The sequence below is a fragment of the Homalodisca vitripennis genome, chromosome 3 (assembly GCF_021130785.1).
Source record: "Homalodisca vitripennis isolate AUS2020 chromosome 3, UT_GWSS_2.1, whole genome shotgun sequence".
NCBI classification, from domain to species: domain Eukaryota; kingdom Metazoa; phylum Arthropoda; class Insecta; order Hemiptera; family Cicadellidae; genus Homalodisca; species Homalodisca vitripennis.
In genome coordinates this window covers 133,243,829-133,373,746 of record NC_060209.1, presented here as the reverse complement: position 1 = coordinate 133,373,746, position 129,918 = coordinate 133,243,829, and the positions used below count along the sequence as shown (strand labels likewise).

At 32.5% G+C, this 129,918-nt stretch overlaps 4 protein-coding genes and 1 non-coding gene across 7 annotated transcripts; 1 reads left to right on the top strand and 4 right to left on the bottom strand.

Moving 5' to 3' along the window:
• Window positions 1-8,559: 8,559 nt before the first annotated feature.
• LOC124357537 (cilia- and flagella-associated protein 44-like) lies at window positions 8,560-57,549 on the bottom strand. The gene is made up of 23 exons (XM_046809429.1): window positions 57,344-57,549; window positions 56,570-56,754; window positions 55,182-55,424; window positions 52,846-52,944; window positions 42,799-42,984; window positions 42,177-42,300; window positions 41,259-41,415; window positions 37,061-37,316; window positions 34,787-34,956; window positions 32,256-32,474; window positions 29,281-29,406; window positions 28,098-28,269; window positions 23,137-23,325; window positions 18,293-18,490; window positions 17,306-17,532; window positions 16,210-16,453; window positions 15,035-15,221; window positions 14,333-14,489; window positions 14,086-14,224; window positions 13,335-13,498; window positions 12,058-12,289; window positions 11,327-11,455; window positions 8,560-9,458 (listed from the first exon to the last, which is right to left on the bottom strand). Exons 1-23 carry the CDS (start codon window positions 57,465-57,467, stop codon window positions 9,135-9,137), a joined length of 4,251 nt encoding a protein of 1,416 aa, XP_046665385.1. The 5' UTR covers window positions 57,468-57,549; the 3' UTR covers window positions 8,560-9,134.
• A 619-nt stretch (window positions 57,550-58,168) lies between these two features.
• Window positions 58,169-58,731, bottom strand: LOC124358733 (cilia- and flagella-associated protein 44-like). Its single transcript, XM_046811033.1, has 2 exons — window positions 58,563-58,731; window positions 58,169-58,416 (listed from the first exon to the last, which is right to left on the bottom strand). Exons 1-2 carry the CDS (start codon window positions 58,705-58,707, stop codon window positions 58,202-58,204), a joined length of 360 nt encoding a protein of 119 aa, XP_046666989.1. The 5' UTR covers window positions 58,708-58,731; the 3' UTR covers window positions 58,169-58,201.
• Window positions 58,732-65,351: 6,620 nt separating this feature from the next.
• LOC124357536 (malignant T-cell-amplified sequence 1 homolog) lies at window positions 65,352-83,369 on the bottom strand. Of its 2 annotated transcripts, none has more exons than XM_046809427.1 (6): window positions 83,230-83,369; window positions 74,269-74,421; window positions 73,570-73,670; window positions 68,328-68,461; window positions 66,804-66,871; window positions 65,352-65,509 (listed from the first exon to the last, which is right to left on the bottom strand). In XM_046809427.1, the coding sequence occupies exons 1-6, from the start codon at window positions 83,256-83,258 to the stop codon at window positions 65,428-65,430; spliced, it is 567 nt and encodes a 188-aa protein (XP_046665383.1). In that variant the 5' UTR covers window positions 83,259-83,369; the 3' UTR covers window positions 65,352-65,427. The 2 variants fall into 2 exon arrangements, with proteins under 2 accessions (XP_046665383.1, XP_046665384.1); XM_046809428.1 differs by lacking the exon at window positions 83,230-83,369 and adding an exon at window positions 80,785-80,943.
• On the top strand, window positions 79,314-79,384 carry Trnav-aac. Its single transcript has one exon. It is a non-coding gene; the product is annotated as a tRNA-Val (tRNA).
• A 4,750-nt stretch (window positions 83,370-88,119) lies between the features above and the next one.
• LOC124357535 (LARGE xylosyl- and glucuronyltransferase 2-like) lies at window positions 88,120-127,579 on the bottom strand. Of its 2 annotated transcripts, none has more exons than XM_046809425.1 (15): window positions 127,432-127,579; window positions 124,599-124,728; window positions 121,776-121,969; window positions 117,956-118,151; window positions 114,141-114,355; window positions 113,898-113,983; window positions 112,847-113,096; window positions 111,611-111,778; window positions 109,278-109,458; window positions 108,779-108,903; window positions 105,923-106,078; window positions 105,036-105,215; window positions 99,950-100,173; window positions 98,454-98,589; window positions 88,120-95,510 (listed from the first exon to the last, which is right to left on the bottom strand). In XM_046809425.1, the coding sequence occupies exons 2-14, from the start codon at window positions 124,639-124,641 to the stop codon at window positions 98,508-98,510; spliced, it is 2,100 nt and encodes a 699-aa protein (XP_046665381.1). In that variant the 5' UTR covers window positions 124,642-124,728; window positions 127,432-127,579; the 3' UTR covers window positions 88,120-95,510; window positions 98,454-98,507. The 2 variants fall into 2 exon arrangements, with proteins under 2 accessions (XP_046665381.1, XP_046665382.1); XM_046809426.1 differs by having other exon boundaries at window positions 121,776-121,966.
• Window positions 127,580-129,918: the final 2,339 nt, after the last annotated feature.

Below are 129,918 nucleotides of genomic sequence, written 5' to 3'. Positions count from 1 at the left end.
GATGGTTATAAATTCGCTCTTGACACTTTAATAGAGCAGAATGGATACTTATAAATCCAAATACTGAAGAGCATTTCTGAAGGATTATAACAAGTACCCTAGCCAAAGGGAGACTTGAACTAGCTATAGAGACTTATTAAAAATAGCAATGATGGTTGGAAGAATGACGAGAAGAGTTTTATTTATTAATCTTATGAGAGTACCATTGGCTCTGAGTGCCTTTTGTATAGCCTCATGATAGCTTTTAATATATTAGTCTCAGTCACCGTATCGAAAGAGAACTGAAAATCAGACTTATCTAGAGTAACAGCTTCAAGATCATTCAGGTTCGTAATCATCATCTCCAGATTGATCATCAGGAAGAAGTTATTCATTTTTATAGTATTTTGAGATCTAAAGACACGAGGGAAAATAATTATATTTGCCGACTTCATTTTATTTGTGTTGTAACCATATCATTCTGCTAGATTGTATTAAGGAAAGAGTCTATATATTAAAACATGACTATGCTATTTCGATTTTTTTGTTGCACTTTAGTCCCTAGTTTCTTAAGTGGCGTTGTGTAAATTGAAAAAAAAAAAATTAGAAAACCTATAGCACACATAATTAATTGAACATAAACACTGATTAATAAAATGACAACTAGTATTGACATGAACTGGAATAAAACATCTGATAATTTGTTTAAAAATAGACGGAGTTCCCACAGTCACCCCTCTATTAAAGAAAACACGATCAGTCATCAATAGCAAACATTGTCTTAAAATTGTTCAAATTGCGTTATTAGTACCTAGTTGATGCGTTCTTTTGCTGGAGTGTTCGTGGAACTTGGGGTCTGTTGAGAATCGGCGTTAATGGCAGGAGTAGTAGTGTGGTGATAAGATTTGGAGGCGCGTTTCGTGAAGATAGAAATTTCCGAACTATTGGAATGTTGAAAGGACTGAGTTGAGCCAAATGTGACACTCCAGTTTAGGCACTAAGGTTGGTTGTATTTGATTAATGTCTTCGCATTAGTCATCTTGATGCATCACATGATACTGTGTAGTGTCATTACTATGCTTCTTATTTACTTATTTGCCCGAACTGCCATACTTGCTTGTTGTTGACAGCAACAATAAAGTGTTACAGTTTTTTGTTAAATGTATCATTATATTTATTTATTTAATATTAATAGTGTATCATGTATGGACACAACAGACACCAACTGTGAAGCATACTTTCTCAAGATCGATACCGAACTTTGTAATGGCATATCTTTTGATCCCACATTTATTCACACAACAGAAGAATCACTTACTGGCTTAGCAGATATCCTCAGCCACTCAATCCAAGGAGCAGAAAGCTCCCACACACACATTACGCGTGCTGAGCGTAATTACAGTCAATTATACCGAGAAGACTGAGGATTATTTATATCTCTCGTTTGTACTATTGTCTATTTGGAAGTCAATTCCAACTTGTGACAGACAACAATCAATCTCTCAATTTCCGTTTAGTCACAATAATATTGAAAACGAGTATAGTCTACATAGATTACACTGGACAGTTTCGAGACTTAATTTCATCATGTACTTCGACGCCCGATCCAAATGGGCTACTTACAGAACATAAAATACGTTTAATCGAGCAACTTAAGCACTATAATTCTCCTCTAAATTATTTTTGCACATCATGGATATCCAAAAGTGGTTTTATCTGTCCATGTGACAATCTTTCTAGAGTGGCGTATCATGTGCTGTCTGAAGTTAAGAGTCAGAAGGGCCTATTCCCCTTACCAACCTCGACCTCGACATCCAATGCTTAACCAGCATACTCTCTTCAAGAGAAGTGGGTTCGAGTTCTTCTATTCCTGAACAACAAGCAAGTATGGCAGTTCGGCCAAATACGAGTAAATAAGGAGCATAGAAATGACACTATCCGGTATCACGTTGCGATAGCCGTGAGGAACTGGGTCAGGTAGACATTTATCTCCCTATGTTGTCTTTCCATCCATTCTCTCAGGTCTCTAATTAGCCTGGCCGTCCAACATCCTCTAATAGCATCAAATAGGCTACATCATAGTTGACTCCTACACACGTCGCACAGTGTGAAAAAATCAGTAAACCCTGGCAAAGTCAGAAGATAACAATTTATTCAGAAGCTACAACTTATGACTTTTCTTATTTTTAAACAATAATGTTTTCATTTTTATAACCAGTAGCAAATAGTAACCGTCATTTTCATTTCAACACTTTTAATACCTGATTACTTTGCACTGGCATTTTTCCTGTGGTTGCGACTCAGTAGAACTATTCTTCATCTCTGAATTACCTAGTGTTTGACGTGAATTATCCTCACAACAATAGATTCTGAGTCTCAAGTGACTTTTTAATACCATGCTGTAATGATTTTGTTAAAAATTAGTGGGGATAAATATTTAATATTCATTTTTCAAACCACTTACAATTAATACATTCAAAATTTTGTAAAGGTATGCATAGTTTTAATAGCTTTCCTAATTTACCTACCTAAGTTTTTTGATCACTTTGTAGCTTATGTTTAGTATATTAAATTAAAATAATTCTCATTCTTTGCACATACTTGTTTTAAAAATACAAGTTTTCAACAGTTTTACTAGTTTTTAAAACTATATACTAACAATATTTTTCACGTATTGCTACCCTCGCTTGAAGTTGGGGCTTGGAGAGAGGGTTGCGTGTCCTTAATAAATCCTGTCCTTAATAAGGACAGGATTTATACTACTGCAAATCCATATATAACGATAAAACTTAAATTCTGTATATTATATGACAACTCATAACTTGCGTATGATGTTAACCTTCCTGAAGTCCGTTTACTATGTAGATGCAGTGGATTGGTGATAACAGGTTGTCTATTACGATGAACAGTGTGTATAAAAATGAAGTAAGGATTAATAAATTTGAAAACTGAAAATGAACTTTTTGTTAAATTTTTACTATTCTGTTTGTAATAATATTCGTATAATTGTGATTTCAAAATTCTAACAACAATTTAGGTTCTATATGACTGGTTATTTTTTTATCTTGAGGCTTACTCAAGAAAGTCTTGGTAAAACACTGATGAAGATGTATTCAATATGATGTGGACTAAATCAGATTATGTTATTCATAGTTACAGAAACGCCCCAAAGAAAACATTTCAGTAATTTGGCATCCTAAGGAAAGTCTCGAGCTTTTAACATCACCAGAGTCAAGTGAACCTGAAGAACAAACCACTGATTTTTCTGACTCAGATTACGAGTAAAATAATTATCTTCTAAACACCATAAAGCATTACACTAAATACATAAATGATTTTTATTTTTCGTTTACAAGTTTAATGTTGGTATTGATCCTTTACGAGAACACATACAATAGCTTGTATCTGACTTTCCTTTACTTTATCTTTAAAAAAATCATATCAGAATTTTTTCCTGATTTTCCAGTTGCTGGACTCTCACTATTATAAAGTATTCTTGAGTAAGTAATATGTCAGTCCTTCTAACAGTCTCGTCATACACAGAGGCGAAACTGCCAGTCTGTGTTTGTCTCATGCATTTCTCTGTTTCTAAATACTAAATAATTTAAATGTAGTTAAAACAATTAGCCTTAGAAACAAACAACGATTCGTCTACATACGAAAAATATAAATTGATCCTGCATGAAATCATACAACTGCTTATTACTGATGTCAACAAGATCAAAGCTAGTTCTCTTAATGAACACCTTTTCCGTCAACTTTACCATGAAAATGATGAGGAATTCGATCCTTGCTTCTACATATGGCCACTTGCGTCTAAATCCAAATAAAACTGTTTGCGCCATTTCTTCATATTATTTTATAAAGTAACTGAGTTTCTCGAAGTTAGACCTTTAGTACCTTACAGATATTTTTGAAAAGGGTGAAAAAAGTCAATATAAGGAGACTTCAGGGCCAAAGGAATTATTTCATCATTTATCGCCAAGTTTGATATTCACAAGGTAAATTGGCAATAAAGAGCTGATTCAGTACATGAGCCTTAAAAAGTGTGATAACTGATAACCTTAATCAGTTAAAAATTGACATGGAATCAGGATTTGAGATTTGACTAAGTTACAAATTCTGGATTTGATTCTAGACCTATTCTCATTTAAAGCTGTAGATAAGCTTGGTAACTATTTACTGACATAGTTTTTAGAAGTTCTGAAGTATGACTATGAAGTGAAAATCATATTCAAGCAGAGGGGTTACATATTAGCTTGGGTGAAGGTTTTAAACTCTTATCCAATTGTGGGGAAAGATTGAATCACTCCTAATCTCGTTCCTGTCAATATATTCAGTTGAAAAAGAATTTAGTTATATTGTATTGCTCCTCACATAACTAAGAAATAAGTTGGACATTTTTCTTAAAGGAGACTTGTGCCTGAACTTAACGAATGTAAAGCCGGATATTCAAGCTTTAACTAAAATTCACAAAGCATAAGGCAGCCATTGAAAGGGTGAAATAAAACAATAAGATAGTTTTTAAAATATTGTTTATGTTGTTAAAATTTATCTGTACATTTTCTTCATTTTCAAGATTCCAATTAAACAACTAAAACATGTACTCCTGTTATTTAGTCTATGTCAATGATCGTGGTTATTGTCAAGTTAATTTTTACTTCACTTCTTTGTTTTGTAAAAAATCTACAAAAAAATTACATTTTAATTGCTTTTGTATTTTATGTAAGAGTGGCCTGATAAAACTATTTTGATTGTTTTCATATACGGTAATAATATTGTTTAAAATAATTAAACGGTAATAATATTGTTTAAAATAATAAAACTGCTTTATTCGTTACTTTCCTCTTTACTAAAATTAAAATTAGGCATACAATAGAAACAAAAAGGGGGTTTTAGGTGTTAGTCAAATTCTAGAAAGGGATTATGAGTAACAAAAGGTTGGGTAACACTGATCTAGAGTCACTTAGTGACTGGTAGAGGAATGTATGAGGAGTTGAAACCAATTCTGAAAAAGTGATTAGTGAGGATAAGAAAAGTTATAACTGGAAACCCACAAAAAGAGAATAGAAACAGAATACAATAAAACAGTATTAAAGAGGATGGAAATGGACCAAACTGAAACCATTTTGGACAAGACAAAAACGTGAAAATATCATGCAGAGCATGATGTGTATGCCTTGGTAGTTGCCTTCTTACTAGCAAATCACATAACTGCCAATTGATTTATTATTGACAAGTGTATTTAAAAAAATGTTCTAATAAAATATATTTAAAATTTTTTTTATTATCATAATTGCATTTTTGTAATTTTAAAATTTTTCAATATTTACACAGTTACAACAATTAAAATACAGGGTGTTCATTAAATTACCATTTAAAACTTCACCATTTAAATTGACAGTTCCAAATAAGTAAGAAGTGTTATGTAAAGTGTAATCCTATCTTGCATAGTTTACTCAATCAATCAACAATCAACATTTTTTATTGCCATAAAATAAAGATCATTGACAAAGTCTCATTACAGCTTTCATTATAAATATAGCCAAGTCAGTTATGAATCTTAGATTAATTATATCTTATGTTACGCAAACATAAACCACAATACTCAAATACAGCCAGTGGCATTGGGGAATTTAAAATAAAAATTTTTTTAATCGGAAGACTGTTCGTTTGTCTATGCTATTTTACAAAATATTATATCTTTCAATTGAACAAAGATACAAAATTTAAATTTTACAAAATGGTTAGTCTAATTAAAAACAGTTTTAAAAAGAGTTAGGAAAATATAATTTCAGCTTTAAAAATGGCATCCATTCAAAGTTTTCAAACTACAATAACTCAAAAACGGAATATTTTACAAAACATTTTTAACAAATATGGTGTACTTTTAGGTGAAAATTGTATGTAATACCAAGTTTATTTTGCTATGACAAATAATAATGGAATAGTAAAGGGTTTACTGAGTGCTATTCCTCACTTAAAATACACTGATCAAATTATTTGTATTCATGTTGTTTAATATCTTCATTCTGGCTCTATATTGAGTGATCTTGAGTACTATGATGCAAGGCATTTGTACCAGTTAATGTGTTAAAATACTGTAAAGTAACTGTCTAGCTATAATACATGTAGTTAATATCTTCAATACAGCTCAATACCAAGTGGTCTTGACTACTGCGCCGCAGGACTTCTGTCACAGTCAACGTATTAAACTACTGTATATTAACTGTCTACCTTTTTTCCCAAAGAGTGTTCACTTCTGGCTGGTTTATACCTTCAAGTTAAACCTACAATAGGTAGATCAAAAACCTATGTGTCACTTAAATCTGGGCAGCCTTGTGCATGTCCAGGAGTGGCATGTCACTAATCGCACATGTCGAGATATTGAGGTGCAAAGGTAGATAGATAAGTAAATGTACGGCAGGACTGTTGCTAGCCTGGACATTGTAATCAAATATCACTTATTTAAATTATAATTAGTTAGTTTACATAATTAAACTGCTAAAATGTTTTTGTGCATTCGCAGAATATCTCAGCATAGAATATAAGAATGTAAGAATATAGAATATAAGAATGTAAGAATATAGAATATAAGAATGTAAGAATATAGAATATAAGAATGTAAGAATGTAAGAATATAGAATATAAGAATGTAAGAATATAGAATATAAGAATGTAAGAATATAGAATATAAGAATAGCAACACATAAAATTGTAAAACGACTCTATAGAGTTATGGGTAGTAATTGAGTTGAACAAATTCACAAAGTTGATTACTGTACTTTGCTACTTATGTATTGGATTTCAGATAAATTTTTATTTGTACGGTTCTACTTAAAATGACTTTCATGTAAATAATTTTGTAGTAAACTTTCCGAACACTTAAGAGGTGTGTTCAAAAAGTATCGGGAATTTTGAAGTTCTGCAGGTTTGGAAAGTTTGATTGTCAAGGTTTTTATTATTGTGTTTGTACTCATGCTCCTAAAGTATAATACAATTTCCAACTGTATTCACTGTTTACTTTCTCAGCGGCATCTTCTAGGGTTAGACGTGTTTTATAACTCAGCGATTTTTGTTTGTTAAAAAAAATGGATGAAGGAATTTATATAAAATTTTGTGTGAAAAATTATATTAAGTATAAAAAAGTGTGGGGAATGTTAACAAAGGCCTATGGTGAATCTGCTAATAATAAAACAAGGGTTTACAAGTAGTATAAACACAAAGATCGGCCGTGAAGACATTGAAGACAAACACTTTGGATGCCACAGCACATCAACAACATATGAAAAAAGTGGAACAAATGGTTATAAACAATCACAATATTACAATCAGAGAAGTTGCTGATAATGTTGGCATATCAATTGGCTCATGCCATAAACATTTTTTGTAATGTTTTGGGTATTGAAGATTTGTTCGAAAATTGTTGAATTTTGTACACAAAGGAAGTTACTCAGAAGTCACTAAATGAAGTCAATGACGATGCATATTTACTGAAACATCTTATAGCAGATGAAGAAACAAGCCTTTATGGATATGATGTTGAAACTAAGGCTCAATCATCCCAGTAGAGGCATTCTAGATCATCAAGACCAAAAAAGGCTCGACAAGTGCAGTAAAATGTAAATGTACTTTGAGTTTTTCGATTTTAATGGCATAGTGCATCATGAATTCTTGCCATACAATCAATAATAGTTTTCGCTGCAAGTTCAATGCTGTTTGCGTGAAGCAGTCAGAAAAAATTCCCGAATTTGTGAAAAAACAAATCCATGGCTTTGTACCATGACAATGCACTTGCTCACACTTCATTGCCTGTTTGTGAATTTTTGGCCATTAACAGTACTGTAATAACGATGCCCCAGCATCCATATTTTTCACAAATTGCTCTGTGTGACTTTTTTATTTCCAAAAATAAAGAGAACATTAAAGGACCGCTATTTTACAACCATGATAGATGACATTAAAAATACATTGAAAGAGCTAAAGGCTATCCCAAATACCAAAGTTTGAGATGTGATTCAAGAATTGGAAGAAGCATTGGCACAAATGCATAATAATCTAATGGGGACTATATTAAATGCGAGAACATTAATGTAAAGGAATAAATAAATCTTTTTTCAAAAAAGAAAATCCCGTTACTTTTTGAACATACCTCGTATTTTTTTGTATCATTTTGCTCAACATTATTTTCCTTCAAGTTTTGTTAAAGTTTATTTGTGTACTGGATTTATAAAAACTATAAAAATGACATTTCTGTGATCTAGTTTCAATGTAGTATTATGTATATGTCAAGTATTAACCAATAACTACAAAAAATTTATACATTTTATTTTTGCTACCCTGTTTATTCTATTTAAATCCAAAAAGCTCATTCAAAGAAATTTGGATTTTAGACTGAATTAGTGTTTTCTAATCTTAACAACTGTATCATAAAAAATTAAAGCAATTTCAACTTCAAACTCCTGTAGAAATGGTTAAATTTAATATAATATTGGTGCTTTATACTTTGTTTCAGAGTATTTTGAGTAAAGCAATAGGAAAAAAGAAAACTCTAGAGTTACAACTGTGTTATTAAAACTATTTATAAAAATATATAAGTTTAATATATTGAAATTTAGAATAGAACTAAGGAACATAAATGACACTTCTATTTGATTTATGTCCATTTATAAAAAAATATCATCAATGGTTCTCAAAAAGGTAATATATGTAATGTTATCACAAATATTTTAATACCACTAACTTTGATTCACCAGCCCATAATTTTTATACCTAGAATTGTACGTAGCACTGTAGGAGCTAGGCAGAATTGTCTTGAGTAGTATTTCACTATTACAAATATCAGGCTGCTGTTGCTGTCCTGTAAACAACACCTGCAGTCCAAATTCATGCTGGGCACAATTTGTCGTTCTTGATATGTTAAAGCAATGTTATCTCAAAATTGTTTGTTTTTATTTTTTGTCTTATTAGTATTATATTTATTGAAGAATCTTGAGTTATAAGCACCTTTTAAGATTTTTTTTCTTAATAATTCTTATGTTAACAGCAACAATTCCTCCTTTAAAATACATTTGAGAAAACAACCGTTGTGTCTACCAATATTTATGTCTGGTACAAGTTGTTCTACTTGCTGGGTAATAAATGTCTGTACACAATTACTGCTCTGTTGCACCATTCTCCATATATTCAAACTCACTGTCCTCCTCCTTCTCCTCAAGATCCTGAGCCACCGCCATGTGCCCCTCCTCAGTCGTAGGCACGTCGTCTGAGTCTCTGCTCTCACATTTGGGTGCCATAATTGTGTCTGGCTCCTTAACCACTGTCTGTACTATCGGTGGCAGTGGCCGACCCTTCAAACTTAACACTTTGATCTCATGGATGATTGTCTCCTTCTGGAGTAGTAGACAATTCAAAATTTTTGTCAACTTATGCACATCCTGAGTGTATTCAGCCTCTCTGTCGTTTGGTTCAGCTGCAGCCTGAACAAGACATAAAACGTGTGAAAAACAGATGAGGATGTTACAAGAACAGGTTAGTTAATTAAGAAGTTTCAGATCTCATCCACAAAATCTCATCATTGGCAAAAACTGATATATATAAGCTGGCAAGAATTTTCTCACTGATATATAAAGGACCATATACCTCTGCAAATGTTGAGTGCAGAATCTGAAGCGGAAGTTGAAATGGAACTAAACTAAACATTCGCATTAAATTAACCCTTTTTTACATGACTTCATTACGTTTGCTTTACTGAATCCTACATCAGCTTTACTGAATCTAACTGATAACCTGTTAGATGCTCTTGTCTTTTCCCAGGCATTCGAATCCATCAATTTTGAAATGTTTCTGACAAAGATGCGTTTTTACGGGTTTGGTAATCTTGTATTGATGTGGTTTCACTCATACTTGTCTGGGAGAACTCAGGTCGATAAAGTAAAGAATCATTTTTCGGATGTAACCTATAGAGTCTCATGGGTGCCTCAGGGCAGCTGTCTGAGCCCCATATGTTTCTGCACCATACCATCCTTCCAATGTAGCCTTGGCTGTTCGACAAATGAATGCGGATTTGTTGGAAGTCAAGTTATGGGCAGATGATCATGGTCTGAAATTAAACCCTAATAAATGCTCAATTATTCATTTTCAACCTCATTCGGTAAAACACATAATGAATTGTGATTCCCTGTATGTATCTTTAGGTGGGGAACTTTTGATAGTATCTGAGACTGTTAAGATTCTTGGTGTAACGCTGGACACACAATTAACCTTTTCAAGTCATGTTCGAACTGTGACATGCAGCACAATGTGCAGACTGAGAGTTTTGTTTAGGTGTAGGGGGATGCTCCAAGAGCAACCCAAGTTATAAATTGTCAACAGTGTTATTTTCCCTACCATTTTGTATGCTCTTCCAGTATTTAGAGGTAGGAGATCACTTAACAACACTTCAGCCACTCTAGAAAAACAGCTAAAATACAAGCTTGCTTAGTCCACAAGATTTTGCTGTCTGGTACACTCCCTTACTTGAGGATTATGCTATAGGCTCGTTCAGAGCTAAGAGAATGTTGCACATGACAGGACAACATGATAGAGGTACCTGAGATTAGACTCAAAAAGGTGGGGAGAAATGCTTTTTCTTATTTTGCTCCCCAGATTTACAATTGAATCCTACATCATTTCAAAGTACTCGGCTATGACGCTTTTAAAAATAAACATTGGCTACATTTGGAACATGATTATTTTAAAGTGTAAATTGTGTAGAAGTATATTTTGTTTGGTATTAGCCTTAGTACTTGGAATATATATGTACATTTTGTATGACTTGAGTTAAAAAAAAACAACTGTATGTTGAAAAACGTTTCAAAATAAAGACATTATTTATTTATTTATATTTCTTTCCCTCCATTTAATTTTACTTAACTTTTAAACATACAAATAAAGAAATTTATTTCTGAAATTTGAAAAAAATATTCAATATCCTTTCATGGCTTTCCCGAAGAAATATTTACTTTCACATATTCAAAACTTAGGCAAAGTCTGGAACTTTTAAGAAATGTTGTATTTTAGAAAATTAACAAAAATTACACATACTAATAAAATAGCTAGAAACAAAATTACCTTAAATATTACTAAATGTTAATAAAAACACTACTTTTTTCCAAATTGTTTATTTTTTGGACGAGGCCTTTTGAAACCGAAGGTTTCATCTTCAGGCAACTCCACAAATAAATATTTACACATTGTTTGTTACAATTAATATTAAAATAACATAATGGTGTAAAAATGTAAATACAAAAATTTTGGAAATATTTCAGCCAGTATGAAAAATTAGATTTGACTAGAGTTTAATTACCTTATTTACTCTTATGGCTAGAGCTATAAGCTTCTGCTTTTCTTCTTCCAATGATGAAAGCATTTGAAGCTTATGTGTGTTCTCTCTCATTAAGTCTGCTAAGTCTTCTGTTTTTTCTAATAGCTCCTCCTAAAAATGTTGGAACCAAAATACATGAATAATCTACAATGTCATACAGTTAGTTTTCCCTTACAAAACTTATTCAAAATGTACGAAAATAAAATTTTAATTAGAGCTTTGCTTACTGAATCTTAAAATTTGCTTGTGTTAAAAAAATCAAAAGTTTTACTTACTTAAGAAATACCCCTAATATATTTTCTTAATATATTATGAAGTTTTAGATTTATATTTGTTTTATTCATCATATCAAATTTTTTTCTAAGTTTGAATTTTTAAAATGTTAAAGCAAACAAAAAGTCGGTTGCCACGGTCCAAAAATACAAATCCCACCAATAGTCTGTTGTTTGTATATAATATTGTTTTTCATGGATTCAATATTAAAATTATTCACTTTACAAAGGAAAATCTTGCAGTCTCATTTGTATAGATGAAAAGGTAGGAAGTACAGATATAAAACAATCCGTAATACAACAAAATCTAAAGAAATATAAACTTACTTTATAATATTAATTGTGTTGTAAAGGTTAAACCAAATAAGTCATTGGATTGCAATCCTTGTTTGCATTATTGCGTATGTAATCAAAACAATTCTTTAATATTCATATACTAACTTTTAAATCCTTTATCATCCTCTCATACTTTTTATGCAGTTCTTCTTCCTTGAGTGTTTTTCTTGTTCTCTGGATCATTTGCTCTAGGATCTTTTCTTCAAGAGTTTCTACATCTACATGCTGTCCAAATTTACAAATCATAGCTTTGTCTATATCCTTCTTCAACTGAGAAATCTGTAAGTCTATTTTTGAATAATCATCAGTTAAGCGTTGTTGATATCTTTGACTTTTCCTGTAAAACACCAAGCAATGATGTACACAATTAATACTGTTGTATTCATATCAGTTGTTGTACTCGTATTCATATCGGTTTTTTGCATGTATTAAAGTTACATGAACTCTAGATAAGCCATAATTAGTATGAATTATCCTGCATAACTGAATTAAAATGAAACAAACCATAACTAAACAACGAACCATACAAATAAAAAGAACAAGAATATCACAAAAGATGCAGGTACTGTCAAGCTCTTGTAAGGCATATTGAAACCTATAGGATCAGGGCTTTACAGTTTTAAACTTATGAGAAAACTAGAAATTTGTATAGTACTTATAGTAATAGTCACTTTTCTATATTTTACAAATTGTAAACATTTTAATATACTTGATTAGGTTTACATTTTAGCAGTCACATGTTCAGTGTACTATTTGAAGTAACTTAAATTACAATTAAAATCTTACATTTTTAACTGGCTTGAACTGACCGTACCATTTGAAGAGCAGATAATGAAATTTTTTACTAGCCGTTACTTCAAGCCACAAGATGATGACGGCATGTGAAAATTTCAGGTAATACACCTAAAGGCCACACTATTAAATTTTGAAGAACCAGTTGTAACTGATTCAATTCAGATGTCTCAGTAGTTGACTTTAATTAATTAATATATCAATCTGTCATAGTACTAAAACTAAATATTCTATTCACATAACATATTTTACTTGTGTTAAGAACAGGGATGGAAAAATTCATCCAAGATGAATTGTTTATTAATTATAAATTCCTTGGGTAATTACCACAGTTTTAATACTTTTTTCAAGATTATATAATATTCAATAAATATTAAACATTTCTTCTCCATTTGTATTTGTTTATTTTTTTATTTTATAAAATTGTAATCTGTGATAACTTGAGAATGTTTTCTTTCATTTTTAGCTAATACAGTTGCCCAATTCTGAAGAAACTGAGTTAATGTATTCATTTAATAAAAACAGCTTTTCAAATTGACATTAATTTGTTTACTTATTTTATGATATATCTCGTTGCATTGTTATAATACTTTAGTTTCTCCAACTGCACATCAGTTTGCCGTTGGAGCTCAGAAACTCGGGCTCGTAGTTTGTCCAGATCATCTCTTGACATGAGCAGGTTCTGGCCACAGACCTGACTACAGCTCAGGACTACCAACACTTCGGTCTCATTTAATTTAGTTTGTTTGTCTTTCTGGAAACAAAGTTCATTATTATAAATTTAATGCTGCTTTATAGAATCCAACTTGAATATGATTTTCTAGTTAAACATTACTTGATGATACAATCATTCTAATATTTCATCGTTGATTACAGAACAAAAAACCATATTGTTAACAAATAACAATGAATGAAATATTTTGTACTATAAAGGTGAAGCATGGGGCCAGATATAAATCACAACAAACTTGTATTGTAAACAAAATTTATATTATTTTTAAGCTTTATCTGTTTAAACCTTGATGCCAGATTACAGACACGCTTTATTAAATATGGAGTCATATGGCTGGAGGGAGCAATCCCAGTGCCGAACCAATGTTAATGTCACCAATTTTTCCTTTATTCTTCATTTTTTGGCAAGTGAACTTTGTCACAAGACATAATTTATTGAAAAGTGCTACAAACAATATATAAATTATGCTAGTATTATGTAAATGGTATTTGTATTTTAGCTTTTAATCACCAGTGTTTTATATTGTGTAAATGCTTTCCTGAAGCCTCCAAAGATGGTCTACATAGACATGCTGCATCTGACTGTTTACATCAGGTATGTTTACTAACCTGAATCTTTTCCAACTGATCTTGATTCATTCTTAAAACTGGCTCTATCAGTTTAAGAAATTTAAATGTACGTTCTTTCTCCTTCACCATCAAATCAATGGCTTGCTTTTCCGAAGTAATCTTTGCCTCTAACTGGTACCTGAAAAATGAAATAAACATTTTTCAAAAATACAAAATTAGACAGAAAAATAATTATATTCCAGTTTTGTTTCTGATGTAACTACATTTTAATAAATAATCTACTAACCGTTTAGATCTAAGCTCCAATGTTTCCTTGTGTATTTCCTTATCACAATCAGCAGGACACTTGTTGTCATCAATGCGAGGACTAGGCTTGCCGACATTGACAGCAGAATCAGAGTCATCCGAAGTGTCTTCCTCAGTTGAAGACTCTTCTTCACTCTCTATCAAAGTTTAATTTTAAATAATTATTTGATATTTCATAAAAATATCATATTGTATACCAAAATAATCCTAAGTTTGTCATGAAATTAAATATGAAAATAACTTTTTTATTTATGCTGCCATATTAAAATGAAAAAAGATGGTTAAGTTTCGTTTTCATAAATGTGTTTGGTTTACAGACATTCAAAATTATGTATAACAGTATATATGTATACGTTTAATACAGTGACTGCAATGGGCGCACTTTCTACTATCTCAGCTGTCCTAAAGCTGGTCCATTCATGTTGCAGTGAAGGTGTTAAAAACTCAGGAATTGAGCCCCAGATGTACTGATTTTGCCACACTCTTTACTTAAAAATTCATGAAAACATTTTAAACTGTTCTCATGGGTTAATTTTGTGGGAAACTATTTAACTCACTATTTTACTATAATCTGTTCTTACAACCAAATTTAGGTAGGCCTACCTTATATAAAACTACCTGTATATTTAAAATTATATCCACAATTTTTGGAAATGTTTTAAAATATACTTGAATAAAGTACCTTCCTCTTCATTTTCTCTTTTTAACAGCTGGGGTCTATACTTTTTCCTAAAGATTCTTGTCAAGTGCTTGGACACACGGTTGCCTGCTGTCAACTCTGTAAAGCTTTTCTCAACAGCAGCCAACTTCTCTTCTACCAGGGTTAGCTCGGCAGCTCGTGCATCTATCTTGTGTTGTAATATATTTACCTGCAACAGTCAAGTTAATTACACATAAGTTACAAACTATGTCTTCACATAACACAGCTGTTTAGAATATAACCATTTGCATCATCCTCACATGCAAGACCACATGTTTTGTCACTAAGATTTTGAATTTTACTCTGGAAATAATAGTGTTTCAGGGTGATATCTGTAGGAGAAAATTTGCCAGTAAAAACCCAAACTGATACATAAAAAAACCAATGTTTAACTTACATGTGGGCAACCCAACAATGGAGCACAAATGTTGAGATTTTTGTGTAAAGGGTTTGGTTTAGTTTACTGTGGGGGTTAATTGTTGGAGTGGGTAGGGGTGTTGACGGTTTTGATGAGTGCCATTTTCTGCCTGCTTTGACTGATAGAGGCTGAAACAGAGGCAGTCCCTTCTAAGGTGGCATGACAATGAGATCTCAGCAGGAGGAGGCCCTGTCCCCCACCCTTACTCATCCTGAGATGTATCCTCAGCGTTCTGCCCTAAGTGACCAAAAAAGTAAAATATTGATGAATTCTTTAGAAGAAGTTTGTGAGGCCAAAGAATAGCTGTAAGAAAAATTGAGAGGCAAACTCATGGCCTTTTAGCACTTTGACTACGGAGTGGCACAGTGTCTAATGTTGGTGTACACACCACTCAATGTTCCTGTAAAGCTTGGTAGTGAACGTGGTACATGTGGATTCTACTATAGCTATAGTATACAATGGTAATACTTTGACTACCAAGCAGCACAATGTCTTTTTCATATGTTAGCACACACACTGCACAGTGCTCCTGTAACTTTTGGTAGTGAAAATGTTATAAAGATACTTGTACTTGTTCAGGTATTAATCTGTTGACTATTGTCATTTTGTTGATTGACAGGGAATAATAAATTATTTAGTCCGGTTGAACCCATACATTGATGAAACATAAAATAGCATAAGGTACCTAAATTTGGTTGTAAGAACAGATTATAGTGAAATATAATAGCACATAAATCACCTTAAGATGTTTTGTATGTTTCTCTGCGAGACTGTTGTTGACCCTCTCCAAAATAGCTGCTTCCGTCTCATCGTAGCTGTGGATAATGTGAAGTTCCTGATGCAGTAAGTTCACGAAACACTCTAAGTACTTGATATCTATGGACAGCTGAAGTCGCTCATGACTCAGCTCCTCAAGGTGGGTGTCAAATTCTGTCATTAGTACTTCCATCTCCTCTAGTATGTCATTTTGTTTGAAAACTTGCCTACATACATAAAAGTGTTAAGTATTTGTAAGAACTTATTCGTAAGAATTTGGAAATGGACATTAAATTAATCTTATCTATGACTATGAATTATATCAATACAGATTTTAAGATTTTTAGGTTATATTAAATTGTTAAACTCCAGATTCTTGCTACACTGATCAATAATTATAACAAAATAATGTGTGAGTCAGTGGTTACATCATTTTAGCTTTATTATAGAACAGAATATTGATATTCAGTACAATTACAACAATGTCATGTTTTTTATAATATAAATTCAAATACTGTAGAAAACCATGCTAAGAGTTCTGTTATATATGTGGTAAAAAATACTATATATTCATTGGTCTTCCTCCATCTTTCAATGCACTGCAATGGAAAGACCACAGACTTCAGTAAAGCATGTTGCTTCTGTAACATACACTCTCCTTATTCAGCCTTGTTAAAAATATTACAATAATTTACAGAATTATAACACAGAATCCGTTTACAGAGTTGCTTGCAACTTTACTGCACTTTGTCCTTTTGACCCCAAAATGAATAGGGTTCTTCCTTGGTCCGAGATAAAACATTGCACCAAGTTACATGTCTCTAAAACATTTTAATGAAGACATTGCAGAGATGGACAGATAGACAATGACACTATTTTAAGAAGGACCTGTTGGGTTCTTAATAATAAATTGTTATTATTCAACAGCTATGTTTGTAACAAACAAAAACTGAATTAATCAAAAGTAAAGTGGCAAAACAACACACAATACACTACTATGTTTTAACCATTGTTGTGACAGTTCAATAATCTGGAAAAATTATAGAAAAATGCAATAAAATGATTACAATATAATTTACCTAGCAGTGCGAAGAATTCTTATCTCAGTTTCCCAGAGCGTGTCTTCATCCTGGTTAATGTTTTCTTCGTCACTTAAACTTTCGTTTTCTTTATCATACTCTTCAAGATCTTCATCAAAGGAATATAAAGAGGTTAATGATATCCGACTACCATAAAGGATAAAGAATTCTTCATCAAACTCCTGCAGTGGAGGTGACATGATTCCTGGTTCTCTGCCAGGACTGATCTAAAAAGTACTCAATTAATTTAGTACGTTCATGTTTTGTTTAAAAATTAATTCTAGGTGGCAAACCATATCATAGTTTACTATCATTCTGACCATCTTGTTTCATAGATTTTATTTTTTATTTAAAACCCATTAGAGAAAAAATTAAATTGGCACAACTATTTGTTCTTTCAGCCTCAAATTAACTAATACAAATTCCACATAACTAATAAAAATGTATACTGAATATAAATTATGTTTCAGCATGGTGGATGGTTGAAAGTTTAATAATGTAAAAACTAATAAGAACTTTTAAAAAAATAATAAAAGTTGCTGAATCTAATTACAAAAACGTTGTCAGCTACATCATAAAAATAGGTAAGTACAAGATGTAGCTGTAAGCTTAAACTGATGTAATGCATGGAATGATTTTTGTAGTTTTCAAACTAAACAATACCAATGTGAACGTTTTAGGTAGTTTATTTTATAACAACATTTTTTTTCTTTTTTTATTAAAAATAAACACAAATACAATACTCAATTTTAGTTGAATACAAATATGATTGATTACTTTGTAAAGACTGAGGAATACAAGCTTATCCAAAACTGGCTTCAAAATTTATATTAAATGTTCAAAATGAAGGTCTCCTCTCTGGACCCAAAGTCTGGAGCGATCTAGTACTGAATGCCTGTAACAAACTCAAGTACACTATAAAATATTACAAGCTTTTAAAAAATCCATTAGTTTTTAGAAGTAATCAAGCATGCAGATTGAAGTTACCTGGTATTGCCGTTCAGGATATTCTTTAGCCACATTCAGTTGAGGTAGAGGAGGAGAGTGGATCCTACTGTCCTTGGGCAGTTCCTTGTGTAAACATATCAATCTGGTCTCCAAGTGTTCCATCTTCCTCACCAGCTCCACCTTATGCTCCCTCAACATGTGCACTTTCCTGTTAAACTCTTCTTTCATATTGTAAATCTAAGGATAGAAATTTTTTTATTCTTTACAGCTGACTAAGCATATTTGTCTCTAAATAAATAAATAAATATATATATATATATATATATATATATATATATATATATACACACATCTAATAAATTAATTTTAGTGTAAATCTGTTAAAACAAAATTTAAGTTATGTTTAAAGTTATTTACAAATAACAAGATCATAATTTTTAATGACTTGAGACTTTATAAAAGTTTTAATTTTGTTTAAAGAAAGGATGTGAAAAAGATAACTTACATTAACAATCCTTGTTTTGAATTTTTCTGTTTTTATGCCTACAACCAATTTTGATGTCGAAACATGATCCATCATCAGTCAGATTTTAGAAAGATATAACCTATGAATTATTTATCTCCCCTACAAAATTGTAAATGATGAAAACCTCACTGATGATGATGTTTAATTGAATTCAAACCATCTTTATTCAATTAATGTTACAATATGATAACATGAATAGTGTTAAGGCTTGATACTAGAAAACTAAAATACAGTAATCATAGATTACTTTTATAAATGTATATAAATGCAAGTAGCTACTATTTATAAAGAGAAATGATATATTATACATTATAAATGTTTGTATAAATACATTATACATAAACAAGATATACATTGTGCCTGTAAATCTTGCTATTAGTTCTTATGTTCATAATTAAACTATTTTATCTGATAAATCCAAGAAATTAAAAAAGTTTTTAACTGATTGTGGGATAAACCTAACACCATTGTAAGATGCTTGTCATTTAAATCACTTTAATTTGTGATAAGTTAATACTAAAGTATTTCTTGTGTTATAATTTTGTGGATATCTTCATTTGTTATAAACTTGTTAATGGCTGTTTGGCATAAAAACAGGAAAAACAAAAAACAAGGCTACCTTTTTATTACATTATTTAAACAACCAGAGGGTAATAAAAATTAATAAAGAATTTATTTGGATATTGAAGGAAGTTATTTGTGGACAAATCCTTGCACAAAATGTCCACCACTTTTATGACTTCTGTTCTGTCTCCTTCTGCAAAAAGTTTGTTATATTATTTATTTATAGAATCAAATTTGCTTAAATATAGCCTACATCTGTTATAATTAAGAGCATCATAACAATTTTACTAAGTAATTGTACAAGTAGCTTATAAAGATCAACTATTAAAGTTATTACTTTATGCCTTTAACTTTTATCTGTTATTGATCTGTATTAGTAGAGAGAATATAAATACCGTCCACACCCGACGAGATGACCCCTGGGTTATGGCCTATTAAAGGGTTGCAGGCTCTACTTTGAGGTTAGATGGCACGGCAGAGCATTAGGTGCATATGGTAGATACACAACGTACTCAGTCTGCTACTTTCCCAAGTAGTCAGAGGTTGTGATGGTTGACCCATTAACTTTTTGTATCGGTTTTGAACAACATAATATTCATGTATATAATTAAATTTAGGAGATCCATAAACATTTAATAACAAAATGTTATACAATTAATGTTTTAAATGAGAAAAATAAACAGTAATTACTAGCCTTGATCATGTGAAAACACAATTTATATTTAGCAATATAACAATCTAAAAACTAAGATTAACAAATAAATATTGTTAGTTTAAATATTGTATTTAAACATTTACACATTTATTTCAATAAATAGTGTTTTGTATATGTACATATATTGATAATAACAAAATCTGAACATTTTTTTACAACTTAAAGGGTATTTTTCAAGAGCGGCGACTTGAACACCTTAAAAATAAAAGCATGCCGCTACGATACACGACTGTCTCACGCTCTGACCTAGGGCTCGTCTCATGGTGCGCGGACAATAGTTGACAGATTACCAATGTGAATATTGTGTTCAACTTCAGCTTACCTTCCTCTTAGTGCAGTGTCTGATACCTGACCATAGAATCTGACGCTGCCACAGCCTTGACTCCTGAATCCGGAGTTGTGTTTGTCTGAAGCGATCCAATAGAGTTGGCTACAAAGAAGTTGAAAATGAACTCATGTTTGATGAAGAGGTATTCTCATTGTCTCATCAGGTGCACAATCGTCACCAACTTTTTTGGTTCTCTTTAGACGAACATGACTACAGATTCCAGGAGTCAAGTCTGTGGCAGCGTCAGATTCTAGACGCTTGACTAAGAGGAAGGTGAATTGGAGCTAAACTCAACATTCACATTGAATCAACCCTTCTCTCCATTGCTACATATTTACCCGTTACTCTTTTAGGAAATTTAATTTGATATCTCAAACCATGTTGCTTAAATAACCTTTGAAGATCGATTTCTTCTGAAGGTAGACCATACTCTAAAATGGGCTGAATTAAAACCACTCTATAAAAAAGAGCAAAAACAAAATCCAGATAATTACCGTCCAATTTCAATACTACCATCATTTTATAAAGTATTTGAAAAATTAACACTAAACCAAATTACAAATTTTTTACAATCTAATTCAATTTTGACTTGCGATCAATTCGGATTTAGGAGGGGTCACAGTACATTAGGGGCCATTAATAAACTTGTAAATGAGGTGTCTTGGGCTTTGGATGGGTCACAGAGAACCATGGTTGTGTTCTGTGACTTGTCCACGGCTTTTAATTGTATGAACCATGATATCCTTTTAAAAAATATCTATTTCAAAGAACTGTAATTTTTAAAAATAGTGTAAAATCTAGATCTCATTGGGAAGAAATTAAAGTGGGCGTTTCTCAAGGGTCTATTTTGGGACCTCTACTTTTTCTTCTGTACGTTAATGATTTACTTAAAAATGTTTCATCAAAAATTATATTATATGCAGATGACACAACTGCAGTTGTTACTGCTGACTCATTTTCAAATGGAAAATAAATTAAATTAAGCTTCTTATGAATTCGCAAACTGGTTTGAGGTTAACGGATTGAAAAAACAAAAATTATATTATATGCAAATGACACAACTGCAGTTGTTACTGCTGACTCATTTTCAAATGGAAAATAAATTAAATTAAGCTTTTTATGAATTCGCAAACTGGTTTGAGGTTAACGGATTGAAATTAAATCAAAAGAAAACTCAACTACTAAATTTTCGAACAGCACAATTAAAGGAGGGCTATAATAAGGATGTGATTTTCCACGGCCAGCAAATAAAATTATGTGATAGCGTACAATTTTTAGGTATTGATCTGGACATAAACTTTTCTTGGAAAAAATGTATTGAAAATATTATTAGATTGAACTCTGCATGTTATCAAATGCTAATGTTGCGAAACTCAATTAATTTGGAAACTAGAATAATAATTTACTACTCTTTCTTTTTTTCAATAATTCAATATGGTATTGAATTTTGGGGATCATCTTCTGATTTCTATAAAGTTTTTAAGATCCAACAAAAATAATAAGATTAATGACCTTTTCATCATTTAGAACTTCTTGCAAACCTCTGTTTAAAGAATTAAAAATCTTACCACTTCCAAATTTATACATTCTGAAAACCCTACTAACAGTACAATCAAACTTTGAAAGCTTATCACATGATAACTTTGATAATAATTTATTACAATACAAGATTTAAAGCCAATTTTCAATATCCCATACATTGACTGCGCCTTGTAGAAAAAACTCCAATATACATGGCAAAAAATGTTTGACCTAGTTTTCACAACAGTTCTCCCAGTTCTGATAATTGTCCATATAATATGAATCAGGGTTTATTTATCTATTAAAGTTACTTAATGACAGTGTAAACATTTTGAGTGAAAGTAGATTGGTTTGTTTAGTTTGTGATAATAATTGTTTTATGTAAGTGTAAACTATTACTAGTTATGAGTCACATAGTTCATATTTAATAATTGTATTTAATAATACATAAAAGTTGCATACTAGTTACATTAGCAATAAAAAATCCAAGATAAGGGGTGTTATCTCTAATGCTTGAACCAGGGCAAAAATGGGTTTAATCCAGTCATGCACAAGTAATGTGAGCTTATAATATATATATATATATATATATATCTAATTTCAGGTTCCTTCCAACTTTACAAAACTGAAGCTTGATAAGATGACTCCCTTACAATCTGTGACTATCTCTGTCTGAAAACATATAACAAGATCTTGTGTCCAATCTTTTAGGCTGACTAATTGATGGGGTGAATGAATCATTACTGCTTATCTCTAGCTTGCAAGTTAGATTGTATTTGACCAAATACTACATAAAAATGGAACAACAAATTTTTCAGCAGAACATTTAGAGCAATACAATTGTACAATAATTGTTTTCTAGGAACCAGTTTAAACCACGGTTAGTTAGTGAGATCTGTAAAATAAATTTTAATGAAAGTTTTTATCCAATAAATTAATAATTTATAGACACTAGTGATTTATTAATTGTTTTATTCAGTTTCTAAAAATGAATTTGATTCTATTTTTTCTAACTTTAAAATTTTTATGATCCATGCTGAACAAGAGTACTCATGAGTAATGCAATCTTAATTATAATATTTGACTTAGACCAAAGTGGACTGAGATAGTGTATGACAATAGTTTATTAAATGAGATTAAACTTCAGAAATTAACAGAAAATAAATATTAAAGTATTATATAATAAATACATATATAATAAAGTAAATATATAAAATACAAATAATCACCTCTCGTTTTGCTTCAACTAACTGGTTCAGTTTATACAGAGTTGTATTCTTAGACTGGTCTAACAATTTATAGTCATCAGAACACTTGAGCTTGTAGTCTCCCATGGTACGCATTGCATGTTCAATAGCTGCAATATCTGAAGTCAAGTTTTTGTCTTGGTCTGGCTGCGTTGCTAAGAAAGCCTGCCACTAAAAAGTACATGGCAATTAAAAACAAAAAGTATAAAAATAAAAAAATTATTACTTAATTCCAGAAAAACTGCATGACACTTGCTGGAAGGTTGTGAATTATGATGTTTAGTTCTCTTGCTTATTTATAACGCTGGTTTAACATTTTTGTTATCAGTCATGTAAAAACATACTCAAATGCAGATAATACAAACCCAAGTCTGTATACTTGTATAATCTAGAACCAAACATCTCTAACAGTGTGGTGAAGGAAGTTAGCTTAATTTGAACAATTGCAAATAAAATTTTCCTACTTTGTATCCAAAATAACAAGTTTAAATGGCATTGATATGATAACTTATAATTCTTTTTTAGTTTCAAACCTTAATTGGCAAATTTATATTTCATATCTGCAAAACAAAAAAATAAACTGGTAATACTTTTTTAGAATATGAGTACTAACGACTATTTCCGCAAGAGAGAAGTTAGTGAAGGGCAGCTTGTTAGTGTAGAGCCGATGGTCGGGTCAGGAAGTGGGTTTAGTTGCAGACTCATTAACAGTTGGTGCTGCATTTCTCATTGCCAATTAAGGTGATCAACTTTAATCCTATAATCTTTCATTTTCTGTTTTGTATACTTGATGGAAGTCACCAGGTTTAATTGAATTGTGGAAGGAATAAAAATGTCTTTTGTACTAAAACTTGCCAACTTTACCAACTTTCAGCGGAAACCAACCTACTTTAATTGCCAAATCGTAAATCAGTCTCCAAGTTGCTGTGGTTTTGAAGCATTAAAAATAATTGCTGACAGAAGTCTGATATTAAGGTAAACAACTCTGGTGTAAATGCGCATTAAGAATGGATTGAAATAGGCTAAATATGGTGATTCTATTTAGATTTCTTCATTAGTGTTTGATTCCAATTTTACGCTTATTCAAACAAATAGACAATCATGATAAAAAAAATTGAAAGTAAAATTGATTTAAATATAATTAAATGACAATGTATTGACTCTATTGCAACAAACCCTTTTCAGAACATATAGACTACCTGATTGGAAACAAAAAAACAAAGTACTTGGTGTCTAACAGACAGATTATTATATCAAAACCTAAAGTTCACTTCAGGCAGTAGTAAAATTTATCAATTCTCATGTGTTGTTGGCTGACTATTTCAATCATAATGTTGGGACAAGTAACATCACTTGGTGTGAGGTCTGACCATCTCCTAGAATCCAGTTCTTTGTTATTTTGATCTAACTAAAATTGTTTGATTTAGTTAGACAGGGAATTATCAGTAGGGTTTTCTTAGGCAGTCATATGAGCTTCCATTGAAGATGATATGAGATGAGAAGAGCTGCAAAACAGACTTGCTATAAAAACAAACATTATTTATTTGTTCAGGTAATATATGTCCCACATTTGGAAATCTGGTTACATTAAACATGAGTCAGCACAGGCATTGCTGGTATTGCTGGCACCCAAAGTCAAACTATGGGGAGGGGCAAGCCATGGTTGATCAGGTTGTAACATTTTGGAATGAAAAAGGTGAATGAAGAAAAATTTTAAGAAATTTAAATATAATTATAGCAGTGATTATTATATTTAGAAGGGAACTTATCCCCCGACCCTTATAGGATCAGTAGTGTGTGTACCAGTGCCCATTCACCCTTTTCTCTTTCATATTTATATTCTTGTTAACCTTCATGTCCATGTTGCTGGTAATCTTCTAAATAAAAATAAACCACAAAATGTGTTGCTGAGCACTAATTTCAAGAACAGCTGGACCAGTTCGGCTAATTCTTTTTGTAAAATATTCATTGAAATCCAAGAAAGATTTTGGAATGTTTTGGAATTCAGAAAAAGGTAATTTTTTTGTTTCATAATCTAAACTTAACTGTAACTAACAGCTGTTAACACTCTCAACTGAATTTCGACAAATTGGCCGAAACATCTGTTTACGTTGAAATGTTATAAAATATTAAGTTTACAGTGATTGATCATTAGTGTAATGCAGATAGCAAAGACAAGGTTAATATATAATTTTTACTCCAGTCTGTGCTAGTGACAAATTAAAAACATTTAATAGAAACACGCCAACATCCAATAATTTTTGGAGAATTGTGTGTTCTTTAAAGAAAGTAATTTGTTTTCTAATAAGAAGAACTACTCCTTAAATTAAAATCTAATGCATTGTAAATACTATTTAAACACTGTTATAAAACAAATCTTAATAAACAAAGCTGTGAATGTTTTCACATAAGGTACTCCAAACTAATTCCAAATAAGGTGAGCTTCCTTGACATTGTGATATGGCATTTTAACAGTACCTTAAGCGAGCTTTTCCTTCGCCGCTTGGTGAAGTGAACAACAACATGCATCAACAATCCATTCCTCCCAGACTGAAGTCCAGAAAACAACAAGACTTCTATTAATGCAAAACCTTATAAACGATTATTTTGAAATGTTGCCTGAACTTAATAAGGATTTCCTCCTTATAACAGAAATAGATAGGGGTTAGCTAGGATTTTCCTCTAAACCATAATAGGCTTCGCAATTGTATGTATGTATGTATGTATATTTTCTTCATCAGTATAACAAAGCAAACTCAAATATGGCACTGGAAATATGAGCATCTTACACTGAAAGAAGATTACATGAGCAGGAAGTAGACACTTTATGACCGAAGTAGACGTTTGAGAGCTACATATTTATACAGTTTTTGATCTAGGCAATGAGGCAAACAACTGTGACACCGTAAGTGAATTTAAATGGCTGGAACTTTTAACTGAAGTAGGGTTTTTAGTTCTAAGTATGTATTTTTTTTCTTTTTCGAGACAATAAGGCAAACTCTACTATGGTACTGGAAATATCTTAGACTGGAAGTATATGATGAGGTTTAGAAATAAACGCTTCTTGACTAAATTAGGTTTCCGAGACCTACATATTTGTATTTTCTAGATCTGGGCAATAAGGCAGATTCAGCTATGGAGACAGAAATATAATTCATTCGAACCAGATATGCTTCTACACGTGCAAAACTTCATACAAACTTGATACTAGGTTAAACTTTGATCCTCATAACCATAAACACTTATATAATATCTACCTGACGTATGCCTTCTTAAGTTTGAAAAGACTACGTAGTATACGAACTTTGATTTTGAAAATTAGATGTGAAGCCACAGGTACCAGCTAGTGTACAATGAAAATATACAGGGCATTTCAAAAAGGACTTTACAACTTTGAAAATTCATATAAATTTTATTAAACAAGCTACAGAGCTGGTTTTGGTGTTATTTTAAAGGAAAAAACTTCAATTTTTTTACCTTAAACTAAAGATGTTCTATGTGGCTTCCATGGTTATTCTGCAGACATCCCATCGGTAGTCGATTTCTTCCCAGACTCGCACTAGCATTTCAGGTGTAACTTGCTCAGCAGCAGCGTAAATTCTTGCTCTAAGTTCAGGTAGAGTGGCCGGCAAAGGAAGTACGTACACCATATCTTTTATGAAACCCCAGAAGAAAAAAATCTAGCAGTGTCAGGTCTGGGATCGGGGGAGGGCCATGCAATTGGTGCATCACGGCCAATCCATTGACCTGGGAAGCGGTCATTTACAAAATCCCAGACGTCAGTCAGATAGTGTGGTGGTGCACCATCTTGCATAAAGAAAACATTTCGTTCTCGGTCATCCTCATCGATCTGTGGTATTAAAAATTGTTGCAACATATCAAGGTACACTATTCCATTGATGGTTCTCTCTTGGAAAAAAAAGGGGCCATACACTTTCCTCTTGCTCAACGCACAAAAAATGTTCACTTTAGGGCTATCACGAACATGATGTAATGTTTCATGTTGATTTTCGCTGCCCCAAATCCTACAGTTATGTGTGTTTACCTTGCCACTTAAGTGAAAAGTGTACTCGTCAGAAAAGATTATGATGTCCAAGAAATTTTCATCATCATCCACTCGATTTAACATATCCACACAGAAGTTCCTACGGGCAATCTTATCAGTGTCATTAATTAATTGCTTTTAAAAGCGAATATCGGTATGGATTTCAAGTGCAAACGTTTTCTTAACACACGCCAAACCGTCGTATGTGGTACTTGCAGCTCACAAGATGCACGCCGGGTTGATTTTGTAGGGCTATTTACAAAACATTGTCTCACTTGCTCAACGACTTCGTCAGATGTGCTTGGACGACCTGACAATTTTTTATGTTTCACTGAGCACCCTGTTTCTACAAAACAACTATGGCACTCATAAATTGTAGGCCTACTAGGAGGATCTTTAGCGCACTTGGTACGAAAATTACGCTGAACTGTTGTCGCAGACTTCGATTCTTCAAACCAAAACACACAACTAGCACGCTCCGGCCCAGTGAAGGCAGCCATCTTTAACGTAACTGTCACTAGCGCTTGTGCGGCGTGATTAGGCACTAGCGGACTACGCGAGTCAAAACTTGAACTGTTTTCCTTTAAAACAACACCAAAACCAGCTCTGTACCTTGTTTAATAAATTTTATATGAATTTTCAAAGTTGTAAAGTCCTTTTTGAAACGCCCTGTATATGTGATGTAGGTACAATTTACTTTTTTGTAATAAACTTCAAAGCTCTTTCCAGTTAGCTCACCTTTAAATATCAACTCTGATATTGATAGAAACAAAGTAGAAACTCAAGTATCCTTTTACTGTTATTTATTAACTAAGTTTAAAATAACTTTAATTCTTTGAAGGCACATAGCAGCTACTGATACTGGTACATTAAGCATATGTCAAATATACAGTTTTACTTGTTTTTTACGGTCCTCTTTTTTGTTTTTCATGAGTTTATACTTCTCCAAAGCTCGTTTAGTCTTAATATTCAACTTGCTGTAGATATCTTGTACAGAACGCAAGTAGGGCTCCTCTGTGTCCACTTCTATGGCACAGGCTGGTGCAGTATCTGGAGAAGGCTTGGCCAGTCTGGACACACCAAGTATAGGTTACCTTCATGTCAGAATATTCATTGAAAACTGTACTGTTTCAAACAGAAAATATATTTATAAAAGTTATATCCACTTTACAACTTCTTTGCACAAACACATAATAGTATACACTTTACAAGTTATTTAGTTTTAACTGCAGTAGTGTACTGTCATTTTTTAGTATCCAAACAGGTAACGTTATTACATTTATTTAAAAATGTAGTATAAACATGTTTCTTATCAAATTCACTACTTTGTACTTCTTATTAAGAAAAATAATGTGATTTATTTATATTTTGTATTTCCTTACTAATTTAAATGAGATTACTTTATTGTAATTGTTACATCTCACTGTTTGTATTTTAAATTGCAAACTTTTTCCATATGTGTATGCAGTAAACAGAAAATACAAAAATAATGGAAGTTAGCACATTTCTTTATCTTTGGTGTTGTTTTCAGAGCTGAGGTTTAATATGAGCACTTGATTAGCAAACAAACTACATATTATTTGACTATAATAGATTTGTGATGCAAAAATATGAAACTGATTTATAAAGTTTTGAGATTGCAATTTAAAAACACTTGTTCAGGGTTGACTCAGTGTGGTTCACATTACAAAATAGTTGACAGACTAAATATGTGCTGGAAGAATGCAGTACACTTGATACATGACTATCAATGGAATCCTGAACTGGTAGGTACGTGTCCTGAGGTTCAGATAGCTGGAAGGATCATCTAAACCATGACTTAACAAAGTATCATTGTGCTGACAATTAATAATAAACAATTATTGCTCTGTAGCAGGTGACAATATGTGGATTTTATAACACAAGCAGTAACATACCCATCTGACAAACCAAAAGCCTCTAACAATACCTAACAAAATATAATTATGTGAGGTTAATCACTTATAAGTGCATAATGACATCGTGAGGAGTTAGAGCTGTAATGTTATTAATGTTCATATGGATCAGGTGATAATAAGTAATTCATTTGTATACAAACTTACAAATCATAACTATTGCGATGAATCTTTTCACTTGCTCTCTTCATTAGATTTTTTATAAGCTGTTCTCCACTCTCAAACTCTTCCCCCATCTTTCTATGAACAAATGTAGCTACACTCTTTTTTCCCCTAGAAAGTTCCAACACATCATTACGTTTTAAACACAGATTTGTAAAATAGGAGGGTTGTCCAGAAAGTAGCAGACATAGTTTAGGACTAGTTTGGCAGTGGGAGGGGCTAGAGCTGCCATCTTGGGGTGAAAAGATTCCTACACCCAGTATGCATTGAGCGTTGGTAGCGGATGGTTTGTATCACTCCTACTTCTGTCACTGTGACAAGTTAAAATGTGCTCTGCAATTGAAAATCCAACCACTACACCACTAGAGAGATACGTTAATGATAGATTTTGTTGGTCAAAAATTACAAACGATTAAAATATCACCAACTTTATGACATTTATGAGAATGGAATAATAAGTGAAAGCAGAGTGTAGCAGTGGTGTGTTGATTTTTAATAAAGCCGCAACAATGGTTACAAGGATCACAGTGATCGCCCAGTTTGTTTACTGAAAATTTATAGATGAAAACCAACGAAAAAATGTGTGAACATTACTGTTTAGTGATAACTAAACTTTCAGAACATTTCCCCTAAATTTCACAAAGTTTAGTTCATGAAATTGTTGTGAAGAAACTATAGCTACTATAATGTTTTAAGCCAGGTAGGTTACAAAAAGCCTTACAGAGGATTACATAAATTCTTGCTGCATCACTGAATTCCCTTGAAGATAAACATGGTAATGAACTTCTCAATAAATGGTACATAAACTAAAAAATTTGAAACTAGTCCTCTTTATCTAGGTTTGAAATAATATTCCACAGTCACATAAAATTCCACTTAGTCATTTAAAAAAAATTAAAAGAAGCACTTTGTCAAAAAACATATTACAGTGTAAATGAATTCTTTGAAGACAGTTTATGTTGAAAACAAATAATAAAAATATATCTTTAAAAAAACTGTAAAATGGGTTTAAGCCTTGGATTTAATCAATGTATTTTTATGTTTTATCACATTTTTTATATCAATAAAATATGTATCAAAAGTTGTATTTTATAATAAGTTTAGTTATGTAGTTTTAATCATTGACTATGTACCAGTTTTGATTACATTGTGATAGTAGAAAACGTATTGTACAATAAATATTTGTCTATTGTCAATCATATCATAACTGATAATTAGAAATGAATAAAGCAAAGTTATTGTGAGATGAAAAGACAGTCTACAGAATGGGGACAGAGACACTCTTCCAAGAAAACCCAAGAAAATGTCTTACAGAAAGATCACAGCAACTGTGTTTCTGAGACAATAAAGATGTGATCCTGGTTAATTTCCTTTAACAAGGCTTGACAATCAATACAGAAAGGTACTGTGAAACACTGCATAAACTAAAGCGGTTGATATTGAACGAGCATTGAGAAAAACTGAGCTAAAAAATGTGCTTTCTTTACAACAATGCACATCCACATACAGCCAATTGTATCCAACAGCTTTTTGATGATTTTGGAGGGGAGATTTTCCATCATCTTCCATACAGCCCAAATTTAGCGCTAAGTGACTTTCACATCTTTCTAGTAAAAACACCTGGCTTGCAACGTTGTGATTCAACAGAGACACAGAGCTTCATGCCAGAATTAAACAGTGGTTAAGATCTCAAGCAGTGGATTTCTTCAAAGTTGGAATAAAAAGGACAAGTTTCTATTATAAGTACCTCAATTAGAATGGGGATTATATTGAAAATACAGCGTTCAAATATATAAAATAAAAGTTATTCCTTTACTTTGTTTGTTTTTTATTTTATAAAGTCTGTTACTTTCTGGACAGCCAATGTATTATATGAATTAAAATTATTGCAATAAATGTAAACATGATGTAGATGCACTACTTGAGGATTCATGCATATGTTATCTGATGACAAACTTTGGAGCTGCATTAAACAAATAAAGTTTGTAGCAAATAAAAATCTACTTCACTGGATTGACAGTTCAGTATATGCAGTGGATTTAGTAAAATTTAGTTACTTTTAAAAATAGTTATTTTTTTATTAAAAGTTATCTTTAAAGCTGTTGGTTGATATACTGTATAAAATTTTCAATAGACTCCATATGGAACTGTATACAATTAAACCTCAATAACTATTAATCTATGAGAAGTTGAATACTTTTTAATCCTCTTGAACTTCTCATAATCCTTTGTTTGAAGTTTGCTTTTGATGATGGAAGTATTGTGAAGGAAACAGGATTTGCCATCGTTTAGTGATACATAAAATCAGTAACAGTGTTTCGAGATCTGCTGGTTCTCATAACCGTCTAAAAGTTTAAAATAAGGCACCTTAATAAATCAAAGTTCAACAACTGCGGTGTATGCCTACATGAAAACTTTCACATTGTGTGAAGAATCATCCCCACCCTTCACTCAATTCACTTGTTTACTGCATTGTTCTGTACCATTCTTTGTGATTTGCTGTTGTACTTGTTTATTTGGTACATAACCAATTGTGTATTTTATTGTTTTGAACTTTATTTTCCTTTATTTTATTCTTAGTGTAATGTTATGACAGATGCCATAAATATGTTGTTCATTTAATACAGTAGTTAAGCAAGTTTACTACCTAGCAACACAATTTAGATCAGTTTATTAATCTTTTTCACCTACTATAACTCGAAATTGGGAGTTTCACTCTTGATAATTCTAATCTTTTTGATGATTCAAATTCTTTTCTGTCCCTCCAGGTTCACATTACCAAGGTTCAATAATTGTATAATTTAACAGTGAATAGATGGTGATTCTATAAAAGTAATTAGCAAAGATGAAATATTAGTATTACTTTTTTAACCTGCGTTCAACAATTATCCATATCAGATGGGTTATCAATAACTAACTAATAATCATTATTTTCATAACAACATGTTTATCTCCATTACCTGATTGCTGAAATTTCAATATAAAATGAAGCTAAACAATCAATGAAATAATTTTTTAGCTTGTTAAGGCGCAGTTGGCTTTTTTCAACATCAAAGCTAAGTTTTTGTTTTACCAGATTCATTTCTGTTGCAATCAGATTTTTTATATGGAACTGAAGACGTCTGTCCAATTGGAAATCAGTTACTGGTAGTCTCTGCGATTCTGGTAATTGACTGTTCCTGAAAACATTGTAAATTACAGATGAGTTTGAACATGCACAGAATGTAACCTATATGATACAATTTTGTTATAATAATAAAAGAAATATTCAGATTGTATTGGTGTATTAAACTGAAAACACAAATGTTTAGAATGGACCAATTCCCCTTTATCCAAACACTAAGGTATAACCCTATGTAGGTGAGCTTCCGCATCGAGTCATGCATGATAATATAAAGCATCAGGGTAATTGAAATTAAGATTTGTATATTTAATTATTCGATTCGAACCTTAATTTTTTTGTACATATATTCAAACTTCGCATTATTCACTGCCTGCTAGGTTAAGCTTAAAAGTAATTTGAATGTAATAAGCTTAGGAGTTTTATAATAATTTCCCAATGCCATATTGGATGCATCCAAATTCAAATTCAGTAAAAACATTTATAAAATAAACAAAATAAAAACTGTACATTGAGCTGAAGCAGGATGATTTCATACAGCTTCACTTTGATTTTCTTTTATTGATTGAATGGACTGTATTGGAAAGAGTTACTCAATTCCATGAAATGTTACCTGTCCCAAAAAATGGCTAAAATGAATCTATTGTAATTTACAAATTTAAGAATTTTTTTTATAAACAAAATATTTTATATTTAATTTGCTGCAATAAAAAATCTCACCAGTTATGAAGTGTGGTCTGTGAATAGTTTTTTGTTAGAAACAAACTTAAAACCAAACCGCATTCATCAGGAACTGTGTGAAGTGTATGGGAACAACGTAATGACTGAGAGTTCCATCACAAAGTGCCATTTGGTTTAAAAATGGCAGAACAAACGTTCATGATCAAGAGAAGAGTGGACGTCCGAGCATTGTGACTGACGATCTGGTTACCAAAGTTGACAAAAAATTCGTGAAAACTACTGTTTCACAATAAATGAGCTTTCTCTATATTTCCCACAAGTTTCACAGACTTTATTGTTTGAAATTGTTTCACAGAAGCAAGTCTACCACAAATTTTGTGCAAGTTGAGTCTCAAAAATGGTTACAGATCACCATAAAGAATAACGAATGGGGGATTTGGAGGCCTACCATAGTCATGGTGATGCACTATTAGATCAAATCGTAACAGGAGAAGAAACCTGGGTGCAACATGTGAATTGTGAGACAAAATTACAGTCCATGGAATGGGGGCACACAAGTTCTCCTAAAAACCAAGGAAATGTCTGTAAACTTTGTTGGCAAGGAAGATCATGGCAACAGTGTTCTAGAACAGACAAGGTGTTCTTCTTATTGATTTTCTCGAGCATGGTGTAACAATAAACTATGAGCGGTACTGCCAAACATTGTAAAACCTTAAGAAAGCTATCCAAAACAAGCACCAAGGAAAATTGTCATCCAAAACATCCAATGCCTGACCTCACAAGGCAAACAGTACACAAGAACTCTGGAACTCGTTCAATGGGGAAGTTTTTCTCATCCCCCCTACAGTCCTGATCTTACTCCAACTGATTTTCATTTGTTCTAAAAAATGGAGAGCTGGCTAGCAACACAGTATTTTGGCAACGATGGAGCTTCAGGTACGTGTCACTGAGTGGCTGAGATCACAGGCAGCAGATTTCTATGACAAAGGAATTTCAAAGCTTATCTACCACTATGATAAGTGCCTAAATTTGTATGTTGATTATGTAGAAAAGTAGTATTTTAGTCCCTCTTTCACATGTATATAATAAAATGTATTTATTTTGCTTGGTTTTTTTTAAATTCTATAATACTCCTTACTTTTTGAATAGCTCTTGTATATAAAGTGATAATATGGTGTAATTTTTTTATAGTACAATATAACCATAACTCAATAGGTATTATTATATTACAAAGTAAAATGATACAAATTATAAATAATTAGGAGTCACTGAAAATTATTATAATTAATACACTTTTAACAGTTTGTGTTAAAAGTATGGCTATACTGTGTATAGTTTTTGATGGATAAATATGGACGGATAGAACTCGGAACACCTTTCTAGGAAATAGAAGTAAACTTTTTAGTCACTGGGTGGGGGGACTCAACATTTTTTAATGTAAAGACCCATTAAGTGACACCTCATTTGAAAGGTCTTATTAAAAGAAGAGGAACAGTGGAAACTAGAGCTTTCATCTCAACCCAGTACCAAATGGCAGTCGCAATAGTAGTAATGTTTTTTTAATAAATACAATTATATGTACTTCTAACAATATACATACTATAAAAGTAAATATATTTTTCAATAAAAATTATTTTTTATCATTGGATTTGAACATTTTAGTCAGAATTGGATCTGCTAAACACCAACCTCCTTAGTATTTCTTTGAACCTCAAGCGCAGTGAAGCGAGTTGTTTCTGAACTCTTACTTTTTTCATCATCACAACAGCCAATTTCTCTCGGAGTACAGCATCTTTCTTCGCCTCTTCAAGACTGGCCCCTTGATTTTCCTGATCATCCTCCTCCTCTGCCGATATATCCTTCAACAATCGAAAAACTTCAAAGTTTACTTCTCCCATTGTTTTAATTGATGTTTAATGTTTTTGTATCTATTTACTTTAGTTTTAATATAGATAAAAACCTAATATATTACGTAACTTCAATTAAGCTTTTAATATTTTGAATAATTTAACTAACAGTATAGACATAACTTCAACAATCATTGAAAATAATTTATTTTCCAAGTATTAATGTTGTGATACTCAACAAAACTTTGAGACCAAGTCTTTATTAAAATATTGTCTATAAAAATTAAGACATCTATAGATTTCCAGCTTCTCTTAATTTGACATTCTGTACTGAGGTGATGGCAAAAACCAGACAACAAATACTGTAACATGTTTCAGTTTTATAAAAAAGTATGTTAAATTGTTTTATTTCCTCTGCTTTTTGAGATTTAAAAATATAAAATATTATCATTTCTTGATATCTATATGGTTACCTCTAACCAAATTCCACGAATAAGTTCAACGCTACTTAAATTTTTTGTTTACAACAAATTTCAATTAGAGGAATATTGTATTCTCTTCCAAAAAATGTACCAAGACTCATACATTTCTCAAACCAATTTTCCTATTATCCGGAATAAACAACATCTAAAATCACAATATGTAACACTAATATGTTACACACTTACTGTTCTTAATCATCCATCAGTTCAATCAATTTTAGCAATAATAAAGACAAGATGTATAGAGTTGTTCATGTCCTGCTGCTACACCCTCCAACAGGAGATCATCACTTTAAAACAGCACCCTTACAATGCAAATAATTAAAACTGGAGATTTGTAAGCTATCCAATTAATCACTTAATCTTAAGATCCCGCTGTATACATGGACCTCTCATTCTTTTACCGGATGAAATAATTTTTTTTATTTCAAAATTAATAAATAATCACAAACCCGGTCAGTTGCCATATCATATCCTGGCAAGGTAATATTTAATTAAAAATTATTTAATTAAAATTTTTTACATGAATACCATCATTCTTTTTAATTTTAAATTCAGTACGAATATAAAGTTCAATACGTATACAATATAATACAACACCGTTGCCTACCTTTTTTCTGGCAATAATACCTGGCAACTAGGTATAAACAGGTAAATGGGTGTGAAAATTTCCCATCATTTTTTTTCTCAAAAAATCAAATATGAAAATGTAGGTATTTTTATTGTGAATTCAATGGTATACAGTTGCCTTTTTTAATCGTGACAAGTCTTACAGTTGCCGCAATTTAAAATTTCAATAATTTTATTTGAAAAGAAATGCTGACAAAGAGCACTATATACGTTGATATGTGCGTTAAAGAGAGACCAGCTGCAGAGGAGAAGACGGCCCAATAAGAGAGGAGCAAGCGTTCAGTTTTCCATTAGAGAAAGATGCCTATACTCTCCCACCAAGATTCTGTTTGGTGAGATCAGGTGTTCAGTGTATGTTTATATTTTTCAATGACATGCTCCATTACGTGTAATATTTATCTGTGAATTTTGTTATTAATATTTGCAATTCAAAATGAAAAAGTGTTTTTTATGTGGTGAAAAATCTATAACTATTTATTTTAACGAGCAATCTTTTAAAAACTTATTTAAAAATACAATTTCGTCAAAAAAATGGCTTGATGTATGGTGATGTTCGCTTAACCAAACAATTTATGGACGATTTAGGTTACCATACACAATGTTATCAAAAATGACTGTGTTGAAAAATAAATTCAAAGAACAATATATGCAATTTGTTGAACATTTTGAAGTAAGTAAATTATTGTAGAAATAATCATTCCTTTCCTATTAAAGAAACTCAGAAGTAGTTCTACATGTCAATATTAGTGAGAATGAAGAAAGTAGTATTATTAAACTCCAATTTGTTAACAACTGTTACAGAATTAAGTTTATATGATACTGTGCAGGAAGTAAACAGTGAGAACAGCAAGGGCATACAATACATTCTCCATGTTGCAGTAAAAAGTTGTGGAAAAAGTTGAGTACAATTAAAAAAAAACTTAGTGATGAGGGAAACAGGAAAAATCTTAAAAAGGTTGTATATTTTACAATTTACAAATTAAAAACTTTTTTGTAGATCTTACTTGCAACTCTGCTACTATTAAAGAAGTAGTTCTGCCATTAATTAGTGACGGACTGATATTGAGAGAGTAGACAAAGAGATTGCCGTCCCTTCCACAGTCAGCCAGGTACTGAAGATCACATGAAAAGCAGATGTCAGACACAGATCCCTCGGTGGGGTTGTGTAGGGTTAGATCATTCCAGCCACTCTCACCCTTCTTCACCATGGTTCTCAGTGTCCCACTGTTCAGGCCCAAGAACCACACATTGCCATCGTCTCTGTCAATAAAGTGTACAGTGGAAGTAAAAATTTAACACTTTTAGACATAGACAATTCACTGAAATTGTGGAAGGTCAAATCATTCCAGACACCTTTACCTAATCTCAACATGGACCTTAGGGTTCCACTGGTTAGGCACTGAAATCACACAATGACATTCTGTAACCACTAGTCAGTTATCATAGCTACAAGAAGCTATATATGCTAATGTATCAATATAACTCTTAGTATAACAATAATGCTCCCACATTGAATAGTATATTCACAGTGCTCTCTTCCCGATGGATTTGTACCATAGCATTATGAATGCATGGTTTAAACATTTACATTCATTCATGAAAATAAGAAGAGAAGAATAAAAGAGCAATGTCACATACATTAAACTATTTACGTTAGGTTAGGAAAAATACATGTTTGAAAAATAAATGTCTGAATGATTACAAATTACTTTTTACAAATCTTTTGGACTGCAGAAAGTACTTGTCCAAAGATTTTCAGACTCCAGTGCCAAGATGTAAACACACAATTAATTACATCTCCTGTTCACTGCAGTTGATTGAACAAGTAGTGCAGTCATTGAAGCATTATTGCTCCGAATTCTTTTACTGTGAACCGAATTACATAAAATTTTGGAATTAGGTTCATCTTGCCCTTAAATTCAAAAGTGAAAATGATTTGAACTCCGCAACCACCCTGGGGGCGGTTGCCACCCCTTCTCGGGGGTGAATTTTATTTTTTCGAAATAACCTTGTATATCGATAGAAGGCCTAATTTTAAGCAAAAAATCATCTATAAAGTATTTCGAAAAATCCAATATATTTCAAGTTATTGGCAATTGAAAATTCGCAATTTTTCACGTTTTTCATCGTTTTTTGCAAATATCTCCAAAAATATACGTTTTATCGAAATATTCTTAAAGAACAAAATTGTAGCAGGTAAAAAAATTAACAATTTGGCTTTCTATAAAGTATTCTAAGTGCAATATTAAGCTAGATATTAAAGATCAAAGACGTTTTTTATTTTGTCTGAAATTTAATCTATGCGGTCAATGCCATCTAGCGGCGAGCAGATGCATTTTAGGCATTCTAATAAAAAAGGGTTTTGTAGTGGTTGAAATAAGCTTTAAAATGAGCACTATTAAAAGTCTTTTCCACGTAAAATAAGTGAGCTGTATTGCAAATAAGTGGAGCATCTAATGTTTTTTTCTTTTAAATCAATGGGTTTCTTAAGTGCCATTTCCAAAAAAATTAATCGTATTCCGCCTAGAATTAACTTTATTATGAAGCGTTTGATAGATTGTATCAGTTTGGCTGCTTCAGGACACATATTTTTCAAAAAAGTCACGATTAAAAAAAATTTCAAATTTTTTAAAAAACCACCTTTTTTCATAATATCTCAAAAATGACGACAGATACGTATAAAAGTGTAGGGATGAAAAGTTTATGTATTTTTCTGAAAAACAATTTGGTTTTTTTGTTTTTTCTGCCAAACAAAAATTGACGGAGATATGATTGTTTACAGAGCGCGTGGCAGCGCAATCACAGCCTCTCTTAAGCCCTTTAACCCTTCACCGTTTTAGAAAAAGGTTTTTTACTATACATTGCAATAAAGGATGTTGTAGCTCTCTTAATTACCTTTACAATGGTTTTTTTTATAAATTGTGATAGTATGAAAATTGAAGGAGTTATGGTCCAAAAACTTATCACATTTTTTTCTACTTAGTAACTGAACATTTTGGAGTGTGAATATTTGGAGCAATGTGAAAGTTGTATAAATATATACCGATGTTTTTTAGTTTTATTTATTGTGTTATAAATTTATGACATAATTTGCTAATTAAAAAAAGTCAGTGAAAACACATTGGTTAGTAGAGTGAAACGCTGCCTACCGCATCAGAATACGACGATCCAGTCAGAAATGGCAGCGCTTAATGTACTTCACAATGTGTACCTAAAACAACCCGCCATTTCTGATTGGATAAACCTTTTGAGATGCGGTTTGCGGAATTCAACTCTACTAAGTGAGCTCTTTCAAACGAGGTATCACTCGACCCATGCTTCAATTTAAGATTTCCATGTTTTCCTCTGTGGGCCGTCCCCCCATGGTTGGCATGTCATGGTAATAGCAAGGGAAAATAGTTTACATAGCCATACGACACTGTGCAAAGTTTATCGATGTTATCTCCTATGGTTTTTAAAATATTAAGCCGTACCCATACTTTTCAAACACCCTGTATGTATATATATATATATATATATATATATATATATATATATATATATATAATATTATATTTTAATAATAATAGTACAATTTTATACAATTTGTAAATATTTTATTCAATAAATGGCAATTTTTTACTCTAATTTAAATTACTTTTAAATAATATGTAATCATATATATTTACTGTTTTAATTTAGGGGTAGTATTAAGGGTAGAAAAGCTTAAGAATATGATAATCATTTTCGAGAGTGTGGAATAATATTTAAATCCTTTTCATTAAACAAAAAAAATTTAACAATTTTTTATCAAGGGGTAGTTTTCAAGGGTTGAAAGGGAGTTAAAAATTTGATAATTATTATAGAGAATATAAAATATTACTTACTGTATACTTACAACTTTTTATGTCATACCAAAGTATTTTTTTTTAATTTTTTTTCAATTTAGGGGTTGTTTGCAAGGGTTGTAAGATTTTCAAGGGGTTGAAAATGATTTTAATATGAGGTAATTGTGTTAGAAAATACTTTCACAATTTCACCACTTACTATTAGACATGTTTTCTAGCGATAAAATGGCTCAAATGTCAATTTTTCCATTAAGGGGTTGTTAAAAATAATAGGCGGAGTTCAGATCATTTTCACTTTTGAAGTTAGGGGTAAGAAGATCCTAATTCCAAAATTTCATGCAAATCGGTTCACAGTAAAAAAATTCTGAGGTAAGACCTTATTTTTCGCTTCAATGACTGCACTAAAGCTTTAAGAAGCATATTGTGTTTCTGTTGGATAATATAGCTAAAATATTATAATGCAACATAAAAATAGCTCAGATTTGACATTACATTTAAGTAAAGTACTGTAGATTTGTTCTATTATGTACAAGTCCTTACAAGTGTAAATTTGAATCCCAGCTATAAACACTCTACTGCATTTAATAGAATACCACTTATATGATTTAAACAATTTTAAGGTGGCAATTTTATTTGGCTTTTAAACTTTTTGTACCAACCAGTTTCTATTTAAAAATGGCTATTTTGTAATAAAATGTGTATTTTATAGACTAATACCTTCTAACTAAAATGACTAAGTTATGAAGATTATAATGGTAACAATTTTAAATGATAAATCAGTGGAAATTATGGATTTTAATCATTTGAAACATAGGAATTCACTGTAAACCCTATTTGCTGGAGGTTGGTGTACCCAAGTAAATGTTGCTAAATAAGTAATTTCTTCTATCTCATGCTGTCACAGATCAAATAATTACTCTATTTAAAGTCAATGTAAAAAATTATTAATTTGTTTGATGACCAACATTTTGAGGAATAAAAGTTAACAATAAACTTTTTAAAATGTAAAATACAAAATACTAATATATCACTAATTTATCCTAAAAGTTTGATCTACTACAACAGAACTGCTTCTGAGATTGAAGTTTTATAAATCAATCATCAGTAATAGAAAGGTGCCGTATAAAAGTACTGTAAATTAATTAATAGTATCACATACATTTTAGATTTCATAATTATCAATACTTGATTATTGCCTATTAATTAAATTTTTTACTGTACTACCAAATTAGCACATTTCTCTTAAAATGATAAGTAAAAGTAAACAGCAAATCAATGACATCTTTGTCTTTTACTCTAATAACAGTTTAAGAATAAAATAAACATATCTCTCAATAGCTTGATAAAATACATAATTTTGAAGAAATACACTTACTTCATACTAACTGCAGTGATTGGCTGGTCCAGAGTTACTTGATTTATTATGCTCTTTGTCTCCCAGCTATACTCATAAAGTGAACTGCTATCCACTAAATATATTGAATTGTGTTCAGAGTATACTGCATACAACAAGTTTTCCAGTATATTGTCTTCTGCAATAATAATCCATGTGATAAAGTAATTAAATAAATAATATCCATAATGAAAAAAATCTATTATAGTAATGTGTCTTCCATAAAACCTGAGAAAATAATCAACTTATTTTGTAATTGTGTATATAATTGGGTTGTGTATTGGAATTAATAACAAGTAGACAAGAGTATATTTCTTAAAATTAACATTTTGGCAATGAATTAATTAATTTTTAATAATAAATTTACTTCAAACATAAATGGTAGTCTTTTTAACATAATTGTTACATATGTCATCCCTTGATGTCCAAGATACTTTGTTCAACCCTCTCTCACTGGAATGACAAAGAGAGGTTAGCTTCACTTAACCGCCCCGAGCAGCTAATTTTGATCCATAAACACACTGGCTTTATGCTGCAATTAATTTTAAATAATTGTAACTATTTTGTAACCATTGTTTCAATGTGTAAATTATTACTTTTGTTTGTGTAAATATATAACATCTGTATATTAAATATTATTTAATGTTTATAATTAATGTTTTAAACCATGATCTTAACTGATTAATCACTTATAAATTGTATCATAAATAAAAATTGTATGTATAAAACCTAAAGAAAAATGTCTGATGACCATGTGTTAAAGTAAAGTTGCTTTTTAGAAACTTGACTACAAAAGCAACATACCAGTTCGATTTTCAGCCTGGTTTGAAAACAATATAATTTTAATCATTAGGGAATCTTTAAGTCTTATGATATTTGATAGTTTACACTTTTCCAAACCTGACTGTATGAGAGCAACTGTGGTCATTGATGACGAAATCTTGTACGAGATAATAGTGTTGACTTCTTCTGGGATTATTGCTTCACTCAGAGAATCTCCACAGCAAATCAAGAGAGTGTTTGCCTGTTATAAAAAAACACAGCATAGACAAGATATTCTACAGATGAATCACAGTATTTTACAATGTCCATATTTGTATATGTTGCTATTCAAAATAAATCATACAAAACATTAAATAATTACATACATAAACTTCAGAAAGTTTCATTAGCTCATAGTCCAGCCCTTACCAGTTAAACCATGTACACTTACCTTCATACTTTAATAAGAAAGCTAAAGTTAACATGAATCTAGGGACATAAATGTGTTGAATTACTAAAAATTCAAATAGCAAACTCCAACATACAGTATTATGTACAACATTTCTTTCAATAATTATACTTTCAACTTCTAATAAATTCGTAAGGTTGACATTACTTGTAAACAATTCATTGAGTTCATTGTAAAACCATCCAAAACATTGTGCTTTACCATTTGGGGAACTAAAATAAAATTTAATGATATGACTCTTTATTTTATTACTTCCTTCAGGATTGGTTCTGCAAAACTATTAGACTTTACCTCATCAGGTTTCCAGGAGAAGTATCGGATTTCACATGGAAGCTGCATGAAGCCAACAGGGACCAGCTGGCCTGAAGTCTGCAGCCTGTACACAAACACTGTCTTGTCCTCACTACCCGTCACCAGCAGCTTGTAAGACTTGTCTACACTGATCGCATTGACTGCTGCTCCATGAGGCTTGCTTTCCTAACACAAGAAAGTACAACACCTGTGTTACAGATTTCACATGGGAGCTGCATGAAGCCAACAGGGACCAGCTGGCCTGAAGTCTGCAGCCTGTACACAAACACTGTCTTGTCCTCACTACCCGTCACCAGCAGCTTGTAAGACTTGTCTACACTGATCGCACTGACTGCTGCTCCATGAGGCTTGCTTTCCTAACACAAGAAAGTACAACACCTGTGTTACAGATTTCACATGGGAGCTGCATGAAGCATACAGGGACCAGCTGGCCTGAAGTCTGCAGCCTGTACACAAACACTGTCTTGTCCTCACTACCCGTCACCAGCATTTTTGCCTGTTTCACATTAAAATCTATAACATTGTTATAAAACTTTTTGTAAATTAGTGTTCAAATATATAATATATTTGTGTTATCATTTATATATTTTATATATATATATATCAATATATATATTTGAACACTATATATATACACACATATATTTTACTGCACCATTTACCAAAGAGTATACTATTCTAAGATAGGAGTACGCTAAACTACATATCGAGTAACAAGCTTTTGTGAAGTTGCATACAATATTTCAAGTCTTCAGCTCCAAATTATTCTTGAGATAAGGAAATTTTTCAGCCCACTGGCAGACAGAAGAGAAATTTTGCCAGCCTAATGACTGATAGGCTTGAATACTATCATTGAACTTATTCTTACTGCGCTTGCTGACCTTGACAAATTTGATAAGTGAACTAACACTATTCCGGCATAAGGTACACTGATTAATGTATTTACTTACAGTTTATAGAATTAAGTCGATCAGAGAGGAATGTTTTGTTATATTTTAATTATTTATTTGGGTACAATAGTAACACTTATACTACTAACATAAAATACGTGTCCTGCATAATTTTAAGATATATTATTTTATCACATTCATCAAATAACATTCTTATATTACACTGTATTGTTCGCTTTGTATTTAGCAGCTTGTTATTTGAAATCCTTACTTTAATTTAACAAATTGTATTAATATCAATTTTAGTCAACCGTTTTTTAGTTTGTTAATTATATTTATTCATTATGGCACACAGGTAGGATATTATTTTAGTTTATTTTTATCGAGATCAGCAGAAGTCTGAATTGTTTTCCATTATTAACAGCTAATTTATATTTTAATAAAATTCTAAATGGTTATTTTTTATTTTTATGAAGTGTATTTGGACAGAAATACTGTACAGAATGCATGTCAACATAATATACACATTAATTAATTATTCTAACGATATATTCACATGTTCTTTTTTTTTTAAAAAAAAAGCTTGAATTATACAATTAATCATTTTATTTAATAAGTATTTCTTTTTCTTCCAATGTAAATTTGCGTTTATTATGGCTGAAGTAGTGAAGCAACTTCAGCTATGATCTATGTTTAGTTTATACTTAATTGTAAAATATGTGTTGTATCTGTATGTGTATGTAAGCGTATGTGTGTGCATGTGAATGTAGGTGTGCACGAGTGTATGCGCATATGGGTGTCAATTACATATATATGTAAAGGAAGGCTTCTTATTTTTTTAATTTTATCGAGATAAGTCTAATTTTTGTTTGGTTTTCTATGCATAGATAAAATATAGACATATAATACATACAAAATCATTACTATAATAATGTATGTTGTGTGTGTGTGTGGTATTGTATTTACATATTTCTCCTTTTTCAATAGGAAATTATAAAGTTTGCTCAGTTAATACGTGTTGTTTCCTTGAATGTATAAACATAGCTTTTTTCACAACAGTAGTAATCAAATCAGTTATATTATTTTAATTTAAGTACAAAATGTAATCATCTATCATGAAATACTTTTAAAATAATATTATAAACATTGTTTAAGAGTTCCTGTACTTTGTTCTAGCCTATTAAATATCTACACAGTTAAATAATCATTGTTATCTAGTTGTAGTAAAATTAATTTCTGTGCCTACCTGAATAGATTGTTAACAATTTAATATACAAGATGTTAATTATACTTCAATTATAGTCATACTCAATTTTAAGTTTAATTATACTTTTTAATTTAAGAATCTTGTGCGATTTGTAACCTCACAACTATTTTATTGATCGCACATTCATATCATAACTATCCATTACTGTTATAATATCTCTTTATTATTTTATGTATAATACTCTGTAAAGGTTGATGAGTCCTCAACTGGCGGGTGGTCTGTGCCGAGGGTCCTGCTCATGAATGGGGAAGATGACGACACTTTAAATTTAAACCATTGTTTAGAATTGTATAATATACAACAAATTAGTAATTTTTTTCTTAATCAGGAATGTTATGACAGCCTAAAAATATTTCATTGTAATATCCGGAGTTTATTGTAAAAATTTTAATGAACTTTTAGTATATCTGAATGATATTCCACACTTGGACATAGTTGTTCTGACTGAATGTTGGTTGAGAGAGGGTGAGGAGGGGAGGTTTTGGAGGGTTTGACATTGTACTGACGAACAAACAACGTAACAGAAATGACGGTGTTTATCATTTACTTCAACAAACGTTATCAGCTACTACTACCTCACAAGTAACACTTGGGGACGTTTACGGCATTAACTTAGAATTTAATTACTGCAACAAAACCTTTTACATACTTGCCCTATATCGTACCTTTGACAGTGACTTGGGAATTTTTTCTTATCTGAACTAGAAAATTATTGTAATCGCTTAGATAAGAGCAAGATGGAATAATTCTAGGTGACATTAACATCGATTTTACTTAAAAATACTCCAACATGTGACAGATACTTAAACTGCTTACTGGGATCGGGATTTGTCCAATGTATAGATAAACCAACTAGAGTTACTAATAACTGCTCGTCATGTCTGGATCACATATTTTTACGTTACTATGACATGAACAATGTACAATCAGCTGTGCTCCAGACTGGCGTGAGTGACCACTACAGTACTGGCCTGACTATCACTGCCACTGCCACATCGCCTCACAATGACAACCCCTACTGACGAATTCACTACACAATACTAACACTGATAAGCATCTGCTTCAGCCGTAATCTCGCTCACTTGAGCTGGGAACCTGTTTTGAGTTGCCAGGATATCACAACATGCGCTAAAAAATTTGAAAATAACAATATCTCATCTTATTAAAGCTTCGTCAAAACACCTGTAATTAACTATTCCACACGCTCAAAAAAATTAAAACCTTGGATTACATCCGATTTGGTCAAATTAATTCGCATTAGAGACAAAGTAAGTAAAAAAATTAAAAAAAACAACCTTTTAATCATGATCTCTATCAATCTTTCGTACATTAAGACACAATTTAAGCAAATCTCTTAAACAATCTAAAAAGCAATATTACAGAACTAAACTTGAACATTATCAAAACAATCCCAAAATGTTCTGGTCTATCGTAAATGAGCTCGCAGGTAAAATTAAGAAGAGAGATTCCTTTCCGATCCAAAAAATGTTACCAGATACTCCGTATATAGCTCACGGTTTGTGTAAAAAAGTAGCTAATGATTTTAATTCCTTTTTTCTCCGCGGTTTGGACACAGTCTGGCTAGTGCCATCGACTCGAGTGGGGACCCAGTTTTGAGTGATGCGGATTACAGACAGAACACCGTGTTCACATTGACCACTGTTACTGAACTTGATGTAATACGGCACGTGACTGGACTGCGTGGGGGATCCGCCCCCGGACGTGATGGTGTGGTCGTGCTGACGTGATAAAGGACAATGTTTATGTCTTCTCTAAGCCCCTTCAGCATTTTAATAAATCTAAGTATTTCTTCCGTATTTTCCCGGATATCTTTAAAATCGCTAAGGTCATTCCACTGCATAAAGGAGATAGCTTTCTTAGATAAAAATAATTTCCGCCCCATCACCTTTTGAGTGTATTCTCCAAGATCCTTGAGCGTATAATTAAAGAACAATTAGTTGCCTATCTTCTAACAACCCAAATCTTGTGTGAGTGTCAGTATGGGTTCAGAAAGGATAGGAACATTTCTGATGCTCTTTTTGATGTCAACAGACAAATCAATGATGCTATATCTAAGAACCTGCGCATTATTTTAATATTTCTTGATTTGAGGAAGGCCTTTGATAGCATTGATAGAAATAGGTTGCTCCTTAAATTGGAGGCCACTGGAAGTTTCGGGGTAATGCACTTTCATGGTTCTCGACCTACCTCACAAGTAGGCTGCAGACCGTGTCTGTCTGTGGGACCGAGAGTGACGCGCTTCCGGTGGACTACGGGGTGGTTCAGGGCAGTACGCTGGGCCCAATTCTGTTTTTGATTTATATTAACAATATCTCTAAATTGAACTTAAATGGCAATCCTGTTTTATTTGCAGATGATAGCTTAATTTTAATAAAAGGTAGCGACTGGGTTGATGCCCGTTCTAACGCTCTACATGACCTCATGGTCTTAAAAAAAATGGTTTGACCAAAATATCCTTTTCATTAAATACATCAAAGACTAAGTTTATGCCCATCTCTCTCCGGGAGGACCACAGACTATGCCCTCGGCGACCTCGTGGTCCATAATTGTGGCAGTTACAACAATGAACTTTGTTCTTGTGAAACTATTGAAAATGTATCGTCTTAATAAATATTTGGGTGTATTCTTTGATAAGCGCTTAAAAATGGTCTGTACATGTTGAATATGTAAAAAAGAGAGCAAGGAAATATATATTTGCGTTTAAAACAATTAAGTGAAATTTTAAATGAAAAAGAAATTAAACTTGCTTATTTCGCCTATGCCCAATCGTTGTTCTCGTTTGGAATAATAGCCTGGGTGGAGCGTATAAAACTCTTTTGCAACCTCTGCAAGTGGTTCAAAAGGCAATCTTAAAAGCCGGTATTCAAAAAATCTAGGAGATATCCTACTGACACTTTATATCAAGAAACTGCCATTCTATCAATTCGAAAAATATTCATTAAACACTCCTCGTTCATATTTATATAACATTTTTATACAATTTTTCTCTAACAACTTCGCATTCTCATAACACACGATACTCACGGAATATTGGTGTCTCATCAATGCAAATCAGTAAATCCTTCTCATCTACAAATTCTCTTTATATATCCCATATTCTGTATAGAAATATCTGTAAATACTTTCCTGACAACCAAATATTCAACTCACCGTCGATATATACATGCAAGAAACGCTCGAATGAATGGCTGTATGCTATCAGCGCAGAAGAGGCCGAGGCAATTATCACGGCTAACTACAGACGGACCTGACTTTTAACCCTGCCTCCCTCCTCTTAATGCCACTTCAACAGCACCGATGCCTCTATGGTTTTTTTCCTATTTTATACATTTATTTTTTATTTCATAACATTTCGGCAAGAAATCTGCTAGTAATAGGTTAGGTTGTTCTGCGTGTTGACCTTTTGATCTTGAAAATACACCATTCCTTAATTGTTTTTCATCTCAGTAAATCTTTCCTTTAAACTATTGGTAGTATGTACGCTGATAAATTTCAATACCGTAATATGTAAATACGGTTTTTTTGGCGCGCGCGTGCGTGCGTGCGTGTGCGTGCGTGTGTGTGTGTGTGTGTGTGTGTGTTGTGAGTGTGTGTGTTTTGTGTTGATGTTATATGATAATTAATCACCCGATTCAATTCGTCCACAATCTCCAGGGAAGCAACTCGAGCCTACGCACAGGCTTTCTGCCCATGTAGGCTCATTTCCTAGGCCACTTTAATTTGATGAGTGTAATATTTTCATGTTTAATGTTTTTTAAGTACACATTTAAATATTATAGTAACAAGATAATATAGATTTGATAGTAAATGTGCTAGCATGTAAATATTTTTGGGAAATAAATTATGATTTGATTTGATTTGATTTGATTTGATTTCTTTTCTTTGTAGAAACGAAGTTTCATGCAAAATCATAAAAAATCTTTCTCAAGATATCTTGAAGATAATTATGTAACATGTGTTACTACGCTACAATTTCATACAATTGTATCCCAGTTCTTTTTCATATTTATTTATTCTGCAATTTTCTTGTCACCATCATGGCTACCCATAAGACCAATTTATAAATGTTTGCTAACTTTAAGCAAAATCTCATGTAGTGATGTGCAGCATTATTGAAATCGATTTGGTCCATGTATAAGCTTTAAAATGAACCATGGAGCTAAAATGAATTATGTAAAATAACAATAAAAAATAATCTAAAATAAATCATTTCCTTAAAATCAATTATTATTTAAAGCAAAAATTGATTACCATATGAAATTCAAAATATTTTAGATGATTTTAGACATTTACTGATCATATTTTTTATATGATTTTAAGTAATAATGTGTCCAAAGCATCAAATTTTCAGCAAAAAAAAAATTATTTAAATGGAACTATCTCAGTTAACACAAATCCAACTTTGAACAATGGTGAAATGGATAATTATAAATTTTATAAATCAATTCAGTGATGTCTTAATCATTAACCTAGAGAAAATTAACTACTCCAGAAGGAAATGGAATTTTTAGAGAACACTCAAATCGCTTACTATCCATACACATATGCTCCTATGAAAATGGAAAAATGTTAAGACCAGATTAATAAACTCCTTGAAAAGGATATGACTTATTAGTCAACATATAATTAACTATTATACAACATTGATGTTTAGTCTCAAGAATCAAGAATCAATAATCAAGAAGCTTTATTGTCATTAAATACACAAGGGTACAATAGACATTGTCAGACAATATAAATATATATAATCTATTACAGTTCTATGGTGGTTGTAACACAGTAATAATTTTTTCTGTAGTAAGTTTATACATAAGTGGTTTACTTGCTCAAACTATAAAAAATTGCATAATAAATATTCACCAGTGCTAAAATTTAAATACTTACAAATAGGAAACACAAATGAATAATTTATCACAAAACTTACATTGACAAATGAATATAACAAATTAAAATAGTTTGACTAGAATGCTGAGCTTAAATTAAAAGATTTAAAACTGGTACAATTAAAACTAACATATAAACAGTACAAATTAAAACAACATTTATAGTTAAAAAGCTGTATCAGACCATTTAAAACAGACTATCAGAAAATATTGGTACTTGTATCACAGACTAAGAATTCATCCACAGAGTAAAAAGGTGCAACCTTAAACCAATTCTTAAGAACTGTTTTAAATTTATTTAGACTCGTTGTCCATGCACTATCAGGTAATTTATTAAACAACTGCACCTAAATAAAGCAGTGACTTTTTTTAAATTTTTCAAGTCTTACTGGTATTAAATTTAACATATATTTAGCTCTTGTATTATAGTTATGGATGTCTTGACGCACCTCATATTTGTCTAGATTTTCTTTAACTCTCATTAAGCAACAATATATATACATAGATGGTATTGTCATTATGGAGAACTCTTTGAAAATCGGGCGACAAGATTCCCTACCCTTCACATTCTTAATCAATCTTAGAGCTTGCTTTTGCCACAAAAAAACTCTTTAGGCTCCACTACTATTACCCCAAAGAAGTATTCCAAATAACAAGAGTGAGTGAAAAAAGGCAAAATATGATGTTATTAACATTTCTCTACTTACACATAAACTTAATTTACGTAATAAGTATGTTACCCTAGATAGCTTTGTACATAGACTACTTGTATGAGTATCCCAACTAAGCTTGTCATCCAAATGTACCCCTAACAGTTTAACTGATTTACTTCCACTTGTTACAGCAGTTCTTAAACTGAAATAAATATTCTCTGTTTTACTATTGTTTACATTTAAGAAATTTGCTCTAAACCAATCACAAGCTACCCTCATGGCATTACCTTGCACCAAGTCTAAGCTAATCAGATCTTTACCAGAATTGAGTAAAGTTGTATCATCCGCATATAAAACGGACATACAGGGTACACTAAAAGCAAAATCATTCATAGCTACAATAAACAAAAAAGGCCCCAGGACCGAGCCCTGAGGGACACCCATTTGAACTGATTTGAGCTTTGATACGTCAGAACCTTGAGCTACCATTTGCTTCCTATTACTTAGATAGGAGGTCATTCAATTCAATTCTTTACCCTGTATACCGTAACAATAAAGTTTTTTTTAAAAGCAGATCATGAGATATACTATCAAAAGCTTTCGACAAGTCGATTAAAGTGGCTGATAATATATCTTTACATTCAAAACTTCTTAAGATTTTTTCAACAACTGATTCAACTGCTTTGATAGTGTCTTTTTCAGGTAAAAAACCAAACTGCTCCTTACATAGTAGTTCTCCCTCAGCAAAGTAATTGTACAGTTGGTCTTTTATACAGCACTCAAAGACCTTACTAAATATAGGAACTAATGATATCGGGTGATAGTTAGAGGGGCACAATTTATCTCCTTTCTTAAAAATAGGTACAACTTTGACAACCTTAAGAATATCTGGAAAAACACTCTGCTCAAGCATCATGTTAAAAAGAAGTGTTAAGGGCTCTAGAATAATATCTACTATTTCCTTGACTACTTTGTTGGAGAAACCATAAACGTCTTCACTTTGTGATGAACTCAATTTAGAAACATACTTGAGCACATCTTTTGAAGGAATCTGCTTCCAGTGGAAAACGTTATTCTCAATATTCATGTTAGATATATACCTATTTAAAAACTGGGTGGCAGCTATATTACAGTTACTCACTACATTATTTACATTTGATATTGTTACAGAGTTAATAAAATAATCATTAAAAATTTCTGAATCAATTTTTGTTTCCTGATTTGCTGGTCTTAAATTAGCTTCTAATCTAATAACATTCCAAGCAGCTTTACACTTATTTTTAGAACTAAGAATATAATTTTCATGAGATTCTAACTTGGCTTGTTTTATTTTTACTTTATAACATCTTTTAGCATTTAAATATGCATCTTTATATAAATTTTCTTCAGCAAGACCTGTATTATTCTTATAGCAATCATACAAATACATAACATAATCTCTATATGACCTCAGCTCAGGTGTAAACCACTTATTCTTACATATATTTTTATTTAAATCTACTTTTATTTTCTTTATCATACAGCATTCTTCAAAAGAAGTTGTTAAAAAGTTAATAAAATCATTAAAAGCTAAATCAACTCTATAGTATGTTTTTAAGAAAGTCCAGTCAACCTCACTTAGCACCATTCTAAAGTTTCTTATTGCTTTGGGAGTTAAGTCCCTTATTCGCCTGAAATATGTTTGTTTGTTTGGATCATTACCCATAAAGTCGTGGAAGACTGCTAAAATACCAGAGTGATCAGAGATATGAGGCTCGATGACCTGACATTCTATATAATTTTTAAATATATTGTTAACAATGTTATCAAGACAAGCTACATTTCTTGTAGGTTCATGATTTAAACAGTATAAATTTAAAGAGCGTAATGTATTGAGAAAGTTTGTAGTATTTAAATCATCTTTTAAAATATCAATGTTAAAATCTCCTGAAATAATAATATGTCTGGAAGGGTACTTTTTGTACAGGAAACCAACACAACTATCTAAAGAGGACAGAAAGTAATCTAGGTCTCAAAAAAGGAAAGCTCTCTTTGTCCATTAATAGAAATCCATGCATGCACCACCTCAACAAACTCAAATTCCTGGTGACAACAATGCAGCCACTCCTCTGCATGTCACCACTAGTACCATTTCTCCAACTCTTCAGGGCTATTGGACCTTTTCATGACCTTAGACTGAAATGGATTTTGTTGCCTTTACAAAGCAAAGCAGGCAAAAAAAGGCAACTTTTTTACTATTATTCAAGCAGTGCAAAATATACCTAATAATACTAGCAAACTGTGAAAGTATGTTTTATATGAACAACTCTTACTTGTTTGATATCAATGCAACTTCCATCTGGAGACAAAGATAATAGTTTGAGAGTCCCATCTGCAAAACCTGCTGCTATCAGTTCATTTCCACATGCCATCTACAAAAATCAGTTTATTCAGCAATAAATCGGAGAACATGATTAAAGATCTACCCAGAGAATATTCACTTCTCATCTACTGTACTACAATTTTGTATCAGCAGCAAAAAGATGATTATACATACAAGGGTCATTCAATAAATAACAAGACAAATTACTAATGGTCAAAAACATCTGATTTGATCCATGAAACTTTCCAAGGATATAAGGTTGGCAACCTTGCAATAATATCTGATTAGCTGTTCAATCATATTTTGTAATCATAGACTTAAATTTACTCAGTTAAAAATGGCGAGTTCGCTCGAGAATTGCAACTTGGAAGAGCAATGTACTGTACCAGATTTTTAATCATGGTTGCTGACAAAGGTTGTAAAATCTATGAAAGAATGTTTAAAGTGTATGGAGACAGTTGTTTGAATCAATCAAATGTTTACAAATGGGTAGAACAGTTTCATAGTGTCTGTACAAAAGTTTGTGACGAGCAACACAGTGGACAAAGTAGAAGTTAGGACTTCCTCTCTTGAATATGGACTATAGGCATATCACTGTTAAGCTGATAAGTGTAAAAATAAGCATGAGTGTTGGAACTGTCCATAAAATTATTCACAACAAACTGCAGTACAAGAAAACCTGTGTGAGATGAGTGGCTAGACAACTCAGACGGACGCTCAAAGAAACCCAGTTTCAAATCAGTCCACTGTTGAAAAATCAATACTTAACTGACGGAGAAGTTTTTTGAATTGTAACGTGTGATGGAACATGGAGCCAACACTATAAGCTAGAGTCGAAAACCATAGAGCTTTGAATGGAAGCATACGACTTCTCCCATTCACAAAAAGTTCAGTACCCAGCCATCTTGCCGGTAAAGTCATGCTTACAGTATTCTGGGATTTTCAGGGGCTAATTATTTATTGTGATTTTCTTGAAGGCCAAAAAACAATCAACGATCAGTACTATAGTGAAATGCTGAAAAACAAGATAGGACCTGCAATTCAAACACAACGTGCGAGCTCTTGACTGAAGGCTTGATTTTGCTTCATAACAATGCCCATCCACATACAACACAGCTGACGAAAGAAATATTTCAGAAACTGAGGTGGGAGATCCTTCCACATCTCTCCAACAGCCCTGACCTTCCCCCATCAGACCTTTATCTGTTTGGACCCTTTAAGGTAGGTATACGAGGGAAACATTTTTAATCCAACGAAGAGATCAAAATTAGGTACAAAAGTGGCTTTTAGATCAACCAAGTTTTTTTACTGATTGAATAAAATGTTTTTGAGCAGTAGTAATATGTCTCGTTACTTATTGAATTATCCAAGTACTGTACTTGAAAACATTTCTCTGACTCATAGCTAAGTCTAGGAATAAAACCCCTTGCTTATAGGATATTTAGGTATTTTAAATTTAAGATGTTAACAGTGAGCTTAATTTATCAATCAGTGTACATTTACTCTCCCACCTCCTTCCAGACCTAGGTGATACTAAAAGAACAACTGCAATAGCTCATTTCCCTAATGGTATTGTTAATAAGGATTAAAATATAAAAATAATGTTCTGATGAATATTAAAACAAGCCTACTGCAATTTACATGAAAATGCATATTTCATCATGTAAGGTCTTGTCTTAAAATTTATTCAAACACTTTTTTACTTTCAAATTTTGTAGACTGTTCATAATAAAATTGTATGCATCTATAATAAGTTGTATATGTTTATGCCTCCTTCATTTATGAGTGTTTCAAAGGTTAAAAATATGTTTCTTTCATGCTTTATGTTGTAATGAAAAATTAAAGTTTTCACTTAAGAATACAAACATTCTGTTAGTTGATACAATAAAAATAAATCACATCATGATTAATGCGATTTTTTATTGTCTACAGAACAATTTAAGTTGAATTTAAAATGTTATATACTTTGATAATGGCCCACTTTGATGTCAGTGATGTTTAAAAAAATACAAGGCCTTAAATTCCGACATTTAAATTGTTTTTTGCACACTAAAATGATTTTTATTAAATACCATTTTAATGTATATCATATGTGGTCCTACAGTGCAACCTTCAGACTTTATCAATTTAATGTAGTAATAAATAGTTTCATATGGATAATCATTGACATACCTTCCAATTTGACATTATTCATTTATATTATGTGAACAAAATGAATAACATCTGAGAACAGCTTGTGTTGAGTATCAAAATCATACGGTTATGGTATAAATCAATAAAAATAACCTTGAATGCAAGCCAAAAAAGTTTAGTTCCTCCAACGGAGAATTCTTTGAAGGCAAGAAGGTTGCCAGTTTGGAAATCGTAGAAATGTATGACACCATTAGCTGCGAGAGAAGCGAAGTAGAGGGACTGAGGGCTGGCGGCAACAGCTGCGATGGGCCCAGCATGACAGGTATAGAGTCTGATAGAGGGACTTACAGTCGCAGACACTTGCATCTCTACCTCCCATAGTCCTCCGTTCTTGTCCTACAAAGTGTGACCATGTATTCTTCATTAGTTAAAAGAAAAAACTTCTATGTTTTAATTTTACTTTAGACAATAGAAGAACTGAGAATTTTAGAAGTAAACAGAATTTTTTGGAAATTTACCACTGTTCAGTGATGCAAAACATTAGTAACACTATGTTTCAAGATCTGAAATTTGATCTCTACCTCAGGTAGATGTCTCAATTAACACAAAATCTACGTCTACAATCTACGTCAAAATAAACAAACCATACCAAAGCATTGTGATATGCCTGTGACAACAAACATGTTATGTAACAACCCCATGTGTCTCTAAGACATGCACTTAATAAAACAAACTCTAATTATTATCAACCGAACAAAAGAATTCAGGTCATTATAGGTATGCATGATACAATAACCACCCATTGACCACTCAGCAGAAATAAGATGGCAAACAAAAAATCAGGGAACTGAGGGGATCTTTCTTTTATTGTCTCCTTCTAGATATAACTCTTAAATCGATTCTGTGACTCCATACTGACTTATTAGACATCTTTATACTGTTTAATTCCTTGGGTTTCTTCTTTAGATTAATTTTCAGTGTTGGCAACCAGAGTGTCTTTATTTAAACTGAAAGTTGACTAAGCTGTTGGTCTGCTAATTTAATGTTTGAAGCCTTGATTCATTTCCTTAAAAAATTAGGTTCCTAATGTAGGTATTAAATTAGCTTCATGGATAGAGTATTTTAATATGATAATAATGCTATTAATTTCATACCTCAAAAAATAACTAGCAAGTCACACTATCACATTTTGTATGCATTATTCTAACGATATTGTTGTATGATATAGTATGGAACTGTTATGTATTTTTTATTAACAGAGATTAAATTAATCCTTATAATTATTAATTTGATTAAAAAAATATTAAACAAACTTTAATGTAAAGCCCTGTTAACTCACATGAGGTTGTCATGCCAAAGTAGTTTCATTCTTCTTCAGCCATGAGTAGAATGTCTTCATATCAGAATCATACTGTTAATGTTTTTCTTTCATATAATAAATAAATTTCCTTAGATAGATTTCAGTTAAATAACATATAATTGTCCCATTAAGATTGACAACCTAATATATACACTTTCAGTGCTAAAACGTCTAAGCATACCTGAGCAAACCATGTGAAATCATTTGGGTCACTGTTTTTCTTGAGAATGTAGGACAGACTGGATGGGCCTCTAATGTCGCATACTTGAATCTCAAACACCGGTTTTATCACAACTGTCAAGTCATCTGAAAGAGGGTCTGGTGTGAACCTGCCATAGTGCCACATCTTGATCCAACCATCCAGGCCTTTAATAAATAATTATACATTGTTATAATTCCCTCCATAAAATAAATTATACAACATAACTGGTACAACCCTTTCACCAATCCTTATTCACAACTCCGTTCATTTTTATTACAATATATTGAATTTTAGCCATTTTAATCTCGTTCTCTGCCCTCTCTTTTCAGCCTCGAATTTTTATTGGGAATACACAACATTGGCAACAAATTCTTCCCTAGTGAAGTAATGGATTTTCACTAATCTTATCCAATCAGCTTCATCTATTATATTATATACCTATCATATGCATTAAGAATACTCCAACTTCATTAGCAACTCTATTTAACCAGTTTCATAGTGGCAATAGTAATGCACACTATTCAACTATTATCTACACATCATACATAATATTTACAATATCTTATACACTGTTTGAAGATGTTGTATGAAAAAAGAGCTCAGTACTCCTTTTTAAACTTTTCGATTGTTTAAGTCTCTAGTTACAAAAATTGGATTCTTTTAAGCTTTTTAATTTTTGATACCCTAACAGGTTAAAACTGCTGTCCTAAATTAATTACGTAATGAATCCCATACAAATTACAATGGACTTACCAACAGTATATAGTTCATCAATTGTTCGATTATAAGTAAAATTGATGATGGGACCATTGTGGCAAGCCTGACGCTCCCTCTGGCAGGCTTCTATCACTACCCTGCCCTCAGACCAAACCAGCATGTTACCCCAGGAACATCCACTCACCACCTGGGTGCCACCAGAACTATTTATGTATTGTGCATAAAACAAAAAAATATTCTTATTCTTTATTCTCCACCTATTAATACTTTAAATAAAGTTTTAAAAGTACATAAAAGATACTAAATCAATCTTGTCAGATATTTATGGTTCAAATACTATTGGTCATGTAAACACTAATTTAGGTTAAAACCTGTATCTATCTACATAACACATTTCAATAAAAAAAAACTTGTATGATACATACTTGTGTTTTAAGTATTATTCTTAGATTTAAATGTGGATAAAAATTCAACAGACATCTTGCTTTTGTATAATTTTTCTTATATACTTAAGAAATTTTCATTTACAACTAATATACCAATGTGTAACCTATATGGTTTCGTATTTGGAGGGTAAAAGTTAGATCAGTGAGGGGAATATTGTTTTCCATATTCATTAAATTTTGGGTTATAACAGTTTTGTCCTATTTAATAGTATTGCTGTAGAAAGGAAAATTAACTTAAGTTATTCACATTTCAGATTAAATTTCATCAATACAGATTTGGATATTTTAACATGTATAAAAAATTACACAGTTTCATTGAAAACCTTTTACTTGTTACAGTTATATAACATCTGAGTTTTTTTCTTGGGACTTGCATAAATGCAGTTTATAAAAAAAAAAAACTTAATATGTTGATCTACAAAGACTGATAAAAGATTTATGCATATTGTTAATTTATTGAACCATAATTTGACTTGTCCATTGCATATTTTGTATTTAAAGACAATAAAAATATCTTGATTGTTGTTGCTACCTTTCCGTCAGGCATGATGTAGGCTGCCAACACCTGACACTCATCCAAAATATTAAAGTGTCCTCTGTTCTGTAACAGCTTTGTTCCTGTATATGTTTTAGTCAACTGCCAGAACGACAGGCCGGCCTCACCTGTTACAAAATAACCCAATTTCATTTACAAAAGCTCTCCTGATGTTTTCACTGTTATAAATAGTTTTATACCAACATATTTGGTTTATCAATAGGAATATTTTAAAAAATTGAAACAAAATAGCTGTTTATTTTAAACTTCTCACCACAAGACACCATGTAGTTATCATTATAGTTTGAGAAGTGGATTCGATGGGTGAAAGGAGAAGATGTGCGAGCGATAATGGTGCCTTTACACCAATCCCATAAAGTCATGGAGTAGTCTGGACAGCCACCCTGGGCACACAGCATTCTGCCATCAGGGCTATAAACATTGTAATGTTGATCTTTGTAAAATAATGGTATTATTAACTAATTATATGTTTTTACTAATGTAGTTTTTTACTCTTCCCTGTATTTACTGTATATTATGGAAAAACTCACATTTGCGTAACGCAAAAACAAACTAGTTTATTTTAACCTCATATCAAATCTTATGTTCTTATAATTTTAAGATTTGGCTCAGAACAAAATTGTTGTTCATAACCAAATTTAAAAAAAAACCATATATTTTGTTAACAAAATTTTTGCACTTCTGTTCTTTTTGTACCTTAGACATCTTTAGGTATGCTACCAGAGTTTTCAGGGTTATTTGAGACATGTGAAGCTATAATCAGAATTACAATCGCTATTATACATTCAACACAAGTGACCTGAATGTGTGTTGTGGTTTCTGACATTCTCAATAATTTATAAATGTTTAAACAGCAAATAAAGATTATGTTTATTTGTTACTTTATCTTAAGATGCTGTGGATTTGGAAAGTCAAAGTACAAGAAAATAAAATTATTCTGCTTTAATTAAAGAAGTTATATTTTTTATAATTTTACAATTATTTGTATGGACATATTAAAAGCCTAATATAAACAAGTGAATATTTGAGGGTTTATTTTGTAATATTCAATGTATTTAAATATAGGCCTATAATGTAATGAAAACTTTACATGCCATTTAAATACTGAACTCGATGTAATTACCTGTAAGTAAGGAAGACATAATCGTTTGTTGTGCCATTTTCCAGTTTTTGTACCACTTCAAAAGAAGGCCAGTCATAAATTAAAATGGATGGCCTAAGTCCTTTTTCTCCAACAGCAATATGAGAAACAGATGGATTTTTCTGTAAATTATATATGTACGAACATTGCAATTTTTTAAATTAATTGGATATGAAAGCTCATGAAGACTTAATGAATTTGATTTGCATAGGTAATTAAACAATATACAATGCACTTGTTAATAAAATATTTCATATAGTTTATATTGCATAATATTTTTTACCAAAACAATATTTTTTAAATGTAATATTTTATTATGATCAGACTGAGTTGATACAATAACAGTGGAAAGTTTAAAGCATATTTTCTAAAAGAGAGGTTCAAAATAGACATATCATCGTGTTAACATAAACATTATTATTATCATATATGTATTAATTACCAACAGTTGTCACATACAGACATTATATTTGAAATTTTTGTATACTCACGGTTATAAAACCAAGACAGAGCCCACTGTCGCTCAGTCGTGTCCGAACATGTTTAGTCTCTGTGTCAAACATATGTAACAAGTTACCAGAACAGAACACGAGAGTGTGTTCATTCCCGCTACACAAAGATTGTAGTGTCGCTGACATTCATACCCAAGTGAATGGCTGTTAAGAGTCAAGAAAATAAACAAAATTTTATAGTACAACGTAATTTTATACTTAAATAAACATTTAAATAGTGCAATCTATATAATATACTAGTTTATTAAAACAAGGTAGGAGTACACCACAACATGTGTTAAGTAACAGGCTTCACTGAGGTTGCATGCAAAATTTAAAGTCTATAGCTCATTTCATTAGGCTACATGTGTTACTATATCATATATTAAAATTTCATACGATTAAACTCAGATTATTTACAAACTTAGTTGTTGTGCAGTTTTCTTGTTGTCATCAAGGTTACACCCATAAGATGAATATAAAAGCGTTCGCTAATGCTCAGCCTAATCCCATTGAGTAAAATACGCCATCATTGTACTCGATTGTGCTTATATATAAATAAGCTTCATGCGAAATTTCAAGTGTACTGGTTAGTTTGTTCCAAGATATTGTACAGATTGACAGAAAGACAAACAGAAATGAAATTTCTTCAGCCCCTAAAGTGATAGGCAACTACACCCAAATAAATAGTTCCAGAACAATACCAGTGCTAAAATTTTGAAGTGATCATCATTTAAAGATAAAAGATTACTGTCACAGTAAAAAAAACTTATATAACATCTTTTTACGTGGCCTGAAATAGTACTGATCAAAGATAAATTTTCAAGAGAGAAAAAAGGATACACCAATTTGAGAGTTATGCAAGTAGATTCTTGCATAGTGTCTGAGAGACAATCCATTTTTCTAGACAACTATCAGATGCATTAAACTATGAAATAAGCAATTCTAGACTGGCATACATTATTGATTAAACTTGTGTTGCTCAGGGTAACTATTCATCCACTCATTGGCCGGGTGTTGAGCATCCACCATTTCAACTTACACACAGATAAAAATCAATAAATCACACAATTGTCATACTCAAACTGTTGATACTTAATTTTTGTAACCAATCAACCATCTTCTCTAACTAGAAAACTATTCCAGTAATTGCACTATAGTTAAACAAATATATACCTATAACTCCCACATACAGACATATTAATAATAACTTAAATGAATTAGTTATTATCAACATATCAGTTTTCAGTAAAAAAAATCACTATTATTAAAATATTTTAATACTTAACTAAGCTCAATTGACACTTTCAAGTATTATGAATAAATTTTTCTATCCATATAATTTTTTAAACATTAAATTTTATGATAATAATATAATATTACGTCAAACATAATAGTCTATTAAAAGAAAATTTAATTTTATAAAAATATGAACTACTATATAAACATTGGCTGGAATGCATGTTACTATTGTTCCAAACGTCCTTAAGTCTGTACCTGTCTAGTTCTGCAGTTAAGGTGTTAAACTGGATATATTTAAGTTATACTTAACTCTAATAACATATGTCTAGAAAATGCCATCACTCAAAAACCAAATTTGTCTGTTAAAGAATTTTTAAATATATGTTTTGTACTTTATTAATTAAAATATCTTAGAAAAAATATTAAGCTGATACACTTCAGTAGATCTTATGTAGGGTTAGAATTTTATATAAATTTGTTTATCCAATAATATGAAGTTTTATATTTAACAAGTAGATCTTCTGGTTCATATTGTGTCAAAAAACGTTAAACAAAATTAAAACCAGGAAATATTTCAATCTCTATGTAGAGGGCCATCTTCAATTATTACTATACTTTGAATCCTCAGATGCTAAACAAAAATTTAAATTTAATTGTATAGGATGTATAATTTGTCCATGAAGCAACTCCTGGGAATGGTGTTCAACACTACTACTGCTGGTAATTGTCAATAATATCATAAGCCTATAATATTTGAAAATATTTACCAGGTAGGAGTACGCTACACCATGTTTTGTGTGACAGGCTTCACTGTGGTTGCATATAAAATTTCTCACCTATAGCTACGTGTGTTACTATTTCACACTTTAAAACATCATATGATTGTACAGTTTATTATAAATTTATTTATTCTATGATTTTGTCATTTCCATCATGGCTACCCATAAGAACAATGTAATGTTCATTAACACAAAGCCAAATTCTATTGAGTGATATGCACCTTCATAAAACTCGATGTTGCTTATAAAAATGAAGCTTCACACAAAATGTCACGTCTAGAGTCAGTTCGTTCTCAAGGTATTTTGAGAAGACAAACAGACAAATGATATTTTTCATCGCTTTCAGTGATAGGCTTCACTAACGCTCAGCCAATTAAGAATCTCTTCTCAGTCCTACTAAGGTGGCTTCTCATTGCTACAATTTGATATTACTACAATGTAGCGTGTTGAGCAAGAAAGCACTGGCACGGATCATCATAGAGAAGAAGATGGAATTCTTTGATAAAAAATAGTCCCTCAAAAAAGGAGATCCTCCATCATCAGTTCCAACTGCCAGCCCATTAGCAACTGTGATGTAGGCCCCACCAACAGGACCAGTTCAGTAGAAAGTCTACACAGATGTCCCCGTCAACCATGCAACTCCAGAGCTACGCCGAGGCCGTCTGTAACCATATTGCAGCTCATTTCATCACTAGCCAACCTGCGTCCTCCAGTAACCTCGCTTATAACTCAACAGTTTTTTTTTTAGGGAACTCTCTTTAGATAACCGGGTGACCCCCAGAATTTCCAAATTGCAAAATTCTCTCCTCCGTTTGCTTCATCAACATGCACAGATAGCAACAAAAAAGGCAAGAAACTTGCCATAGTCTGCAAGGAGCTTTCCCCTAACGTTTTTGTCGTAATAAAAATGGTCACCACAAAAAATGTCAAATTCTTCAAAATTCCAAATTATAATTTAGCAAATATGTTTTTTTTGCAACTCTTTTAAAGGCGGTAGAATTGTTTTTTTTTTTTTTTTTTTTTTTTTGCAAAACGTCACGTCTCATTCAACTCATTTGAAATTATTAACGTCAGGCAAAAATTTCGAAGCTGCAGGTATCAAATTGAAAACAAATTGTTCCAACTGTTTGTCATGGGAGTTTACTGGTCTTCCAGTGGAAGAGAAGACATTTTTTTTCTCTAGCTTTGAAATCCTCCTGAGAGACCTAACTAGGAACCATGGCGATTTTATTATTATGGGCGATTTCAATATAGATGTTCTTGGTCTTTAGGACCAAAAAACAAAACAAATTTGTCGACATTCTCCATTCTTTTAATTTACCTGGTCCATCAACACTCCAACAAGAGTAACAGCAACTTCCAAAATGGCGATCAACATCATTATAACGAACATTCCGAGCGTGGAAGCATCTGTGGTCATAACAGCAGTCTCAGATCACTGGAGCCAAGAGGATCTTTTCAGTGGTCGTAAACTAGGTAAAGAGTCTCAGACTCTATGAAAGAAAAGACACACAATCTACAAATGTTGCCATTTTGAGTTTCTTCTTGAGAAAGAGGACTGAACCTTTATAAAAATTCCTGCATCAGTTGAGGAAAAATTCACACTTTTTAAAAATCATTTTGTAAATAATTGCTGCCACGTCAAGGAAATAAAAATTAAACAAATGAAAGAATCTTGTGATTGGATCACAAGAGGAATTCTTGTTTCTAGAGAAAAACTAAAATTTTTCTCAGAGGTATACAAAAATCCTCAAATGCACTTAAATTTTTTTTAAGAACTACAAAAGAATCTAGAGAAACGTGATAAAGGCCGCAAAGGCTTATGACATTGCAAAGTCTATTATGACTTCAAAAATTATTTCAAATAAATCATGGGCCATCATCAACCATGAAAAAATTAAGTGAGTAAAGACAATTAAAAATCAAAATTAAGGATCGTCTCATCAGCGAACCTACATACGTGGCTGAAGAGTTTAATGATTTTTTTTCACTCATATAGTAGACTGAAAACTGGTAAACCCTGGGCCCCAAATAGTTACCCTCCAGCTGAGGCAAGGGCCAGCAGTCTCAATGGCTCTGGTACCTGTTACTGAGGTACCATTTGAGTATTTGTTCGTGTATTTGAGTTTTGAGTATTTGTGTTTGAGTATTAAGGTTGTTCGTGTCATTCAAAAATCTCCAGCCAAGAAATCAAATGACATAAATGTTGTATCAATGTGGCTCATAAAGTAGTATCCAAGGAATATAGTGGGTCCAATTACAAAATTAATAAATAGTTCCTTCGTAAAAGGCTGCTTTTTTTCATCACCTATGAAAATTGCTAAGATGACCTCAATCTTCAAAAAAGGTGATAGGCTACCAGTTGATAACTATTGACCAATCTCAATTTTTCCTGATCTCAAAAAATCTTTTATAAACTGATTTTTTATAAAAATAATGAATTATTTGGATAGACACAACCTGCTCCCTGTTTGGTTTTAGGAAAGGAAAATCAACTACAGATGAGTTAGTGAATCTGGTCGATATGATTATTACAGGTTTGGAGGCTAGGAGGCTGACCTTAGGTTTGCTTCTTGACCTCTCTAAAGGCTTTGATTGCGTAGACCACAGCTTACTTCTTCAAAAATTGGAATCGTACGGTTTGCCACATATGTGGCTCAACTCTTTCCTGCGTGGTCGAACTCAGGTCGTCATTGTTTCTGGTTATGCCTCCGGATCCAAAAATATGAGTTATGGTAACCCTCAGAGATCAATACTCAGTCCTCTTCTCGCTATAATATTCGTGAACGATAATGGCTAATCGCTACAACACGGGCAACTCGTGAAGTATGCCGATGACACAACTCTGCATCAGTGAAAATTCAAAATTTGAGCTTGAAATAAATGTTTTGAAATTTGTTTACAAAAAAAACAACTTTAGATTATGTTATCAGCTTCAATAAACAAAGCCATCTAGAAACCCATTGCAATTATATATGATAAGCTATGTGCATCTGATTCAAAATTATGTTATTTGAATATTGCAGTGATATTAATTTTTTGTTTTTTATAAACTGAGTATCCTACTTCATTCAACTTTAAATGTCATAAATTTTATTGACTATAAATTTCAAATTCTCTTGTAATTTATGAACTGTTGTTTCTAAAATTATATAAAGGAGGCATGGTTGTAAGTCACTGACCACATATCTAAGGCATAACATTTTAGGCCTGCATGGCACATAACAGTGATTTAAATTCTGTCTGTGAGCAATTCACTTTTTTTGTCTGAACAGTAACGACTCTTCCCTTTATTCTATTTAATAACGTTTCTGCACAGGCCTGTGCCCTATCAGAATAAGATTAAGAAGGAGAAGAAAAAGAAGAAACAAGGTAAATAAATCAACTCATAGTTGTAAACAAATTTATTACTTGTATTAACAACTAATTTGGCCAGTTTTCAGTTGTTTGGTAGAAATGAGAGGATTACTTGATGGGCTTCATCTGCCACAGTCCATCGTTGAGGTAGTGACAGTTCTCGATGCCGATGCCTTTGTTTACTTTTGCTCTACAAAACAAATCTTACATAAACATCATACACCAACAGAATAGTTTATTTTTTCCTACTAATATGTTACTAAATATGTTTTTTTTTTATTCTACTAAATGATTACCTCTATGTACTACTAATAAACAATTTTCAAACAAACAAAAAATATAATCATCCTGTTGATTAACCCTCTCCCGCTCGTATTGTTTCCAGGCGCTCACGGTGCTTCTAACCTCAATTAAATAGCTCTACTGTCGCGCTCGGTCAAAATACGCTGCGCCTCAACTTGCACACGTTCTGTCATTGTAATTAAATATAATTATATATATTAATTATTTTACAATACATATATGTATATTGGTTCGATGAAGTTGATTGTACGGGACCAGGGAGGGGGCACATGGACAGCTGGGCGCCGGTGGCGCAGGTTTGTTTGCTGCTTACTTGGTGAAGGTCATTGTCTGGCTCGCCGTCACTGCCACCGTGATCACTCCGAACTACATCCTCAATGCCACCAACCACTTCACAAAGCTCTGGTACATCATTACACTCACTTGAATCGTCGCAATCACTACTAATAACGAGATAGATTTCACTGTCACGAAGTGTACGAATACAACCCGCCATTGTTTCCGCATAACTAATATAAATAGCAAAATAATGGAATAAATCTACTGTAAATATAAAGTAAATGGTCTCCCGATAGCAAACAACCCGTAGTAGTACAAAATATTGCTACTTGAGAGCAGCACTTATCGGCTCTAGTGGGTAAAGCAGTGCGTGCCGATCTGTGCCGTTTAAGCTGCAGTGGCTATGTGGTGGCCGTGCCGATTCATGCCTTGCGAGCGGGAGGGGGTTAAGAACTCAAAATGTTTTAGTCTTATGTACACCTGAGGTACCTGTTCGATGATAATAAATTGTAAGTAGGAGGTAATGTTATAGACACACACATTTAAAAAACACAAAAACACCACACTACATACACACACACTTTAAAACATTTTCAAATACTTTTTTTCACTAAAAACACATTTTCTTAGAAACTTCTCTTGAAAAACAAACAACAGCTCAGAGTGACAACTGAGGAATTTCTTTTCTATAATCACGTGGTATAAAAGTAATTTTGCATTTAGTTGTAAACCTGATACTTTTAATAATTTGTACAGAACTATATAACAAATAAAGACTTATTATTATTCGTTTAAGCCTTCTCTAAAGATAGCTGTGTTTGTTTTTTACTTTGGTGGACAACATAAAATTTACTCTTCTGAAACCTTTTTCTTTAGGTAAAAATGTGTACGGAAATACTTACATATCTTCTGTAGAAAGTGCAGTTGTTCCGACTGCCAGAGCATGTTGTTTACCTTCAGCCATCACTGCCTGTGCATGTTAAGAAAGAAATACACAAAAAGCAATGAAAGAAAGTCATATAAAATGCTAGATAATTAATACTGAAAAGTAGCCTGCAGGAGTATTTTGAATATCTTGGGAGTAATCCTGCCTCTAATAGACTTTTAATGTAAAAATTAGTTTCAAATAACTTAATATGTAAACATATATTATTGCTTTTATTCTTGATTTTTTATTTTTAACTAAAAGATTAACTCAATTTTACAATCTTTACTGAATGAATGCATTCACTTACTAGTGTTTAAAAATGGTATGACATTAGACATTCTTTATTGGCATATTACATCCGAGGACAATGTGAACACATTTTGGTCAGGTGATTTGTTATAAGCATAAAGCTAATAATATAACTATCCTAAAATACATAAACTTAACAATACAGATCACTAGCTTATAGTTATTTTTAACCAATTTGTTTTTAGTAAATTACTATACTGGTATTTTTTTATCAGTCAACATTAAAATTAACAAATCTTTCAAAGAATAAAAAGGATTATAAATCAATAACGTTTTAAACTCTCCCTTGAATTGATTTTCATTTATACTTTTATAATAATTTAGTGTAACATTGCATAACTTCAACCCAAAGTACTGAATCATTGGCAGTAAACCAAGCCTCCATTTCATTCATAACAACTGAAAGTGTTTCTAACAAATCTTATTATATGTATAAGACTCAACAAAGGAAAATACACGAGACCATGTTACCCGATGGTTTTACCAAGTGTTGTCTATGCTGGTGATTGCTTTCATAGAACTGGTATAAAGAATTTTAAGCCAAAAATTTAAGAATTTTTGTGTTATAAGATTAAATATGGAATACATGAGGCACTCATGAAACAAAGTTGGAGATTATTAAAATACTTATAAAACTTATTTTAATGGTGCATACCATTTGGTTCTTTGTAACCTTAATGTATTCTAATCTAACTATGCAATTATTACAGTTTTATTTCTTTCATTAAATGTATTTTTAAATTAATATTTTAACGTTATATTAATTCAATCAAATTTGAATCAAACAACTTTCAATTCTTGTTGTTTAGCCACAAATCTAGACACAGAATGAATAGTTTCAACTTTAATCTTCTTGCCTCAAAAGCTTGTTTTTTATTCACAAATCTAGAAAGAAAATTATAGTTTAAACTTTAAGCATCTTGTCTCAGATGTTTTTGAGTCGCAAAAACTAACTTTGCAATATTGAAAGAAGGAAAATGGATGATCATAGTAAACTAGTGTTGGCCTGCAGCAGGGGTATTAACTAGTGGAGCACTAAAAGTCAAATGTTATTAATTTGAATTGTCTTGGTGTTCAATCTTACATGAATAAAAAGGTAAAATAAAAGTCTATTGGAGACTTTTAAAAAACAATATCATACTTAACAGACACTGATACAGAATAAGACAGATTATATAGCAAAGGATACAACAACTGTTCCTTTCGGAGCTTGAGTCATGATGGCGCCTGGAGATGTGAGTCCTGGACACATAATGTTGGCACCACTGAGTACGAACCGAATGGCACCCTTGTCCACTTGCTGCCATGGTAGGAAAAATGGGTCTGAGTAAGGAAAACACAATGATTAACGTTTTTGTTGATATCCACATTTTTCTTTACTAATTAGTAGAATACTAACAGATGTTGATAATATTTTAATATTATTAAACTGAAGAGGGAAATCCTAACTTGTGCATCAATGGCTATGGCAACTGCATTACTGTAAATGAAATAAACAATTGGAATGTATTTTTTGATATATGAATAAAATAAAATAGAATACTGCACACATAGGAAATGTTGCTAGATGTTTTAAAAACCCTTATCTACTTGGAACATTATTTGAGATAGTTGAATACTTTAATCGTTAGTCAGTAACTGCTTATCACTTGAATGAGTCACAATACATTTCTCTAAAAAATATTATATGGTGGTTATAATTAGTTCTGTTCACCCTGAAATAATTATAGTGAGCCCATGAAATTATAAACAAAATTCATATATAATATTATATTTTACTGAATACAAACAAACGTGAACAATAATTTATAAAAAACACTACAGTTTGATCATCAGCACCACCCAGTCTACTACTGAGAAATATTTAGCTAATGCTCTTGTCTAAAGCCTGTAAGAGACAGTTTTCATTGTCTGCAAGTTTTTACAATCAATCTTATGAATAAAAGACATCACATAAAGAACAAAATAACACTACTTGTGCAATAAAATAATCTCAACAATAGATAGTCAAACTTTTATGTACCTGGCAGCAATACTGGAAACAATAAAACAAACAAAAGCTTGTTGCTATGGAAACATCCAAATATCAATACTGATATTATTACACTAATAAATGTAAATTGTTCACTGCTTTATAATTTGTATTTAAAACAAAAATCAATTGTGGAATAAATTTAACAGTGCTACTAGCCAAACCCGTAATCCGCATCTGAAAAATTCATCCGTTGTCAAACCATAACATCATAGCTAATTCTCATTCCAAAGACATATGAGGAACAAAAATGGGCATTAACCTATTAGTGCCAACGTATATGGACGTGGCAAAAAAAAACTAAATAATGACGTCCATATGTACAGTTTATAAACAATCAGAATGAGCCAAATTAAAAGAAAAAATTACAGCAATTTAGTAAGATTATTTAGATGTTTAGTTTAAAATGTAGTGTAACAACACAATAAAGTAAAAATGTAGCTTTCTAAAAATCAAAATAACTTTTACAGTTAAAAAAAATTAATCAAAACTTTTTATGCTTGTATATAATTTAATTTTGTCTTTCAATTGATATTATGTGTTATAGTAAAATAATTTTTTCAAAGTGCTATTTCTCTTGTAAAACTGAAAAAATATATATACCAAAAACATATATATATATATATATATATATATATATATATATATATATATATATATATATATACACACACACAAGTAACTATTTTTATTTTTAAATTAAATTACATAATATAAGAATTGTTAGTTATTTTCCATTGCACTTAAGAAGTTTTATTTCTAAATATGTTTTTTTCAATTCAAGTGTTCACTTATTCAGAATCAGTGATGACTGTATTTTATAAACTATGTTTAGGAATCTCATTTGTTTAGATTAGGCCTACTAGAAAAATTGAAAACATAGTAGGTAAGTAGTGTTATCTTTATGATTTTGTATAAAGCATATTTTTTTGTATATATGTACAATTTTAGTTGTTGTACATAGCAGTATCAGTTGTTTTGAGGACATATTTTTTTCAAGTGCTATTTTTCATATGAAACTGGAAAAATGTTTAACCCATTGTGGATAGTATTGTTTTGGCGTGCGGGCACGAATTAATTTACGGTCAGCGGCCGAACGAACAGCAATGGTGCGCCACATCGTATCGCTCGCTATTGTATACTAGAAAATTCAGCTGTGAAGGTATTTGTTCAGATCGGACATGGGCCTGCTGGGGTATCCGTGATGTAGGAACGATAACACGCGAGCAAGGTTCCGGGGTGGCAGGGATGATGTCTGAATCATAGTCTAAATAAAGCGGCTCGGGCGAAGCGATTACAACATCCGGGCCATTGTCTAGACTAAACCCGCCAACATGTACGTCTGCGTATACAACTGCAATCTGTAGGATATTTATAAAACTTTTGAAAACTCTAAACGTAGACCGTTTAGACACTCTTAGTTGACAAGTGAAGACGATCGCCCGATCCATCAGATATTACTAGAACTATTTGGAGGGAAACTTAAAAGCAGACCGCTTTTGTGACCTGAGCTCGTCATCATGCCGTTAGGCCCGGCTGCTGCGTGACGAGCCCAGCTCGTCAGTGATCCACAATGGGTTAAACAGTTTTTGGCAAGTACCATTTGTGTGTTTTTCAATAGAACAAATTAACAGTATAACCATGTTTTATATGTTCTTAATTAAAAAATGTATTTATTAAAAAAAATTAGAAGTTATCTCAAACTGTTTTGATTTTATGGATGATTTAGTCAATTACAAAATCGCTGAAATGGGTTTTGCATTTTTCAGCAGTACCTTGAGAGAGATCTCTGGCATTTTTCAGACAAACTTTTTAATTATACTCCAGCACTAAAAGGGTTAATCGTTTACTATATTAAATATCGCCTAAATACAGACACGGGCAATTTATGAGTTTTTTTACTACATCTGATGTACACGGCACTCAAGAGTTAAAAATTGTTATTAAACTGTTACTTAATAAATATTATAACATTTTGTGATTTTGTGTTAAAATAATTAATTGGAAACTAGCAAAATCATTATTTTTATATTTAAAAATGTGTTAATATCCAATAAAAAACACATTAGAGAAAACATTCAATGTTACTGCTTATCATTTTTGGTTATAAGCAGCTGTTATGTAAAAATCACATATTAAATGCCAATATTTTAAGAATGTATTTTGATCAAAACTTATTTTAGCTGGATATTCTTCCTGATTTTCTTAAGAATCAGAATGCATGAACGTCTTAAGAACGACGTTCATGCCAAACTATGAAATAAACAAACTGGTACAAATTGTTACAGTCAAAGCTCAATATAACGAACCTCAATATAACAAATTCCTTGATATAACGAATTTTTTTAAATCCCCTAGAAGTCTCCATAAGAATCAATGCAAATTTCACCTCTACATAACAAATAAAGCATATTCACAACCTCGATATAACGAATTTTTAGTATTCTTGGAAAAATAAATCACTCCCGGTATACTGAATTTTTCGTTGTTAGAACCTCTTGTAGCGAAATTCACCTCTATATAATGAATTTTCCATGACTGCACCTTGTTATAACAAAGATTATAGCGTAAGATTTTTAAGTTTTGTTCAGGTCATGTTTGCTTTTCAACTTTTTTTTAATGTGTTTTCAAAATACATAGCTACTGTATTACAGTTCTTCTGTTTTACATACTGTATTCTTAATTGAAACAAAAAAATAAAAATAAAGTTTCATTGTTCCAAATTAAATGCATTTTTATTTCGTTTTACACATTATTTAAATACAGTACAGTATACAATTTCACAACTTTTTAACACAACCAAGCCGATGATCTGTGAACCTCGATGTAGCAAAATTGTACCTAGAATAGAATAGAATAGAATATTCTTTATTGCACATATTCTTGGAGAACAGGGCAAAAGTCATGTTTATGTTACAGTTGGTGTATGAGTTATTGTTTGTCAAAAATTGTGTGTTCTACATTGAACAAATTCTTGGATTGTGTAAATTGGTCGCTCCAGTAGCCAGTTTCTCAAGGAGGCTTTGAAGTTCTTTTCTGGCAGTCTTCTTAGGGATTCAGGTAGAATGTTGAAGAACATTGCTCCTCGATAAGAAGGTTTCCTCTCAAATAAGCTGAGATGATGTTGATTTAGGAGAAAGTTGCTCCTGTGTCTGGTTTTATAGGAGTGTCTGTCTCCAGTCCTTGCTTGCCCTGATTTGATTGTATAGAGGATTGTCTCTTGGATGTAGAGTCCTACTACAGTCAGAATTCTCAGTTCTTTGAAGGCTGTTCGGCATGTGTCAAGTGGTCCTAGTTCTTTTAGAGCTCTAATTGTCCTTTTTTGTAGAACCAGCACCCTTTGGAGATTTGAGATTGTCGTGCCTCCCCAGGCTATCAGGCCGTATCTCAAGTGAGATTCAAACAACGAGTAGTATGCTGTCATAGCTACATCAGTGTTGCTGATTTGTGCAATTCTCCTTATTGCGTAAAGACTGCTATTTAGTTTTTTGACAGAGCTGGTTGATGTGTGGTTCCCAAGATAAATTTCGGTCCAAGGTGAGTCCTAAATATTTTCCGAATTCTATTGTAGTTACTTCTGGGAGACCATGATAGTTATTTTGAGTAGCTGTAAAAATTAGTTGTTGGGTTTTTGATTCATTTAAAACCAAATCATTTAGGTTGCAATATTGTTTAGCCATATTGAAAGCTACAAAGGAGTCAATGTCTAGTTGATCTTTGTTTTTGTTTGCTACAATAAGGGCTGTATCATCAGCGTACATTACCATTTCACAATAGTTTTGAAGGTATTCTGGAAAGTCGCTAGTCAGAAGGATATACAAGACAGGTCCAAGAACAGAGCCTTGCGGCACTCCTCTGCTTACTGGTAGTGGTTCAGATTTTACTTTTTTGACTGTGTTGTGTGTAGTGTAAGTAATTTCCACAATCTGTGTCCTATTGCTGAGGTAGCTCTTGAACCAGTCTATTTCTTTGTCAATGATTCCCAGAGTTTGCAGTTTTTTTTGTAATGAGCTTGTGGTCTAGACAATCGAAGGCCTTGGTAAAAGTCCAAAAGTATACTTGTGGCTATATATCCTGCTTCCAATTTATCAATGATGGTTTCAATTAGTTGGACCAGTGCTGTTGCTAACCTAACCTCAATATAACGAACCTCATTATAACAAAATACTTTATATAACGAATTTTCTGTTCGGTCCCTTGAGGTTCGTTATATTGAGGTTTGACTGTATTCACCGTTCATTAACTTAATATGTGAGAAAAAGAAAAATCTTGATTACCGTAGTGAAATTTTAGCAAAGAATTCAAATTATATTTTAATTAAATCTTATTAAAACTGTTTGTATGTCAATGATAAAATATTGGTTATAATTTTGTATGGGCTCCACTTAAAATTACTTACATTTATGTAACAGTCTTAATGTTGGCATCCATGGGCCTTCTCGTTGTCGAAAGAATAGAAGCTCTCCTGCGCCATTCACTATTATTTCTATATGATCATGGCTGAAACATATGAGACTTAACAGAATTGTACACTTTGAAACAGAAAATAAACTGCCTCACAATCACACAGAATTTTAAATATCCTAAATTGTACTTTACGTTAACATGTATAAAATAAAATACATTGATTTTATTTGAGATGAAAGCCACTATGAAGCATAATTTCCACACTGGCTTTTTAAAAGTACATAGAAGAGTTTCAATATTTATAATAAGAGTAAAAGAATGTTATACACTATTTAACTACAAGGTAGGAGGAACACATCAGACCACACGTTACATAACAGCCTTCGCTAAAGTTACATGCAAAATTTTAAGGACATATAGCTCATTTTATTCTCGGGATATCCTATTGAAAACAAGCAGGCAGAGAGACAGACAGAAGAAGAAATTTACTACAACCGCCAATAACAGCAAAATAAACAAAATTTCAAATTTATAGCTCTATTCATTGTTATACATTCATGAACCTCTCAAATAGAAATATTCGGAAAAATGTAAAAAATATAGACTTAAATTTAAATTTAGAAATATGCTGAATGTATTTACATTAGCCACCTTAAATTCAGTTAGAATAATTACTAAAAACGTTTCTTACCACTTGACAATCCTAAATGTATCTTTTTTTGGCAGGATAGTATCCACATAAGAGTCCAAGAAGGGAAATTGCTCCAACAGTTTGCTTCTTATACCCTTTTGAACTGAAGACTTGAGTTGCTGGACTCCAGATACACTTTCCTTTTCATCAAATCTGTTGACATTGAAATGATATTAAATTTTTTTATTGAAACATTTTGGATTTTCTGTAAGAAAGAAGTAAAGAATTTATTTCAAACAGAAACATGACAAATCAAAGGATTCAATAGATTTATAGGCTGAACTTTCAATATTTCAAAGAGAAAATAACTTTTTTGAATATTAATATGAAAATGGAACTTCTTCTTCAAATTCTCCCATTAATATTGACTATGTATGAACAAAATCTCAGTTTTTATATTATTTCTTCTTTTTTCCAAATCTTTGAACAGTTATTTAAAACAAGTACTCTATCATTATTGTTAAACACATCTTCTGAATTACAAGATCTATTATAATAATACTGCTGGACCTTAGAAGTAATCCTATCATCTTGTACAATGGAGGTTTTAGATTAAAAGGTGTAACAGGTAGTTTATTTCTTAAATTACAGCTTATAAGTAACTGAGATAGCGAGTAGTCTAGGCCACTGGAGAATTCCTGTAGTTAAGTAAATAAAGATTCAAATTCTTGTTTTCATATTTGACCTTCTTTCACATTGATTTGACAATTTCAACACTTTTTTCAACCAGTTCATTGCTTTTAGAATTAAAGAACTTGACGTATTGAGCACAAAATTTCATTTCTTTCCAAACTCATTGAAATAGAAAGAGATAAATGGATTGTTATCAGCTACAATCAAATGGGGAAAACCAAATCTTGCAAATGTAGGTTTCAGCTTATCAATGATTGTATCTATAGATTTACTTCTTATGGTTTTTACTTCAATCCATCCTGAATGTTAATCTATTAGTATTAAGTCATACTTTGCACCATATTCAGCAACTCCTTTTATATTTCCAAAGTATTTACTTGTTGGTTTCTGAAAATATTTAGATAATATTAATAAGCAAAAAGAGGCATGTGTATACCTGAAGATTCCAAAATGTGTACTAAAGCTGCACAGCTTACTATATTCTTCATCCGAAAGTATTTGATTAAATCCACTTTATAAATCAAATAGACTGAAATACTTTTTGTTAGAAAGTTTAATAGCAAGATCTTCAAACGTAGGTATTTAAAATAATTCTCTACCAAGAATCTGTTTAATTGCTCGGGATCAACACAAAATTTAATAAAAAGTCTGATTTTTCAACAAGAACCAAGTTATTTTTTCACTGACAAGGTTCATGAACAGGAATAGTAATACCCATTATTACTAGACTATCTAAGATTTCTTTTAGATCATCTTTAATTTTTAGTGGAACCTGCCTTGGTGGAGAAGCTTTAGGAATAGCATTTTCCTTCAGTTTTAAGAGACACTGATCAGGAAAGCACCCTAAACCATCAAAAACATAAGCAGAATCTTCAAAAACTCTGGTGTTTCTGGGATTCTACAGTACTATTTGTAACACGATGTATCCTTTTTATCAAATCTAAATCTACACATGTCTGTAGACCCTAATATTGGACAGCATGAAAATTGTTTTACTACTAAAATTCTAGCAACATTATTTTTGTTTTCTAGTTCCAGTTGAACTATTCCCAAAGGTTTTAATAAAAAAACCCATAAGCTTGAAGTTTAATACTGACTTTACACTTAGTTTATATATATACAGGGTGGTTATAAATTATTGTACACATTTTAAGATTGAATAAATAAATAACGGTACTTTGGGATTATACCGACCACACCCAGACATGAATCGTTATTTCACATTTCGTTTCTACTGATTACTAGATTAGCGTAGAACAATATTTCGTCAATATAAAACAGAATTGTCTTATCGCAAACACCTCCCCATCCTCAGACAGAGGTCAAAGTCGAGCGTCTAGTAGATAACGTGATTGCAGAGTCTCGCCGCCCGTTCAGCTGGTGCATCGCTTTGTTGTACTTCCGTGTTTTAAACCTCTACATTTCTCCAAACACAAAAATTCAACAAAAACAAACATTTACCAAACTAAACTTTTTATTAAAAAAAACACTCAAAACTTGTTTTTTTATTCTTGATCACATTCCGCCACCCAAAATGCGAGTGCCTCCGGCCATCAGCGCGGGCTTCGGCAGCACCTTCGGTGCTGCCCCGCGCTGATGTCGACGAAAGAAAAACATCCCTCGAGATAGTACCTATCAGTAAAATATCAAATTCTAGAGGGGCTAATCAGAAATATAAATTGAATTGTAATGGAAAGGCAATGATGTACCGTGCAAATCACGTGATGCCGCGCGGCCTGCTGTAATCAGGATTCTCGAGAAAGATAAGATAACAGCGACAACAATACCGATCACAATACCTGGAAATGCTTGTAAGTTTGTAATTTTGTAATTGAAGAGTTGTTTTTTCGTTCTATCATGTTTGTTTCTATAAATTTCTATTTTTTGTGTTCTTCATACTGGTGTGGTCGGTATAATCCCAAAGTACCTAAATAACAAATCAACTTAAAAACATGGGAATTGTTTTATTAAATTGTTAATTTAAAACAGTTTTATATACTGAACTGAAAATTAATAATTGTACACAATACAATAATTATAAAAAGTTGTTATAAAAAGAAATTAAAAATGGTCACTTTAAACTGTGGGTGTAAGGTATGATTCTTCTTAATGACTTGTGTTTGTGACATAGTCCAGCTGGTCAACTATGGATCTTTCCACACCAGCTGTTAATTACAGTTGACTAAACAAACACTAAACTAACCTCAGTATCAAAATGGCTAGTGTGCAAGAAAAAGCAAGGTGTGTTCTTTGGTTTCATGAAAGCAGATCTGTAATAACTGTTTCAAAGAAGGTTTCGTTTAGAGTATGGCCGCAATCCTCCGAGTAACAATTCTATAAAACGCTGGTATAGGCAATTTGAACAGACGGGAAGTGTCCAACATAGAAAAGGTGCTGGTAGACCTCCAGTTTCTGAAGCTATTGTTGATCAAGTAAGAGAATTGTTTACGAGGAGCCCTGGTAAGTCTACTCGGCGTGCAAGTTTGGAATTAGGATTACCTCGATCAACAGTCTTAAAAACTTTGCACAAACACCTTAAGCTCCATCCATACAAAATTCAGTTATTACATGAACTAAAAACCTAACGATAAACCTCGATGCTACGATTTTGCTGTTAGATTACTTGACCTCGAAGAACAAACAATAAACATTGGAGAAAGCAATTTCTTGAAAAAAGTAATTTTTTCTGATGAAGCAACCTTTCATGTTTCTGGTAATGTGAATAGATACAATTATAGGATTTGGGGTACTGAAAATCCTCATAATGTTCGAGAACAAGAAAGAGACAGCCCTAAAAAAAACGTTTGGTGTGCATTGGCTATAGATGAAGTGATAGGATCCTTTTTCTTCGCAGAACCGACAGTCACTAAAGAGGTATACCTCGACATGCTTGAAACTTTTTGCAATACCGCAAATTGAGCATAGACAACCAAATGTTTTACTGTCAGCAAGATGGTGCCCCTCCACACTGGGGTAAGATAGTACGTGACTACCTAAATGACACGTTTCCTGGTCGTTGGATTGGACGGGATGGTCCAATTCCTTGGCCTCCACGTTCCCCAGACATTACACCCTTAGACTTTTTTTTTGGGGCTATGTCAAGGACAGAGTCTTTGCCAAAAAAGTTCAAGATATTGAGGAACTCAAGAATAGAGTTCGAGAGGTTATTGGAAGCATAACTCCAGCAATGCTCAGAAACACATGGTGTGAGGTTGAATTTAGACTACAAACTTTGCGTGCAAACCTCGGAGAGCACGTGGAATTAGTTTAGTTTTCCTTGTAAAAGTATGAGTAAACAGTAATCTTTTTGTCCTTCATTGGTAATAAAACTGTTTTAAATTTGCTATTTAATAAAACAATTTCCATGTTTTTAAGTTGTTTGGTTATTTATTTATTTCAATCTTAAAATGTGTACAATAATTTATAACCACTCTGTATATTTGTTTCATCAAACCAATGGGGATAATATTTACTTCACCCCACTTTCCAGTTTAAAATAAAAAAAATTGTCAAAATTCTTGACTCTTTTCCACTACTGTTTCTTTAGAGTAAATAGATGATTTTACTTGATTTAAATTCCCTGAGTGACAAATTTCATAAGATTCAGAATCAAAATCTATTTGTACATTTGACTCATAATTTTCCATCAATATTGAAATGACCATTTAATCTTCACTTTACACATATTTGAAAAGTGATTGAAAGATTTACATTGGAAACATTGTTTTCCATATGCTGGGCAACTTTTGAAAATATGTTTGAACACGCATTAACCACATACTTTATTAGCGTCATAGTTACTGGGTCTGTCACCTGGACTTAAGCTTTTGACTATCTTCATAAACCTTTGATACTACATTTAAGGCTCGGTGTATGGAACTTTCAGATACAGCATTATTTAAAATAGATAAATTCTTCTCTGCAATTTCTACATTGTTACAAATACTTACTATCTTGCATTAACTGAGATATTCTTTAAGCAATTTTATATGAGTATCTTTATTAAATATTTCAAGAATTATTTGTGCTTCCATAATTTTTGTCTTCTTGTTTATAAAACTCATATGATTTAATCAATCCTTTCAGATCTGAATATTTTTTTTTTAATTAGAAAATTTAAATATCTCTATAGTAATTTTTCTTCTTGGTAAACAATGTTTTTCAAGTATTTCAAATTCTAAGTATTTCACATTCAATGTTTAATGAAAAATTAAATTATAAATATAAAAAATATTTTTTATAAATATAAAAATTATAAATTAGGCTACTGTCATTTATACAAATTTGATTACAATGTAAACTAAAGTCGTTTGACAGGTATTTGGTCTTCCGATCATATGTTAGTTTGGTTAATCAAACGCATATGTGACAGATATGGACAAATACAAAATAATTGAATCTTAAAAAGTAAGGGCTCTGTGGTGTAGTGGTAGCACTCTCACCCAACAAGTGAGAGATCCGGGTTCGAGTCCCGGTAGAGCAAGTACTTTTTGTAATGAATGGATACCAGTTGTTCTTCAAGTATAGTTTAAACCTCCGAGTGTCCATCGTCAATATATTTGACAAGAAAGACTTTTACCAACTGCAATTGTTAAAATTTTTTACGATACATATTAATTTCTTAAATCCATTGTATCGTTATTATTACTGGCCAAATTGCATTATAATCCGTAACGTTGGAAAGCCCAACTATTTTCTTTACGTTTAGTGGTGTTTGAATATCTTGGTTTGTACCAAATATTATATAACATCCTTTGGATCATCTGTTATTGAAAATATCCAAGAAAGTCACTAATATAAACTTTACAACATTATACAGTTCTTTTTTCAAAACAAAACTTACCACAATTTGGTTATTCTAAATTTTAGATATATGTATTACACATCAAAAACATGAGGATATTTCCTTACAAGTTATTTTTTTATTTGTTTGTCACAATTTCCTTTCCCTGAAGTAAGACACATTTAAAAATTTGTATAATTACACAATCTGAAAGCAAAGTTAATTACAAAAAAAGTAATATATAGTACAAAAATTATTATATAAAACTTATTATCTTCAGTTATACAATTCTCTATTTTACAAGGAGAGCCTTAACCTCACAAAACAGGCATACATTTCACAATGTATAAAGGCTGCCCGGAGAGTTAAAATATTTTTGAACTTTAGAAAGCGAACATGTAAACCGTATTAACAATAGTGCTCATTTTAGAATTTCTTATAGTACCTAGGAGAGTCTAGGTACTTCTTTTGCCAAAAGTCAAGTAAGGTATATATGACACGAAAATATCAGTAACACTACGTTTCGAGATCTGCAAATCTCATACATCATGCATTTCACAAGGCTTTGTTTATTTTAACCTAGATTGTAGAGTTATGTGTTAGGTCAGTTATTCACCTGAGGAAGAGATCAGATTACAGATCTCAAATAACTGACCTAACACAACTATAATCTAGGCTAAAATAAATAAAGTGTTGTGAAACGCATAATGAGATTTGCACGTCTCGAAACGTAGTGTTACTGATTTTTTTGTGTCACTGAACTATGGAAAATGTCCAAATAATACCTATTTCCTTCATAACCTTGTTAACTCAAAGCAGCCTATGCCAAGGACCATACAAATGGTTATTCCCGAATATCAGTACATGTTCTAAATAGAACTAAAATGTGGATAGAACAGTTCACTTTCATACAGTGAATTAAACAGGTAAATTTTAATTTAGCTGCAAGCTTTAATTTAGTAGGTTTAGGATATGTTCTCAAGAATTCAAAAAGACCTTAGTAGGCCTCAAATAGTTTAGAATTCAACTGTTGAAAATAAAATTTGTTTAACTAGCTTTATTTTAAATATAATAAAGTCATTTTGTTTAAATATACTTACTTCTTAAACATATCAGTTGCTTCTTGTTTTAAAAAAATACACAAAGAAATAAAAATCCGGCTAAATATCAAATATTAAGTCTAACCTAAACTTACTACAATAGTTTAGTAACTTTGAGGTTAAGTTAACTGACTCTGACTGTATAGTCTTTAATAACTGGTTTCGGCAACTATACCGTACCATACAGCCCTATTCATTACAATGGTTACATCACTTGTACGTCATATCTTAGAATGCATTTGTTCTCAGATTTCAGGTATTTTCAAATCGTTTAAGCTGTTTCTCTTAAGGATTTCTCTCCACAATGTCAATAATTGGAAAAGTTTCTATTAACTGATAGGAAAGTAAACTCTAATTACTATTACACTTAAAGTGTTATTTGAAGGGTAAATATTGCGTTTACTAACTACTAGTCAAATTTAAAACATTTGATTTTATTTAGAAAATGATAAAAGTGATGTAATTTTGTTTTTAGTGTTAATCTTTTCACTGTTTCATCTTATATGTGAAGATTTATCGTCTAAGTATAGAACGAATTAAAGTCCAAATACGGCAAGAATGGCTATTTCAATTTTTAATTTTCATTATTAGATATTATTATATCCTTAATCATCGGTCTATTGGCTTCATTAAGTTAGAATCAGAACAATTTATTACCATAAACAAGTATTACATGTTCATGTTCAAATAGTAAAACGCAAATTATTGATTTTATTTATCATTAATTACTATTATAATAAACAAAACATCCATTCGGTTAGCTGCTGTAACTTAAATTAACAATAAAAAAGATATCAGAAACACATATTATAACGTTATCAAGTCCTCCTCCGTAGACTAATGGTTATAGTCTCGGCTCTCTAACTGAGAGATCACGGGTTCGAATCCCGGGGAGGTCCAATCAGGCAAAGACATGAATGATGAGTACTTTGCAAAATACCAGTGTAATAATAAATTAGAGTACTTTGCAAAAATAAAAATACCAGTGTAATAAATCAGTGTACGTCGAAGCCAGCATAGCTTGAAAGCTGAGGCTTAAAAGAGATTTAAAAAAAAAGTTGATAGGCACTGTAAGAGACTTCCCTTCGAGAAACACTTTTATCTTCTTGTGGAAATCCACAAGAAGATAAAAGTGGGTTTATCTTAAAATTAAACCCACCCAAACTTAGAAATTATGTCCATAAATATAACTTAAGAAACATCAAAATAAACTTTAACATTCCACAACATAGACTACCCAAAACCAACAAAACACCACAAATTATGGGGGCTAAACTTTTTTACAAACAACTCAAAGAATATCTCTTAACTAAACCCTACTACAACATAAACGAATTATTTGAAGACCACTCCCGACTAACAAACCAACACACATACACATGACACAATCAGTGACATCAAGATTGATTTTGAAGATTCCCTACTCTTCAAGACTGCGGTGAAGAAGACTAAGGTAAAAGGTATGTAAAAAGGAAAGGTTTTAAGAACAACTCGACCTTCGAACAAGCACAGAAAGAGTTTAAAACTGTTATGCAGTTGAAAAAATGTGTTTCTTAAGAATGTTGTTTGAGGGTTGGAATTGCAATGTTAACACGAGGGCGAAGTGAGTAGAGTAGACCGAAGAAAAGGCAGCACGACAGTCGTCACTGAGTGTATGGGAGTTGACAACAGGACCGACTCGGGGACAAATGATATCGGGACAATGACGCCTCTAAAAAAAAGGCTTGAAGAAGCGTCACAGTACATTTTGCTGGTATAACAAGGCACCCACTACATATTCGTATGCTAAGCCTTGTATCATCTTGTGATGGACTTCATTGAAGGTCTTTACTATTCTCGCCCTCGAATCTTTGTATTTCTTTCACAATCCATTCCATATCACGCTATTTCTCTCTACACTTCAGATTTGAAACTAGATTACATATCCACGATACTCGCTCATCAACTGGATTAACAACTGTATCTTAATGGTAGTATCAGACGTACCTCTCTTAACTACATGGACTGTATTGGTTGCTTTTATTAATAAGAATGATAATTGCAATCCAGTCAAAAATCATTTTAGACACAGTCGATGCCGTAGTTACTGTGGTAAATGTAGTTTTCGTAGAATCGTTTTTTCCAATGTTTCAAATTTGATTCTACATATTTCTAGCCCAGCGTTTAAACGCCAAAATGTAAGGTTTTCGGGTTGTTATCAAAACCAACCGTCAAAAACTGGTTGCGCTATACCTTTGAGCTAGGATTTTAGAGTCCTAAACCTAAATAGTTCGGTAATTAACAGCTCAACTTTGTCCTATTGAACATCAATTGAAATGATTGTAAGGTAAGAGCTCAGATGACATAGGTCGGAACAGAAACTATTTAAAATACATTCAGGTTCATCATATAGTATGAGCCACTCACCTATGTTCCTTAACGCTCATAGACCAATGCATTCCTTACCTGTATAATCTTGCTCTTGTCGCGCACATGACTTATCATACTTTAATACTTAAATTAAATAGTAATTCTCACTCTTAAGGGTTCTAACTTCCAACCAATCATAACCCAATGTACAGTAACCTTTTTCAACTAATCTAATACTTAAAACCATAACACTATTTCCTTGATATGCCTGGTTGCAAATTTGGACACAGCTGTGATTTTGTTTAGGAGCAAGTTACAGTATAGTAGTTATCACTGCTGGTTTGGGAATTGGGAACATCCAGTTGGCTGAGTCTAGGTTTGGTTTATATTAATACCAAAACAGATTATTTTCTTCCCTTATATCCTCGGACAATGTAAGGGATAATCTTATCATTAATTCTATAATACCTACATTTTGAATCTCACAATAATATGCATCGTATTCCAGTCCCAGCATTCTCATAAAAGTGTTGTGAGGCTGATTCTTAAACTCATGTACATTTATAGACCTGAAATATAACTGGTTTTTGTAGTAGTATTGTTTTAAAACATTTTCTGAAAAATGTTACTTTGATTCTTCATAATAAAATAAAATGCAAAACATTAGCATACAATTTCACCAGGAATGTAATTATCTGTAGTTTATGTGACCAATTCTATTTTGATTAATCTAAATTTGAGATAAGGTGGGACAACGTAAAAATCTTGCTTCCGGTTGGTATTGATGTCTAAAATCTGAGCAGCCCTATCGTGAACACACCTGCAGCAAGTGTCAGATTATATATTTATAGTCTTATGGACTGTAATGAAATCCCTAATGGAAAGCAAGCTAGTAGTATAATGGTATATTAAACTTTACAACATAACACATAGTTATTATTTGATAACTTGTTGTGTGTGTGTGTGTGTGTGTGTGTGTGTGTGTGTGTGTGTGTGTGTGTGTGTGTGTGTGTGTGTGTGTACACTCACGAAAGACATTTAATAGTCAGGCACAGAGCACTGGACACCATTCAATATTAAATGAAAGACAATAAAATTGTGTACATAAAAGATCCTATGCATTTTTGGTTTACAATTAATAATGTTTGTGATATATGTGCGGGAAACTGATCCTCACTGTAGAATGCAAATTCCTTAATAATATTAATGAATAAAGAAAGTTTATTTCCGTTACAATTACAATATTATTGTAATTTGTATTAATGTATACTTAATACATGAATTGATAATAATATGTGTACAATAAATAACTAAAAGTATTATACATAACGGAAATTAGCCTACATGGGCAAGCAGCCTGTCCGTAGGCTAGAGTCGTATTATTAATAGATAGTATGTATATACAAACTAATCTCCAAGGAATGTAGCACTGATATATCTTACAGCAAAGCTACTGTTGTCTCTATTAAATTAAAATGTACATCGCCATTAGTGTAATCCAATACATGTCAACACGTTTTATTTTGAAGTTTACTGCCGAAGGTGGATATGAAGGGGGAGATAAATGTAGTATTCAGTAATGTCTACTGTAGTAGTTAGTCGTAGGCAAACCATAATCATGAGCAAACAGTTGGTACAACAAATGGTCATGACCGCCCACACTCGGACAGTAACAAGGTCACGGCCTCCTCAGGTCCAATATGCAGCAAAATTGTTCACTTTAGAAATGATTATTAATTATTAAGCAAAATGATTATTATTGCCTCATATAGCACCTAAAAGTTTCATAGAATTTAATTCTGTTTTGTTTCTAACCACTACTAGACAATGAGTAGCCTGGGCTATCTAGTAAGACTTACACACGACCTTGACCGTCACGGTTCCTCTGCACCCCCGCTACTGGCATCAGCCGGCTCAGAGCTACCCTGCCTCTTTCCCGTCTAGGGAGTTGCCATGTTAGTTTGGTCGTGAACTTATGCCAGTGAGATTCGTACATATCTCCAAGTTCCAGACTGCTTTATCACACAAAATGTTTGGCAATGTCGATGTTACAGTACATGAGAAGATACAAATATCTGATCTGATTATGTCTCTCAACATAAATGGCTCTCAACTTCACTGCCTTCACTTCAAAACAGTCCAAAACAACAAATGAATTCAGGAGCTTGAAGCAAAATGGGCTAACCGCTGTACTATGGATTCAGTATTTTTACAGGGTTGATCACCATTATAAAACAGTTATCTGCTCCACAACGTTACAGTGTCTGCAGTTACTGGTATACTAACGTTGTCTGAATACAAAGATACCATTCTTTCATGAAAGTGGTCGCTTTCAGTAAACCATATATGCGGATTTGTACTGAGCCAAATCAGATTACTGGTCACTACGCGCTGTCATGTCCGTATATGACCATATCAGGGGATGATCGATAACTAGTGATCATGTGTGGGGGCACGTTGGCTCCGTATTTTCTCTTTCGTTCATTGGGATTTATCTGATTATTATAGTGAAAGTGTTACCGGTGCACGCGAAATTGAATCCGTTACATTTTCAGAAAGTCCTCCAAATCTATAGTAGCGATAAAATACGTTTTAGACATCGTATTTCATGCATCGGTCGCCGCCGTACTTGAGGTCCGGGTTCAAAAGTGAGTCTCTCATTATCTGGTGATAATGATAAGAAGATTGATTGTGCGCTCCTTATCTTCGTCGTCCGACTCAGGTTGTTCAGAAACAATAACAATGGCTCCCACTGGAACTGGCAATTCTAACAAGGTTGACGCGACTGTCATAGCGAACCTTGCCGGAAAACATCTGTCTTTGGGCGACGTTTTCGGGGCAACCCATTAGCTCAAAGTTGTAGTCGAAGAGGCTTTGCGGACCGCGCTGTTTTCCGTCTACTATGAGGTGGGAAGGCTGCAGGAGCTGGTGGACACCTTACCTACGAAGCTGGAGGGGTTGGACGACCACTGCAGGGGCGCTGTGATGCCATGGAGCAATACCAAAGACGCCAGAACCTTCGCATCTTCCTGGTGGAAGAGAAGACAGGGGAAGATACTTCCAGATGGACCGCATCGTCGGTGACCTCTATCAGGATAAGCTCGGTGGAAACCTGCCTGTATCTGCAGTTTCCAGGTCGCACCGAGTCGGTGGTCAGCCCAAGCCAAGCCCCGACGACAGGAAGAGGCACCGCCCAATGATCGTTCGCCTTGTCACCTACTAGGACCGACGGACGATTTATAGCAACAAAAAGAAACTGAAGGGCAGGGGCATCTCGGTGCGGGAAGACCTGACCTCGCAGCGGCTGGAGGTGCTGAAGAGTGACGGCGTAGCACGGGGTTCGAAACACCTGGACCCAGGACGGCAGGTTGCTGTGGCTTAGCAGCAACTGCCACAAGGGAATGGCGAGCCTCACAAGGGAAAAGGTCTCACAGACCTTCAGCCCTCGAAGTAAATCTCCTTATCGTAAATATTAAATCAAAATTATTATTGATCATTTCCATATTTTTCACAGTATATATTATTTAATTGTATATTTTCATTTTCATTTATATTACAATTTATTATTCTGTTTCCAAATAAAAATTAATAACGTTTCTAAGCATAATCAAAATCTATGAATAGTCCTTAAAACTGTACTTTGCATTAGTTCATATTTTCCTTTTTTATCAATCTATTAATATAATAATAACACATAATATAATTAATAATGTAGTACAGTATGATATTACATTTTGAAATAAAATAATATTTTATTTCATATATTTTTATTTCAATTAATGAATTAATTCCCTTTAAATACTAACAAATATCATCTTTTATAGCGATAACAGTTTAAGTTATTAATCATATTACAATAATTAGCATCTTTATATGCTTACTATTAATTTTTGTTTAACAACAGTTACATTGAATTTTACGTTTACGAGTACCTATTATTCATTAAGCAAGCAAAACGTGTATGTTGTGAAATAGCCTGTGAATATATAAATTTTAATTTCTATGTAAGTCATAAAGTACTTTTTTCTGTTGTGTTATGTGCGTGTATGAATGATCTGGCTAACACTGTCACTGCAGCGAGTATTGCCGGCCGATCGCTGCCTGCAGTGTCTCGCCTCTGCTCGCCGCGCCGCACGGGTATCTGACTGCCCGCCACAGGCCAGCGCGCCTCTCCAACCTCCCTATCAGCGCTTCTCTGCCGCTCTTTCGCTTCATATTGACATGAACTTAATTTCTGAGACTAGGCTAAAGCCTGTTACATGCGTTTAATCCGTCGAACTGGCTGGCTACAGCCTTTATAGGAACGACTGCATGTACAAGCGGCAGTGGAGTCGCTGCTTATGTCAGGTCTCACTTTTTTACTTCTATCATATTCTTATCCGACACTACTAGGGAGGGACGTGCAGAGTATATGTTTCTGGATGTTAGTGTAAACGGAAGTCATATTCTTGTAGGTGTTTGTTACAAACCCCCAAATATCAGGTACCTTGTAGAATTGGAACTTACACTTATTGATCGTTACAGTCATGCCTTTATCATGGAAGACCAGAACTCTGACCTAATTGGTCATGCTACTTACGACCAAACGTACTACAATGTTGCAATCTTGTAATCTCACTTTACTTCCTCTTCAAGCTAATCACCATACTGCCACAACCCACACTTGGCTGGATATCATAGCTGTTTTAGACTGGCTCATGTGGTACACCACGGACAACTTCAAGGGCAAGACATACATTTTTGATGATTTTTTAAAAATTGCTTCAAACATGGAGACCATTTTGAATGTTCACTATGGCAGCATCAAAGGTTCAGTCTTCTATTGTATTTAATCCGATATCCATGGAAAATATAAACAGTGATAAAATAAGGGTCTACTTTCCAATTTGTTTCATAGCTTAACAATTGATTGATTTGTTTATTGGATAATGTTTGTGGTAACATAAACTGTAGTGGGGCACAGGAGACAATAACACAGGGCGTACACACATTGTTCTACAACAAATTTATTGCTCAGAAACAAAATCTATGTTACATTTTTAGTTAAAAAGAAACAGGAATGTTAATAACTACTGTCTTACTTTAAATTGCAATAAATCAATAACAGGTTAAGTACGAACACTAACAAATTTAATTTTGTTACAAGGTAAATAATGAAACATTCACTATCAAAACTTTCATTCGTCAAACTTAATTAGCTGACATTTATGTTATATACAGAATCTATGAATTACAACTTAAGTATCAGTTCCAATTCTATACAATTACATAACATGGATACAGTGTAATGACTACAGAACATTCATTGGTCAAAACACAAATTTAAAATAGCTTGTTAAAAATACTAGCTGTTAATTATGGTTAAAACGTATATTACAGATAACAGTAAATAAAGTACAATGCACTTATGGCATATAATACTAACTGGATTTTTAAAATTAAATAGTGACAAGTACATGAATGGGAACATGCATGCTGATTCATATCTATAAAGCATGCTGTGGGCCCTGTAGGGTATTTATAGTTGGTTTTCTTTTTACAAATGGTTTTATAAAGAACGTATAATTGGTGAAACAAAAACCTGCACTTATGGTAGTGTGTTGGTCTTTTGAAAGAGCACGCTCATGTATAAACTATCGGGGGAAGTAAGAATCTTAAAATTGCAATTCAATTTGTTTATGCCTTCACTGCTGGTCTATATTGAGTGAGACCATTCACTCTCAATGTGCTTCTGCTGTGTAATATGTCTACCACAGTCAACGTGTTTATAATGGATTCTATAAATTAAGTTCAAAGGAATTAATTACACATGAGTAAACTAATTAAATACTTATAACATGCACATCTGGTATCAGACTCTCAGAACTATCACATATACCTCTGCTGGACAAACGCTTGAACTAATAATAAATCATCAGCTAACTCTAGTGAGTAATATATTTTAATATCAACATTTCTTAATTACTTTAAAATTATAAATACTGGAAATTTGTTGTCATAAAAACTATGATTTAATACAATAATCACGAAAAAAACCTATTAGCTTGCTGACTGAATTGAATACTGAAGATTAGAAAAATGTATTATCTAACCATTGTTATTATTATAGATTAAGCAAATAAAGCACTTGTATACACAGTAGGTATCAAATTTAATATTAAAAATTACACAGATCAATTCCTATCACAAACATAATTTGTATAATGCGTATATGTTTAACTTTAAAAAAAATTTATATTAATTTCTTTATTTATTAAGTACAGTACAATATTAGAATCAAACCGTAAAACAAATAATGAACAGCTGTTTGAAAACCACAAGTCATGTACACGCTATGACTAAATTTGACTATGTATAATATTCAACATTTGTATAATATCCAATTCATGAAGATTTGTGGAGACCGGTTAATATAAAATCCTACTTATAGATATTTTAATGCAATTGACAAATGTTGAAAGAGCATTTAATAACAAACTTGAATATAAAAATTACAAATTTTAAGTGAAGAGAGCAACAAAAGAGTAAATGACAACATAAAATAATTATTATATTAACACATTAAAATTAAATGGTAAAAATACATATAAAACAATGAATAATACAATGGTATAATCACATCAAAATACATAAGATTTCAATGAGGAACAACAGCTGCTTCAATACTCTATAATAGTAAACTTATAAAAACAAAATAGTTACCACTTTTTAGTTACAATAATAGCAAACAGTTACAATAATTTGTAAACTATAAAAAGTAAAAGGAATAGCTGCCAAAAATAATCACAAAAGGAATTAAAACTTTACTGAAGTAAAACTACAACTAATCAGTCACAACAAAGTTTCTCAACAAATTCTATTTTTCACGTCATCATTACTATTGCCATTGCATGTATGTACAAAACGTACATAAATATGTCATGTTACATATCTTGTGAATACAATAGAATAAAAAATAATAACAGTCTTAAATAAAAAATAGCTGCCAATATTAAAAACACAATAAGTGACTTTGTTGGAATAACATCACTGCTAAACTCTACAGACTAATTCTTACAGAAACAATTAATTCTGAGTAACTTATTGTTCTACAAGTATTATATTAAACAAAAATGTTTTAGTGCTACGGTTATGTAACTGAGTAGGTTTTAATGTTTTCTTACATTTTTATGGTTTAAATAGGCTTGTGTAAGAAAATATTTAATATTTAAAATACAATTAATTTAGACAAGCATACAAAACAAAAATGTAACATCTGATCATTTTATGAATTTTTAATAGGACTGATTCTTTTATTCCTTGTTAATTGGTACAAAGACAGGCTTCCAAATATATTTTCTAAACTCCATGAACACACACATACATGCTATACTAAGATGATATGGAAGACACAAGCATCATATAAGAGACTGTTCAGAAACTTAAGGTGTGCCAGTTCAAGCAACCATATAAAATTTATAGCAATAACATTCCGTCCACAATGTTTACAGGATCTGTTTGGAGGAGGCCCTTTAGATTAACAACATACAAGAATGAAAGTGGTGTATACACTACCCAGCATCAGGGACTACAGGGAACAATTTAACCTCATCCTGCTAGTCTTACCATAAGCAAGATGCAGACCTTTGTGTAAAGTTAGACAAATTCGCATGCCACGGCCGTGATCCTTGCTCACTATTCCCTACTCTAATGGTCACTGCTAGTCAGGGAGGAATTGTATGTATTTTGTATGTGGCCTGGCTGACAGCACCAAGATGTATGTGTTCCAGTGTAGACTTTAAACAATGTCCAAATACAGCTATCCTCTACTTTACTCTAGGCCTCATGTGTCACTTAAATTTGGGCAAGCCTACGGATGTACAGGAGCAACAAATTACTAGTAATGTCATGATATTGGGAAGCAAGGGTAGATCGATAGTCTATTCTACTGCGGGAGATGACTGTTGTTGGTGGGACTCCCTAAGTGTTAAAGACAGTTACTAGCCTAAACATAAAGGTGTGCCATTCCCTGCCCACTTTGACTGAAGAGGCTGGTACAGAACTGGCCCCCCCTTTCTTCCAAGTAGACATGACTGAGATTAATGTCCAAAATCTTACCTAATGAATCTCGACAACATTATCCATCCAGAATATTTTGTCACTCCGGAAGCAGAGCAAAAGTTCTTTTAGGACTAAGTGCAATTTCTAAGCTTCTTGTCCTAAGAGAACAAAATACCTCAAGGTCATCACTCCAGCAACATGGAGAAAATGTACATCTGCAAGCTGGTTAGAATCTATAACCATTAATGGACGGTACATGACCCAGCCCCACATGCAGATAGTCCAGGAGATTTAGAGTAAGAGAACCGAGGAAGATGAGGAAGAAGGGCTGTAAGCTTTTTATTATCATGGAAACAATACTAATCACTCTAAATATAAGGTTTAGCACAGTGCATTTTGTTTGTATGTATTTGTTGTGTTTTAATGTAGAACTATGTTCAGGACTCTCAGTAGAACAGTGACTCACCTGTGACGACCAGTAAGCGATAAATTCCTCCTACATTCAAAATACTGAGCTTACCACTGGTAGCTTCCACATATAGATCCTCTAAGTCTACTATCTGGGCACATAGAAACAACTTTGTTGGTCTAGTACAAATGGACAGATCTTGCTAAAAAGAGACAAGAACTAAAACCTCACCACCATGGGACAGTTTCCATCACACAGATGATGCAGTTTCCTCAGTTAGTACCCTTATGATGCTGTAATGTGTCTTAGCTGTGTATGATATTATAACTGAATGTTCTACATGATTTATAATCAAGGCAATAAAGATATGCATTTCCAATACATAGTAACATACATAAATAATAAAACTTAAAATTGTTATTTTTCTCAGTTATATGTAAGAACATATAAAATACAACAAAACATTTGATTACGTAGATTTAAACCGACTATAATCATTAATTGTGTAGTAGCATAACAAAGAGGACAATAAGCCCAATATTATACAAATCTAAATCTAATACTTTAAATATTCAAACACCAATTATAAGTACATGTTTTAGAGCAAACAATTGTTTTCATAAAATAAATTTGAAAGTCAAAATAAGTTTTTGAAACATTTTTATATGAAAACATATCATATTATATCAATTAAATCTTGGCTGTAAATAGTAGACAATAATTTCAAATATGAGATTTTTTCAACATTCCAGCTGTGATATGTAAGTGTTTCAAACTAAAATCTAGTCAGACTTATAGGAAAGTGCCACAAGAGAGGTTTTACTCCAAACAACGAAAAAATCTACACCCTACTATAAAACATAGCATTACACACGTAATGTAGCTATAGCAGGAAAAGTTGATTCAATGCAAATTTTGTTCCACCCCATTTCACCTTCCACTTAGTGGAATGTCTGAAATCTGATGGTGTCACAGACTTGTCTTCTGGAATCTAGAGTCCTCGTACTTCTAGAGATCCAAATGAGATCTGATGAGAACCACTTCTTCATCTAGATTTTGACACTTGGTTTTGAATTCTAGATGTTTCTGATGTCGAAACGTTGCAGAGTTCGTTTTGAGCTTCTTCATCTCCAACTTATTTTGGATCCCTTTAGACATATGTTGACTCCAGATTCCAGGGGTTAAGTCTGTGACACTGTCGAATTTCAGATGCTCCACTAAGTGGAAGTTAAAATGAAGCTGATCTCAAAATTCGGAAAGTCTTATAATTTCTCTTTTGATGAAATCTCATGCTATGTTATACAGGGTGCATTATGAAAGTAATGCACATGATTTTATTGTGACGCAACTATTTGTCGCAACACGTTCGGACTGGTTGGATAATGTGATGGGGATTCTGCCCTTCCATACGCACCCAGTCTCAGTTCCCTCCAAGCTGTAGAAGTGGTAGGATGTGTCTTTACACAAAGTCTGTTTTTTTATTGTGTCACAGCGCAATGGAGCGCTTGATGGAACAACAGTATGCGATCAAATTTTGTGTAAGTCTTGGGAAGAATACAATGGAAAGTTATCAAATGCTTCAAGAGGGCTTTGAAAGGAATGAATTTTGAGATCTCAATCCAGAAGTTGGCACACACAATCTTCTCCCAAACCCAAAAAAGCCCGCATGAGCAAATCTTGCATTAAAACAATGTCTTCTTTGATGTTCGAGGAATCATCCATTTTGAGTTTGTACAGCAAGGACAAACTGTCAACGCAGCATTTTACGTGGGGATACACAAGAGACTGAAATGCCGGATCGTGTGTCAGTTCTGAAACAACGTCTTCAAGCTCCACCACAACAATGCCCCAAGTCACACGACCTTCGTCTTTACCCACTACCTGACCCATAAAAAGACTCCTGTAGTGCTCTGGCCTTGTTACAGCCCTGAATTGGCTAAGTGTGAATTTTTCTTTCCTCCCTGACTGAAGAAAGAATTGAAAGGGGAAGCACTGGAAGTCGGTGGAGAACATCCAAGCTAACAAGGTTCCTGAGAGGCTTTCCAGTCGAGGAGTTACAGGGTGCTTTCAGACAGAAATCATGGCATAATCCTCTATGTAGGTGTAAAGATGCAGAAGGTAACTATTTTGAAGAATTTGAACCATTTGTTAAAATCGAATGAATAAATCTATTTTTCTAACAAGATGTGCGTTCTTTCATAATGCACCCTGTAAATATATTAATGTGTATTTTTTATTGTTGTTGATCTAGAACTCCTTGTTTTATTATAAATAAAAGAATTCTGACTCCTACATTTTAAAGTTTCACTGAGATGGATGCTTGCACAAACTAGGAAGTTGGGCACCAATAAATTAGGATAAATGTATTATTTAACAGGCTAAGATCTGTCTATTGAAAAATGAGCTTTAGAAGCAAATAGTCTTGTTTGAATAAGATCAATCAGCTCATATTGAACAATATTCATTCAACAGAATTTAGTATACACAATTTTTTACAAACTACTATACATCTAAAATTACTGTTGTCATTTGTTCACATAAAACTGTTAGATTCATCTCTCCAAGACCAAGTAATCTAATAAGTGATGTACTATAGTATTACAAAATCAAAACAATCCACAATTATTTCCACATACTAATTTGAAAACCTTTCTTAACATACACATTTGAAAATGTTATGTATAAGGACAACAATAGCAAAACATTTTATACAAATTTAACAAAATGTGTGATTGCTACTGTAAAGGACAAGAACATTAATGATTTTGTCAGTTAGTTGCTCTTTGTATAGCTGCAATTTCATTGGAGTTGATTGGCCATTATTCGTCAACCATAAAATTCAACATTTCTTTATTGGCTCATCCGTTTATCTGGTTTTCCATACCTAAGAAATCATGAATTTTAACCCTTTCAGCCTACATGAAACATGACATGAAATATGCATAAATTGCCAGCATCTACATAGTAGATAATCCGTATTTTATTATTTCATTTTTTCAACCAATCATTTAGTTTACCGTTCTCTGAGAATTAAACTATCAGTTGTTATATTTTTTCTCACTGTCTGTGTTTTGTCTGTTGTGTCTGTATTTTGTGTGTGTTGTCTGTGTGTGTTATTTCTGAACTTTCGATAGGTTTGCACAAAATGGCTTTTTGTCATATTTGATTGTATTGCGATACCATGTTACATTATAAGATACAATAATGTATTATGTATGATTTTTATTTTGTTTCACATGTTGTAACTGAAAAAACTATAAAAATACTGTATGTGCAAAAATATACTTCGAACTTAAATTTAAAACAATTTTTAATTTTTTATAACAAATTGTTATATGAATAAGAATGGAATAAAACTGTTACATGTATCACAATTGATTCCAATTACTTCAATTTGTTACAAATAAATAAAAAAAGTATAACAAAATTAGTTGGTTAGATTTTTTAATAAAATTATTTCCTCAAACGCTTTACAACTGTAAGAAATGGTCTGGCAATTTATGTATATGACTTGGGGAAATGGCAGTGTTACTGAAAGAGTGAAACAATTCTACAAAATAGCAACAGGCTTCACACTCAATAATACTAACTTACATTAATTTTCTATGAAAGACATTTAAAAAATTTTTGTTGTGATTCACTATAATGTCTTAAAAACCCAATTATGGAATACAAGAGAGCAATCTTTCCTCAATAACCACAAGATTCACAATTTGATATAAAATATTACATAAATTCAATCAATATTATTACACTTGTATTCATTATTACTGAATACCTGATATCTAAAACGAACAGTCCAGGCCTTATCTGGAAAATATCTCCTGTTGGTGGCTTTGAGAATTCGGATAGAACATGTCATCAGAGGCAAGAAGAATCACAGAGTAAACATCAGGTTGAGGTGGGATAATGTTCGGATGACAATGCTCTGTAAAAGAGTGGCAGTTGGTATCACTCAATGATCTATAAAATAAAACCTAACCTCTAAGTAATTCTATTTTTTGTTCTTTTATGTAGGCAAAACATTTAAGGTTATCATTGCCCTTGAGACAAAAAAAGAATTTAATACTTATTCGGATAATAACAGAGTAAAATTCCAACGAACTCAATTACTGTTTGAGTGGATAACAAAAACAATAGTATAATAAATAAAACAGCATAAATAGTAACATAGTAGTAATAACAATAAACAATAACAATAAATAATAACAAATACTAAATGATAATCCAACGATTGTAGACTAGAGTGGACTGCATAGGGGTCCACTATTAGAAATTTCAACTTACAATAATAAAATGATCTTTTTTAGAGTTACACAAATTTTAAATTCGATTGTAATTACGATGGCTGTGTCTTAATGATAATCTAAATGAAAAGTATCAAACCCTTTTGATTGAGTTGTGCGTGGAGTGATAGCTTAGTCTCTTGAATACAGATTATTTAGACCTATTATTATTGATAAGTAATTTTAAATCTTCTCAATGATATCTCAAACCATTTATATTCTATAGTAACAATGTTGTAAATGTTTTATTTGTCTTTGTATGCTTTAAGTAAAGTTATGCATTGTAATCTTATTTCTTTGTTTCCTTACAGTACAGAAGGTGTTTTGCAAAGTTTGGAATTTCGTCTGTATTTGTCCTCAAACAATGTCCTCATCAAGAAGGAACATCTGAGAAGATCTGGATGAGGATGGCTTTGAATTTCTTATTGGAAATTTAGATCTCTTATCTACTTTTGTCTGAATATTATTCTTCAATTTATCTGCAAGTTTCTTTCTGTCCTCTGAGTACAAAGCAGGTTTCTGATTTTGTATAACTTTGACTCTGAATCTAGTTGATATTGTACTAGGAAAATTTTAAGAAGTGGAGCTTTTGCTTTGATAATGGGCATCTGCACTTCATGTTTAGAGCTAGCAGAAGATGACAAAGAAATTTTTCTATTCCCGGAAGTGAGAGAGATGGATTAACCTGCTCTGTTAAGCTCCGCCCCATACCCTCCAAGGCTATACATGAGCTGCACTGAGCCGGCTGGACAGGTGTCAACACAGCTCTAAAGCAAGTATCCTTTTTTAGAAGTTTGGGTAACCCTCCTGTACTCTTTACAACCTTCGTTGAATGGCAGTTTGTCATGGGTCATTATTTAAAAAATGTCTTCTTTTCCAAATAGATTCTCCATTTTTTGTGGACACTGGGTGTTTCCCATTGTAATTTATGCATTTAAGCTCGTTGTTGCACTGATCTTCTTAGTGACCCTTGTCTCTGTATCTGGAACACGTTTACTGGTGTGCCCAAATCACTGACAACGAAAACACGCCTGAGGGTTTTTGAAGTAGGGACATATGGAAAGGGATAAGTAGCCAGTTTTGATTGTCTATGGAGTTTGAGGGTTTGCAAATGTCAGTATCAGACCAGAGATAGGTCCTTTTTGAGCTGAACAATCCTGACAACGTCTGTTGCCATTGAGTCCTGTAACTCCTCTTTAATTTCATCTTCATTACATTCCATTAGGTCATGGCAGAAGATTATACCTTTGGTTGAGTTTAATGAAGCTTGAGTGGCTGAATAATAATTTGTGTCTGATCATAAAGGTTTATCATTTTGAGAAAATGTTTAGCTTGGCTGCAATTTGCAACTTCCACCAAGATAGTTCCATTTCTCGGCTTTCTTTAGGATTCATAGTTCCATTTCTCAGATTTAGGTTGACCCCACGATGCCACAAAAGCTTTATTTGTAAGGAATAAGCTAACCTTGGACAGGCATTTACTGTCTTCTTTATTGCTCACTATCAGAAATAGTGAAACAAGAATATTGTTGTTTCGTTAAGCATTCCTTCGATTTTGTTTTGCTTCAAGCTCACTTTCTGAGTTGGCGTTTTTTCTCTGAATTATTATGATCTCTGGTTACAACACACTGTATGCCCTAAAGATAAGGATGGAGTGGTGGTTGGGGTATTCATAAAGGTGGGGTCGTCAGTGCATCGTGAGCAATGGGCGGGCTGAGAAAAAAATAACGGGCATGCCCTCAAGTGATTGATAGGCCGTGGCATGACAGACTCCCCTGCCCCAATGCTGTTTCGTTTGACCGAGCCAGGTATTCGTGCATGCATGCAATCCTGGCCTGACAACTCACAGAGTCACTCCGATCACCGTTCACTCATGACTAAGGACCGAAGTCGCTGGCTTCTGAACCAACACACGTGACATGCCTCAGCACATCATCTCTCACTGACACCAGGAAGAGTTGCCAGCGTCGTCTTAAGGACTCCCAGCGTGCCATATACTGGAACACTCGATCAAGACTAAGAAGGAAAAGGAAAGAATAGGAGCAAGACTACTGGTATGTTCGGACTACAGTCGGAAGTAGAAGAGGGTCCCAAGGTTGGCCAGAAATAGAAAGTAGAGTAGAATCTCATTTCAAAAGGAAGTATAATGGAAGTTTCAGAGAAGGTAGCATGTCATAAGGAAGTGGAAGTAATGAGATACTTCAGCTCAGGTATCCCATGGTGACCATCCATGGACTCTTAAAGATTATGAGCCCCTGGGGGAAACGTAATTCGGTTTTTTAACAAATAAAAACATTAAGATAACAAATGTAGAAATACGTAAATCAAACAAGAAATAAACACCTATTTTTATTATGTTATCGAACTTGGATGAATTTAAGATTGAGTCAACAATTAATGAAGCTTCTATAATGTGTACAAAAGTTATTCATATCATTAACTACCAAATTCATTAATTTGGATGGACAGTTAAAATGGTTTTTAATACTTCAATACTTTATATGACATAAAAAATGTTTCTTTATGTATTAGACTAAACAAAAAATGACAAAAAAATTTAAATACTGCTATTGAAATCCCTATTACCTCTAGTAATCAAACAGTACAGAAGAGGCATTGGCCATCCTTGTTTAGTATGGATCAGCTGTCCTCAGTTTCAAAAACTCTTGAATACCGATGTCCCAACTCCTTCACAAACTCATTCTTCAAAATCTTCAAACATCTGTACACATATATACGTAATAATCAGAAACACATGTTAGAAGTACACATTAACAAAATAAGATGTAAGTGTTCATAATTTTTACGCTTCAAAAATCTCCACATGGTTATTGTAGCTATGCAAATGTTCAAGGCACTTATTATCACAGATGATGGGTTTTTTTTAACAGTACTGGGACTGATGATTTGGATTTTCATCATTTCTGAGAATCAAGGCATAGGAAAATTACACAGAGCATAATATTTAGTTTATATATAGATAATTTACTTCATATATTTTTTAGATCCTAATGGAACTGTATAAAAATAAGAAAAGTGGAAAGAAACATACTTTTTCACATCTAGTATGCGTTAAAGAATCTAAACTTCATGTTAGGGACCATCTGCAGGAAAAAGTAGAGCAAATTAAAATTTGTTCCACACAGGTGTTTTGTTAGTAAACAAGACCAGCCACAGGCAGGGTGTAACACTTTGATCTCAAAATCGAATGAAAACAATGTTAACATCATATAATTGTGTTAGCGACTTTCTGAAGCGAGTTCCATTTTTTCACTATGTACCTTCTATATTTTAATAATAGTGGACTACATATATTTCACCCCTCAAATTGCTTTCCTCTCCATGTGTTCCATAAACCAAATCAGTTTATAGTTTAATAGATCTGGCCTTCATTTCTTTTTACAATTATTTACTGGTTTGATTACATTAATCCTGATAGTTGGAGCAAATAAGGCTTTATAATAACTTCAACCACAAAAAACTTTGATTACACAAAAACACAAACAAAATAAAAGTACTGCAATAGTTTGGGGAGACTAATGTGCCATGCACAAAGTGCAGCCATAGCATTACATAGTTGTTGGAATATTCTAAATGTATAATTTACAAAACATTTACAAATACACAGAACTTTGAAATCAAAACTACCATGATATAAGTACTGTGAAAACAATTTTGATCAAAGTTCGGTCTTAAACTACTTACAGTTAGATATAGCATAGGTTAAAAACTTGTTTATGACCATAACTCTTTTTATCAGAAAATCAACTTGTACTGTATCGACTCTCCTTTTTATTCAGATTGGTAAGATTGTTACACAGCTCAGTGATTAATAAGGATTGCAGAATAAAGGTTAAAAGGGGATTGGCCTCACTTAAACAAAGTCAAAGTGTGCTAATTCTGTTTAGGAAAGCATCATGAAAATCCTAAAAAGTCTAAAAATGTCAATATCAATCAATGAACTATGACTCCTTACGCTAAAAGAAATTATGTTAACTTACTCACTTAAATTCATGATAATTCTTGATCACTTGAACTGAAATAAGTTAACTCTAGTCCATTAAAGAGAAAAGGACAGTTACCTCCGATACTGGGCAGAGCCCCTAAACTTGGCAATGTCAAAGCTAGGTGCATGAGGCATGTGGATAATGAAAGCGTTGGGGAGAACTATGAAGTCAAACCCCTGAGCCTCCAATTCCATGATGTGGGATACCTTGTTCCAGCCGAAGCCAACAAACCTGGTGTCATACTCAGGGATATCCTTGCGGACCACCACATACGGCTCATAGTCTGGCTCCCATTGAACCTGTAAATAATATAATGTTATGCTACAAATGTCACAAACATTTTGCCATCAACAATTACAACATATATCTAGAGCCAAGGTTAAAAAATGTATTAAAATAATAAATTATAATTGCAAATAAAAATAAATTTTATTTGCTTAGTATCATGAAATAAAAACTATTTGAATAAAAATGAAGAAGCTCTACTGTAATAAGTAGGTTTCCTATATACTGTTGCTCTGGAAGTTTCTTGTAGGCAGCACGGCTCAGGAGCACTTAAGCCAGTCAAACTGCATGTAGTTGATATAGTCAACTCTGAGAGTTTGGGGTTACTTTAACTTATACAACCGCATTTTCCAAGTTTTTATACAATGTCTTATGCTTCAAGACTCGTACCTGGATTGTCAAATTCAGTGTGATATTTTATGTACATAACATACAGGAAATAATTTTGACAAAATCCAAAACTGTTCTAAATTAATTTATTTTTGTTCTCCTTGCAGGGGACTTTATATTAAGGACCCAAATACCCATTCAACTTTGACAAGATTGAAATGAAAAATTCACATTGAATATTTAAAAATTGTAATTGTAAAATTGTAACAAAATAATATTTTTCCATTTAACCCTTATTATTATTATTATTATTGTTATTAAATATTACTTTCAAATATGGGAAACACTGAAAAATGTACTATGATTTAATTTGAGAGTTTTAGAAGTGAAATGTTAATTCATTTGATTATTTGCTTTTAATTGTGATTAGTGTTTAACCCTTTGAGTGCCACAGGTATTTTCCAAAGGCATATGCATAAAGTGCCACGCTGCTTTTCGCATATTTGTAAGCTTTTGGGAAAAAAGCTGTTGTAAAATAACTACCAAACAGATTTCCATAATTTTGTTGTTTTTTTTTCTTATTAACACTTTAACAGTATCATGATTTTTCATTCACTAACAGTATCATCCGGTCTCTCAGACCGGAAGTACTTTTATACACTTAAGTTTTAGTTTTGACTTGAATATCAAGATTTACTTCAATTTAGCATATAAATACATGTATCTGTGAATTAGAATTGATCATTAAAATTGCTTTAACATTTTTTAACTTGTACAATTTTTAAAATAATTTGTATGTATGTATATGGAAATGGAAATTGAAACAACGTTTTCAACAAAAAAAAAAAAACCACTTCTTTATTTATTTTTTAAAACAAATACTATTGAATATCAATATTAGTAAGTTTACATCAGTAAAATGGAAAATTTGTTTCAACTCAACAACACTTATATGGTCCTAAAGTCATATCTTTGTGGCGCAAGAAGTGCATACTTTCCTGCAACATTCCAGGCAGATTGGTTGGTCACATTTGATTGCATTTATAGTTTGTCTTCCTCTCCTTTACTGGTGGACACTTGGAGCAGGTTTTTCCTTTTTTCCAGTTTGTCACTTGGGATGCAGCCATTTTGGTTCTGGGGTTCTTGATTTCCAACATACTCTTGTATGGTAGCCCTGATGTCACGTGGTAGGTTTGGAATGTCTAGGCGTCTGCTCATATGTGGCTTTATGAGTTCCATGGCGAGGGTCTTTGATGAATTGGTATCTGTTAATAGGGGATTACCTCGAAATGAAAGATACAAGATAAAGGAGTTGACACAACTAATATCCAACATTTGATAGAAAACTGCTTGGGGCCATCTCCTTGTTCTCCGGCTAGATGAATAAATTGCACATTTCATGTCCAGCAGGTCAACCCCTGCTTTAGTTTTTATTATAGAAACATACAATTTCAGGGTTTGTTTTTTCTGTCCCCTGTTTTCAATGCTGTGGTGCATTGATGACACCAAGGGATTACCGCCTTATTCTTTTTTGGCACAACAGAAAGCAAAGTTGTATTGCCAGCAAATCCATACAGGGTTGATCCAACCTTTCTATCTGGGGATGGTAAAAATTCAGGAGGGATTTCTCTTTTGTTTTTCTTCATAAGTACCTACGTATGTCAATGATCGGTCACCAAGGGCATCAACACACTCAATAGAGGTAAAATAGTTGTCTCCTGTAACGTTTCTGTTACTATTTTCAATCCCCTTGCACAATCGAATAACCGATTGTGTTGGTTTTCCAAGTTGTCTTTCTTCTGCACTCAGTCGATTCCATCGGTGTCTTTCCCTCTGTAAATGTAGGCATTTACTAAATACGAAGATAAAGAATCTGTCAAGCACATTATTTTGATTCCGTATTTTTTTTTAGGCTTTTTAGGCATGTAAACTCGGAACTTGCATTGGCCCCGGAAAGGGGACCAGCATCTCATCAACAGTGACATTAGGTCCAGGTTACATACAAATCTTTACAATTATTTATAAATTGCTGAAATATTTCACTTATGGGGGCAGCAGGGTCAGCTCTTTTCCTTATTTCCCTAGTTTGTTCATTATCAAAACGTTAAACATGCCAGCAACACTTCAAACCTTTTTCCCGTTATCGTTGCTCTATATACTGGCCTGCTTGTAATGTCTTTGTTGAATATAGATTTTACATTTTCATGAGAAGATCTTGTAACTGAATGCAGTATAATTAGGCCTAACAGAGCCCTCAATTCCCAACATATCAGTGTCTTTGTACTGACTGTTTTTTGTACCTTTCAGCAATATTGGCTCGAATGGACTGTATTTTTTTTATTAGTTTGTACTAAAATTTCATTCAACATTTCAGGAGTAAAATAACTGTCCCATACCTGTAATTTATTTGGGGCTTGACCTAAGTCTCGAGCTCTTCTTGTCGGACCGGGAAAGTGGTCCTCTCAAAATGTTGTGTTGGGGTGTTCGTCTTTGTTTGTTTTCTTCACTTTTGCGCCAAATAATGTCGTCTTTACCCCAGAAGAATTCAGACTCCCCCTCCGGAAGAATAAAATTTTCCACTGTATAGTGCATTTCACCTTCATCATCTAATTGAGGTTCGTCATCTAAAATACTTCCGTCACTAGATTCACTGTCAGCATGTGAATGCACATAATCAGGATCCTGATCTGAATCGTCCGCGTCTTCGTCACTTTCTTCCTCTCCATTGTTGTAAAGGAGGTGAAAAATACGTTCATTGTAGTCTGTATCATTCACCCTTAGATCCCTAGAATGAGCCATACGAAACACAAAATAGAAAAAGAACTAAAAAACAATAACTATATACAATAATATTTACAACCACAAAACTTCAAACGTAATGCGTATCATCCGGTATCGGAGGCCGGGGACTCACCAGACACTAAGCGTATTGTCCGGTACAGGAGACCGTAACCAAAACAATAAAACACTGCTACGTGTCGAAGCAGAGCTCAAGGCCAACTGAGCGACTAGACATAAATAACGGTCGGGAGCTACTTGACAGCTACTAAGTGGGGGGGAAAACAGTCAGACAATCAGGTGTGCCAATTTCGTAACATTAAAATACCCGCCCGGTCTCAGAGACCGGTGATACGGTTAAAGTGTTAAATGCAGAATATGATACATATCGTTACAAATAAAATTTGATTTATAAAAATTTCAGTATTTATAAAAAGTTTTTTACTTTTGTATACAAAGTTAAGTTTCGACCTAATTTGTGTGTACACGGTATTTTTAAGATTTTTTTTCTTTATACCATGATAAAGGCCATATAATTCTAAATAAAACCCATGTGTAATATCTTATTCTAGAATTTTAAAAAACATGGCATTATATGGATTAACAAAATGCTGTCCGGTACCGACATTTTATAAACTGTACTTCATTTGTTAGAGTTTAGAAATTACTTAGTAATGATGTAATTTTACCAATAAATCTAATAAAACATCAATATAACACAAATGAATATGATTAGTAAATGTAGAAACAAATACTTGCTAACATATTTACATAAAAGTTTACATTTACTAAATAATAACCCTAATAATATTTACACTGAAAATTCACGTTTTTCGCTTGGACACAACTCAAATCACTACATTACTTTTGTAAATAAATACAGTAAAATACTGTATAAGTTACTATTCTATTTAGTATTTACTCAAATGCTTGGTTATCGGCACATAAACAACAAGAAAGGCCGTTACGCAACACGGTACTCGTCCGCTATGACGCGTGACTGGAAGACAGAATCATCGCACAGGTACTTCGGTATTATCACAGCGCACTATTTTTGGACGAGTTTTCCTTATCAGAGATCAAAATAAACTTCATTATAAGTTCCTTCTTCCATAATGAATCGAAAAATACTCGATGAGTCATACTTCCTATCTCCAAATCGTCTCCAAATAGACATACGAATGACCTGACATTTTCGAATAATGAAACGTTGTTGTTATAGTTTTTTATTTCTTTGATTGTCGTAATAACTTGTTAATTCCAAAATAGGTTAAATAAAGTCAGTTGTTTTTAATACTATAATTTATTTTGCCGATAAGAAAAACTCATCCAAAAATAGTGGCTTCTTGATAAGTACCCAAACAACATAAGTTTCACGGATAAAGTAGTAGAGAAACAACATAAAACTCGTATTTATTGATAGTTTGGAACCTATTGAATACAGCTGTCTGGTTATTTGGCCAAAATAATCTTGTATATATAAAATATTATCGAAATACGAAACGTCAAAATTGGCAATGCTGGAACTTTATGCACTTTTCGTACAGTCAAAATTAGCGACGCTGTGGCACTCAAAGGGTTAATATACTTTAAAACTAGAATTCTTTGACTGATTAGAAATTCTTAGTATTATTAATGGATATTTTACCTAAATTTAAGTTGATTGTAATTGTTTAAATGATAATTTTGTAAACTACGATCTTAATTTTGCGTTGGATAACTTTCTTCATCTTTTCAAATAATAAATAGTAGAGTTGAATGTACAAACCCTATAAGGCGTGGTAGCTGAACGCCACTTGGCATAGTTGGTAGGTGCGTGACCCTTGGTCCAGACATGGTAACGAAATGTGAAGAGTGTGCCCATGTCCAGCATACGCAGCAGTTCAGCTTTACTTCGAGGGAAACTGGTGCGGTAACGCTGTGTCTCGAAGGCTGGCACAACCAACGCCTGAAACATTTATTTATGTAATCATGATACACTCTAGCTTATTATATTCTTAGTAACAGACAATACAGGAATCAGTATCAAATTCAGGACTGAGAAGTAAGACCACAATTTTGGTATCGAAACAGGAACTGAATTATTTTATTATCAGCCACTCCCTACTGTACTTTAAAAAAATATTTTAGTCCTTATATAATCACTTCATACGCGTTTGCTGATGTACTTAATCTTGCTCCCATCATATTCAGTATAGAAGAATGAAAAAAAAAAGGCTAAAAAGCCTGACTTGGTTTTCGGGTGAAAATGTTTTTAAACCACTACATTAAAAAAATTGGTTTTAGGTTGAAATTAAAGAAGTCCTGGTGCTGAGAAATCCAGATTGTGTGGTCCAGTACACAATTACATTGGTGAATATACTACTACATTATTAAAATGCCAAAAATGTAAAAAGCCTGAAATTCATGGTGAGATCTTTGAAGATAATAATGAAAGCATTATACACATTGAAATTGTGCAGAACAAAGAGGTGACCTTTGGGGCTATTCCCATAATTAATTACTTTAGGTATTGACCAAACTGTATGCAGATATCATGCATTGGCACACGTTCCCTTCTTATTTGTATGATACAAACTTTAATTTCTAAACATAATGACATATATATTTAACAAATCATAATGTATTCCACAGTTCCAGAAGTAGAAATTTTACCTTCTTTGAAGATTCCAAGTCAAGAGACTGAATAGATTTCTTCAAGTACGTGTAGAGACCAAACATCGGCAGAAAATCTATATCAGTGAGGAACACATAAGGTGTGTTAACCTGCTGCAGGGCCACGTTACGGAGTAGATTTACTGGATAGAAATCCTAAACATAGACATAGGGTTACTACGAATTAATCATTGCTCCACTTGATTATTGTTTTGAAATAACATACTTTAATGTTATTTACAGATAACATTGTTCTTATAAAAGAAATGAAATGAAAAATGTCTTTATTGAATACAACGTAAAACATATTCAATTGGCGAGGTTAGGACTATTAAGTCCTCTCTTACACCTAACCATAAATTAATAAACTCACTATACTATTACCGTAAAACAAGAGCCACAATACAGTTTACATTACTATTTTACATTCAAAAATTATAATCTCTATTTATATAAAGTAATAAAATGAAATAAAGGTTCTGTATGAAACTAAAAATAAATAAATAGAATAAAACTTACAAGGAAATTAACAGACATTCATAAAGCCATCGTCCCATACCCTATGCCACGATATCGTCAACCCAACAAGGCCCAAAACAGATGGTCCCTAAGCACCCCCCGAAACCGTTCCCGACTACGAATACCTCTGATATAATCCGGGAGATTATTCCAGAGCTGACAATCAAAGAGACTGTGAATGATTTACTGTAAATAGAGGATCTATGAACAGGAATAGATAACAGAGAGGCTCCACGTCGAGTATTCCAACTGCTTGTTTCAGAAATGAAAGAAAAGCGTTCAGACAGATAGGAAGGGGAATAATCGTTATACAAAATAGAATGTAACATGCTAAGAATGTGGAACTGACGGAGTAGATTCAACTTTAACAGATGTAAGTGATTGATGAAGGGTGTTATATGGTCATATCGTCTAAGGTTGAAGATAAAGCGAACACAATAATTTTGAGCACGTTGTAATCTGTCCGAAAGCTCAACCGTCATGTCATTTATAACTTCGATACAGTAATTGAAATGGCAGAAAATCAGAGTCTTCACTAGCATTACTTTCAAATTCAAGGGTAAATAAATAGCAAATTGCTTAATACTATGAATACTAGCAAATACCCTGCCACAAGTCTCAGTAACATTATCGGCCCAACTAACAGTTTTTGTAATAGTCAGTCCAAGATTTTTGACCTTGTCACTGTATGAAAGAGGACGACCGTTCAATATGAGTATAGGAGAGTTGTTCAAGTCGATACCACTCAGAAGTCTGTAAGTTCTAATAAGAATAGTTTGAGTAGTGATAAATATCTGGGTTTGAAGATTATATTAATATTTATAATTTGATTTCAGTAAATTAACTGATCTCAAAAAACATCTTTCATAGTAATTTACATTACATTTTTATAAATAACATCACAGTTCACATGAATTAAACATTATATTACATTGTGAACCAATTATAGAAACAACTAAATGTAACAGATTATTTTATTAAAGACAAAAGATAATTTTTAAAAGGAAAGGCTGAAATAATTTTGAACTGTATTTTGTTCATTACCAAAAAGCCATCATCGTCTGTGCAGAGATTTTATTAATCAAAGTAAAAGAGAGAGTTGGTACGAAAAAAGGATGAAAGCACTGGTTAGAAGAATTTCAAATCGAGTTCTCTCTAATTCAGACTTAAAGTTTGACACCTTTAACCGTGCATCCACTGTCTCTCCCAATAAGATATCGTACACATTCGTGCTTGCAATAAAGCTACAGTTATTATGTTTACAATTTAAATTCCACACTACACCTTGATATAAAACTGTTGATGGAAGAAGTACATTTATTTTAGAGTTTAAATCTGTTTAATATTTTGAAACTCTGAAAAGGACACCTTCTTTGTACATTTAGCAGCTGTGTACATTCTGAGGTGAGCAAATGATTTGAAGTTCCTTGGGAAATAGAGCCAATCCATTCAATTGAGTTAATACAATTCTCTGAGCTCACAACAGTCAATTGAATTGACATGCTCTTGTCTACTATCTCTTCTCATATGGCTTTTGTTTAGAGCCTGTTGTTCTGTTTGTGAACAAACTAAATATTATTGACTAGAGGTTCCTTAGGAATTAGAATCCATCCATTCAATTGAGTTAATAAAATTCCCTGAGCTCACGACAGTCCATTGAACTGACATGCTCCTGTCCACTCTCTTCTCCACATTGTTATTTTTTAGAGCCTGTTGATCTGTTTGTGAACAAACTAAACATAACTAACTTGATAGGCACCTTGAGAAGTAATAGTCTGAGCTAATTTAAGTGCTGATGTGATGTCAATGGACTCTTTGTTATCAAATTTAAATACAAGTTTATCTAACAAATAAGGCAAAAAAGAGCCAAAGTAGTCCTGTTCATTATCCATCTCATCCTCTCACTAGTTTTGTAATCTATGATTATACTGATTTTTTAGAATTTTTGCTGTTACTGAATACAGACTTCCACTCCTTTGCATAAATCAATAACTGGATTACCTATGCACTAATTTAATTAATCTGTCCTGGCCTCTACATGTTGCTACATAAGTTATCATCAAGGACATATCTTCTAATTATGTTATCAATGTAATTTTTTTATAGTAATTGTAACTTGGTGCACTCATATATATTTATTATTTTACTAACAACTAAAACGGATTAAAACAGAACTGGTAATTAGGATAAATTACATTTTACTTATTACTTTTTAATAGACTGACCTAAAGTTTGACAATGTAAACAATTAAAAAAGCATGAAAAATGTTTAAAATTTTTGTGAAAAACTAAGGTTGCCTCTACTTTAACTTACTTAGATGTAAACTGTAAACATACCCCTTCCTTGTAGACTATGTGATAGCCTATGTTCTTCCTGTCCTTGAGGACTTCTGAACTGAGAGCATAACTGAGGAACTGCTGGGCCTCTGCGTCTGACATGTAGAGAGTCAGGCTGATTGGACCTGCACAGCAAGTTAATAGAGAGAACAAAATTATATACAAACAAAATATATTTAAAAAAGAGAATATAAGTTTACTATGTACAATACACACATATAATAATCAATTTATTACTTCACAGGTTTAAATCATACTGAAATAATAATGCCATGCCATTTGATCAACAAACAGGTAACAAAGTAACAGGTTCTTAATGAATGTATGAATGTTATGTTATTATATAATATTAACATTATATATATATATATATTTATATTTATATATATATATATATATATATATATATATATATATATATATATATATATATATATATATATATATTGTTTAATGTCTATGGGTAAAATGAACAAAGTGAAATAATAACTAAACCAACCGTCCCAGTGTTTACACAGCATTTCCACCATCTGTAGGCGGTCCATGGACAGCTGAGCCACAAGGGTGACATCACTACCATCTGTTGATGGTTCAAAGTCATAGTCCAGGAAGTACAGATGAGTACGCAGTCGATTTACTCTGGCACGCCGGAACTCGTAGCAGGGGTCTTCTTCATTTAACTAAAAATAACAACATTTAGGGCCAATCACTAGAGATAAATACGCAATCGATTTACCCTGGCATGTCGGAACTCTTAGCAGTGGTCTTCATTCAACTAAAAATAACAAAAGTCTGTGAATTCATTTCGATCTTAATAGATCTCAATATTTCACACCAAAGTTCAACCCTCTAAGTTTACTCATTCTAAAGTTATTGTGTACACAAATGGAGACACACAAAAAGACAAAAATCTGATTTCATTATCAATTGATAGGAGGGAATCACCCAAACGCTAGCCAATTAAACTTTGAAATTTTAAACACGTGAATACATTTTTTGGGGGCAAACCTAGACTTTACACTCAATAAATTTATTGCAACATTTCCTTGTACATCTTCTGCATGTAAGCAGAACCAATCTAAGTTCACTTGTGTCTATAAAACCATGCAAACTAACAAAAATTGAATTATTCAATGACAAATATCTATTGATTTTCAGGTAGCAAAAGGTATTCTATTTGTTTCAAGGGCACTATCCTAGGCATATGTAATCAATTATATGAGTGTTTATTATGTAAATAGTAAATTGCATACTAAACTTTTGAACTACCATTAATAAGATCCATGCTCTACTCATCCAATTTCCACCAGTAATTCCAGTCAATGTAACAGTACCAAGCTTGGTGTTAAGTATCATATGTGTTGATGAGTTACTTAGACATATCATATGATTAACCTTCACAATATTTTCTGTTTACTATTTGTTTATTCTGAGCTTTTCTGGTGCCAATACGACTAATGTAATCAAAGTCAGACAGAAATTGAGACTCCCAATGAATTAATTTGTGTGCCATTTTCAGAACCAATGTAGGATTAGTAGAGGTAGAGTTTTATCCAAAATTCCTAACCCTCTAGGTCAACTCGTTCAACAATTATTATGCGTACAAAGAAGAAAAATCGGATTTTACTAAAAAATCAGTAAACAATGTGGTTTTTGTTGTTTAGTACGTGTCTCAACCAGCAATCAATGGAACTAACAATTCATTTAATGTACTACTTCCAGTTTATGCATTAAACTAATTTATTTGCCATATAACTAATTATGCATTTTCTAAAACTAGTCTAAGTTTGGCATGTTTTGGTTATCTCAAAATTTTGAATTTGTTTATGTAACTACCGTTTTTAGGTACAGCCCTATCTTTTGTTTTTTGCAATGAGAATTTCCAATTTTTATATACCATAACATTTTTTATATTTATGTTTGGTAAGTGTTATATTTCAAAGTGTTTTTTATTTCATCATGAACAAAATTTTACCACCACATACAGACATGTTAACAGTAAAAAATATGTTGTATGGATTTTAGCATAAAAGTACAATGGGAATCATCCAAAAAAACAGCCTACAAGAGAAAAACCACATGCTAGTTCAAGGGATCAAATTCAAATTCAAAATATATTCATTTATATTATGCACATGATTACAATAAATAGGGTCACCTACAACTAAGTTAGTTTAATAATTAAGTAATGTAGCTTTCATAGCATTGTCATTCTATAAAATTCTTGAAAGGGTAAAATGCATTTTGAATTAAATGTTCTATTAAGTTTAGGCTAAACTTCTTAATGTCTTATTATTATTACTATTGGAACTGGGTTTAGAAACTTTATTCCAGCATAAGAATTTAGTTGTGTTAAATATCCAATTTATGCTGAGGTAAAACTAATTGCTTCTTATTCCTAGTGTTGAGAATATTTAAATATGTGTAAAAAAGATTCATTTGCAAATGTTGAGTTAAGCTCCATTTCACTTTCTTTTTAGTGCAGCTTCTGAAATCTGACTCTATCACAGACTTCACTCCTGGAATCTGAAATCATGTTTGTATTTTTTTGGATCTCTTCAGAAGATTTAGTCTGTGACAGCATAAGATTTAAGACGCTACACTAAGTAGAAGTTGAAATGAAAATGAACTCATCATTCACATTGAATCAACCCTTCCCAACATAGCACTACCAAGATACCTTGACCTAACATAAAATTATATTTTTAACGTTGTTACAATAGTATAAACTAGTTTTTAAGCTAATTTTGACAAATATTCTGTATTTATAATTCATAATTCAAGTTCACTGTATCTGTATCTGTATCTGTAATGAAAAGAATTTGAGTTTACCTTACTGAGCTCGCGATCCTTGAGTGAAGTCTTGGTGATGTTGCAACCAAACAGTTCCCGTCGGAGTAAATTGCCATCATATTCCAAAAATGTTAAATACAAGTTACGAAAGAATTCCACGTGTTTGTTCTTTACTTTAAGTTTGCTTGGAGAATTCCAGTGTATCACCTAGAAATTAAAAGAAAGACTTTTAAAATTCAATGATTTGTAACACAAATTATGAGAAACCCATACAGTAATATCTAAGTATTTGGAAGAGTTGAAGACAAACTGTTTTTGAGAGTAGGAAAGATACAACATTCTTCAGAGTTTCCATGATATGAGGGATAATAAATAATGCTACATGACCCCCTAAAAAGTTGTTCAATACAGAAACAATAAAAAATCTGTTAAAGCTCTTTTTTTAGATTTTTTAACACCCTGTACTTAACGGCAAGATAAATTAAAAACCTTTTTTTGAAATGATCTGTTTCAAGAGACCTTTAAACTGAGGTATCACACACCCCACCTTAACATTTAAAAATTTCCCACCCCCCCCCCCCCACAAAACTACCCCTTACTAATTTTTGGGAGGTTTAGTTGAAACAGAGTTTCTATCTTCACTTGTTATACTGCTACAATCAGTGGCCCAGGTGGGTTCACCCTGTATAGATAACTAAACTTGATGGGATAGTTGTAGTACTGTTTGATTGAATAAGGCTTTAACCCTCCAAGCCTTACTAAGTGATCACTTTCAAGTAATTTATGTGGCCCATTTTCAAGCTTATGATATAGTTTTTTAAAATTTTATATAAATACAAAAATGTGTATAATATTATCTATTATACATAACGTTTTTTCCAGAAAACCATGATTTGTTAGGCAAAGAAAACAAAATAGTAATAATTTTTTGGGTATGCTATGTGTCATAGTGTAAACCTGTGTTAATTTACATCATGGAGGTGAAGGATTCAGGAAGATAGATGAGTAGTAAAGATCACTTGATTGTTGGATCAAGTCGATGTCCCATCACTAGTTATTATATCATTACAGCTGGCAACACCGAGCTACAACCTAGGCTTGTATTGATACATCTTGTACTATAGTATGCACTGTATTATCTGTCTGACATCAGTAATTACTAAACTATCTCAACTGAAAACACTTGATCAAAGACTAATGTTGAAGATCCATTTCAGATATATACGACTGATATACAAACAATAGTTCCACACAGGACTAAATGAATGAACTGACCTTAAGATCGGTAACCTCTGTGTAGCAAAGTTCACTGCGGGTGTTATCACTGAGTTGCACATTCCACTGACATGGCAGGTTGTACACAAGGTAAGGATGCTGCTTGATGATAGCATTAAATATGTCCTGATCAGCCAGACTGGTGGTGTAATGTGTCATGAGGTCCTTCTCTGCGATGAGTCGCCACAACTGCCCCCAGCCCAGCTCTCTTAGACGCTTTAACTCCAACAATATCACTCCCGTGTTATACCTGCAATGGTGAACATTTCAAATGATATTTGAAGTCACTGACACATATAACTAATAATAGACTTATTAACTTTATTATTAACTTATTTTTTGTGTTATTCCCAAGTTAACACATAGAAGTTTACACTTGAACCAGAAACAGGTGCCATTGTTCCAGGAGAAATCCCCGTGGCCATGACACATTGATGACCCAGAAAAAAAGTCACTTAGAATAACTAGAACACATTAATTTGTCCATTGAGCCCAATTTAGATTGATTAGAATATTTACATTATATTCACTGTACATTAATTATCAGTGGTTCATATATTTCAGATCAAATCTAAAAAACTACATACAAGAAGTTCCACAAGGCTTCAAAAAACAAAAAATTTAGACATATTTCATAATGGTTAATGAATTAACTACATTATTTTTTAGAAATTAGAACAGAGTTTTAATTTGTATACCAAATTTTATGCTAAATAATAGATTTTACAGGTATCAAAGTTTTTAACAAGAATATTGACAGATTCAATCTTTGAATTGTAAAAGTAATATAATGTGTATTTTCTGACTGACCTGTGTAGTTCTGTGTATCATCTTGTGGCTAATATATTCTATTCACAAATTTTGCAAACTAATTGTGCAATACAGGAGTTATAGTGGTGGGGTAATATATCAGCGCACTAATTTCAACTGATTTTTTAACTAAAAAATTTAATTTTTATCATAAAATTAACTAAAACTCGAACAAATTTATACTAAGCCATTCAACAACTAAGAACTAAAATAATTATGAAATGATGTAACCTCAACATACCCTCTTCCTAGTGCTGGCCAAGGTCTATGCTTCTTCCACAACTTGCCTAAGTACCAATCACTTTGGTTCTCCACCAAGCCAATGCTCTAGAATTCAAGCCATATATTAACGAATTTACTCATCTTAGTAAATTTTCCACACAACACTTTATGCTTTTTTGGAATAACAGTAATAAAATAATAAAACATATATCAATCTATAGAACTTTTACCACTTTAAAAATTGTTATCATCAATACAACACCTGTTTCTCTTGCAGTTTGGAGAAGAGTTTCCAGAGCTCTGCGATGTCGGTGGCAAACGTGACATCAGTGTCAAGGACAATAACTCGCTGCAGTGCTGGTGGCAACACCTTGGGCAGAGTCAGTTTCATCAGCCCATACACTCCTGAGTAGTGTTTGTTAGGAATCCAGGACACATCTGGCACCACGTTGTCTGCCAGGTAGAAACTCATCTCCACTAATTTACAAAAAAAGAACATGTTGATTTACAAAACTATTTTCTTTATTAACTAGCATAAATTCATGAACAATTCTAATCAAATAACAACGATAAACTCAAGTGAAGAAAAGGACCAGTTGCTTGGAGTTGATCTATCATTTTCTTTTGAAATCTTACTTCAATATTTACAATTGAAATGTATTAAAATATCTTTTTCAGCTTAGTCAGAAGAAAAATAGATTTCCCTTGTAGCCGTCACCTCAAAATATCAAACTGAAGATGTATTATTAATGTGAAAGTTCTTACAACACTGGTAGTTTGATGATTTACTATGCATGTTAATAGACTTATAACACTTTCAAAAATCTATAAACTCTATCCTATTGAAGCCTTACATAAAAAAATAATGATATGCATACAAAGTAGCTTATAAAAATTTAGACTTTTTATAGTTGTAATGAATCAGGTATTATGTTTGTAAAAATAGATACTAGTTAATAATATTTAAATGTTATTGCATACTTATCAAAACTTTGTATGGCTGCTATCGAAACCTTACAAGGTATTACAAATTCTTTGTTTCGAGTTTGTTTTTGACAATCGAAGGATTGTGAAGGAAAAATAATTTTTTCCAGACATTTGCTATCATTCAGTGATATAAAATCAGTAACATGTTTCGAAATCTGCAATCTAATCTCTTCTTCAGGTATAAAACTAACCTAACACATAATTATAAATTAGGTTAAAATAAACAAATCATACCAGAGTATTGTGACACTTAGGAAATCACAACCACCATGCTGTGAGTCAACTTCACTAACTTTAAATCATGCACTTAATGATAAAACAAAACACAACACTAATTATTATAACTGAACTATAGAATACAGGTCACAATACAGGGTGTATCAAAAAGAATCATCCGATTTGGCATGTCTATATTTCGAACAGTAGTAAACATATACAATTACTAATTTTTTTTGGTTGAAAGGGAAACTCAAAAAGTTTTTTTTCATACCTTTTCAAAGGTGTTCAATATGTCCAACTTTAGATACACGGCTTATGTCTATGCGGTATTCAAATTCATCCCACACTGCAGCGAGCATGTCCTGAGTTACTGATTCCACTGCTGTTGTAATGCAATTCCTCAGCTCATCCATTGTTGTTGGTAGCGCAGGCACATATACAGAGTCTTTGATAAAACCCCACAAGAAAAATCACATACAGTATGGTCCGGTGACCTTGAAGGCCAGAAATGTAAAGATGCGTAATTTTGTCCAGTGCGGCCGATCCATCGGTCACAAATTCTTTGATTTAAAAATTGCCGGACTGTCAGATGCCAATGTGGCGGTGCCCCGTCCTGTTGGTAAATGAAGTTGTTTGAATCAGTCTCCAATTGGGGGAAAAGATAATTCTCAAGCATATGAAGACATGTTATTCCTGTAACAGTGTTCTCAGCAAAGAAAAATGGACCGTACACCTTTTCCCATGAAACCGCGCAAAACACATTAAATTTTGGAGAGTCTCTTTCATGTTGCACAATTTAAAGTGGTTTTTCTGTGCCCCATATTCTAAAGTTATGGCTGAAGTCACACTGAACAGTTATTACAGACTCACACTGCGAAAAACGTAGAACACAAAACGCTTTTTGTTGTGCAGACGCCATTTTCACTAGAAATGAAGTAGGCGTTCACTCAAGCGCGCTACCGCTACCTAGCGAGGACCATGTAAAACTTTAAAAGATTCTCTTTTCAACAGTACTTTGTTGGCGCATTTAGCTCAACAAACAGAATAGTTATGATTTTATTAAATCGGATGATTCTTTTTGAGACACCCTGTATGTCAGCATTCGCTGACCAATCACATACGGCTGACCAGTGGCCAATAGTAAATGGCAACAGAAATAAGATGGTGCTAAAAATGGAGGGAACAGGAGTGGGCCTTTTTTTATTATTGGTTCATGCTAGATAAACTTCTTAAAACCATACTGTGTTACTAAATCTACTTAAATCCGACTTTAAAACATCAAATAGAACCTGTAATGCTTTAAACAGAAAGGATAATGTACAATTGGGGAATTTAAATGGCAGGATATACATCAGACAAACTGGTTGAACATTTGAAACTAGATTCAAAGAACACTGCCTCGACCCACAAGCAAACAAATAAAAATCATCATTCACCGAACATCTTTTTGAAAGTAACTATATGAACAACTCTGATGATAGTCTGAAGGTCTTTAACATATGCAATAAGGGTTAGAAACTTGACACCCAGGAAGAATATGAAATCTACAAACATTTTCAAAATAAAGACCCAAATTGTGTAATAAAAACGAAAAACTCACTATATTTTTAATATGATCCTCAGTCGGAAGAATAATTTATTACCAAATGATAAAATTATAGTTGATAAGAACAGACCAGGAAGTAGGGGAAGATTAGTGACATAATCTTTAGCTCTCAGTGTCTGTGTTGCCAACCAGCTATTTCGGGTCCTTTGTTATACCATGTATGTGTACCATAAATTAAATATTTATCATGTCTGTGTCTTATTTATTGAATCGGCGTATTTTATTAAATGTTATTTTACGTGTTTTTAACTTCCGCTGATTTTTAAGTTTTTATAAACCTGATAATGGGACCCTAAAACATGTGTGATAATTCTACAAAAATAAATTTTAGAACTGTTGAAAAGCTAAGGTACCATATATTTTCTAAATTAATAAGTATAAAAGTTTTTTAAAAAGGGTATAAAACATGTCAATTATTGTGATACACTCGAGATAAACATTTACCACAAATAAGAGTCTTGAAACCTTTTATTGGTTGAGACTGACGAATGAACTATTGCAATCAGTGCTTTGAACTCATGCTACCATAAACTCATGTGTTAACAATATTACAATGATCACGCAATTATTTTCACAAAATTTAAGGGAGTAAAATATAAATGTAGGCTACCAGAAAGTTAACACATTATTTGATAACTTTTAAAACTTACTAATCAATGTTACTGAGTTTTCGGTCGTAGTTCTATAGACATGATGAAAAGTTTATGTATTAAATGTTATAACAATCGAACAATTTCAATAAATGTATAAGGCTATAAAACTTTTCCCAGGAAACTTTATTCAGTTTCAATTACCTACCATCCCAAATTATTACAAACTCATCAGATCAACCTCATCAATTCACATACATAGAGAAATAAGGAAAAAAAATATATAAGTTATATAGGGAAAAAATTGTTGTTTAAACCTCACAAAGTAGTAAAGAAGAATACAAATCAAACTGCTTCCAATAATGGAGATCTGTTGAGGTATTGGAAAATCAATTATTCACTATATCAACTGTTAACAGTATTCTAATAGTTTTTTTTTTTAACTACAAGTCTAGATGACATGTTTTAAATAACTTTACCAATACAATTAATGAAATAAACAGGTATTCAACAATTTTATGATGACAACTAAACAATGTACTTATTGGTGAAACAAAATGTGCAGTCCTAAAGTAGTATAACAGCTATCAGGCACTTATATATTGTTTATTACATCATGCAACATATATTGGAAAATTTACATCCATATCATAACAGAAATTTGAAACAAGCTACCTTGAGGAACGCTCCATGAGGAGAACAGTGTCTGCAGAATAACTTGGGCAACAGAGTCTGCCAACAGATGGAAGTGGAGAGGATTCTTGCGGTAGAACAGGATGGACTTGATCAGTGTGACGACTGAACGACTGGCATTATAGCCGGCACACACGATTGCTACATGGATCACCTCACACTTTGGGATGTCAGCAGTCTAGAACAGTGATGGTACAACACGATCAGGACCGTACTCAGCTTTGGCGGGCCCCGGAAAAGATATTCGGCCGGGCCCCATCATATCCTGGCAACGTGCTGCCAACCCTTAACCCTTTCCGGGCCAGGCGGCAACATATTGCCGTCGGTGACATATGCGAAAAGCGCCAGGCGGCAATATATAGTCACCTTGATATTCGTCGTTTTCTTAAATAAATACGACGTCAAATGATTAAAGTTTTATGTTTTTTTTATTCCCTGGTATATTTGTAGATAATTAATATGAATATCATTTTTATTATGGAGGTCTATACATTTTTATTTCGTAATAATTGTCACGTGATATTATCAGCTGACCAGGACCGCATTTACAAATTCGGCGCCCCTAGGCCTACAGACCAAAGAGCGCCCCCCCCCCCCCCCAGAGGACTCTGATTACACTGACGTAGAAATCCAGTAAATTTCTTAATTACGTAATTTTGATGAACGATAATTATAATAGTATATATATATATATATATATATATATATATATAGGAGTGTTTTGAATAAATAAAAGCAATGAACCAATGAATGAGTCAACGTCGCACCCCGGACCTAGTTGACCTTGGCCACCCGCCCCGCCAAGCGCCAACACCACCCGCCGCCGCAACTTTTTTCTTTTGTGTACTTTAAAATTTATGCGCCCTAGGCCTGGGCCTAGTGGGCCTATAGGGAAATGCGGTACTGCAGCTGACTCGATCTATTGTTGTTAATTATTTATGCTTTAGTGTAACCGTACTATTGTATGCTGGATTCTTCTTCATTATTTTATTTTGTGGTTGTAAATATTAGTAGTGTTAGTAGTTACGTGCTTAGCTATTGTGTGTAGTAGTTACAATAACTGACAATTTGCGATCTCACGGGAGTGAAATTGTAAGTAGCATATTTGTAAATAGAAAAAGTGTAAATAAATTTCAAATAAAATTGTATAAATATTTCTTGGTAATTAGTGTTTTTAACTGTATTGAAACTGTTTATGGATCCTACAATCATCTCTTTACTGGTAAATCCATAATGTAAATATTTATTTTAAGTTTCTTACAGTGTAAGAGTCAGTTGCTTTATCATTTGTTGCGAAGTACAATTATGCGTATTTATACAAAATGTGTCATAAAAAATTTAGTTATGAGAGAAATAACACAAAATTTTGTATAATTGTTCCTTTCTAAATGTACAATATAATAAAATAGCTTCCAACAGTAAAATTATTTTTCCTTTTTTAGTTATTTACAAAAAAATAAAAAGATTTTTATGTAATCTATTACAACATTATTTTTTAAATTTTAAATTACTTAAAACTACATCTATATATTTTTTTGTTGATAGTATATATCTATACGAGTAATTTGGTGCAACATTTAGGTCATTCTCTAATTTTTATGAAAAGTTATAAATTTTAATCTAAGAGACTGCAAAATCGCCAATTTTAGCCTGGCACTTTTGACTAGTCACAAGCAGATATGATATGTGAAAAAATTTTGCAACATCTCATATTTGGTCCTGGCCCTGAAAGGGTTAATAGTGTTAAAGTTATTTGATTAAGTTATCTCGTCCGTCAACTCTGTCCATTCAAATAGTAAGTATAGTGGGACCCGGCTTGAGCCCCCTGAGGTGTCGGACTCTGGTAAAATTATCCAAAAAAAACCAGTCTGAGTACGGGCCTGAACACAATAATTTACATTGTATTTTAATAAACTAAGGGATTATCTGGGTTGCTCAACCACTAAGAGAATACAGGAGAACAAGAAAATAAAGACGGGAGGAATGTTTTTAAAGTAAGAGCAATTTCTCTCTAAAGTCCCGTAGTTTGTGTGATAGCTCAAACGAGCATGCACACCTTCCTCTGGCATTTATTACATCACTGTCAGTATTAAATATGAATTTCACGTCCACTGAATGAATTTCACAGGTGGTGGGAGATTCAATAATATTAAACATGTTAAATATGCACAGTGACACTTATAGGTTAGCTATAGAGCAGAAACTGACACATATGTTTACAAGGAATGCTGGGAGACAGTGTGTACACTTGTGGAATTCATGCGAACAATGGTACTATAGAAAGAAATGATCCTTACTTTAAAAACATTCCTCCTATATTATTTTTATGAGGTGAAATTGATAAGAGTTACTGTACAGCAATTTTGATAGTTTGCAAAACACAAAACACATACTACTATAGTTTTGTTGTGGAACAAAAGCTATTGTAAAATATCTAACACAATTTATTTTGCATATACAAGAATATAATATGTGCATTTATACCTGTAAAAAACAGCTGTTTCTGCTTGAAACTGGAACCAATGCCCACAGTTCTATGGTATGAAGCCCAACTTTTACACAGTTTTAACGTTCAATTTACATTGCCTTAGGGACTATTTGTGATGTAATAATGCTTAAAGGGATAAAAGATGTAATTTTTCCTATTTAAGTAATCTTTGTAAATAAATAATTTCAAAGTCGTCATACTCTAGTAGGATTACACTGTTTAACATGCTTATTCAAGATAATTCAGAAAGGAAAGTTCATCTACAATTTTTCAAAATTGGTCTTAAGGAATCAGTTACAATCATGAGTTTGAATATAACTAATAAAAGCTGATCGCCATACTTCATTTTTCTCTAGGAATTTCACTAAAGCTTAGTGAGTGAGTCAGTGGATTTGTAGCTTAACAGTTTCTCGCATAATATTAATTACATTTCAACATATTTTTTTTCGTATTATACTCGTATTCATTGTTATATTATGCAAGAAAATTGCCCCAAAACTAGTAATCGCCATTTACATAGTTTGGCATTTCCCATTAGACTTCTGCACCTACTTGTATTTCACTGTGAACTCTTAGCTCCATCATTGTTTATTAGAGTTCAATTGTGTTCGTGAAATGCAGACAGCAATCACGTTTAGCCATTATGTTCACATAGATTTATTTGTATGTAAGGTTCTATTGACAAGTTTTATTGTGCAATGGATGTATCAGACGCTAAAATCAAATATTGGTACCGGTATTTAATGATGAGTCGTACTTGAAGATTGATAGTGGTGACACAATGGAGAATTGTTGCAGACCTCAGTAATAAGGTATTTTTGTAGTTACATTTACAAACAAACCATAAACACTACTAAATAGCCAAAAGCTATTTATTTGTTTACTTATTCAGTTATTTGTAAAATAAACACAGAAAAACAAGAAGCCCCAATTTTAACTTTACCTTTAGAATACCTATGCTGAGAGAACAGGTTAAAAGTATTGCAGGGCTAAGTAAAGAGTAAAATTCCAAAATTTATTGGAATAACAATTAAAAGACTATAAATTTCCTGTTTAACAATTAGTAGTTATAAAACAAAATATTTCTTTAAAGTTTAATTATACTATTAATAGAAAAGTTTTGTCAAGAATAGCCTTAAAAAAATTGAGAAAAAGTGCCTTATCAGGTTTTATTACCTATGATTTAATACCCTAACTAAGAAAACCCATTAAAAAAAGACATAATTAAACATATAAACAATACAGTTTGGTATTGAATATTTTTCATAAACCAATAATGGGTTAACACTAGTATAAAGGCTTCATTATACATACCTCTAATTTCTGGCAAGGTGGCTGAGTTGTTTGAGGTTTTCCAGAATGATTAGTCTTCATTGCAGCTACTAGATGATTCTGAGATAGAGTTAATTGACGACGCAACAACTGGTTTTGTTCTTCCATTTCTCTCACCCTTCCGGCCAATCTTGCCTCTCGACCATTGAATCCTAGCATATTGTTGTTAAAGTCTACTGAAACATGAGTAAATTACAACAAAATTACTACACAAATTCACGCACAGGCCTATAACATAACAATATTGGATGCACAAATCATAGTTTCATCAAAAGGATTAACACGCAAAATTATGAAAAGGATTAACATGCAAAATTGCACCTGTGACAGTTTGTTGTACTTTTCAGAATTTAGTGATATTCTTGTCATTAACATAATTAGTAGCTTGGGAGCTGTGTTTTTCACACTTCTTTTAAAATAGTTCAAATTTGTTGTCCCCTGTACCTGGTACAGTAATATGGCCAGAAGTAAACATTTACATTTCTGAATATAATAACTCACTTATAATATAATTATGTTCCATTTTGAATTAAGCTCTTTTATTAAACACATTTTCTTTTGAAATACAAACATAATTTTTATTTATATCTACAAAAAATTACATATGAACATTTATATATTATTTGCTCAAGATCGATCTCTCACATAGTGTTAATCCTATAAAGTACTTGTAATATATTCTTTATAGATAGAGTTTTATACGCAGATTATTAAAATTAGCTTATTATGAGCGACAGTTATTCAAACTATTTATAGGAGTTTTTGAGAATTCTTATTGAAGAAAATTCGAAAATAATAAAAAAAGTAAACATGAACATTGCTTTCATGTGATCTCTCACATCCAGTGTCAATATCCTAAATGTAGACTATTATATTATTGATAACACTTTTAGTCAAGAGTATCATGAGAAACAGATTATAAATGGAAGTTAAACTGTGTATTATAGTGAACTGTGTATTAAGCAGATTCACTTCTCACATTAAATCTGAATCTGCAACACATCCCATTAGATTATTAAAGTTGGTAGAATCAAACCAATTTTTTTACTTAATTTTAACTTGTTTTTTACCATTGTCTATATATATAAAAATGAAACTGTTCGTGTGTAACAGCATCACTCACAAACGGCTGGACGGATTCGCCTAATTTTTTTTTAAAATTTGTTCGTCTTGATCTGTAGAAGGTTATAGGATACTTTTTATCCCTTTCCCGATTCAGGATTCCGCCCCACTGGTTACAGAAATACCCGTAAGAAATGCATTGCAGCAAACATATGTTATTAAGTGAAAGAGTCTTTTCAAATTTTTAATCAGCTGTTCTTTGTAAACATATATAATGCGACAAAAAATTGTTGTTATTTTTGACAGTAACTAAGTAAACATAAATATTTTTGACGTTTCTATGTAAACAAACATTTTTTGACATTTACAACGTGTCACAAATGTCAAATTTTTGATAAACGTGATTTGATATCTTTTTTACAATTTCCAAGAACAGTGTTATTTTCCATCAGTAAAAGGTTTAAAAAAATAGGCAAGTATTTTTTGTTTTCTCAATGTAAATATTCTTTGAAGAATGTTTTTCTCAACATTTTTTTTTACAGAATTCCTTTGAGCAGTTTTTTGACGAATTTTATTGGAAAATAACATAATGCCGCCAAGAAAAAAAGTGCTTTAAGCCGTCACAGCGCGCACGTGCGATAGCAACAAAACGAATTCGTAATAATCAAAGCAACGACCAGCGCGCAAAGGTAAACGAATTGAATCGAATACGAACATCAGCATCAAGAATGATGCTGTCGCAAGAAGAAAGAGAAACATCAAATTTGAATGATAGATTGAGAATGCAAAGTAATCGAGCGGTTGCAAACAGATCAGGCAATGCACGACTTCAACATGACATGTATAAACAAGCTTTTAATTACGATCCTTCAGCAGACTACAATCAACACCCAAAAATGAATATCGGTCACATGAATGTAACTTGCCCACATTGCCATGCACGGAAATTTCCAAACGAGGCACTAGGAATGTGTTGCAGCAACGGGAAGGTGTATCTGCTACCACTTCAAGAACCTCCTGAGCCACTTTTGTCTTTAACATCCGGAACAACTCCCGACTCTAAACGTTTTCTACAGGATATACGAAAGTACAACTCTTGCTTTCAGATGACATCTTTTGGGGCAACCAAAGTAGTGACACATGCGGGATACATGCCTACGTTTAAAATTCAAGGACAGGTTTATCATCAAGCCGGGTCATTATTACCTGAACCCAATCAAGATCCACGATTTTTACAAATATATTTTACCGGAAATAACGACATTCAAATTGATCAACGGTGTGGAAATATTCCAGGAGTCGACCGCAAAATCGTAGATTCATTACAACAGATGCTACAAGAAAAAAACAATTTGGTTAGAATGTTCAAAAATGCTTTACAACGAATGCCAAGCGATGAATATAAAATTGTTATCAGAGCAGACAAAACACCAACAGGAGAGCACGAAAGACGTTTTAAGATTTTATGATATGCTACGATGTATTAGTAGAGCAATAAATTAATTGGAAAAACGTATAATAAAATTAGTATTTCTTTTCGATGCTTGATTGATGTAGCCCTCTCTACTGCCACGCGAGCGGAGCCGCGGGTTTAGGCTAGTATTTTATAATAATAAAAGTTGGAGTACACTGGGTCTCCACATTGTGTACGAAAAACTGAGCAGAGCAGATCTAGATCAATAGGAGACCTGACTTTAAAAGAGTTCTCATAAATCAAATAAGCCTTGGTCATATCTCTCTTACCATGTCTTTCATTGAATGTGTAGTATAGAAGTATGGTTGCCATGCAGGCCCCTAAGATGAAACTTGTTAACCAATGTCTAGCCAGTGCCAGCAACCAGCCATGGCGATTCCTTCTGCGACCTATCTTGATCTAGTGAAAACAGAAACATGAAACATGTACAAGATGAAACATGTAGTGAGGTAATGGTTAGTAACTAGGATAGAGAAAAAGTTTTTCTTTATTTACATTACAGATATTTTTTAAATATTAATTACATTGTACAAAAAGTTATTATCAAGTAATAAATCATTGATAACTTCTACTTAATCACTAGAGTTCTGTAATCAATATGTGTCATACCAGATAGCAATGCATGTCTTTAGTGCATGCAAAGTAAATTACTCGAAGGTTAAAGCTATTTTTCCTCATTACATACAAACAAAGTAACTGAAACACAATTTGAATATGGAGTTGAGCTACATTTCACTTTCCACTTGCAGCGTCTGAAATATGACACTGTCACAAACTTGACTCCTGGAAACTGGAGGATTTTATGGTTTTATTTCTAGTGTTTATTGTAACATGGAAATCGGATAGAGTACGATAGGCGGACCCGGTTTTTATATTGTTTATTAACAATCATCGATACTTTATATATCAAATAACAGAACTATCAATCGATATCAACATATCTAAAATACTAAATTATAGTCACATGTTTCAAACTAATAGAAATAGTTTAAACAATAAATTATGTAATGTCATAAATAATAAAGGGACAATAACCATTAATCAAATGATAAAACTAAGACAGGTGACGGGAAAAATTTCATTTAAATATCAAAGAAAACGTAACGACAAAACAAATCTCTTGAAACCAAAAAATACACAGTAGTATTTAACATCTTTTAATGTTATTTTTTAGTTTTCTAAAGTTAGTTAGTTTTTTATTTAAAAGACATTATTTATAGAACACATTGTGTTTAAAATATAAAAATGTATATACCGTTGGTACGGATGATTTCGCTATTATTCAAATTAATTACTATTGGTTGATTATATCGATGTGTATACTAATTAAAAATCGTTTGATACTTTCAATATATAAAACCGGGTCCACTTATTGTACTCTACCCCATCAATCAATCATAATTAATAATCAATATAAGAAGTTTTTGATCAAAATAATAGTCGTTCCTTGGGGATTTGGAAAGGTGATGACCAAAGAAATGAACAGTAATAGTATGTTTCTGATGAAAAAAGTAAAGTTTAGAATGCCAATATGCAGACTATAAATGTCGTAGCATTAATTAGGTATTATTAATTTGTTTTTTCTTAACTATTCATATACTAAAAGACAGTACCTTAAGTATGCTTAGCCGCCAAACCTCACTATCTATAACACACAATGATCACCCTTTCCTCTTTCTGCATGTCAGGTTGTAATAGCCTAACAACCTCCAAAGTGAGTAATTATCTGAAGTTGATGTGACCGAGCCTATTTCGGATAATCAAAATTTCAGATAAGGCTTTCAATTTTAGATAAAGACCGAGCAGCGGCATCAAGCATATGTATGCGTCAACAGTAAGATTCAGCAAACAATATTTGTAGTCTCCAAATAAATTCCTAATGGAGAGCAAACTAATAACATCATCTGACATACTTACAGCACTGTCTAATTTTTGTAATGTATTTCAAAAAACCTAGAACTTCAAATTATCAAATTCCGTATAATTGCATCCCTAGAGTACTACATGACATGACAGTGAATTTATTAAGGAAACTAAATAAAAAGTATAATTAACAGTATATAAAGATAAGCCTATAATATTATTGAAAACTGTTTCGATAAAAGAGAACAAGGGTAGACTTTAATAAGCGGCCCACACTTGTTACTCGATTGCTATTATCGAATGGTTTGATTGTTTTATCCAAAGGATAATTCAATATTACAATTTATTCAACTTATCACATGATTTCAACTTATTAGTTATAGTAATTTTAATGTAAACAATAAACAACAAGAAGTAACTAATATTTTGAGACTGAAAATGGCGATGAATGAGGAAAATATGTAAAATATATTCTAAGTGATGAGATTTGTTTATGTAGCTTCAACATACGAGTTTGGCTTCTGGCAACACATGGGAGAATTCTTTCCTCCATTTCACAAAAGTGGTTAAATATTGATAACAAGCTGGACAAGTTATAAATATTGTAATGTTTCTTTGATATCTAAGTCTAAGCCATAGTTGGTTTTATTTAATTTTATTGTAAAATTTATGTATTTAAAATTGTAATGTATGATATTCTTCTTGTTACGGTAATTTATTACAACACTTATTGTGTACGATTTTTACATACATCAACGTTGGATCATATATTGAAGTGTTCGATAATAGCAATCAAATAACAATTGTAGAATGCTTATTAAAGTCTCCCCCAGAACAAGATAAAACCTAGTAAACACTCAATTTTCCCACAACCTGACTTGTTTCTAGTGTTTCGTGGGATATCTAAAATTGTAAACTGGTAGGCTTCAAATTACAATTCTAGTGTTTTTGGGTGTGTGAAAGGCATTTGAGACTTTAGATGTGGGCCATCTCTTACAAGAAAATAGCGGGCCAAATCTTTAATCTTCAGTAAGTACAAGTTCTATACTAAAATTTCTTCTGAAGGTTAAAAAACATCCTACAATAAAAAAATGAATGAACAACCATTTAATTTCAAAGTGTTACTCTATAAAGTAATAAGCCTACTTTGTTAGATTAGTAATTCTTTGTCTTAGCCTAACATAACTAGGCATGTACAAATCCTAGGCTTTTAAAGCACTAATTATAAAATACTCAAACCTGAGTGATGGCACAACAAATATCAATATGATAAATAAATCTTTCTTCAAGACTTTCCAATATAAACTAGATATTCAACATTGTTGACGCCCACACTAAATTATAAACAAACGAGTTTAGGTTCAGAAGGTTTTGTTTGTGTTTTGTAGTTTTGTTTACAAATAACAGCTGTTTATACTTATAGTACTTCTTATTTCGTACATCAGTAGTAGATTAACCCACAACAGCATTAACCGGTGAACAACATTCGGATTCTGGTTGTCCTGGAAGTTTGTTTCAGGGATCTCTCCACCGCACAATGGGAATGGGTTATTTGACCATTTTTTGCCGGACAAAAGTCAATTTATGAATATTATGGAGGTAAAATTTAATTATGGTTCTTTATAGATAGTTGTCAAATATGTATGCTACACTCTTTATATTGTACTGGCATAGCCATTGGGGATATTCCCCCACTGGATATTACCCACCACTGGATATTCTGCTGATAGTCTAGTTGGATTTTTACCGATATCTTACATGATATACAATTATTGAAGACCACTATTTTCAGAGCAGTTTAATTTAGTTGTGAAACCACAATATAATTCAACAGGCAATTAAAATAACGTTATTGATATATAAACCATAACTATATGGGGTTTCTCCTTAGCAACCTTATAAATGTTATTACGTTTAATATTACTTGTTATACATTATATTACCTAGTTGTTATGAACAATGCAAAAGATCTTCTAAAGGTTATGTAGATACAAATACTTATAATAATATTATAAATGCAAAAGTGGCTTTGTTTGTTTGTTTTTTTTTCACGTGTAAAGTAAAAGGTGATTTTTTTTATTGGTGCGGTTTTTAAAACTAAATAAAAAAATTAAAAACAACCTGCATTGACATAAAAATGCATTTATTTGAACTACAGTGTCATGACATTAACGTTTAAAAATGATTTCTGGCATATGGGCTCCATTTCGTTCGCGTAGAAAGCTCAATCGAGAAGTCCAATTTTCGAATACTCTTTCCAGCAGCTGTCGTTGAATTCCGCCAATAACTCGACGAATGTTAGCTTCCAAGTCATTTAAAGTTTGAGGCTTGTCAGCGTATACTTGAGACTTAACATATCCCTACAGAAAGTAATCTGTTGGCGTGATATCACACGACCGTGGGGGCCAGTTGACACTACCTCTAAATGAGATGATAAGTTTACCAAATGTTTCTGCCAAGAGGCCAATTGTGTCGTTTGCCGTGTGGCACGTCGCGCCGTCTTGTTGGAACCAGACATTTTCTAAATCCACTTCAAGTTCGTTTAGCTGAGGAAAGAAAAAGTCCCGTAACATTGCCCGATAGCGTTGACCATTTACCGTAACAGTCTGGCCAGCATTGTCTTTAAAAAAATAAGGGCCAATAACACCACCTGCCCAAATGGCGCACCAAACGGTAAGTTTTTGTGGATGAAGGGGCATACCAACAAATTCTTTTGGGTTTTCATCACTCCAAATCTGACAATTCTGTTTGTTGACAAAGCCGCATAACCAGTAAATGAGCCTCATCACTGAAAAAAATCTTGCCTGCGAAAGCTGGGTCACGTGTTATCTTATGTTGAGCCCATTCAACGAAATCAAGACGCTTGCGATAGTCTAATCGTTTCAGTTCTTGCACCAACTGAATCTTGTATGGATATAGGCGTAGATCCTTTCGTAAAATATTCCATAGAGTTGAGTAGCAGATCGCTAATTGCTGCGCACGATGACGAATCGACACACTTGGATCCTCTTCAACACTATGAACAACAGCATCAACAGCCTCTTCGGTCCTTACTGTACGGCGTCTCTGCCGATGCTTGTCAACAAGAGTGTGGGTATTACGAAAACGATTAACCAAAGCTCGAATACCTGATTCTGATTGACGATTATGAGGTCCGTAAATCGGACGAAGAGCTCGGTAAGTTGCCCGAACTGAACTGCGGTTTTCAAAATAAATTTGCACTATTCGCAAACGCTCTTCTTTTGTAAGTCTGTTCATGGTTACTATACAATAATACGCACTAGACAATACAAATATCGAAATGACATAAGGTAATAAACAAAGATCAGCTGTTTTATTCAAATTTAATTGTTGTGTTTAATAGTGGTGCCAACTTAAAAACCACACCAATAAAAAATCACCCTTTTACTTAACTGACTGTACAAAAATTTTATATGGACATTCTTATGGTTCCTGGGACGAATATAGGCCTGTTCTCATTTCGAAAATCCCTTCGGGCTACGGCCCCACTGGTCTTTAAAGTAGCGAAAATGTTATCTTGGTCTCTAAAGTTGTGTAATATTAATTGAATGAGCCTGTCAAATGTAATCAACTGTTCTGTGTAAACATTGTTTATTATTTTAATTTTTTACATTATTACAGTGAGTGAACTGAATTGAACCGTGAAAGACAGGCTGGTATCCCTCAAAGCAGCTTCTGAAACAAATTTATCAATGACTACTGGAG

Excerpts from the sequence above, each read along its gene's own strand:
- LOC124357537 (XM_046809429.1), bottom strand. The coding sequence starts at position 57,467 with ATGCTGGTTTGGTCTGAGGGCAGGGTAGTGATAGAAGCCTGCCAGAGG. Across the intron at positions 18,491-23,136 it reads TAGTTGAAGCAAAACGAGAG|ATTTACAATATGAAAGAAGA; the intron begins GTGATTATTTGT and ends TTCTATCCTTAG. Across the intron at positions 11,456-12,057 it reads GGATGATAAAGGATTTAAAA|GAGGAGCTATTAGAAAAAAC; the intron begins GTTAGTATATGA and ends CAACATTTTTAG.
- LOC124358733 (XM_046811033.1), bottom strand. The coding sequence starts at position 58,707 with ATGCTGTGTGCCCAGGGTGGCTGTCCAGACTACTCCATGACTTTATGG. Across the intron at positions 58,417-58,562 it reads TAACTACATGGTGTCTTGTG|GTGAGGCCGGCCTGTCGTTC; the intron begins GTGAGAAGTTTA and ends ATTTTGTAACAG.
- LOC124357536 (XM_046809427.1), bottom strand. The coding sequence starts at position 83,258 with ATGTGCGCGACAAGAGCAAGATTATACAG. Across the intron at positions 73,671-74,268 it reads ACATTTAGGATTGTCAAGTG|CCATGATCATATAGAAATAA; the intron begins GTAAGAAACGTT and ends CATATGTTTCAG. Across the intron at positions 65,510-66,803 it reads GCACTTTCTACAGAAGATAT|AGCAAAAGTAAACAAAGGCA; the intron begins GTAAGTATTTCC and ends TTTGTTTTGTAG.
- LOC124357535 (XM_046809425.1), bottom strand. The coding sequence starts at position 124,641 with ATGGCAACCATACTTCTATACTACACATTCAATGAAAGACATG. Across the intron at positions 113,097-113,897 it reads TGGCCAGCACTAGGAAGAGG|GTATAACACGGGAGTGATAT; the intron begins GTATGTTGAGGT and ends TCACCATTGCAG. Across the intron at positions 108,904-109,277 it reads GCTGTGTAAACACTGGGACG|GTCCAATCAGCCTGACTCTC; the intron begins GTTGGTTTAGTT and ends CTTGCTGTGCAG.